We start from the raw sequence: 128727 nt of genomic DNA on the forward strand, positions 1-128727 counted from the left end.
CCTATTCTTTACCCTATAGCAGCTGTGTAGAATGGAAAGCCTGAACAGCCATTTTATCTGGCCTGGAGGTTGCCAGAGGGCTGGAAATTCAGGGGCAGGGGAAGCTGGTGGAGTAAGGCCTACCAAAGAATTCAGGGCTACAAGGAAGCTTTGGGGACAGTTTTCAGTGGCAAGCCAGGGACATGAGGTCAGTTTGACACCTTTACCCTACAAAACCCCTGCCACCAGAGCTGTGTCAGCAGTGCCTCCTAGTGCAGAGGTAGTACCTGACAGACAGGGTTTCACCACTGCAGTCAGGCCACCTCTCACACATAAATGAATTAATGCTTTTTATGAAATGACAGCACTGTTTCAACCCCAAGGGTTCTGCCCATAGGTCTATGGTAGCTCTGAGGGAGAAATGTTGTTGTATCCTTAGCTATGAAGACAGATTTTGTGGTGCAGAGCTGGTCTTTAGCCAACATGGTCCTAAGGCACCATGCTCTTACACATCTGGCAAGCTCATGGAACAAGCATGTAATCAGTGGGCATGAATCTATCCGTCAGAAGTGAATAGGACCCAAGCCTGGCACAGGAGACCTGGGGGAGTCCATGGAGGCCTCCAAGATAGCACTGGATGTTCATGAGGGCACCTCTCACTGGAACTTCCCCTTTTTGGATGGAATCACCTGCATTGAGCCCCACACCCAGAGCCAGAAAGTATCCAGCCCAAATGTTGAATTCTCAGTGCCCAAGCTCAGCTCAGCATGCTTTACAGCCCCATGTGAAGACCTGGATGCCTGCGCCCAGACTGGAGGATGCCAACTGCTTGACCCCAGAGCACAGCCACCATCAAAGGGCTTGCCTTCCAGCCCCCCATCTATCAGTTTGTCTTTCTGTCCATCCATCTCCATGTTTGCTTGTCTGCCTGTCTACCTCCTTACCTGCCTATCTAGCTGACTTCCCTTCATAAATAGGACTCCATAGCATTACCCAGAGCAGAAAAAATTCAAAGCCACCAGGTGCAGAAGCCATCAGCCCCTCACTCTCACCCAGCCCATTTTCATGGCAATAGCAAATGTTTCTTTTTGCTGTTGATGAAGGCAAAATGATTGAAGACTGTGTCAGGGTGCCAGATCTGAGCAAGTTATTCAGAGAGGGGTTAAATGAGGTGGGACAGTAATTTTTCTTTCTTCTTCATTCAGCGAAGGAAAGAATGTGAAGCCACTCAGGGAAGCCAAAGGGAGCGTTTCCTACCAATAAGGCATGTGTGGGCTCTGCGCTGGACACAGTCTGATTCCCTTACCATTTTTTTTCTAAATGCACGATTGTTTTCCCCCACCCAGCATGTAATTAACTTGTGAGACTCTTGCCATAAGGTGTTGTAGAGGCTGATTTACCTGCATTCAAGGGAGCATTGGACAAATACATGCGGGACAGGACCATCAGTGGGTGTTAAACATGAAGGTTATGGGTGTAATCTCCATGTTAGGCCTTCTGAGTCCTGTGTATGCTGGACACTGCAGGGAGAGAGGGGCAGGGGATGGATCACTCTGGACAGGTTCTGCTTAAATACTCTTCCACTGAGTACCTCCTCTGTGCCATTGAGAGAAACAGAATACTGGGCAGGATGGATCTGTCGTCTGACCCCATATGGCAGCTCATGCTTATGTGTTTTGATTGGCTATTTTGGAGAGCACTGAAAATATGCAGCAGACATTGCACTGCTTCTGGCTTCCTCCTAGCACTGGAGGCAGAAGACACGTCCAGCAAATTACATATCCACAGAATCATAGATTGGAAGGGGCCTCAAGGATCATCTGGTCCAGCCACTGCACAAAGGCAGACATGCTATTCCTAGATCATCCCTGACCAATGCTTATCCAGCCTCCTCTTGAACACCTCCAACATTGAAGACTCCACAGCTCCCCTGGGCAGTCTGTTCCACTGCCTCTCTGTTCTAACAGTAAGGAAACATTTCCGGAAATCAAATCTAAATTTACTTTGCTACAATTTAAAGTCACCTCCCAAAGTTGTCCTCAGGAGCTGGTAAGACACAGAGAGCACTTCTCAACCAGAAGCAATATTCAAAACATTTCACAAGAAAAAAAGGTGTCTGCATTTTAAGTTCCCCCCAAACACCCCCCCCCGCCCCCCCAAAATTTGTTTTCACTGATTTTATGGCTTAGAGGGCAGGCTAGAAACTCCTTGGGAGCTTTACATTGACTTCAAATGTAACAACACTGAAACAAAAGGTTTGCACAAAAATCTGGTTGAGTGATTCCATCCATATGTGAAATTCTAACCCAATATCTCAGCCGCATTTCAAATGCTGCGATTATTTTGGTAAGTGCCCAGAAGATTGCATCAAATTTGGCCAAAACTTGTCTAGTCTTAAGCCAGCATTCAAAATTTCAATAGGAATGCTGTAGGAAACTTGAAATTCTCTAACCAGAGCTATTCCCAACACTGCTATTTCTCAAAAGTCAGTTGAGAACAAAGCCACGTATCCAACAAATGCCTTTGCTAGAGATTTATGTCCATTACAGTGTAATCTGAGAAAACATTACCCCTAAGGTCATTTATACCTATTTTTTGAGACTGCATATGTATATGCAAATTAGTTTCAGCACACAAGGGAGGGATGCTGGTTGAACTGGGGCAGTCATGAAAAAAAGAAGGCTCATCAACTAACTGAAAAAAACTCTGCAATATTTTTTAAATGTTGGTGTTTTTACCCATTTTTCTTTCATTGAAAGTTCTGTGTTTTTTTTTTAAACTGAAACAGTATATCAGACCTTCAAAAAATCTCAGCAGATTCAATCAGAAATGAAGTGGTGACACAAGGAGTCCAGATCGATCCTCCAAAACATTCTTTGGTTTTGGGGGGATTTGATTGCAGCCAGTTAGAGATTTTACTGCACAACTAGATAAGGAGCAGTGAGGCACCACTAATTATTATCACTAATAAAAGCTGCAAACAGCAGAGTTCATGCTGCATGGGTGAGAAGGTCACTGCTGTGGACTTGGTTAGGGATTGAACTGATTACTCTCAGAACTAAAGGCTTAAAACCCTGTAGCTTGAACCAAAGGGATAAGCCCCCTAACCTGTAGCTCCAGCAATCATAGTCTGGTGGACTGGGGATTGACAGGAACACACACAACCCACACAGATCTGTGAGCTACACATGAAAGCAGTGAACAGCTCCCCCTGTGATCCCCGATTGAAAACTACAGGCAGCCAACAGTTTCTGTAGATCGGTTTTCCATCCAAGAAAAAAGAGTCAGTTTGATCAAAATCAAAACATTTCTCAGGCATCTGCCAATTTTGATTAAATTTTCCACAGGAAAAAGCCAAAAGGTCCCTTTTCTTCCTGACTGTTCGGCTGAAACATTGATTTTAATCTGCTCTCTGGAAGTTCGGTGTAACATAATATAGAATATGTTTTATATTAAATATGATAATGTACAGTATGACCTCATGACAACTGGCTTCCCTGGGACCTAGAAAAAGATTATCAGGCTCGGGGTACACCACAGGTTAATTATAACAAAATTATGCTGTCATCTAGGGGTGCCTGAACAAGGAACTGAAGCGACAAAGCCACAAAGGAATGTTTCTCCTCTTAGTATTTGAATGGCACTCAGAAAAAATCTGAGTTCCCCTTTCTTGGGATTTCTGAGAATTCCAGCAGTTTTGCTCCACTTCAGAATAAAGAGGCATTTGGAGCCATCAGGACCACTAATGGATGCCTATCCCAGCCCCAAGCAACACTAACTGTGACTGCCACATCCTGGTCTAAGCCCTGACTCAGCCTGGCATTGGCTTAGTCTGGCCCGGTGCAGCCTAGGGAAGTTTATGTCCACTGAGCTCTCAGCCTGCATGTTTGGGCTCAGAGAGGACGGGTTGCTAGTGGGGTGCTCACCCCAGGCTGAGCTGGGTCCAGAAGGGTACTATTATGCAGGGGATACACAGTGAACACCCCACCATGTCCCACTCTGAGCTGGTATGTGTGGCTTGTAAAGGGCCTGAGGGGCATTAGGGGGAGAGAAAGTGCTCACACAGTGCTGTACTGCTCCTGGTGGCATGCTGTACTCCCTGACACCAGACCTGTGCCAGGGTGAGCAGGATTGGCCCCCTGCTGAAGCCCATCCTAGGATAGCCCACTCCCCACTCAGCTCAGCTGCCTCATGTTCTCCTTTCTCTGTGATGCTCCCCCGCTTGCAGATCAAGATGCTCTCTAGGCCCGCTCTGGCAGCTCACGCTCGTGGTCCCAGCCAGCACCAGAAGACAGCAGCCAATGCAGCTGCTTCCAATTTCCCATTGAGCCCAGGCCCAAGCAACAAACTGGAACCTCAATCGGGGCCCAGCAACTAGAGGCCTCCACCCAGGCCTGAGAAGGATCTGTTCTGGGGAGGAGTGAGTAGACTTGACTACTTGCCATCTCATCCTCCTACTGCTCCACCAAGCTGGCACTGCCCAGCCAGGACCTTAGTGGTATGAGCCCCCACCCCAGTCAGTTCCCCTGGGTGAAGCAGGGCTGGGCTGTGGAGTTGGAAAAGCTGATGGGAAACAGAACAGAGGTCCTGGCTCCATACCCTTTGGGTCTTTCCTGCAGTGCAGAGCTCTGGGGCAGCTGACCCAGCTGCCCACAGCCCAGGCCCTGGTGCTGGGCAAGCTGACAGCTCTGCCAATGCTGCACTGCCCCCTGCTCTCCATCCCTGGGTTGCAGACAGCAGGGCCAAGGGAAGCGCTGGCCAAGAGTTGGCCACAGAAGTGTTATCTTGCCAGGGGTCTCCTCAAGGCTCTTGCTACATCCGCAACCACCTCCAGGAGGCAGCTTGGGCATGTACACTCCCCACCCTGGGATTCAGGCTTTGCGGATGCAAGTGGACCTAGAACCAGACCCCTTCTTCCCCAGTGCTGGAGTCCAGATGCCCCGCCCCAGGCCCTGAGAGCCAAACCCAATAGGCTCGGGAGAACCCAGCCTGCCAGCACTGCCTCCCCAGGTCTGGCCAATGCTGCCACCTGGTGGCCAGACCCTGGAACCGCTTTGTGCCTGGGAAGCTGCCAGCTCTGCATGTGGCTGCACCTTCACTTGAACCCAAGCACCTGTTTTGAGGCCCATAGAGGCTTCTGTCCTTCCTTTACCTAACGTGGGCTCTGTCTACCATTGGTTCCAGCCCCTGGCAGGAGATGTAATAAAAGCAGCAGGCTCCAAGGGAAGAGGCACAAACGTCAGGCAATCAGACACACTTAGAGGTTGGCCAGCCTGGGGCTCACGTCTACCACATTGTGGCTAGGAACTCTGCCTGTGCTCCACTGAAACAGCAGCAGGAGCTTTGTCCAGCCTGGAGGCCTCTGTTTCCGCACAGGGCCCATACATGCTGCTACCAGGCCTTAGTCCCATCCCAGACAGCACCCTGTCAACCGCAGGACAAATCAGCCTCCTTCTCTTCCCCCCACCCCTATCATCCTCAGCTCAGCCCAGCCAGGTGGGAGGAAGGGAGTAGCTTGTTCCCATCACAGCCACGTTGGCTGGAGGAAGAATACTGTTTGTTTTCATTTATTGCTGTTCCTCTCCCACTTCCCTGAAATCCTGGGAGAATTTGGGATTGGAGTCAGGCTGGGCCTGGCACAACATGTCCTTATAAACACAGCCACACAGGCCAGGCTGCCTGCTAGTAGGAGAGCAGACAGCAGTGCACAAGGGACCAAAGGCTGGACCAGAGTGAGAGGGAGATGTAGGCAGGTTGAGACTCAGAAGTCAGGCCAGAGAAAGTAGGCTGAGGCTAGAAGTCTACAATAAATGCATCTACACGAGACACTACTGCACAGCAGACTAATTTGCTGCACAGTAAAGCACCACTGTCTACCTGTGCATGGCAGTTAGGGTGTTGTAGACAAATTTACTGCACTGCTGGATAATCTCGTCAGATACAAGTGGTATCCAGCAGCTCAGTAAATTACTGCGCTTAAACACACGTGTAGATGGTGATCTTGAGATTAGTTTACTTTGACTCAAACTGAGCCAGAATATATTCAGTCACATTAATTGCACATGTAGATGCATCCAGTGAGAACAACCTTTGGGCCAAAGCCAAGAGGGCTAAAGCCTCTACAGGTTGGTGAAGAATATGATCTGCAAGCTATGGGTGTGGCTATGGGAGGCTAGCTCCTTAAGGGTGTTGAGGTGCCTTAGTCCCATAGAAACCAGGGAAGTTAGGCACCTCAGCACCTTTCCACGTCTGGGCTGTAGCTCCCCATTTGATGATAAGAGTAGTCTCATCTTTATTTGGTCTTAAACTTTCTGGGATACTGACTAACATTTGCTCTGTGCCTGACACAAGAGGACCCAGAGCCCCTTGTATTTCCTAGATTTGGGGGCTTTTGGGAACAGGGGTTGATCTTAAAGACCCAGTTTCTGCAGTCAAGTGATGAGGAGAGAATTAAATACACTTCTAGCACTTGGGACTGCAAGGAGATGCTGGGAAAAGCAACCCCCCAAGGCTCCAAGGGGACAAGAAAAACTTGACATTGATTTGTTTTTATGCTTCTATTTTTTCTGTCCTAAAGCATCCCTCTGCAGTGTGGGGCATGGTCCCTTCCCAGGATCTATCTCCCTCCCTTGCTGGTGCAGGAATGTGACACAATGGTAGCGCCTTCAGTCTCTTGCTCTCCCCATCCCTTTCCCTCCCCTCTGTAGCACTGTCCTCACTTTGGCTTTTGGTCTCCTATGCTGGAGGTCTTGTTTGATTCAGAGTGCCTGAAGGTTGCTCTGGGGCTGGTGAGGTGTAAGGCAGGGAGCAAGAGGGAACGCTCCTTCCTGGAGTCTACAGCTATTCCATGGGGACCTGTGAGCTCAGGGCAGCAGGTGTGGATGATCCCTCCTGTGGCCATGCTCTAAATGGGTGAGTTTTAGGGGCCTCACTCACTTGTGAACATGTGGGGCCAGTAACCTTACCTCATATCCCCAGAAAGCTCCGCTACCTCTTAGCAATGACAGTAATAACCACAATAAATTATTCATTTAGCATGAACTGCTGGTGACTGCGAAGGATCACACCACACATGCCTCGGTTCTTATGCACTCCCTCTAATCTGCTCACTACTCGCCCCTGTTGGAGACCATATGCCATGCTAGTCAGATCCACAATCTGAGCCAGTGTGGCAGTTCTGATGATATGGTCTTATTTGATTCACACACAAATAAATTATAATATATTTAATACATCTAATTACATAATAACACATTATGTTATGAGGGATGGGGAAACACTAACTGGAGCCTACCCGGGGACCAATATACAGGAAAGCTCCATTGACAATGAAACCAAGCAAACCACTTTTACAGGAGCTGAGAAAACAGCTCCCCTTCAACACGACTGGTGGCCAGTGACCTCAGTAGAAGGACTTGGGTGCCTGTACACCAATGCCAGAAACATGGGGAACAAGCAGAAGGAACTAGTCCTCCTGCTTTCCACTGGGCACTACGATCTAGCAGGGATCATGGAGACCTGGTGGGACTCCTCTCACAACTGGAGCGTAGTCATAAAGGGCTACGTTCTTCAAAGAAGGGATCAGGTAGGGAAGCGAGGTGGGGGTGTTGCCCTCTATGTGAAGGAGCAGTACACCTCCCTACGGGCCGATGTCAGCCCCCAAAGAAGAACAGCTTGAAACCCTCTGGGTCTAGCTCCTGGGGAGGCATGGCGAGAGAGACCTGACTGTAGGTGTATGCTACAGGCTGCCTAATTAAGGGGAGGAACTTGATCTAACATTCGCCCGTGAACTAACGAAGGCCGAGTGTACATGGGACATGGTTGTCATGGGTGACTTCAACTACTCAGACATCTCTTGGGAGGAGTGCTCAGCCAGCTCAGATCGATCACAATCCTTCCTGATCAGCACCAAAGAGCTTTTTTTGACTCAGTAGGTGCCCAGGCCAACTAGACGCAATGCACTTCTTGACCTGGTCCTGGCCAAAGGGGATGACCTGGTGACCAATTTAAACACAGAGGGCAGTTTAGGTGATAGTGACCATGAAATCATTACGTTCACGGTCCATCGCAAGGCTGACAAAACAGAAACGAAGCTCAAAGTCTTAGACTTCAAAAACGCAAATTTTAATAAGCTCAGGTCACTAGTAGAGAATTCCCTGAGAGACCAAGGACCACAGGTAAAGGGATCACGAGAAGAATGGTTGTTCCTTAAGGACACAATCCTTAAGGCTCAGAAAAAATCCATTCCCTTACAGATAAAAAGTAGCAGAAGGGTCAAAAAACCCTCTTGGCTAAGCAGGGAAGTTGCAGCCCTCCTACAGAAAAAGAAAGAGGCGTACAAACAAAACTTGGGACAGCCTGTAAGTAAGACTACTTGACAATGGCCTGCACTTGTAGAAACCAAATTAGGCAAGCTAAGGCAGAAACCAAACTAAAACTAGCTACAGGAATCAAGGACAGCAAGAAGTCCTTCTTTAGCTACATAAGGAGTAAAAGGAAAACTAATGGGAGTGTGGGGCCGCTGCTCAATGCCTCAGGATACCTGGTCACTGCCACTCAGGAAAAAACAACTTCTAAATGACTACTTTGCCTCGGTCTTTCACAAGACCAAGGGGAACAACACGCCAGGTAGGACACAGAACGAGCAGGGCGGGATTGACACAATTCCCACCACTGCCATAGAACTGGTGTATGATCAATTAAAGAAATGAGATATATATAGAAGAGCAGGACTGGATGAACTCCACCCAAGAGTGCTGCAAGAGCTGGCTGAAGTAATCACAGAGCCCCTGGCAAAGGTCTTTCAAAAATCATGGGCCTCTGGAGAAATCCCAGAGAACTGGAAGAGGGCCAATGTTGTGCCCATCTTCAAGAAGGGGAAGTGTGAGGACCCAGGAAACTACAGGACAATTAGCTTAACTTCTATTCCAGGGAAAATCCTAGAAATTCATCAAAGATGCTATATGTGACAAACTTGCAGAGGGCATGATACTGAATGACAGCCAGCATGACTTCGTTGTGGGCAGGTCTTGTCTGACCAAACTCATTTTCTTCTATGATCAGGTGACTCGTCACCTGGACAAGAGAAAAGCGGTTGACATCATATACCTCAACTTCCAGAAAGCCTTTGACCTGGTATCCCACGAGGTACTGATCAGAAAACTGGAAGATATCAGGCTCAACTGCGAGACCATCAGGTGGGTGCGCAACTGGTTGAGGGACACAGAGAGTCCAAATGAATGGATCGGTGATGTCCTGGTGAGATGTGGGCAGCGGCATACCCCAGGGGTTGGTACTTATAGATTCATAGATTCATAGATGTTAGGGTCGGAAGGGACCTCAATAGATCATCAAGTCCGACCCCCTGCATAAGCAGGAAAGAGTGCTGGGTCTAGATGACCCCAGCTAGATACTCGTCTAACCTCCTCTTGAAGACCCCCAGGGTAGGGGAGAGCACCACCTCCCTTGGGAGCCCGTTCCAGACCTTGGCCACTCGAACTGTGAAGAAGTTCTTTCTAATGTCCAATCTAAATCTGCTCTCTGCTAGCTTGTGGCCATTGTTTCTTGTAACCCCCCGGGGCACCTTGGTGAATAAATCCTCACCAATTCCCTTCTGTGCCCCCGTGATGAACTTATAAGCAGCCACAAGGTCGCCTCTCAACCTTCTCTTGCGGAGGCTGAAAAGGTCCAGGTTCTCTAGTCTCTCCTTGTAGGGCTTGGTCTGCAGGCCTTTGACCATACGAGTTGCCCTTCTCTGGACCCTCTCCAGGTTATCCGCATCCTTCTTGAAGTATGGCGCCCAGAATTGCACGCAGTACTCCAACTGCGGTCTGACCAACGCCCTATAGAGGGGAAGTATCACCTCCCTGGACCTATTCGTCATGCATCTGCTGATGCACGATAAAGTGCCATTGGCTTTTCTGATGGCTTTGTCACACTGCCGGCTCACGTTCATCTTGGAGTCCACTAGGACTCCAAGATCCCTTTCCACCTCTGTGCCACCCAGAAGGTCATTCCCTAGGCTGTAGGTGTGCTGGACATTTTTCCTCCCTAGGTGCAGCACTTTGCATTTCTCCTTGTTGAACTGCATCCTGTTGTTTTCTGCCCACTTGTCCAACCTATCCAGGTCTGCCTGCAGCTGTTCCTTGCCCTCCGGCGTGTCCACTTCTTCCCATAGCTTTGTGTCATCTGCAAACTTGGACAGAGTACATTTCACTCCCTCGTCCAAGTCGCTGATGAAGACATTAAAGAGTATCGGTCCAAGGACCGAACCCTGCGGGACCCCACTGCCCACACCCTTCCAGGTTGAGACCGACCCATCTACCACGACTCTTTGGGTGCGACCCTCTAGCCAATTCGTCACCCACCAGACTGTGCAGTCATCCACATCACAGCCTCTTAGCTTGTTCACCAGTATGGGGTGGGATACCGTATCGAAGGCCTTCCTGAAGTCTAAGTATACGACATCCACCCCTCCTCCTGTGTCCAGGCGTTTCGTAACCTGGTCATAGAAAGAGACTAGGTTGGTCAGGCACGACCTGCCCGCCACAAACCCGTGCTGGTTTCCCCTCAGCATAATTTGCCCTGCCGGGCTCTCACAAATGTGAGCCTTGATAATTTTTTCAAAGACTTTACCAAGGATGGAGGTGAGACTAACTGGCCTATAGTTGCCCGGGTCCTCCTTCCTCCCCTTTTTGACTTGGCCCAGTGCTGTTCAACATCTTCATCAACGACCTGGATGAGGAGGTAAAAAGCCCATTGGCCAAGTTTGCAGACAACACCAAGATATGGGGTTGCATGGACACACTCACAGATAGGCTGCAGATACAAGCAGACCTAGACAGGCTGGCATGTTGGGCAGAACAGAACCAGATGAGGTTCAACGTAGAGAAATGCAAAGTGCTGCATCTGGGAAGGAAGAACCCCCAGCACACTTACAGGCTGGGCATCGCTAACCTGACCGGCGCTACAGATGAAAGGGATCTGGAGGTAACAATAGATCCCAGCATGAATATGAGCCAGCAATGTGACGCAGTAGCCACTAGGGCCAATAAAACTCTGGCATGCATCAATCAATGTATCTCCAGTAAAACCAAAGAAGTGATTCTCCCGCTTTACTCAACATTGGTACAGTCGCAGCTGGAGTATTGCGTCCAGTTCTGGGTGCCGCACTTCAACAAGGATATGCTAAAGCTCAAGAGGGTCCACAGAAGGGCCACCTGTATGATCAGGGACTTGCATGGCAAGCCATACGAGGAGGCTGAGGGATCTCAGACTCTTCAGCCTAAAAAAAAGAAGGCTGAGATGGGACCTGACTGCGGCTTACCGCTATATCAGAGGCATACATCAGGGGCTCAGTGATCAACTGTTCACCAGGGCATCCTAGGGGAAAACTAGCAACAACGGCCACAGACTCCTGGATGATAGTTTCAGGCTCCTGGAAGATCGATTCAGGTTCAACATTAGGAAAAACTTCTTCACAGCTAGGGTGTCCAGACTATGGAACAAGCTCCCCTCAGAGGTGGTGCAATCATCAACCCTAGAGGTCTTCAAGAAAAGACTGGACAGTCACCTGTCTGGGGTCACCTGACCCCAGATGTCTTTCCAGCTCATGCAGGGGGCTGGACCCAATGATCCTTCAGGGTCCCTTCCAGCCCTATGGTTCTATAATTCTGTGTATTTAGATATATTCAAATATACATCTAAATACATAATTTATCTAAATAATCTGAACATCCAAGTGTGCCCAGGTATGTGGCAAACTGTGGTTAACAGCGTGCTCCCCACCACCTACCCTGTCTCCACCATGTGCTACAGAGGTTTTGGCAGGTCTTTGTTTCAGTCCACAGGGAACATGTTGAAAAGGAAGTCTCAGTGAAGAGACTCTGGACTGGACAAGCCAATAACTGGAGTCACTGGGAACCCTAGAGATGGTGCCCATAGGGCAAGTAACATGGGGAGGCCTGTGGAGTGGACTCCAGGTATGAAGCTTGGCAGAAGACACGGAGCTGGATTCCTTTCTTCACCTGGAAGGGACTAGGATTACCAGCTTTGGCAGGATTGGCTCAGGAGCTACACTGCCTTGTCTGCCTGCAGCACCAGCATTTCCCTCTTCATTAGAGTCCTCCCAATGAAGCATGAAGGCTGAGATGTCTCATAGGGCATCACTGTTTTCTGGTGCCAGTCTGTGACCCCAGGCTCCATGGGCATGAAGACAGTCTGCTTGAGATGTTGTGCTGTCAACCCTCATTGGCCTCTTCCTGCCATAGGGTCCTGGACAGCTTTGTGTGACCTCAGAGTCTAGGGTGGCCATCATAGAGGACATTTTGTTTTTTTGCTACTCTGTTCTCTGTCCTCTATTGATACAAAACCCAACATCTTTATGTCCTCTTTTTTTCTTTTCAAGAGAAAGATAGAGGACAGAATTGTGTTGGTTTTCGTATCAATAGAGGACAGAGGACAACTGAACTGTCCTCTATGATGTCCACCCTACCTCAAACCCCTGCCCTAGGGCCAGATTCCCTGCTAGTGGAAAAGGGATGCTGCTTCCTTGATTCCAACTGCCATTCCCCACCTTTACACCAGCAAAGAATTTGACCTATTTTGACCTTTCCCCAAATCAGCCAGTCTCACCAGCTTCATAGAATCAGTCAATCAGAGAAAAGTAGGGCTGGAAGGGACCTCAGGAGACGGTCTCGTTGGGTGACTCTCCACCAGGGTGCTACAGCAGTCTCGGGTGCAGCAAGATCCTTTTAAGGATGTTATATAACATGAGCACCATTAGGGGCAGTGATTCACACATTACTCACAAGATAAACCTAGAGATTTCACATAGGAATCCACAGTATCAATAACAATGTGCCTTGCTGTGGACTTTCTGAGGTCCTTCCAAGAGAATTGCTCTAGTATTTTTCTATAGTCAAGAAATAAATGAAAATGATGAGCTGGCATTTTCCGAGGGCTGTCTGGAATCTAATGCGGGGTGCCTTGAGTCTAAAAAGGTTCAGACCCTTGATGTAGTCCAACCCTCTGCTTGAAGTAGGATCAGCCTTGCATAAACCAGCCCAAACAAGTGTTTGTCTAACCTGTTCCTAAAAACCTAAGGAACAAACATGCACCCATAGCTACCAGGCACAGTGCCTGAAACATTGAAAACACCCCTTAGCTTGCTCCAGGTCAAGCAGGAGGGCAAGGGTACTGTCAAATAATGCCCTGCTGCTGCCAGGAAGAAGTAGTTGGGAAAAATACCTTCAAGAGATCCAAGGAAGAGGACCAGACCTCCTGCTACACGGGAAGGAGAAAACCCCCACAATCTATGCTGATCTGATTGGGAGGGAGTGAAATTCCTTCCTGATCCCAAGTTTGGCAATGGGGCGGGCCTTAGCAGTGGTGCTAAGGGCGTGCTGAAAATTCACATACTTCCTGAGTCCAGCTTATTCACAGGGGGTGCATCTACACATTGCCCTATAGCAACCTTAGTGATGTGCTGTGTCGCCATATGGCGCGCTACTGTGATGTAGCAATCACATGAGTCTGTATGTGATTGCTAGCTAAGTTACCATAGTGGTGTGCTGTGCTCTCTGCTTACAGCATGCTGCTACAGCGACACAGCACGGAAATCAAAGCACGTGCTGCCTTTACAGTACAGTATGGGCAGTTACTGTGCCGTGTTCCAAAAGGAAGTCCTAAAGCACAGCGCAGTAACCACGTCATCGTATGGTGCACCCAGTGTCAAGCAAAGGACTGTTATTTTTAAGGGAGAAACTACAGGAGTCCCACACACAGGGGCAGGCAGCTGAGCTGGGCTAGCTGCAAGAAGGTAGGGGCCCTTGTACACGTGACGGGGCTTTAGTCCTTCAGGGTTGCATTCTATGCCCCCTAAACTGAAACGGTGGGTTTTATTTTTTCCATTACTGTTTACACGTCATCCGTCTTAAATCTCGTTAAATATTCAGTGAGCTTTTCACAGTAAATTACTGCAGGGGGCGCCACATAACAATTCACCCTACTGATTGATCTCTTTGCACTAAATTACAGCAGCGGGCACCGCACACCACTAATCCCTGCTACAGACCACTAATGTCTATAGCTCACAGATTGCTGATATGTACAGATGACTGAAAGTGTGATTCCACTAATTTAATTAATGTAATTAAGTGTTATTTCGTTAATTTAATTAATTTCACACATTTTAAAAAAATTTACACCAATATTTAAAAATATGTTCTTATTTTATTCGTATTCTTTTCATTCCTATCTTTTTTTTTATTCTTACATTTTTTAGTTTCCTATTTCTATGTCATCAAGTAAACTTTATTTTTTCTGTAAATCCGCTTGTTTTTAAACAACCACCCCTGTGAACAGGGTGCTGAAATTGCCCAACCACTTATAATATGTGCACAAATCTGCACCCCATGAATTTCTTATTTCTTTGTGTGCATATTGGGTGTCATGTTTAATGTGACCAGCAGTGGGTTATGTATTTTAATGTACTTGCTGCATTTCACCCTCCATACACTCAAAGCAAAGGAAAACTGGTAGACTTCAGCTTTCTCTGGTCCCCCACCCCGAGACAATGTACTCTTCATGAGACAGACAAAAGCGTTGCAACAAAAAAAATATTTTTATTTATAGAGACGCTCAGTGGTAACTGCTGAACAGTTTAGCATTCAGCGCTGATTGATCAGTGGCCTACAGAGCACCCTCTCCATCTGCAGCAGCCAGAACGTGTGCAGCCAGGCGATTTTGCACAGCAGCTCTCCGACCAGTGTTTGCATGCCAATCGCAGGGGTCATGGTGCCCTGTCTGCCCATGCCTCTGTCTGGCCACTGCCTCCTCACTTCCTTAAACGAGGACTCACTGAATACCTCTCCCCTGGTCTCGCAAATATTGTGGAGCACAGAGCCTGCCACAACAAATGCCGTAATGTTTTCTGGCCCCACCCCAAGCCTATAGTTCAGTGACCTCCACTGTGCTTTCAGACAGCAAAAAGCGCATTCAGCAGTCATCCGGCATTTGCTGAGGTAGTAGTTGAATACTGTCTTTTGCCAGTCAGTAACTTGTTCTGCATATGACTTCATAAGCCAGGGCAGGAGTGGGTAATCCATATCTGCTTTGATAAACAGGCGCACAACAACACCCCAGATCACTGCATCGGGGACCCCGGATGCATATTGTCTTGTCTCCATTGTGCCAGGCAGCGGTGAGTTTCAAAAGACAGGTGTGTAACCCAGGTACACCCATGGGTGTGCCCTATTCTCAATCGGATGGGATGGGTAGGCAGGAGTGGGTGCTGTGATGGGGATGCCAGAATTTCAAGTGGATCCCTTTTTTCTCTATAGAGTTAGCCCAAACCCAAAGTTCTTAACTATATACAATCTATTGAGTTATATACATAAGCATAAAACTAAATATCATATACATATATTTACACAGTGAACATTAACCAATAACCAAGGTCAAACCCTAAATAACACTATGGGAAAATCACTCCCAACCACAACCCCTGGAGAAAACAATATATCCACAAAAAAACCCACAGCTTCCCCACCCCACAGTGGGGAACCTATACTCAATTAAAGGGTCATGCAAAGCATAAGAGTGGAAATGTGATTTTACCCCTGCAGAGGAACAGCTCCCTCTTTCTTTAATGCAGAAAAATAGGCATCAAATGGACCTCAACCCAGTTAGGGGACCTAGCATTCCAAGAAACCAACAGGGTGCTTTTCAAAAATTACTCTGTCCTATGATAACACTATTTACCCATCACAATAAAACAATTTCAGCAGCATCAACAAAATACGACATCACAATACAACATTTCAATTACAAAATATAAGGTGCAAACATGAACAATCTTAATAACATCTATTCCTTAATATAGTCCCTGACCCATGGCAAGAGATAGTCCTCCTTCCAACAGGGTCCCTTGGGGGTGTCCAGGAAGCACCAGGGGTGCCTCCCCTTAGGGCCTTGACTAGGTGGGGGGCTGCTCACCCAGCCCCTTCTCTGGGTCTGCCTGCCCCAAACATCTTTCCCCTGTGGGACCCAAGGGTCCAGTGACTCGTGTTCCCTCAGGTGGTGGTGGTCAGGCCACAGCTCAATGGGGTCTCCTCTGCTGGAGTGCCTCTCCCGGCCTCTCCTGCGCCGCTGGGCTCCTCCCCACCCTGTGCCCCTGAAGTCTGCTGGACCGGCAAAGCGCAGTCTTGAATCAGGTCCGGGGGCTCCTCCCATCCCCGAGCAGGGGTGGGGCAAGCCCCTCCCAGCTGTTACCTGATTGGTGGAAAATGTTCCACCGATCTGAAGTGTCTTTTTCCAAGTCGGGCTTGCCAGGCAAAAGCAGCGAGCCTGCCACAGGTGCATCATGCACACTGCCTGCCCACCCTGATGAATGTTAGTGAACCATCCTTGGAGATCAATTATGGCCTGCAGGTCCGCTGGCTTCTTATCTGCCAGGGCCTCAGTGGTCCTGGCAGCCCAAAATTTAAAAAAAAGAAAAAACGGGATTTTGGCCATGCGAAGTCACCCATGCTCAGAGACACTGCAAGGCTCCAAATGAAGCACAGGCCAAAATCTAGAGCTTGGCCAAGCCCTGAGTATTTGCTCCGTGGAGCCTGGCACGGGTCAGGTGAACTCTGCAGCGCGGCACGTGTTGGGGGGCAAAAATTCTCACAAGTCCAAGGATGCCAGGTTCAGCTGGGAACACGAAGCCCATGCACAGCGGCGAGAGCTCTCAAACGCCTGGTCCCCAGCTCACAGCACAAACCAACCAGCCTGCAGACCCAACGTGTACGTGGCTCTGGAGCTTGAAGGCGCTAGAAGGCATGAATGTTCGCCCTTGATGATGCCATGCCCCAGTCACATACATTAATTCATCTTGAGCACACGTTGTACCTCCCAGTTACATAACCATTTTGGCAGGAAAATCCAGCGACTATTGTGCGAGGTACAGATGTGCCCAAGTGGCCCACTGGTGACGGACAGATAATCAATGCGGTGACTCAGCTAGTGATTGGGTGAGAGCGTGATTGACAGGTGACCTGATGGGACTAGAATAAAACCTGCGGGAGCACAAGCCTCGGCGCATGACTGTGGGCTTGTGTGTGACTGGGAATTGCTCGTGTGTGCCTGAAGCATGACTAGAGGTCTGTATGTGTACTGATCAGTAGGGGTCCTTGTTTTCTCTGATAAAAAAATATCCCCAAGTTTTGGATTAAAAAAAGTAACCCAAAATTCACATTTTTCTGTGATTAAAATGAAACACCACCATCTCTCTCTCTCTCTCTCTCTCTCTCAAAATCTACATTTTTCCGTGATTAAAAGGAAACACCACTATATCCATATCTATCAATACATACATATATATCTATATATATATCTATATATATATATAAAACCACATTTTTCTGATTAAAATGAAACACCACTATATATATATCTCAATACATACATGCATATATATGCGTATGTATGTATGTGTGTATGTATGTATGTATCAATCTGAATTTTTCTGTAATGAAAATGAAACCACTAATATATATTAGTGGTGTTTCATTTTCATCACAGAAAAATATGAATTTTGGATTATTTTTTTTAAATCCAAAAATTGCAGATATTTTTTTTATCAGAGAAAACAGGATCCCTGGCGATCAGTCACCGTTGCACATGTTCTTGTGGGAGAGGTGCCGATGTGCAGCGACAGGGTGTGCTTGTGAGAGACATTTGATTCGAAGTGAGAGGTGCATGTGTGTGAGGGGTTTGCACAAAGTGAAGGGATTCCTCTTGGACTGGTGAGGAGACTGGCCTGAGAGAGTGACTCTTTCCACGCATGGGCACACCTCCTGCAATTCGAAGAGGGTAATATATCACCCGACCCAGGTTTGGAGCTGCCTAGTACCTGTTGAGGGAATGGATTAGCAAACCTCACTAGTTACAGTGAGGCCTGGAGGTATAACTGGCCTGTGTGTGTTTGACTGTTTGCCCTGGCGTGTGAATTCATGTATGTAAATATTAGCTTGTTACCTGTTGTATGATTCTGGTTTATTGTGGTGAAGGTTGTTGTTGCTGTTTACCAGTTTTGTTACAAGATAGGTTTGAGTTTAAATTTATTTTTGTCTTGTGCACTTATTTAACTCATTGCCCTCTGAGTGGGGCCAGGTCGCAGGCCAATGCTCAGAGCAGAGACCCTTTGCACCACATTTAATAAAATTTAGTATTTATTCAACACTAGGTTTTTGAAGAGACATCCTTGGAAGATCAAGGGAACCACTAAGGCAAAACAAAAGTAAGTTAGGAGGAAGCAGAAAAAGAAGACGAAATCAAAAGGAGACATCTATCGCATATGGAGAATGACTCTTCCTGCACATAAACACAGGTTAATTGCAAAAGAAATATTTACCATACTAATTAATCAAGGATAGATATTTTACACAGCTACATACCAGACAACTAGGAACCTGCTTAAAATCATTATGAATATAGTAAGATAAGGTGGAAGATGGACAAAGATGAGAAGATGTCTCACTGTTTCTTTTCAGAAGGACCAGCTGCAAAACTCATACCCTCTTACACTATGCAATTATCATTAGTATTTTGTATTTTAACTTTTGTGAGTAGGTCCCAGTTTAGCTTGAGTTTCACAGCCATCACTAGGTATATTGGGATGGATTTACCTCTGTCCCTAAATATCTCGTGACGGAGATATTTCTGTCCCTAGGCATGTTGAGACAGAGATATCTATCTCCATAGGTATCACTCTCTTTACATATCTCTCACCCTATATATCTCTCTCCCTAGATATCTTAAGTTGGAGATATCTCTGTCCCTAATTATCTTGGGATGGAGATATTTCTGTCCTTATGTAACTCAGGATGGAGATATCTCTGTCCTAGATATCTCAGGATAGAGATACCTCTCTCTATAGATATCTCTGCATGGAGATATCTCTCTCCATAGATATCTTGGACTGGAGCTATCTCTCACCCTAGATATCTTGGGATGGAGTACCTCTCCCCCAAGATATCACTCTACCTATATATCTTGCTCGCGAGGTCTGTCTCCCACTGTATAGATGGTTGGAGGAATCTCTCTCCCTACATATTTTGAGATGGAGATTTCTCTCTCAATAGGTATATCAAGATGGAGATATCTCTCCCTGTAGGTTTCTCAGGATGGAGATACCTCTCTCCCTAGGTGTCGATCTCCTTAGATATTTCTCACCCTATGTATTTCTCTCCATAGGTTTCTCAGGATGAAGATCTCTCTCTCTCTCTCTCTCTCTCTCTCTCTCTATATATATATCTTGGGACGGATATATTTCTTTTCCTGAAGGCCTTGGAATGGAGATATCTCTGTCTGTAGATGTCTTGGAATGGAGACAACTCTCTCTCCAGATATTTTGGGACAGTGATAGCTCTCCTTAGGTATCTCCAGACTCTGATACTTCTCACACTAGGATCTTGGGACAGAGATAGTTCTCTCCCTAGGTATCTCAGAATGGACGTATCTCTCACTCTATTTATCTCTCTCCCTACTTATCTCAGGATGGAGATATCTCTCACCTTAGATATCTCAGGGTAGAGCTATCTCTCTTCCCAGGTAACTTGGGCTAGAGATAGCTCTCTACCTAGGTGTCTCAAGATGGAGATAACTCACTCCCTTGGTGTCTTGTGGTGGAAATATGTCTCTCCCTAGATGTCTCAGTATGGAAGTATCTGTCTCTCTACATGTCTTGGGATGGAGATAGCTCTCTCCCTAGGTATTTCAGTGTGGAGATATCTCTCTCCCAAGATTTTGCTCTCCTTAGAAATCTGAGGCTGGAGATACCTCTCTCCCTAAATATTTCTCACCCTAGATAACTGTCTCCCTAGATGTATCTTTCCCTAGATATCTCAGGATGGAGAGAGCTCTCTCGCTATCTATCTATCTATCTATCTATCTATCTATCTATCTATCTATCTATCTAGATATAGATATAGATATAGATATCTGCCTAGCTATATTGGGATGGATATATCTTTCACCTTAAGGATCTTGGTACAGAGATATCTCTCTCTCCAGATATCTTAGGAAAGAAATATTTCTCTCCCTATATATCACTCTGTTTAGACACCCCAGGGTGGAGATATCTCTCTCCCTACATATCTGTCTCCCTAGGTGTATTGGGATGGATATCTCTCTCTCCCTAAGTATTTCAAAATGGGGTTATCTCTCTCTCTAGGTAACTGGGATGGAGATAGCTCTCTCCCTAGATATCTCAGGAGGGAGATAACTTTCTCCCTAGGTATCTAGAGATGGAGATAGATCTCTCCCTAGGTATCTCTGCCTGGAGATAATTCTCTCCGTAGAAAGCATGGTACAGCAATCTCTCTCTCACAAGATATCTCTCCCTCTTTAGACATTTCAGGTTGGAGAGATCTCTCTCCCTAGACACGTCCCTCCTTACATGTCTCAGACTAGAGATAGTTCTTTGCCAAGGTATTGGGGGTGGAAATAGCTTTCACTCGAAATATCTCAGGATGGAAATATCTCTCCCTAGATTTCTTGGGATGGAAATATTTCTTTCCCTAGGTATCTTGGGATAGAGATACTTCTCCTCATATCACTGTCTTTATATATTTTAGGATGAAGAAATCTCTCTCCCTTGATATCTATCTCCCTAGATATTTTTCCCTAGATATCACTCACCTTAGATATATCTGTCCAATCCATAGATATGTAGGGATGGAGATATCTCTCTTCACAGATATCTTGGGATGGAGAAAGCTCTCTCCCTAGATATATCAGGAGAGAGATATATCTCTTCTGTGTTTATCTCAGGATGGGTGATCTCTCTCTTCCCAGATATCTTGGCATGGTGATGTCTCTCTCTCTAAATATCTCGGCATGGAGATATCTGTCTCTGCAGTTATCTTGGCATGAAGATGTTTCTCTCCCTAGATATCTTACCAAGGAAATATTGCTTTCCCTAAATATCTCTCTCCTTAGATATGTTGGTTCTGAAATGTTTCTCTTTCTAAATATCTCAACATGGAGATGTCTCTCTTCCTAGATATCTCTTTCCCTACACATTTCTTTCTCTCAATGTCTCTCTCCCTAGATATATCAAAATGCAGCTATCTCCCCCTCACGCTGGAGATATCTTTCTTTCTAGATATCTTGGGAGGGATATCTTTCTCTAGGTCTGTCTGCCCTGGTGGTCAAGTGGGGTTGTGGGCATGATATTTCCCTGCTGCTCTCCCTTCCCCTTCCAGCTCCCTGGCTCACAGCACCTGCTCTTGGCACCACCAGGCATCATAGAAGCAGCCGAATCAGGCAGTCACCTACCCCTGACTTCCCCCACAGTCACTGTCCCATTCTTCTCGCCTCAACCCGTTTTTTCACTCCAGAGTGATCTCCAGAGGCAGCTGCCTTATAGCTGAGGATAAACCCAACAGGGCTGGTGGAACACTGACTCCCTGGCACTGATATGGAACCGGCAGCACAGACTGCAGCCTCCCCATGAAACCAATGTTACCCCCCTGGAGCAACCCTTCACAGTTACACTAGTCCTAGTACCTTCCTCCCCTCCCCACCCCACCTCCACCTTCCCCTTCCCCTTGCACTGAACCGGGAAGTCAGTAAGCCATAATTAAACCCCCTGCCTGGGTGAGGCTGAGGCAGGGTTTGGACATTGCCTATTGCCCAAGGAAAGCCAATTCTTGTTTCCTACCAAGGAGCAGCAGAGGTTGGTGCTACACAAGGCGAAGTATGAAGCCAAATTCTTCCACCCAATGCAGGACTGCTGGAATTGGGCCTGGTGGCAGGTTCCTGCCTCTGTGTGATTAATGGCTCCCAGAATTCTTGATTATTATTATTTATTTTTATTAAACTTCAAAGATGAGCCTGCAAAAGTTAAAAATGCCCATATTAAAGACCGTGAGATGGATGTTGTAGTCCTGATGGGCCAGGAATTATGCAAAAGGCAAGGATTTCTTAGGGTGATCTTTTTTAGTGGGCCAACTGTAGAATTGGGATAGAATTAGACAAGCTTTCAAATGCCAGGCATTTATCAGGTCAGAGCTCTGGGACCTGAGGCAGCCTAGTAAAAATGCAGTTGTAAGAGGAGGGAGAGAAATCTCCAGGAGTAGCAAACAATTCCCTATCAAAAAGGAGGAGGGAGTTTGCACCTTTCATGTGGGGAGATATCAGGGATCAAGTAGGTTATAATAAGTCAGAAAACCAATATCAGTATTAAGTCCTTGATTCTTAGTGTCCAGCTAGCTTACAATCTTTTGTTCCCAGTTCCCGTTTTAAAGATGTGTTAAGTAGATTTTCATAATTCAAGAGAAGATGTTATAACCATCAGGTAAATGAAGGGATGTTCCACACTGAAAGTTGCATAAAGGGGCTGGATGGAGTTTGTCTGGGCTACCTGAATTCTGGTTTCTTAAACTCTTGGCTACTAGATCTTGCAAAATTTACATACATAGGCAACTTTTTTTTAAGGCTCAACCCATTACAGAGACAGACCATGGAACACTTGAGCCCAAATAGATGTAGTTCAGGAAAGTTACCTATGCAGGAAACTGTTCTGGGAGAATTTTGGCCACTTTAATATTATCATTCCCTTTGCAGTTCCAAGGTCACTGACAGCACCTCCAGTAATAAACTGATTTCCTAGCAGGGTCTGTCCATTTCTCCCTCCCACCAAGCACTTGCCAGGAATTTCCCAACATACCACCTGTTGCATCATTGGTTACCAGCAAAGAAGCCCTTTCTGCCTCTTTATGTAGCTGATGAAGCAAGACTCCCTAGATGCCCTAGTACCCTTGTTGTTTCACTTTGCAGTAACAGGTCTTCATAGAAATGTTGTGATGTTTAATAGCATGAAATGCAAAGTCAGGCACCAACTCATAGAGACTAATAACAAGAACTTTTTCTCTAAGACTGGGACTCAAAAACTGGAATCAGTGGAGGAAGAGAGAGATGTGAGTGTACTGGTGGATTATAGGATTGCTCTCTTTCACCTGGGAGGTGTTCAATTTCCAGGGACTGTAGTACTAATCACAGCAGAAGCAGCTGCTGCTGTGGTCTTCAGTAGGGAAGCCTTCACCTGTTTCATGAACAGAGCTCTGCAATAATCAAGAGACTCCATTAGTAACACCTTGGATCTTTATTTTAAGTGAGCTGTCTTCACTGCTGCTGATTACAGCCATGAAGTGCATTGTGTGCTTAGAGCTACTGCAAAATTCCCCAATCATGTGTCGTTTCCTAGGATTGCCCTCCAAATCATTCCCCCTACAACTCTAGTTCAACCTGTAGGTAACCACTGATGGTGCAGCTGCCCTACTCTTGATGGCTTCCATTCAAAGCAGTCCTCTGTAGAGTTCTTGGCTTCCAAGGAGTGGTCCTATGTCTCTGCTGCTGGTACTGGCCCCCTTTAGGCTGCTGTTGTTGCTGTATGACCCTAAGCTGCTGCTTCAAGGTAGCCTCTGTATTGTTATGGCTCTGTGGAGATATATTATGCCATACAGGACCCCAAAGAGGTCCTAAACCCAACAGGGAGATGTTCTGTCAGTATCTTTCCCTCTCCTCCAAGGAGAAGTCCTGCCGTACAAAGCCACTACAAGGAGGCATCCCTGGATGGAGTCATTTTCTTCTCCCCTCTGCCTGTATGGTTTTTTCCTCTTCTGCTGTCCCTTTTTTAACAGCCTATTTTCCAAGGGGTCTGTTTCTTCCTGGCCCCAGGGTACCAGTGGTTAAAAGTTAACCTCCCATTTTGAAAGCATCTCTTGTCTTACTAAGCTGGTCTCTAGGGGCACCTATATATGTGCTCTGACATGTTGTAACCAGAACGCTCTCACATGCTGCAATATCTCATGTATTCAGTATCCAGCATTTCAAAATGGCAATGGGGGGGGCATTTTAACTAAAGCTTGTCGAATGAGCTTTAGTTAAAGCACCCCTGCTGCCATTTTGAAACACAGGATGTTGACTCCACAAGACATCGTGGACGTTGTAATTGGAGCTACTCCCAAGAGCTGCTCTAATTAAAACACCCCCACCCACCCTGGAGCACATGTAAAAACACCGTAAGGTGACACCCTGCACTGCCTTCTGCCTCATTTCAGACTACCAGGGCTAACTGCCACACTATGGTGTTTACTGAGACATTATTCTTCTCAGGGGAGCAGATCCATTCATTATGGCCCATTCCACATCTCACTCCTGCCAGCCCAACATAAAAGTTAACTTATTCAATCCTGGTATAGAAGAGCCGCACATACTGAAGAGGACCTACAAATGGCTCCTAACTGCTTCTCTCGAGCATGCCAGTGCCTGGGACTGACCCTTAATATTGGAAAAACAAAGGTGCTTCAACAGCCTGCTGCAGACCAAGTTACATTGACAGACAAGACCTGGAGAAAGTTGAACAGTTTGCATACCTCAGCAGCCATTTCTCAAAGAAGGCCAGCATTGAAAAGGAGATGCAGTATAGGATCTGATGTGCCAACTCTGTCTTTGGAAGACTATCATTGTGTGTTCAATGATCATGAAATCAGAACTTGAACAAAGCTCCTATTATACAAGGCCATGGCAATCCCAACTCTTCTATATGGCTGTGAAGCTTGGGTGACCTACAGGGATCACCTAAAAAGCCTGGAACACCTTCACTAATCTTATCTCCAGAAGATCCTTGGCATAAACTGGAAGGATTGTCACACAAATGTCAATGTCCTCACTGACTCTAACACTGCTAGTATGGAAGTGTTAATTATTCAACATCAGCTGCAGTGGACAGAGCACTGTGTGCACATGCCTGATGCACTTTACCAAAACTGCTATACCCCCAACTCAGCCAAGGACAAAGGACACACGGGAACCAGAGTAAACATTTCAAGGACACCCTCAAGGTGAACATTAAGAAGTGTGGCATTGACACCACAGATAAGAAAAACTAGCCCAGCACAGTGCTACATGGTGACACTTTGTGAGAGAAGGTACATCTTACTTTGAGGAAAACCTCCAATCATAGAATCAGTGGATTGGAAGGGACCTAGAAGATCAAGTCCAGTCCCCTGCCATAGGCAGGAGGTTGATGAGCTCAAATTAACTCAGCAAGGTGCTTATCCAGCCTCTTCTTGAACACCTCCAAGGATGGCAAATGCACCACCTCTTCCAAGAGTGTGTTCTAGGTTCTGATTACCCTTACAGAGAAGAAATTCTTTCTCAGGTCCAGTCTAAATCTTCCCTCTATTAGTTTGTGTTCATTGGTTCTCATCTTCTCAAGGGGTGCCTTCCTGAAGAGTTGCTCCCCCAGATCTTGGTGCTTCCCTCTGACATACTTGTAGGCAGCTATCAAGTCACCTCTCAGCCTCCTTTTGCTCACACTGAACAAACCCTGACTGAAGAACCATCTCACCCTGAAGGCAGAAATATTACAAAAGAGAAAGGAATGGAAACAAGACCGAGAAATCCATGGTCCAACCCCTCCTTTAACCACCACTTGTGGCATCTGCCACTGTCTACAACTCTAGGATCTGCCTTCTTAGCCATCAATGGACTACTTTACATCCCTTTACTTGACCTATGGGAGTGATCATCCTTGACCACGAGGGATTGCCACAGCTGACGAGAAGAGTCGACCAAAAGGTGGATAACCTGACACATGCACAATGACCATTAAAAATATCATAGACCATCTACATTTGCTTTGACCAATGAGCTCTCCAGGTGATATGCTTGCATACATTTGTGGGATGAATATTAGACAGAGAGAAGAGCTCTTTAAATTACAGAACAAAGTGACTTCAGGGAACACAGCTGCAAACTGGTTATGAACAAATTCAGAATGGAAGTTAGAAAAAGATTTCTAGCTATTTAAGCAGTAAGCTATTAGAGCTATTGGCAATATTCATTTGAGCAAGGTAGTGGGAGCAAAAGACCATAGTTTCATAGTTGGTAGGGTCAGAAGGAACCTGAGGAGATCATCTAGTCTGACCCCCTGCCATGGAGCACTTCAGGATGAAATTCAGTAAAGTTATGGAAAGGATACTATAGCAAGGCAGAGGTGTTCTTGGACTGCTAACCAGCACATGCAATACTGCATACCATCGTTATTTGCACACTACACAAAGCATTTTCCCAAAAATTAGTGGTTGAAAATTGGGATGTGTCTTTAAAGAGGAAGCTGATTTCTGAACAGCTTGGTTAACATAACTATCAGCATATTGATAAGTGACTATCATCATTACTTCACATATGTCTATTGTAATTTCCAGTCACATACCCTTGCTATGTCTCTGCACTTGGTGAGTTGATCTTGTAGTGCACGCAAACACACATTTTTTATGAGTGGAGCAAAGTCATTTTATGCATTTTATCATTTCATTTGGTATATTAAGCTACTTATTTTCATAGAAAAATCTTTTTTTTTCTTCTTTCTGCCTTCCCAAAAGAAGGTGCATGTCTTAGGTGTGTGTGCTTTGCAAATAAATATGGTATTAATTATGTATTTGCAAGCCCAATGTTAGGATTTGGAAGATAGATATTATTGTCAAGGTGGAGCCTGCTTATCCCATACTTCAGAGCTTCTGTTGGCCACCTGGAGAGGCCAGAAGACTTTAGTAATTCCTTCATAAATATTTTTCTGACTTTTTTGTTCCCATCATCCTACCCTTCCTTTGAAGCATTGGCCATTGGTCACAATTCAAGGTGTGCTTTTGACTGATTGAGGGAAATACTTTTCTGCTCAGGATCAAACTGATTACTTGGTTTCTGGTCAGATCAACAAGGACTATGCAATGGTTTGTCTTCCTCTGTAGCATAGGGTATAGTCCTCTTCCTGGATTCCTCTGAACATGTTTACTTCTCTGCCAATGAAGTGGCTGGGCACTGGCAGTCCCCTTGTCTCCCTTATTACCTGTGGTATTCCTAGTTGTGTTTTTAAGCAGGACTTTGTAGCATTAGACAATTTGTAGGACCTTCTGAATAAAGGGTTCAGTGGTCCGGGAAGTCTCACCCAGCCCTGTGTTCCTGTTACAGCCTTGACCCCAGTGACAGTGGGGACTTCGTGGGTAAATATTGTCCTAAATGCATTCCCCCCCTCTGCAGAGCCCTGACAGCCATTGTTTACTTTCAAGTTGAAAGTCAAAGCTCACGATCCAGAGACTATATCAGGCTAGAGGAGGCTGATTTGCAGCAAAGAGCTTCAGGGATAGGGAGGAAGAAACACCCAGGGAGAGTGAGGTGTGTTTCCCCCCTCACCCCAGTCTTGTCTGCCCTTCACAAGGAATGGAGACCCCACCAACCTCAGCCTGCCTGATCTTCCTCATCTTGCACCTCGCAGCTGGGACCTTCGCAAAGCCGTAAGCCTCATCTGTGTCTGCCTGTCTGTTCCTAGGGGCTGTTTGGAAGCAGCACAGGGTTGCTCAATCCAAACAGGATAGTTACATTTTCCTTAAAACTCAGTCCCTGGTGCTAGGCTCCCCCTGCCCTGCTCTCTCCTGGAGGCAGAGGGGAAGGCTGGGTTTGTAGCTTAGGCAACAGCCTGGGACTTGGGAGATCTGGGTAGGTATAGCTTTGCTACCTACACCCTGGGTGACCATAGGCAACTGGCAGGTTCTCCCAATGCTTCAGCTCTCATCAGTATGTGGGAGTAATGCCCCTTAGTACACCCAGGCAGTCTGTTTAGAGTGTAAACTCTTTGGGCCCGGACTGTCTCTGATTATGTGTATGATGCATTTAGTGCCATGGGGGCTACTGTGGGCTCTGATCTCCAAGCAACATACTAATAGAAATATGCCTTATATAGAAACCAGAACATCTTGGGCAGAACAGGGAATAGTGTGAAGCTGTAAACACCAAACCGTTGCTGTGATAAGAAGCTGGATGAGCACTGTTCTGGGATAGTTTAGGAATAGCACTATTATTGATTCAGGGGGAAGGACTATAGGATCCTTGAGGACCCTTCCAACTCTCACTTCTAAGAGCCCCGGGGTGAAGACTGTCCAGGTAGCTGTGGAGAAAGGGGTGAGGGAGGTGCAGTTAAGGTAATTTGCTGCAGAAGTCCAAGATGCTCAGCAGAGAAGGGAGGTTCCCAGTGCCACCCTTGGGGGTTCTCACCTGACTTCTAGAGCCAGCAACTTACCCTCCTAGCTGATTGAGGAGAAGAGAGGCCAAGGACAGACTGAGACTTGATCTTCTCTGATCTCAGAGCAGTTAATCCAGTGCCATAGGAGTCAAACTGGACATGGGGGTGAGAGGGACATGTCCTGCCTCTGCTGTCTGGCTGGAGCAGGTTCAGCTTTCAACACTGTTGGGCAGGAAACTCGCCTGCAGAAGGGTCACTTGGAATGAACAGGGGACGCCACAGGGAGACACAATGGGATCATTCATAAAGGGCAACTCGTATATGAACAGGAGGTCATGGGGAATCACAGCCAGTCTGGGGAAGGCTCTAGGTTGTTGCAGTAACACGAAGCTTTCTCAGCAGCACTGAAGCTTTCCCCTCCCCCAGGCAATATGTGGTGGTGTTTCCAGCTGAGCTCTACCATTCGCACACCGGGATGGTGTCAGTCCACCTGGCCAAACTCAGCAAGACTGTCCAGGTGATCATCCAGCTGCAGAGGAAGAGTGAGCCCAGCAATATCACCCTGCTGAAGAGAGTGGTCCAGGAGTTCCATCTTCAGGAAACCGTGCCTTTTCCAGTAAGTTGCAGCCCCACAACCCCCTGGCTTGGCCCAAGGTTTTATGAACAGGTATGGAACCCTCCCTCATGGTGTCCCCAGGTCCTACCCAGCCTCAGCCAAGGAGACTGGAGGGCTCAGGGACTAGGAATGAGCATGGAACTGGTGCCTGAATGGGCAATGGTAACCACAGAACTAGAGAACATCCCCAAGTAACGATGACACAGGGAAGAGCGTGGTGACTTGGCGGGAGGTGGGGGGAAGGAGAGAGTTCTATGAAGTGCCCCTTTATTATCACGCTTGCCCATTCATGGTGCCCCTAGTGGGACACGGGGATACTTGTGTTTGTTGTGAGGGCTGATACAGAGACTTTCAGGGCTGAAATAGCAGGACTGCACCACAACCGTCCCATAGCTGTTTCTCCACGGGCAGGTTCCAGCCCCAGCTACTGGGGGGGAGGAAGTTGCCCACCTGCACGTCTCAATTGAAGGAGATTCCCTGAAGTTCTCTGAGCGGAAGAAAGTGCTGCTGAAAGCACTGGAGCCTGGGACCTTCGTACAGACAGACAAACCCATCTACAAGCCTGGACAGACAGGTGAGCACGCAGCAGCTGCTGGAGGAAGCCCCCTGGCCTCAGGCCCTTTGTATGGGTTCTGAGAACTGAGTGGCTGGGAGAGGCTGGGTTGGGCAGGGGCAGATCCAGGGAGCTTTGTGGGGAGGGGGAGGGGATATAGATAGATAGATATATCTATATCTATATCTATATCTAGTTATATAGATCCAGGGGTGTGTTTGTGTCCCCCCCTCTTTGATTCCTGCTCTATGCAAACTCAAAAACCAACTGCCTGGGAGGTGCAGCAGTATTCCCATTCAGACAGGGCTGATAAAGTCAATTGACTTTATGGCTCAGTATCGTGTACTTCATTCCTGCTAATCTCTGTCCACTCCACAGGTGTTAACAACCCTCTTTATGTTTTAATAACCCTGATGTTCCACTAATCAAACTATCCTATCCTCTGAAATTTTGCTGTCTATTAGCCATTTCTGGTAATGTCTCTCACCTATTTCAGGGCCTTGCTGACTCTTTTTAGCCCTACCTAAACCTTAACTCAGATGTAAAAATTACTGACAGTGAAGCACTGAAAGCACTGTCAAGATGTTTGGGAAAACTAACTTTTGTTTTATAAATCTGAATAAGAGATGTACCTTTAACTGTCATGACTGCAGAACTAATGACAATATCTTTTGACTATTTTGACTATTTTTACCTAGTTTGTTGTGTTTTTTTAACCTAATACCTTATCTAGCAAAGCTGTGCACATTCCAGTAGTTCTATTAGTTTTTGCTTTCATCTTAGGCTGAATAAGATAGTGCTAGGCCCCTTAGCATATTAGTAAAACTTCTAATTTCTCTTGAACTGGAGAAAAACGTGTTGTGTTATATGGATGATCAGGGATCTGGGTTTTCTGTTTCCCATGGAAAAATGGAGTAAAACATGGACTCCCACCCTTACCAGAGTAAAACATGGATTTCCCATTTTAGCAGAGAAACCCGGAGATTCTGCAGTTTTACAACAAGTCCCGAGCAGGCTGGCAGAGTTCCAGCCTGCAAGAGGCTAGAAGGGACTGGGAGGAAGGGGGGTCAGACAGGTATAGGCACATGGCTGCCAGGCAGCCTGGAGAGAAGTTCCCACAGGTAAGTGGAGTGGGGATTGAGGCCCCCATAGAGAGGGAGGGAGGGAGTTGGGCAGGGCTGGGGGTGGGGCTGCTGCCCAGTGAGTCGGTGCGTGGGGCTTGGGGCCTGGGGCTGCAATGTGTGGCCAGAGGGCTGCGGGCGGCTTGTGCAGGGGTGGGGGTGGGGCTGGCTCCCCGCTGTGGCATACACTCCCAGGGGAGCAGGGGGGCATGTGCCCTCTAGATCTGTGCGCAGAGTGGGGGCAAGGGCAGGCACGGACTATCAGCTTGGGCTCCCACCTTGCTGCCCTCCCCTGGGGCCTCTGTGGTCTGGCAGTTGTGACCTGGCAGGGTAGGGCACAGCGGGGCTGTGCAGGAACGCTGCTTGCTATTGCGAGCTCCATGCTGCCCTGGTGATGCGTCCCTTGCATGTGGGGCTGCAGTAGGGGCAGCAGTGCGAAGTTGTGCCCCTCACTGCTGCCGTGAGCACAGGGGACATGTCACCAGAGCAGCGGAGAGCTCACAGCAGCCAGGAGATCCCCGCATGGCTGTTCCCTGCAGCGCTGGGTCACGCCTGCCCGGCTGTGAAGGCCCTGGGGGAATGCACCAGGGCGGAGAGCCCGAGCCCACAGCACACACCTGCTCCCACTCCTCACACAGATGTGGGGGGCGCAGGCCCCCCCTGCCCCCTGGGAGTGCACACAGTGGCGGGGATCTGCCCCCCGGCCCAAGCCTGCAGCAGGCAGGCAGTGTGTGTGGGGGGGAAGGGGGGGAGGGGGGGAATAGAGCTGGGCTCTGCTTCATTGCCCCAGCAACTGCCTTCTGTTGGGGCAGGGGGCTGCAGATATGTGTCCCTGGCCCCATAGCCCTGGCAGCTGGGGACCCCTCCAGCAGGGCTGGCAGGGCAGGGGCTGTGGATGTGGGGTGACGGGCACCAGCATGGGTGGGGAGTTTTTGACGGGGAGTGAAGTGCACCAGCAGGGCTGTAGGAGGCTATGGGGGGAATCAGGAATACAGGGGGCTATGGGACGGGGTGGAGTGAGGGAAACCAGCAGGGCTGGTGCAGCTGTGCAGGCCTTTAATTTTAATAGTGGATTTTGAGGTTTTTATCAGAGAATTTGCGATTTTTTTTTATCAGAAAATTTGCAATTTTTTATCGGGGGAAAACCAAGATCCCTGGTGATGCTGAACCACATCACCTGCACCTCCTTTCTTAAAATCCAAGTGGGTGGGAAGGGAGATTAAAGGCTGGTTGGGCTGTAGGGACTGAGCTCCCTTCTATCACTGGGCAAAACCACAGTGAGTTGGCAGAGTGCAGCCTGGGGAAGCCTGCACTGCTGCTGTCCAGACAAAGCCTGTTCTGGGGTGCAGAGAGGCCATTCATTTCTGGACCATCTGGCTGCCCCCATCTGCCCTTTGCCCAACTAGAAATTTGTTTAGATAAATCTAGAACTTATCCACCTCTGTCTCTGCTCTCTTCCAGTGAAGTTTCGAGTCGTCAGTTTGGATAAAGACTTTGTCCCCAGTAACAAGGAGGTAAGAGCTGGGACATGCTGAGGGAGGAGAGGAATGGGGCATTAGGGGGCCAAACCCATTTAATCTTACCAGAGGATGAAAAAGGGTTAGGTGTCCAGCATGCCACCAGGACCAGATAGGAATCCAGCCCCAGTCCAGTCTCTGCCTCCTATGTCCGTATGTCTCCCCACCTCACAACAGGCTGATGTCCTACATATGGATGGGGGACAGATGGGAGCAGATTTTCAGACCAGCTGCTACTTTCTATCCCTACCCTCTTGCTGTCTCACCAGGAACTAGAGTAAAGTCCAGGGAACCTGGCTTGGGCATGTCTGTGTTTCTTGCCTACTTTCTCATCATGGTAACAAGTGTTCAGCCCTGCATAACTGCAACACTGGCTCTTCCTCCATCTCCTCCAAAGAAAGGAGGTTGAGCTCTAGGAACAGAGCTGCTCCTTGGCTGTGTTGCTCTGAGGAATGAATTTAAGCCCTTCCTGTGTCTAGCATTGTAAGGGGAAAGGCAGGACACACATGTGCCTGAACACCCATACATTCATGTCTGAAGCCATATTGACTTTATACGAAAAATAAATGTCTCACGTTAGAGCATAGGTCTGTTCTCATAGTGACATAATCATTTACATCAAGAACAACCACATGGCACCTGCACAACACCTCCTTTCATTCAACCCAAAGCATACGAAACAGGTGTTCTTTTTTTATACACACGCATATAAGTGCTAGCTTAGCTCCAAGGCACACAGCCCCTTCACCCACAGAGGCACATGTGTGAGGCCCTCTTTAACAACATACTTCCAGGCATGCAACACACAGCCATGCAAATGTGACCCTGGGAAATACCTGTGTGCCTGAGTGGATCTGGAGTAAATGGGAACTTTACCGAGTTCAACAAGATCCTCACTTTAATAGGAACTATAGAAACACAGAGAAGAGGGAGTGAAGCTCCACCAGATCTCACAGCTTGTATAAGGTCTATTCTGAAATCAAGTTTAGTCTCTGGAATTTCCAAGTAGTCCCAGCACCCACTTTGGGTGTTTTTTTCTTGGGAGAAACCCTGAGGAAATTCCAAGACAAAAACCTGGCTCACCTGTAGGGAAGACAGCAAAGTGAGCCCACATTTAAACTGAGTACAGGACCAGACCCTTGGAGGTAAGAGACTCAGATGGCAGCAGTTTGAAATTGCACAATTTGGATGGCACAATGTAGGCTGCCATTCATTTACATCCAAGTCAGTAAAAAAGCAAGCAGGCAGGTTCTGAAATTCATAGTGGCAGTTGTGTAAATAACCTTAACGCTGACCTGTGCCAGGACCCCAGACCAAACATGAGTCATCAGAGTGGAGCAAGCTCTCATTGTGTGGGCCTGGCTTCTGCTGATTCAGCTATGAGCCTTTTCCACCAAACAGCCTTCCAGTTCAACCCACAGACCCCATCAATGCATTGAAAATACAGCCTCCTCCCACTCACCTCCTGTTGCCCTTTGGCTGGAACATGGCTCTCCCCTGCACTTAAAAAGCTCCTTGGCAGAAAAAAACTCATCAATATCTGGGCCCTGCCACTCCACAACCATACTAGATGGCCTTGTCTTGTATCCACTAATGCAGAGTGAAAGAACTTGATGGGAGGTGCAAGATCTCCAGGTCCATTCCTTCAGCATTGTCAGGACAGCGGTCTCTCCATTAAGTCACTGGTTTCTCTGGACACTCCCCCGCTGGTCCTGCCATTACTTGCCATGTAATCTCCTCCAGTGCCTCAGAGGTACCCCAGCCTAGTCAGGTCCCAGGCAGACCCCTGGGCAGTGTTAGGAGTTCCCCACCCCTCTAACTAAGCTGTCTTATGTGTCTCTGTTTTTCAGGTGACCCTGGTGACCCTCCAGGTCAGTCTGTCCTTCTCTGGTCCCTTCTTCTTACTGCCTGGCTCACTGGAAAGCACCAGTAGGTGTTCAGCTATGGGGATGCCAGGGCAGTCTGAGCTCTCACCACATTATCCAACAAACCCAGCCTCAGGTTCCTGACCTCACTAGGGGCATTCAGTCTCCTGAGTTGTTGATCCAGCCCCTGGCCCTAGCACTAGGCTTACTTGGTGGGGAAGGGGGCTGAATCTCTTTGTGGGTGAGAGCAGCTAACTCAAGTGTATCTGCATGTTCAGGATCCCAACGGGAACCGCATTGCTCAGTGGCGAGATGTGGCTCCACAGCAGGGCATCGTGGACTTGTCCCTCCCCTTGCCCACAGAGCCGGCCCTGGGGACGTACTCCATCAATGTGGAGGACACTAAGCACTTCTTCAGCGTGGAGGAATGCGGTGAGCAGAGGGACCCAAGCCAGTGGCTGTATTTCTGCCATAGTGAGGGGCTGTGAGAATTTGCTCTTGGGCCATTTGTCTGTGGTTTCCCTGTCAAAAGGTCTCTGGGAGCTCTGAGCCATGAGTTGTCTCATGAGCATGTCTTCTGCACTATGCTCATGCTGGCTGAAGGGGATTCAGTCTCTCCATCCACAGTGTGCTCCTTACCAAGGCTCTGGGTGGCCTAAGAACAACCTTGGTGGTTTTCAGTATGTGCCTCAGCACCAGGCTCTTCCTTGGGCCCCAGACATGCTGCCTTCCTGCCTCCCAAGTGTCGCATTCACCTCAGCCTTTAGAAACCATCCTGGTGTGACCCCCATCTTTACCTGACCCTCTGACCTTCTCCTGCAGCTAGACATTAGGGAAGGGGCAGTAGAGTCACCCCAAGCTGCCCCTCTCCCACATTTTGGATTTTTCCTGCCCTACAGTTTACCATGGGGTTAATGCAACCATCTCTGATAGAGCATCAGGGCCGGGAGCTGGAGAAAAGGGCTCTCAGAGCCCAGGTGGGCTTCAAGTCTGAATGCCAGGCCAGACTGTTCATGGAGCAGGTCCATGGGTTCCTCAGGATGAGTGTGTATGTGGAATTGCTCCTGTCTACCCGGGAGACCAGACCAGTCACTGTTTCCTTATCTGCTCCACAGTGCTGCCCAAGTTTGAAGTGACCATTGAGCTGCCCCCTGTGCTGAAAGTGCTGGATGACGAGCTCCAAGTGCGAGTGTGTGGCCGGTGAGTCTGAAGTCACACACACACACACACACACACACACACACCAGAAACCGGAGACATAACTGGGTAGTTCTGGTCCCTGGGTGGTGGAGCATGGTGCAGGGGCAGCAGCCAGAGGTCCCCTGCTGCAGGGAGGATAGCACCTCCTTTTTAGCTGTCAACATGTGTCATGACACCCCCATCCCCCAGCTCCATTCTGGCACATTTCCCCCACACCCCTGAGGCAGCTCCTAGGGTTCCTGATGTGACTTTGCCTTGCCTACACTCCTGCTTTGTCTCCTTCTCCCTGCTAAGCAAGGCTTATCTGGCATCTCCCTCCCACACAACCACTCAGAGCTCCTCTTATCTCCCTTTCACCACCACTCACCCCACTAAGTGACCCTGGGTTCATGGAAGGTCAATGACACCCCTCACCTCCCACTCACCTTCTTGCTTGCTCTCTGCCACACAGATACACCTATGGGAAGCCCGTGCTGGGGAAGGTTCAGATCAGCCTGTGCCGGCATCGGCTTCAGTATCAATGGCCCCAGATCCATCTCACTGAAGACCCATCCAGGGAGCCATGCATTGAGTTTGATAGCCAAGTGAGTGTGCCTGGGGGGAAGGGGAGAAAAGTAGGATGTTGCTGGGTGTGACCTCTCATGACTACAGTGGCCACACAGGGGTGCCATGACTTGTCTTGATGGTGACTCTCTGCAGTATTCTAATATCTGCATTATTCTGCATCATCTTCCAAGGGTTTCATTGCACCAGGTGAGCCAGGTCTTAGACCCTCAGAGAAGAGATAAAGGGCTAAGAACTTTTTAACAGGGCATAGCAGCCACAGTATTTAGGAAGAGGAGATAGATGCATACAGGATCCCACTGAAGCGACAGACAGTTAAGAGAGACAGACTGGGATTGTAGCCAGGGCTAACATTGGCGGGGCTGAAACCCACCAAGGGATCTGCCCTGGGGCCATGCAGATGGAGCCTCAGTTTCACATCTTGGCCTTCCAGCACTGCTGCTGTACAGTGCTTGTGGCACTGCTCTGGGATAGTGGAGTCAGATCTGATTCAGAGAGGAACGACTGTCAGCTGAATCCCACCCAGCAGTCCTCGTCAGCTGATCTCTCCCCCACCCTGCCCCACTCCCCCATCATTCACACTGCTCTGCACAGCATCCATGTTGTTCAAATGCCTCCTCTCCTAAGCTGCTGTGGTACAATTTAGTGCCAGTGCCTGTTGGACTAATGCCTGAGGGCTGGTCTACACCACTGAAATGATGGGTTCTGGTAGATGGGGGCTTGAGCACATTCTGTCCATTTGAGTCCACAGGCACAGTCCAAACCAGAAATTAGCCATTGTGGCTGCCCCTGGCTTGATCCCTGTGCCAGGCCACACTACTGCAGTGGTGCAGATAACTCCTGAGAGACCTCTTGAGCTGACACCTGAAGGGCCTGTCAGCTGAGCTCCTGTGTAAGATATGTGTGATTCTCTCTTCTAGACAGAGAAGAATGGCTGCTTTTCCTTAAAGCTGGGGACAGCTCCCTTCAGCCTGACCTACTCTGGCTACCAAATGAGCCTCGAAGCCAAGGCCTCACTACAGGAGGATGGGACAGGTGGGATAAAATCCAGCATGTATGCACATACACCCAGTCAGGCAGACAAGTATCTCTTGCAGATGTGACTATACTATTTCAAACCTAGCTACCTTAGAAACAACCCCAAGAGGCAGATTTTATGGAGAATGGACCTGAAATTCTGATCCAGGTCATTACACAGAACTCTAATCTGATCTCAGGCCTGAAATTCTTCCAGCTTGGGGTGATTAGATGCACTTTCTCTAGTCCTGGAGGAAATAACCATTTTCATCAACAAACTTCATAAAAAAGAAAGGAACCCTGGGTTCTGGTCTTGTCTTCTGGGATTATTTAAGGTAAAATGCACAAGAATGGGACAACTGACAATGCACAGATGGGACAACTGACAACAGACGCCCAGGAAAAAGCCAACCTATTAAATGGGTACTTTGCATTGGTCTTTCATCAGTCCCACGGGATGGCCATGCCCATTACGGCCCAGGTGAGGGAGATTCCCTGCCCTCCATCAATGCTGACCTCATGAAGAGAACCTTGAGAGGCTGGACACCTTCAAGTCAGCCGGCCCTGACAATCTACACCCCAGGGTACTCAAGGAGCTGGCAAGCATCATAGCCCAGCCCCTGGCACAGATCTTCGAGTACTCCTGCTGCTCTGGTGAAGTGCCCAAAGATTGGAAGAAGGCCAATGTGGTGCCTATCTTCAAGAAAGGGAGGGAAGTGGATCCGGCAAACTACAGGCCCATCAGCCTGACCTCTATCCTGGGCAAGGTCTTAGAAAAGATTATTAAAGAGACCATTCTTAATAGACTGGCTGACGGCAACATCCTGAGGGATAGCCAGCATGGGTTTGTTGCAGGTAGATCTTGCTTGACCAATCTTATTTCCTTTTACAACCAGGTGACCTATCACCTGGACAAGGGAGAGGAGATTGATGTCATGTATCTGGACTTCAAAAAAGCCTTTGGTATCCCACAATCACCTCTTGGCAAAACTGGCCAACTGCAGCCTTGGGTCCACCATGGTCCACTGGCTGGGGAATTGGCTCCAAAGTCGGACCCAGAGGGTGGTAGTTGATGGAAGTCAGTCGTCATGGTGCCCTGTGACCAGTGGGGTCCCCCAAGGCTCTGTCCTTGGACCTATATTGTTCAACATCTTCATTAATGGTGTGGACATTGGAGTCAGAAGTGGACTGACCAAGTTCGCTGACGATACCAAACTCTGGGGTAAAGCATCCACACCTGAGGATAGGAGGGCGACCCAGGCTGACCTTGACAAGCTCAGGAAATGGGCGGATGAGAACCCAATGGTGTTTAACACCAAAAAATGCAAGGTTCCCCTCCTTGGGAGGAAAAATCTACAGCATCCTTATAGGCTCGGCAGTGCTACGCTGGCTAGCACTACAGACGAAAGGGACTTGGGGGACATGATTGACCACAAGATGAACATGAGCCTTCAATGTGATGCTGCGGCTAGTAAAGCAAGCAAAACACTGGCTTGCATCCATAGGTGTTTCTCAAGCAAATCCCAGGACATCATTCTCCTGTTGTGCTAGGCCTTGGTGAGGCCGCAACTGGAGTACTGTGTCCAGTTTTGGGCTCCACAATTCAAAAAAGGATGTGGAGAAGCTTGAAAGCGTGCAGAGGAGAGCCACGTGCATGATCAGAGGTCAGGAAAACAGACCTTATGACAACAGGCTGAGAGCTATGGGACTCTTCAGCCTGGAAAAGCGTAGGCTCAAGGGTGATCTGGTGGCCACCTATAAGTTTATCAGGGGTGTTCACCAGGATCTGGGGGAATGATTGTTCACCAGAGTGCCTCAAGGGATGACAAGGTCAAACGGTTATAAACTACTGCAAGACCGTCTCAGGCTAGACATAAGGAAGAATTTCTTTAGTGTCCGAACCCCCAAGGTCTGGAATAGCCTGCCATCAGAGGTGGTTCAAGCACCCACATTGAACACCTTCAAGAGAAATTTGGATGCTTATCTTACTGGGATCCTATGATCCCAGCTGACTTCCTGCCCCTCGGGCAGGGGGCTGGACTCGATGATCTTCCGAGGTCCCTTTCAGCCCAAATGTCTATGAAATCTATGAAGAAGTCATGGGATAAAAATGCATGAATAGCACTGGGAGCAGGCAGCCAGTCAGGAAGGATGTTTCTGTTGCATGTGAATTGTTTTCAGAACTAACACAGAGTGACTGTCCCCTTTAACAGGTAATGGGTCTAGTTGCACCTGTGCCCTACTCAGCTCACCCACCTCTGGAGGAGGAACTTAGCAAAGTTACTGAGCAGGCAGGTGCTGTAGCCAAGTCAGTTCTGCTGGACTGGCAACATGACAGAAGACCGCAGAACAGAGATAGGAGGGACTCCAGGCAGTAAAAGTCTCTTGGTAAAGACTTGACTCTTGTATTTTATAAGAGTGGCTCTTGTATTTTCCTTTTCTGCATATACAGACTCTTCCAGTCTTCAGGGAACAGGTCCAGAATGGCCACTGAGAACTGAGTGCTTCTGAACACTGCCATCTCCAGGGATCTGCCCTGGGCTGAGAGAGTAGGGGCAGGAGCCTGCGGCTGGGGCCTGGGACTGTTCAGTGTAGAACCCTCTGCTGAGGAAAGGGGCTGCAGCCCCCTGGAAAGCTGCTGGGAAATGTCAAGCAGCTACTTTGGGATTACGTCCAATATGAAGGCTTTTAGTTTTGGATTCCCAATTCTCAGGCACAATCCTTCTCTGACCCCATTTTGGACCTCTAATCCACCCCCAGGCCCTCTCTCAGCTCATCCCTCCCTCTAACACTAGGGGTGGAGCACAATGCAACCAAGAGCTGCAAGATTGTGTCTGATGTGGCCACATTGACATTTGAAGATGCTGACACTTTTTACAAGCCTGGAATCCCCTACACTGGCAAGGTAAGGGTGTTAACACCCTTCAATCCTGTGACCCCAGCACCCTCTGCTCTCCCAGGCCTCTGCATCCCAAGGCTGGACTCCTGAGTTGTGCATGCCATCCTTTCTCTCTTGGTTCAGATGTTCCTGCAGGATGCAGGTGGTTCTGCCCTGAAGAATGAGGAGCTGCAGCTCTTGATTACTGCTGAAGCAGTGAGCAAGACCCAAACTCTCTGAACAGATGACTCTGGGAGAGCCTTCTTTGAGCTAGACACTTCCCTCTGGACCAGGACAGTCACCTTGAAGGTAAGAGACTGGCTTCCCAGGCCCTGGAGGAACTCTGCTCTACAGCCTACCTTCTTATTACCATACATAATAAGTTATGTAGGTTTTCTGATGCCCAGAGACAAGCTATGGCCAGGCCCCAGCTGCAGCCTCAGCCAGAAAGTCTGTACGTGGGTCTTGGGTCTGACTAGCAATCAGTGGGCCAGCTAGTGGGCCCAACGCCACCCCAGGAGGCTCTTCGGAGTCCCATGCATTTCTGCATAGTCCAGAACTTGCTTCAATTCCCACCCCACAAAGGCAGTGAATTGCACTCAGCCCCTCCATGGCACTAACACCTATCCATCTCAGTCTCTCCCATAACCCTCTTGCCAGTTCCCAGACACCAATACAACATGGCAGCACACAAAAGCAATGGGCACTTTACAAATAAAGAATACTAAAAGCGCCAGGTACTTTACGAATAAAGAGTACTAAGCACTCCCTGTCCTGGAGAGGTTCTGTTCTAAGGAGACAGGACAGGCACAGGGTGGACAAGCTGCATATGATGCATTTGTGGAAGAGTCCAGGAGCTGTCAATGTACTGGAGCCAGTTTTGAGTGGAGTTTGGTTAGGAATGTCATCCCCTGTGGACCAGACTGGACCTTATCATCTTGTATTTGATGGGGGTCCAGCACTGGAACCAGATGGTCTTGCCTTGCTGCTGCAGGGCTGCCTCCTTTATGACTGTGGTTTCCTCCTTGCAGACAAGCTCAGTCTGCAGCATCCTGGCCTGCCTTTCATGAGGCATTCCCACTCTATGTTGGGCACTCCACTGCTCCTGAGAATCCCCAATTCTCTCTGTCTCCTTCAGGGGAAGTTCAAGGAAGTAGTTCACACCCATCAGGAGGGGAGAATCTTTCCCAGGTACCCTGAGACCATCCACCTCCTAAAGCCCTTCTACTCTGAGAGCAGAAGTTTCCTGAAGATCCGTGCACCAGGAGGGGTGATGCCCTGCGACCAGACCCAACAGCTCCAGGTGGATTACATCATTGCCAGGACAGCCATGGGGGATGACTCCAAAAGTCTGGATTTCATCTTCCTGGTAAGCCCTTCCTGGGAGCAAGAGAGGGGTGGGGCTATCTGGGTGCAGGTATATCTGGGAATGGGAGGGTGGGGACACCAGGGGCATGAGGTCTGTGTTGGCAACCTCATGATGGCCCAGAAGGGAAGAGAAGAATTTCCTAGATCTTGTTGATTCCCCAAGCTGGGCTGGATCTGGAGATGGGATTTGCCCTTTTTCCCACCTTTTGAGGACATCCATTCCAGCCTGATCCTGGGACCATGCACTGGCTGGGTCAGGAGGGCTGGGAGATGGTGATAACTGGATTGGAGGTGTATTGGTAGGTTAGGAAGAGCTAATAGACAATCTTCAGCCGGTTTATACTCAAAGCAGAGGTTGGCTCTGGGATAAATGTGTTATATGGCTACTTGGTGCCATAGAATACAGATATTTACCCACATTGACTGCTGGATGGTTGACAAGGGGAGTTGCCAATAACTGGCCTTTTCTGGGTCTTGCTGTGTACTTCCCAGTTTCCCTCTGGGCAAACACACGCATGTATACACTTGATCAAGCATCTTCTCATCTTCCTGTGTCTTCATAAAATGAAGGGGAACCAGACTGAACCCCTTTTTTCATTGGTCTGAAAGAGATTAAGTAGCCCTTGGTAAATGGAATTGAGGATGTCTTTTTTACAGCAGCATGATTAGGGATGGGCAATTTGATGGGCTTACTAAGAAGCATAATGGTTTTGCACTTACAATAGAACAAAGCATGCCAACATCCTTCTGCTAAAACCACAGGTTGGCATCCTTGGGTTTCTTATTGCAGGGCCATCCTATAGTCTGTTCCCTGCCAGGACTTCTGCTTAACCTAAATTGCATATTCTGCTACTCATTTAAACTTGCCATGTACAAAGGTTCACTTGCACTCACTCAGAAACTGGTATGGGGCCCTTTGCCTTAGCTACACTCCTGCAGGCTTGACCAAACACTGGGAATGGTTGGGATGATAACAGTGGGATTCAAGGCCTTCCTCTGCTATGGGACACCAGTTTCACTCCTGACCCAGGCTGTTGGTGCCCAAATGTCCTAACCCATCATCTGTGCCTTGGCCAATAGGTAGAGAAACTGCATCCTGCCCTGGATCTGGCTCTATCCCCATTGTGCCATTTGTCAGTCCTTCCATGTAGAAGGAGTGACTCCTATCTCCTCCACAGGTTGTGGCCAAGGGAGCCATCATAAGGAGCCTTTGGAAAGGACTAGACTTTGGAGAGGGGGCTGGTAAGTGCCAAGGGATGGGTGTGTGCAGCAAGGCCCCTGCAGCCAAGGGGGGGGTGCGGGTTGTGGGATTAATAATTTATTGGCAGGAGGGAGCTCTGCAGTCTGTGCCAGGGCCTCACTTCTCCCATGTGTCTCCATTGGCCCAGAGCTGAAGGGCTCCTTCTCCATTGAGCTGCCTGTTGGGGCTGAGCTGTCACCCTCTGCCAAGGTGCTGGGTTATACAGTGCTGCCCAATGGAGAGATGGCTGCCGATAGCACTGAGCTTCACATGACCAAGTGCTTCCCGAACACGGTGAGCACAGGGCTTGGGCCAGAGCTGCCTTTGGGGGAAACCAGGGAATTGCCTCCTGCCCTGACTAAGAATCCAGCAGAGGTTTATCACTGGTGCCTCAGCCCCTCCCTGCCTCTGTCTTGTGCCAACCCAATGCCCCTGCACCTCCCTCTGCTCCTCCTGCACCGCAGAGAGTCTGTCAATAACTGCAGCTTTGTGAGCCATCCTATGATGATGCTAAATGGACCTGAGCAGTCTCATCCCCACTCTCACCCCACCACTATTTCTCAAAGGCCCAGTCAATTGGCTAGAGACATCTGGGGCCAGGGAAACATTCAGTGTCTGCAGGGATCACACCTGCCCTCGTGGGACTGTCTTCTCATGTATTTGGGTGATGTCTGTCCTCTCAGTTCTCACCTGATGCACCTGTCCCCGCGCCATTCTTCTGCTCTCCCGTCACACCCTGTGGTGTCAGCTCTGTGATCTCCCTGAAAGAAATACGAAATGCACATATCTCATCCTGTCCCCTACCCCAGCACTGATTCCTGAACCCCGAGTCCACCAGCCAGTGAGATGTGGAGCCTGCGGCCCTCAGTGCCATAGCTTTGCTTCATGTCTGCCCTTGCCTGGCACTGCCTCCTTTCTCTCTGGGTATGGGGAGGGCATCCTCTGTCCCTCTCAGTCCCTACCTGATGTCCCTTTGCCCTCCTCAGGTGAAGCTGGCATTCTCGGAGGGCAGGGCCCTGCCAGGCTCACAGCTCAACCTTCAGGTGCAGGCTGCCCCTGGCTCTCTGTGTGCTGTCCGTGCCGTGGATCAGAGTGTGCTGCTCATGAAACCTGAGACTGAACTCAGTACTGATACAGTGAGTCACATGGTTTCACTCCTGCAGACTTCATTTCTGCTAGGCAGGCAGAACCTGTGGGGACTCTTCCTGGGCCACTCCTAGAACTGAGCAACTTCAGAGCATCACTCCTCACCAAAGTGCCCTGGGTGGGGAGAGGCTTCTTGACCCAACCAAGGGAAATTGGAAGGGAGAAGGAAGGTACAAGGACAGGTACCTGGGCTGCAGTGGCAATGGGTGCCACATGGTGGTTGGCATCCATGCCAAAGGTTGGCTTTTGGGTTACAGGACTTTTCAGGGAGATAGGTTAGTGAGAGTAGGGCTGGAATTGAGCGCTTGGGTAGCCCATGCCTTGGTTTTATACCTGCTTTTTCTGTGTTTGTTTTTAGGTCTATAACTTGCTCCCTAAATTTCCCGAAGACTACCCCATTGCTGCTCAAGATTCACCTGACTGCCCAGAAAGGCGCTGGAGGCACATGTGGTTGAGAAAGAGGGATCACCTGTGGTTTAACTCCTACTTCTTGTTTCAGGTCTGGCTGATGCCCAGCTATGCTTTGCACTTCATTATAGCCTGGGTAAAATACACTGGCCTCAAGGAGCCCAGGGCTGCTGGCATCCAGAGGCACTATCTAACCAGTTGAGGCTGGCCTGCTCCAACAGTGACTTTCTACGAATGCACCTAGCAAACACCCCATGGGATTTAGCGCACTGGCCCCCATGACATCTTCAGGAAGGTCCCAGGCCTAGATACACTCCCTGGCATATCCCCAAAGCATTAAAGCCCAGATTCCAACAAGCCCACTCCTGAACACTCAGATATTATGGTGTCCTCTGGACACCATACTATAGTGTCCACCATATATATTCCACCATGTATGGAATAATATGGTGTATTATGTAGCATTACACTACAGGTAAAGTAGCCTGATGCTTCCTGTTGTGAAAACTTGCTTTCTGTTGTCTGTGTCTTTGCCAAATTTTAAGCGTAGAGACTAAAATGCCCTAAGCAGGTCCTTGCTTCTGCCTGCTTTTTTGTGGGAGAGACTTGGCAATAAAATGGCTGAGTTATTTTGAATAATAGGATTAGGTAAAATGAACTATTTTGTTAATGTTACATTTTTCAACCACTGTAATGAGAAACTCTAGCACTTCTGGGCTGCAGAGGAAGGACTCTAGGTTAGGCAGAGAATCACCAGCAGGTATAAGAACTGCCTTTTGTCATACACGTGAAAATCTAGTCCATCCTGACTGAACTGAAATCCATTATACACACACATGCTTAGTAGCAAAAGAGAGAATCCTTTCCCAAAGTACTCACAGGCTAAACAAATGAAGAGGCAGATGGGACAGAAGCCCAGAAAGGGGAAGTGATTTGCTCAATATGACAGAACAGGTCATTAGAGGAGAAGTACTTAAATTGGAATCCTGGCCCCTAGGGCATGATCAGAGACATGCTCACATAAGGTGAATGAGGGCAGTGCCAAGCGTTTGACAAGTAGCAAGTCAGTGCCTCTAATACAGGCTTCCAGCCCTTGGTCAACACCACTTATTATGTAGTAAAGCTAGAGACTACAGGGTACAATTGAACAGGGGATTTCAGTCAAATCATTCTGAAACTCTGAGACTGACAGAGCTGAAAAGGCTTTCTTGGGCCTTTGGGATTAATCACAGTGGAGAAAGTGCTGCATGAATGAGTCCTGGCCTAGTAGAAGGGGTGAGGGGTGGGTAGATGAGCCACTAAGTCTTTCCTGCCTCTGGCCTCTGGAGCTGTGCACCTCATTTCTCCTTCCCCTCCCACCAGTTAAGGCCTTTATAGGGCCTGGGACATCCCCAGTTTCTGGGTAGGAGCATAATCCCCAGAAAGTCTCCTCTTGAATTATCCCCTGGCTGTGTGATCAGTTCTTGTTTCAGTGGATGGTAAGAAAGGGCTTTGATGTGACTGATGGTTTTGCCTGTGCCATTTTTTTCCAGGATGCAGCCTTGAAATTAATCACCAATGCTAACAGTGTACATTCTTGCAAAACAGAGGTCCAGACTCTACACACTGACAATTTTGAAAAAGAGACATTCATGGTCTTCCATAATCAAGCAGGTCAGTCAGAATCAACATGTCCATCGTTGCTTCCCCATGCAACATGCTTTGTGTCCTCCGCAAGGCAATGTCCTTGCTGGGGAGGATCTGGAATCTGGGCTCTTATCTCAGGGTTGACACAGTTGTTTTGTAGTACACTGGGGATTATTCCTCCCCTGAGGATGAAGCAGGGGAAGGAGATCATATGAAAGCAGGGCTGAAAGGGTCTTCATGAAGTCCAGCCCCCTGCTCAAGGCAGGAGCATCCCTGACTAAAGCACCCCAGCCAAGTGTCCGCCCAACCTGCTCTTGAATATTTCCAGGGATGGAGATTCCACAGTTTCTCCAGGAAGCCTGTTCCAATGCGTGACCACCCTCGTAGTGAGAAAGTTCCTCCAAATCTCCAGTGTAAATTTCCTATGCTCCTCCAATGTACCAATTTCCTCCAATGTAAATTTCAAGCCGTTGCTCTTTGACCTGTTTCTTATGGCCCCAGAGAAAAGGGGCCATAGGAAACATTTCCATCCTCTCTATTTATTGCCCTTCCGGTATTTGAAGACTTTTATCAAAACTCTCCTTGTTCTTTACTTCTCCGGGTTAAATAATTTTAGTTCTTTCAGTCCTTCCTCATAAGTTTTGCCTTCGAGGCCTCTAGTCATTTTTGTTGCCCATGCGGGACTCTTTGCAAGCAGTCCACATCCTTCTTGAAGTGCAGGGCCCAAAACTGGACACAGTACTGCAGGTGAAACTTCATCAGTGCTGAAGATAGTGGAAGAATCACTTTCTTTGATTTGCAAATGACACTCCTGTTAATACAACCTGGGATGCTGTTGGCATTTTTTGCAGCAAGAGCACACAGGTGACTCCTATTTAGCTTATGGTCTATTCACCAGGCCTTCTCGGCAGTACTGCAGCCGGGCCACTCATTCCCCAGGGAGAGGGGAAGAGTGAGGGGGAGTGGTTCTCCATTGGTCTCAATGGGGGCTACTAAGGGGTGAGCACATTTGGAAATCTGACCTTTACAGAGCAGCTCTGTTCTTCCTCTTGGAACAAGGGCTCTTTAGGGCCTGTCTGTATCTACCTCCTGGGGCTGCTACACTTTGGTATGTGCTCTGTTAAGCCAGCTATGATATCACAGGATCCCTGATGCCTCTCAGTGACCCCAACCCAATGCATTTGGCTCACAGGTAAAAAAAAAGATTTTTCTCACTGCCAGCCTCACAACTCTCCCCTGAGGCTGAGTGCCCAGCTGCGTGGCTGCTGAGAGGCAGTAACCCAAAGCCAAGCAGGGTTCTGTCATGGTTAGGTTTTGCAGGAGGAATGTGTTAAGCTCCGCAGGCCTCCACGTTTCCCTTTATGAAATGCAGCCAAAGAAGGTACTTGCCTCTGTAAATCCTTCCTATGCAGGGCCATGAGAGTGCACAGTCATACCAGTGTGGCTGGGTGGCATGGGTTGGGGGACATAGTTCAGGAGTTTCTGGATCCCAGCCATGTGCTGAGCCCAGAAGTGCAGGGGTGCAAACCACGTGGCCTGTAGGACACATGCAGATTGCGTAGATCAGTAGTCTCCACCCTTTTTAAGGTGAAGATCGCTTTTTGAAGAAAAGAGCAATCCACGATCAACCACACACCCCACTTCTGCCCTGCCCCCCTGCCCCCTCCCAGCAGGTCAGTCTGGGGGCAGGGGAAGATTGAGGCCCCACAGTGACAGAGGCAGGGGCAGGGGGAAATGGGGGGCAGCACTGGAGCCCAGGTGGCTTGTCCAGGCACATGGGGGCGGGGGTCTTCCCACTGCTGCACACACCCTGGCGGAGGCCTGTGGGGCACATGCCCCCCACCCAATCTGTGTGCGGGGCGAGGTAGCTGCCGCTGCACACTGGGCTTTGCGCCCTGAGGCCCAAGCTACAGCAGGGTTCAAGGTGCAAAGCCCAGCATGCAACTGCAGCAACCTCTCACTGTGCACAGATTGGGGGGAGGGGGAGGAAGCACGTGCCCTCTGGGCCTCCACCAGGGTGCATGCAGTGGCAGGTAGATTCATAGATGTTAGGGTCAGAAGCAACCTCAATAGATCATCGAGTCCGACCCCCTGCATAGGCAGGAAAGAGTGCGGGGTCTAGATGACCCCAGCTAGATGCTCATCTAACCTCCTCTTGAAGACCCCCAGGGTAGGGGAGAGCACCACCTCCCTTGGGAGCCCGTTCCAGACCTTGGCCACTCGAACTGTGAAGAAGTTCTTCCTAATGTCCAGTCTAAATCTGCTCTCTGCTAGCTTGTGGCCATTATTTCTTGTAACCCCCGGGGGTGCCTTGGTGAATAAAACCTCACCAATTCCCTTCTGTGCCCCCGTGATGAACTTATAGGCAGCCACAAGGTCGCCTCTCAACCTTCTCTTGCAGAGGCTGAAGAGGTCCAGGTGCCCTAGTCTCTCCTCATAGGGCTTGGTCTGCAAGCCCTTAACCATACTAGTGGCCCTTCTCTGGACCCTCTCCAGGTTATCCGCATCCCTCTTGAAGTGCGGTGCCCAGAATTGCACGCAGTACTCCAACTGCGGTCTGACCAGCGCCCGATAGAGGGGAAGTATCACCTCTTTGGATCTGTTCGTCATGCATCTGCTGATGCACGATAAAGTGCCATTGGCTTTTCTGATGGCTTCGTCACACTGCCGATTCATGTTCATCTTGGAGTCCACTAGGACTCCAAGATCCCTTTCCACTTCCGTGCCACCCAGCAGGTCATTCCCTAGGCTGTAGGTGTGCTGGACATTTTTCCTCCCTAGGTGCAGCACTTTGCATTTCTCCTTGTTGAACTGCATTCTGTTGTTCTCTGCCCACTTGTCTAACCTGTCCAGGTCTGCTTGCAGTTGTTCCCTGCCCTCTGGTGTGTCCACTTCTCCCCATAGCTTTGTGTCATCCGCAAACTTGGACAGAGTACATTTCACTCCCTCGTCCAAGTCGCTGACGAAGACATTGAAGAGTATCGGTCCAAGGACCGAGCCCTGCGGGACCCCACTGCCCACACCCTTCCAGGTCAAAACCGACCCATCCACCACGACTCTTTGGGTGCGACCCTCCAGCCAATTCGCCACCCACCAGACTGTGTAGTCATCCAAGTCACAGCCTCTTAACTTGTTCACCAGTATGGGGTGGGATACCGTATCGAAGGCCTTCCTGAAGTCTAAGTATACGACATCCACCCCTCCTCCTGTGTCCAGGCATTTCGTAACCTGGTCATAAAAAGAGACTAGATTAGTCAGGCACGATCTGCCTGCTACGAACCCGTGCTGGTTTTCCCTCAGCATAATTTGTCCTGCCAGGCTCGCATATGTGAGCCTTGATAATTTTTTCAAAGACTTTGCCAAGGATGGAGGTGAGACTGACTGGCCTATAGTTGCCCGGGTCCTCCTTCCTCCCCTTCTTAAAAATGGGGACCACATTGGCCCTTTTCCAGTCCTCCGGGACTTGGCCCGTGTGCCATGAGCGTTCAAATATTCCCGCCAGTGGCTCTGCAATGATGTCGGCCAGTGCCTTCAGCACCCTCGGATGGAGCCCATCCGGGCCTGCCGACTTAAAGGCATCCAGTTCTTCCAAGTGACTCTGCACCATCTCAGGGTCTACGCGTGGTAGTCTGGTGCCTTGCTGCTGCCTCTCTACAACCCCAGTGAGAGACTTGTCGTGCCCCTCACTTAGGAACACTGAGGCAAAGAACACGTTGAGTTCAGCCTTGTCCCCCCTGTCTGTCACCAATTGTTTCTGCCCATTTAGCAGTGATCCTATTCCTCCCTGGGCCTTCCTTTTACTCCCTATATATCTAAAGAACAATTTCTTGTTGTCCTTTACTTGGGATGCCATCCTCAGCTCCATGGTAGCTTTGGACCGTCTATCTGCCTCCCTACAAGCACGAGCAGAGGAGGTATATTCGTCTTTGGTGATCTCTCCCTGTTTCCACTTTTTATGTGCTCCCCTTTTGGCCCTTAGGCTGCCCTGGATTTCTCTGGTCAGCCAGGGAAGCCTCCTGGCCCCTTTCCCTCTTTTTCCTCGCATCGGGATCATCTCCCTTTGTGCCCGAAGGATCATTTCCTTAAGGCACAGCCACCCTTCTTGGGCTCCGTCACTTCAAAACTCCTACTCTGCAGTGCGTCCTTGACTAATCGCCTGAGTTCATTGAAATCAGCTTTCCTAAAGTCTAGCACTTTCACCCTACTAGTTACCTTACTCACTTGACATTTTATGAAGAATTCTATTATTAGGTGATCACTGTCCCCCAGATGGCTACTGATCTGTAGGTCCCCTATCATGTCATCCCCCGTTGCCAATACCAGATCCAGTAAGGCATTCCCTCTAGTGGGACTGTGTACCTCCTGTGTCAGGTGGAGGTCCTGTACACAGGTTAGAAACCTGCGTGAACGGTGGGACTTTGCCGTCTGCGTCTCCCAGCAGATGTCTGGGTAGTTTAGGTCCCCCATGACTACCGCCTCTTTAGCTTTTATGGTCTCCGAGAGCTGCATCAGGAGCCCCAAATCTAGCTCTTCCCCTTGGTGTGGGGGTCTGTAGCAGACCCCTACCACCAAATCCCTTTCTCCTTGCCCCCCATGTAGCCTAACCCACAATCCTTCTACTTCCTCAGCCTTCGATTCCGACTTGATGAGGGTTGATGTATATTGCTCATTGACATAGAGCGCCACCCCTCCCCCTTTCTTCCCCACCCTGTCCTTTCTGTACAATCTGTAACCCTCAATATGTACCACTCAGTCATGGGACGAATCCCACCAGGTTTCTGTTAGCCCTACTAAGTCATAGGTGTTTTCTGCAAGCAGGAGCGCTAGTTCATCCTGCTTGTTCCCCATGCTCCTAGCATTAGTATATAGGCACTTGAGCCCTGTGACTGGTGCCTTTGCTGCCCCCCTGCTCCGAGACCCTTGTGTGCCTGGATGAGCCACCCAGACTTTGACCCTCCCCCAACCTGGCCCAGCCTGGCTGGGTCCCCACTCACTCAGTGGCTTTGGGAGAGGAGGGGGATCATCCCACTCACCAGGCCCACCAGCAGTGGGTGTGGCTCAGCCCAGCCATGTGCATCCTGCTGCTTCTATATCCTGCCGCTCCTGGACTGCATCCTGGCTAGTTCCCCCCCCCCCGACTGAGATCGACTGTCAGGGCCCCCCTGATCAATCAACTGGTTGGTGACCAGTGGCTTAGATCCTCTGGGCCTTTTGCTTTGGAAGGAGTGTTTTTTTTATCAAAAAGCCCTTCCAGCGGTGCAGAAAAGCTCTCAAGCCCCATGAACTAAGCCCCATGGGTACAGTGACCTCAGTGCAGACAGTCTGAGTGGGGGGCTTCAGAGTGCACCCAATCACTCCCACTGGTGGATCAGTCCTAAGGCCTGAGGCTGGCTCTGTTAGCTCATTTCAATTCTTCTGCAGAAGGAAAAACTTAGGAAAAGTGACCAGGAAAAAGAAAGCAATGGAGAAAGGCTGGGGGGGCTGAAAGTTCAAGGCCAGAGACTCAGGGTATCCAAGGGATGGGTATTTCCACCCCCCACCCAAGTGTTCCTGAATAGCACAATAAAGACACACACAACAAAGTGCAGCCTCCCTCCTTGGTAACTCCACAAAGCACCCCCTAGCCCAGTGTGGGCTGCTGTGCAAGCCCTCAACTTCCACCCTGGCCAATGGGCCATAACTCAGCACTGTTTTCTGTAGCAAATGTGTCTACATAGCTGAACACTGCCATCAGCAGTGCATTTCAGCAGCAGAGGCATGTTTGTGATCTCCCTAGTGGTTATTACCTTTTAGCTCTGAAAAATCCTGGAAGATAAAGATTTTTTTTAGGTGCAAACCCCATAAATCACCACCAAAATTTATACTCAAACTCTCTGTGAGTGGATCCCTCAACCTGTTCTCTCTATTTTAGTATCAGTGTATTTCTTCATGCTTTCCAAGACAACTGAGGTATTAGATGTCAATCATGTGCTAGTGTCCAACAGTGAAGAGAAGACAGCCATGAGAACATACTTCCCAGAGACGTGGCTGTGGGACCTGGTCCCTGTAGGGTAAGTGAGAAGCTATGGCAGATCTGTCCTGCAGAACTGGCCTCTCCACCAAACCCACCAAAGATTTTCTCTGTTCCTTCAGTCCTGTTGCCAAGTGTCAAGTTAATGGCTAAAGCTGTAGATGTCCAAGGCAGATGGGGAGCAGTGAGTCAGCAGGGGCTGAGCTTGGTGCACCTTAGGAAAGAATCAGGGATGGCACTATCCCACATTCCTGGTCTCTAAAGGCTGGGAAAGGACAGATGCAGCCCCCTGCATACAGAGGGGCTGCCTTTGAGTCAGACAGGATGGAAACCCCCTCACTATCTTATGTCTGTGTCCAGTGCCCTGTGTGCCTAACAGCCGCACATGCCAGAAGGCAGGTCTTGGAAGGAAATGTACAAGCCAGAGGGAGGGAGTGAACAGGGAATTGTAAAATCCAAAGCAGGGAGGCCTTTTGAATCTATCAGCCTATTTCCCACTAAGTACAGGACCAGACATGAGCAATGCATCACTACCTTCCTCCTTCTGCAAGGTCCTCACTGACTCAGTTCTCTTCTTTACCATACTCCCTCTGCTAGAGAAACCCAGTTAATACAGACACCCCCTTGTTTCCCTCCTGCCTGATACAGAGAGGGATTGTCCTAGCTCAGGGATAGAATGGCAGTCAAAGGAAACCTGGGCTATGTCTGTCTGACATTACTCTGTGTCTGCATTGTCCAGCGAGGGGGGCTCCAAGGACTTCCCAGTCACCATCCCTGACACCATCACAGAATGGAAGGCCGGGATGTTCTGTACAGCAGGTGTTGGTTTTGGACTCTCCCCCATGGCCACTTTGACAGCCTTCAAGCCATTCTTTGTGGAGCTGGCCTTGCCATACTCTGTGATACGGGGAGAGGCCTTCACCCTAAAGGCCACTGTCTTCAACTACCTGCTGCAATGCATCAAGGTAAGCAGGGTTGTGGCAACATGGCAGGGCCAGGGGGTCCCAATGCCCTAGCCCTGGTGCCTATCAGCTGTAATGCCAGTGGTCATCAGATGTAACCCAGCAGCGCCAGGTGTAACCCAGCAGCAGTATCCAGGGACACTTGGTGTCAGCCTCTGGCAATGAGCTGAGCCTGAGCCCCAAGGTGTTACATCTTGTCTGGAGCTGCTGAGTGAGCATGTCCCAGGAACCCTAAGGGAGCTCTCATGTTGGGTCCCATAGGTGCAGGTGACACTGGTGAAGTCTACGCAGTTCCAGGTACAGGCTGTCGGCGAGAGCGCTTACACCAGCTGCCTCTGTGAAAATGAGGGGAAAACCTTCCAGTGGGAGGTGACGGCCACCAGCCTGGGTAAGGGGCAAGGCTGTGCCCTGGGTCAGTGGGGAGACAGGCACAGCTGGGGGAGAGGAAAGGAGCCCCCAAATGGAAACTCCTCCCACACAACTCAGCCTTTCACACAGTCTGCCCTTCACTTGTCCTTCTCTTCACCTCCTGGCATCTCTCCTCTCCCCTGTTGCCTCTCTAATACTCCCTTTCCATGTCCCCTTTTCCTTTCCTCCTCTCCCTCTAACACCCTTAAAATGCCTCCCTCCATTACCCTCTCCTTCCTGTAGGTCCCTACTCCAGGAGGCCCTGAGGACCTGTCAGATTCAGACTGGGCTGTGGGGCTGTACAACAGTTCTCCCTTCTTTGCAGGGGAGGTCAACTTCACCATCAGCACCAAGGCCCTGCATACTGAGGAGCTGTGCCACAATGAGGTGGTTGTGGTGCCTACCCAGGGACAAGTGGACACTGTCATAAAGCCCCTGCTGGTCCAGGTCAGTCTCTGGCCAGGGACCATCTGACAACACAGATTGGAGTGATGGGATTTCAAGGGATTCTTTCATGGAATATAACCCCCCCAAACACACTGTCTGCATTTACAACCGTGATACTACATTGCCCTTGTGTGCCGCTATGTTGTATCAGTGTCAGGGAGCTGGCAAGAGGGTTATGGAAGAGACTGAGATGAACAAGTGGTAGCGCCATAGAGGGGTTGAGTGCAATTCACTGCCTTTGATGGGTGGGAATTCTATGCAAAAATGTATGGGACTCAGAAGAGCCTCCTGGGGTGGGGTTGGGCCCACTAGCTGGGCCACTGATTGCTAGTCAGATCCTAGCCCCATGTACAGACTGCCTGGCTGGGGCTGCAGCTGGGACCCCTGTGAAGTCTGGCTTGGGTATAGGTGTTGGCTTCTCCTGACCTGCTGTCTGATGCTGCTTCCCCACAGCCAGGTGGGATCCTGAATGAGAAGGCACACAGCTCCCTGCTCTGCCAGGAAGGTAAGATTCCAGCATCCTGTCTGGGTCAAGGAGGGGCCAGTATCTAGCACTGCTGCAGAGACAAGTCTGAGGTGTTTCTCTGCTGTGCCCCATCAGTTGTGGGTCTATTAAAAAGAGGCCAGCTAGGGGACATGAGGGTCAGCCCAGGGCTTCATCCAGGACTGTGCCCATGGCCAGCTGCTCAAGTGAAACTAATCCTGTAAAAGGCAGTGGTGGCAGCGTCTGGCAAAGGCCCATGGCTCAAGCACATCCAGCCAGACTACATATTACAATCAGACTATGATAAGAGCACTTGAATCTTGAAGGATTGCATATTAAGGCTTGTTAACAAGTCTTAAATGCCCTCTAAGGGCACTTGTACATGTGATGGGAGCTTAGTCCCCTAAATTGAAATGGTGGATTTTTAATTGTGATGATTAAAAACCCACCATTTCAATTTAGGGGCTTCCATCATTGTTACAGCGAGAGGCCAGATCCTTTTTTTTTTATTATTAAACCTACCCACCTCTCCCATGGCCAGGGGGAGAGCTGCCAGTGGGCCAAGGAGCCCCTGAGTTGTAGGGGAGCCTGGTCCTTCCCTCCACAGTGATGGCACCCCTGCCCCAGGGCTGCCCAGACAGGCTGCTAGCAGCCAGGGGCTGCCCCAGCTTGGAAGCAGCACCCAGCCCAATCCAGCAAGTGCTCAGGGAACAGTTGGATCGTGTTGGTTGCTGCTTCCAAACTGGGGCAGTCCCTGGCCTGCTAGCAGCCGGCCCGGGTGGCCCCAGGAGGTGCTGCCACTGTGGAGGGAAGGACAGGGGGGCCCCGCAGCTCAGGGTCTGCTGGCAGCTCACCCCCAGCCACAGGCAGACTCTGAGGAAAAAAAAAAAACAGATTGGGCCCCTCACTGCTTTATTTTTTTTCTGGCAGAGTCTGGCTGTGCGAGCTGCCAGCAGGCTGAGCAGCCCCTGAGCTGCGGTTGGCTCCAGTCCTTCCCTCCACGGTGGCAGTGCCCCACCAGGGCCACCCAGGTGGGCAGCTAGCAGGCCAGGAGCTGCCTCAAGTCTAAGGCAACACCCCCTCAGATCCAACTCTTCCCTGAGCCTGCCGGGGCTTCCAGCACACCATGCACTGCTCCCACCGCCTTCTCCAGCTGCCAGCACACCCAGCCACCCTCCTGCTGCTTCCCTGCACTGCCGCAGGGGCAAGCCAGTCTGATCCTGGGTGGTCCCAGGCAGTGGGAAGGTGGCAGGAACAATGCATGGTGTACAGGAAGCCCTGGCAGGCTTGGGGAAGAGTTGGTTTTGGCAGGTGCTGCCTCTGAGCTGGAGCATCCCCCTGGCCCCTTAGCAGCCTGCCTGGCTGGCCTGGGGGGCGTTGCCACTGCAGAGAGAAGCACTGGGGGCCCTGCAGCTCAGGAGCTTCTCAGCATGCTGGCAGCTTACACAGGAAGGCTCTACCAAAAAAAAAAAAAAAAGGTGAGGGGCCTGATCCTTTTTTTCTTTTTGTGGAGCCTGCCTGCGGCTGGGAGGTGAGCTGCCAGCGGGTCCTGAGCTGTGGGGGGCCCCAGTGCTTCCCTTCTCAGTGGCGGCACCCCCTGGGGCCACCCGGGCAGGCTGCTAGTGGGTCAGGGACTGGCTTAGCTCAGAGGCAGCACCCGCCAGATCCAGCTCTTCCCCAAGCCCAAGCTGGGGCAGTCCCATCCTGCTAGCAGCCCATCCAAGCAGCCCTGGGGGGCACCACCACCATAGAGGGAAGAACCAGGGCCCCTGCAGCCCAGTAAGGGTGTGTGAAATGGGCCATATTCGATTTGGATTCAGATTCAGCCCGAATTGGGGGACAGTGATTCCATTCATTGATTCAGATCACTGGGGCAGAGGGCTGAAATTGATGATCTTCCGAGGTCCCTTCCAGCCCTAGTGAATCTCTGAATCATCTGCCTGCACAGCACTCACTGCACTGGGTTTCTGGGCTAAATTCCACTGGCAAGAGCCCTTGGCTGAGAGCCCTTAGGCCTAGCCCCACAAGTGCATGTATGCCATGGAGGATGGGTCTTGGGGTTGAGAGAAGGGCTATGATTAGGAGAGAGTCCTGGATAGTTAGGAATTGCAGGCTCCTGTTTGTTGGAGAGGGCACATTCCCAGCAGGACTCAGCTTTGTCCCTATCTTTTTCACACAGCGTCAGACAAAGTCTCCCTGGAGGTTCCTGGGAACATTGTGGCAGGCTCTGAGCAAGCCCACATGACTGTCCTGGGTAAGTATCCCCAGCCTGCCCTGTCAGGATGTGGTGCCCTAGCCAGACAGCCCAACTGAGGCCCACTTCACCTCTTCAGAGGAGTGTGGACAGTGGGGTTGAAAAGACCTGCATGGTATGATCGGTCCCATGTCCAGAGCAACAGCACTCAGGATCACTCTCTTCCCCTCTCATCTGTTCCACCGGACCCTACCTCTCAGTGGATGAGACGCTAAGCCTAGATACTCCTGTGCTCACTTCTCCACAGTCCTCGCTTTAATCCCAAGGTCCGTCCCCATATCAGTGGCCCCTCCAGTGTTTGTCAAGTGGTGTCTCAGCCTGTCCTCTTGGCTATGCAGGATTCCTGTAGCCCTTACAGCTTCCAGATGTCCCAGAAACTGGGGACGGATCAAGGAACCTCAGGTATCTTTCCCAGAATAGCTAAAATTCTCTAGGACAGGAAGGCCAGAAAGGCATCGTGGACATTTTATGGCATATAGCTGCCATACTCTAGGAGCTCAAACTGATCCAGAAATACTGGGCCCTTCAGGCCTCATGGCTCCCAGAAACATGATGTTCTGGGCAAAGCAGGAATTGTGCAGGCTGGTAATGTTCTGCTCCCCTGACTCCCTCTGTGGCAGGTGACATGATGGGCACAGCTCTGCAGAACATCGACCACCTGCTGGCCATGCCGTATGGCTGTGGAGAGCAAAACATGGTCCGTTTTGCTCCCAACATCTACATCCAGCAGTACCTGGAGAAGAGTGGACAGCTGACCCCAGAGATCAGAGACAAGGCCCAGGGCTTCCTGAGGAGTGGTGAGTGTCCTCCCAGCTCCTCCCCCAGGGCAAGGCCTGGGCAGTAGGACCACTTGTGGACTCCAGGGTTTGGGATGGGGAGGTGGGGCTTTGCCCCTCCCAGGTGGTCTGATAGTGGTCCTGCCTTAGTTTGGAGGCACCAGCTGGGTTTGAGGGACCTGCTTACTGCTGATGCATAATTCCCTCCACCTGAGCCAGCTGCACCCTAGACCCCATCTGAGTCTCACCCCAGAGGCAAGGAGGAGACCGTGCCCCCTCAAGAAGCAGACCAGGCTGGATTGTAGCCCAGGAGGAGTGTGGACGGATGCTGAATGTGCTGTTAGTCTCCCATTCCCACAGGGTACCAGCGCGAGCTAACATTCAAGCATGATGATGGCTCTTACAGTGCTTTTGGAAAGAGCGATGCCACAGGCAACACCTGGTGAGAGGCAGTACTGCATGGATACCCCAGGTGGGGGAACTTGGGTCTCTGGATGAGGCAGAGGGTATGTAGTACAGCAATCATTCCCCAGCTCAGGTCACTGTCCCGCTCTGTGAACAGTTCTGAGCCTTGATGCCTGTACTAAGCTTCTCCTGCCCACAAAGATCTGCCTGTGTCCCCATTCTTAACTCCAGCCCTGGGACCCCTGCATGTCTCTCCTGACCTTCAGCCGCTCCAGCAGAGCAGGCCTCTAACAGGATCCCTCCCTGCTCAGGCTGACAGCCTTTGTCCTCAAGTGCTTTGGTCAAGCCAGACCCTACATCTTCATTGACCAGGAGCACATCGAAGATGCCCTCAGATGGCTGCAGCAGCACCAGCTGGAGAGTGGCTGCTTCCAGAGTGTGGGCAAACTACTGAACAACGCCCTGCAGGTGCAAATCTGGGGACTCCCATGTGATGGAGGATAGAGGGTGGGAAAATATAGGGTGTTGGAGGAGGTGAAGGGGTGGCAGGTGCCTTGGCATTTGGTTTCCTAGGTTTCACTTTGGTGCCAGTGCCATCAGTGAGCTGAGCCTGGAGATGTGTGTTAATCAACTGCCTACAGCCACAGTCTCACTTGGGTCTGCATCTCATGTCCCTGAGGTTTCCCCAGAGAATTTTTGCCTTGGGTCACTCAGCTAATCCTGTCCTAGAACCTGTCCCCATCTGCCTAGGGGAACTTCCACACCAGGGGAAGCACCCTGTGTGTTATACTGCTGGGTGGGCCAAGGCTTGTTGACAGAGGGCCGTGTGCATTGCTAGGCTCTGTAAACATGCAGGAGTCATCAGATGGTCCCTGACCAGATACTGAACTGGACCAGCAGGGGCTTTATCACAGAGCCGTCTCAGCCCTGGGCAGGCACCAAAAGCACCTCATTGCCGCACAGCTCCTCGGTGTGTAGGGTTTTGGTAGTGATGATGAGGTTCACCTCCCCTGTACGGAAATGGGGAGCAAGGGGTGCATTCTATGGCCTCACAGCCCATCCCCGAGTCAGAAAAGTCCCTGGGGCCTCCCACAGGAGAGCTAGGTGGGTTGCAGAATGGGGGAGAGGCTCTGAGGAGAGGTCGCTGTTCCCCTAATAATCCTCCTGCACTGAGGCTCAGGGCTTGGAGCCCAACCCAGGAGCAAGTGCCTGGGCTACTGGCAGTGCTGGGGACATCTGGGGAATGGCCATTGTCAGTCATGATAATGTGTGGGGCCAGGATCTCTGATTCCTCTGACAGCTTGGACTGGGGATCCCGCCTGAAACCTAGATGGGTCTGATGGCACTCAGCAAAAGGCACAACACCAGCCCAACTGGCTCACCTGCCTGGGTGCCAGAGCCTGTTCTGGCCCAGCCAAGCAGACTTATGGCCTGCAGGGGACATCTGCCCTTCACTATGCTGCATCTCAGTAGACATCTCTCTTGGCATTCCCATCCCCAGGGCGGCATCTCAGATGAGATCTCTCTCTCTGCTTACATCACAGCTGCGCTGCTGGAGCTAGGACAGGCACTCACGGTGAGGACAAGTCCTGCCTTTCTGGAGCAGGAGTTGCTGGGAGCGGGTGGGGAGCTTGTTGAGGAGAGTGGTAGGTTTCATTGTGAGAAGGGACTGTGGTTGGGGCAGCAGGAAAATGCAGCCATTAAAGGAGGCTCCAGGACAGTCTGGGGGGCTCTGGCACTGCAAGGGCACTGGAGAGACACTTGAAGGAAGAGTGTCTATATGTGGACTCTAGGTGCAGCTGGTGATGGGTCCACAGGGGTGATATTTAGAGTGCAGGCAAGAGGGTTGACTGGTCGGTCCGGGGGGGTGGTACGCTGACCTGGCTACAAAGAATGATGGGATCAAAGAGGATGGGACATAAATGCTGGTTAGAAATTTTCCTGGGAAACACTCGCTTCTTGCATTGGGGATGGGCTGAGGGCACATCCCCACAGGTACAGGGGTCTCCCTAGCCTGACAGGGAATCTTTGTTGTCGTCCTGTCCCATCCCAGGACCCCATGGTGAGCAAGGCTCTCCAGTGCCTGCGGAAGTCCTCAAGCACCAGTGACATCTACACACAGGCGCTGCTGGCTTACTCCTTTGGGATGGCTGGGGATGCAGAGCTGCGGAATGCCCTTCTGACGAGCCTGGCCCGGCACAGCGCTGGCACTGGTACTGCCACCACCACACTCCAGTCTTTTTTGTGCCAATAGTCTCCTCTATCCCCAGAAGCAGACCAGAGAGCTACCAACTGCCCGGCCCTTCCTGGCCTGGCAGGGCAATCCAGCGTCCAGGGACCAGCTAGGCCAGGGCCCCCCCACTAAAGCTGCCAACGAGAGACCAGCTGCTCTGAGGTTGCTTGTGAGGATGTTCATGCATAAGACCTGCACGGTGACTGCCCAGCCTTTTCCCAAGGAAAATGGGCACAAGGTGCCGACTCTGGGTGACCAGAAGCAAGAGATCCTTATGAGGAAGCCTAGGCACCTCCCAGAGCTCCCTGTGTTAGTGTGGGCCTCAGCTAAAGCCTGGTGGAGCAGCCCGGTGCCATCTCAGCTGAGCTGAGAGTCCCAGGCCAGTCCCTTGTGCTCATCATTAATAAGTCACCCATGATCTCTCCGTGCACCTCCTCCTTGACCGCATTAAGCTGGGAAGGAGCCACACTGGCAGCTCAGACCAGCTGCTGTTGGGTCCTTAAGCCTGAAGACACTCTTCAGTGAGGCTCCAAAGCCTCCACGAAGGTTGTATCCCAGTGTCAAGTCATCTCTTTGCCTCCAGTTGAGTTGTGTTCCCTTCCAGCCTCAGCCCTACATGTCTTGACACTAAAAGGCCTCAGTCCCCTCTTATGTGGGACAGCAAAAATGATTGAATCAGCTATAGCCTGACAGCTGACAGGCATCTCAGTATCAACATCCAGGGTTCAATCCCTGCAGTGTCCTCTAAACTAGGTGCCATATCCTGTCCTACGTAGAAGGGTTTCATGGCCTTGGGGCCCTTGGGGAGGAAGGCATGCAGCCCCACCCTGCTGTAGCTGCAGCCATGAGGCTCATTCCATCGGCTTCTCTCCTAGGGGGGCAGCTCCATTGGGAGAGGAAGGTGAAGCCCTCGCCTGGCACCGAGTCCTCGTGGGCCCAAGCCCTGTCAGCAGAAGTGGAGATGACTGCGTATGTCCTCCTGGCCTATCTCTCCCCGCCCAAAGTGTCCACTGCTGACCTGGCCACTGCCTCCCAGATTGTCCGCTGGCTCAGCAAGCAGCAGAACCCCTATGGCGGCTTTGCGTCCACACAGGTGACAGGGCTGGGAGAGGTGGGACAGGGAACCCCTACTAGGAACTGCATCTCTGCAGCAGAGCAGGGCCCCCTTCCTGGGAGCAGGAGCCATGGTGCACAGCCCCTGCCCTAGAGGTGGGGACCTGGGACATGGATCCAGGATGCAGCAGGTCCAGATTCTGCTGAGGGGAAACTGAAATGATTTCCGGCTCCAGAGAGTGATTCCAGTTGGTGATTCTGCATCCCCAGGACACGGTAGTCGCCCTGCAGGCCCTGGCCAAATACGCAGCTTTGACATACAGCACGAGCGGGGACATGACAGTGACAGTGAAGTCGCAGGGCAGTTTCCAGCAAGAATTCCACGTGGACAACACCAACCGGCTGGTGCTGCAGCAGGCGACCCTGCCGCAAATCCCTGGGGAGTACACAGTGACGACCCACGGCCAGGGCTGTGTCCTGGTGCAGGTGAGAGCCATGGCTCTGGGGACCAGCAGGAGACCACCTGGGGCCCCGCAGAGACTGCTCTGGGCTGCTGCAGCCAGGCCTGTGCTGTGTTCTTCACCTTCTTTTTGTTCCCCAGCTAACCCTGCGCTACAACCTGCCGCCCCCGAACAGCGCTGCAACCTTTGACCTGCGTGTGGAAACAGACCCAAGGAAATGCACTGGGAGTGCCAGAGCTGGCTTCAACCTCATCCTGCACACCAGGTATGAGCTGAGCCCTGTCAGACCTAGCTTGAGACCAGGCTTCAGGGTAGGCAACAGGCCAAGGAAACAGTAGGATGGCTGGAGCAGAGCAATTCCTCTGCAGAGCTGCGGTGGAGCAGGAGTCACCAGCATGGGGCTGTCTAACCACAGGGCTGGGAGCTGCAGGGGCAGCTAGAAGGCAGCTGAGATCTAAGAAGCTCATTCCAGAGTTGATACATTAGTAGCTCCCATGAAAGACCTTGCACCAACGTCCTTTTCTTGTGGGGGCAGAGCAGATTGGAAGCCAATGGGGTGCGCACCAGAGTAGGTCGAGGACATTAGAGACACTATCAGGGGAGAGAGGACAGGAGATATCTGTACACAGAGCAGCCCCATCGCTAATGTCTGCTCCATTGTTGCAGGTACAGTGGGGGACGTTCAGCCACCAACATGGCCATCCTTGAGGTCAAGCTGCCATCTGGTTATATCCCTGACAAGAAGTCTGTGAAGAAGGTGAAATGCCCGGGGAGAATGGATCCCCAGACAGACAACCCAGGCCAACTGCTGTACACCTGGGGATTCCCCAAAAGGAGAGAGTCCAGTCGTCATAACAATTTTTTTCCAGTTTGCACCCACAGGAGAACACCCCCAACTCAGACATCCACCCAGCTACTGACTGGGTTTTGATCCTCCTTAACTCCTGCTGGGCTTTTCCCCTGGCCTTCCCTCCCCATCATGGATGCACACTACTTGGATGTGACTGGTGGGGGTGGCAGATCAGCCAGTTTCCCTGGGCTAGGGGAGATGTTGGGATGAGGCCTACTATCACAATCCCCAGCAGAGCAGTGAGCATGGTCCTGGCCCCTCAATTCCAGACTGAGCTTTCACCTCTGCTTTTAGCTGATGCAGCACTATTTGATGAAGAGGCTGGAGGTTCAGAAAGACCAGGTGATTCTCTACCTGGATGAGGTGAGTGCCACACAGCCAACACCATGGCTCAGTCAGCCACCAGAACCACAAGCTGTCTTTAGACCTCCCCCTGGGTGTTGAACTTTTCCTGCCCCCTCAGCATAGTGTGAGGAAGCAGTCCCTGTAAGGCCACCTGTGGTGACTCAATGAATCATCTACCTCTAACTTATGAATTCTGCTTGGTGTTGTGATGTTGGTGTGAAAGCTGCTGTATCCTGGAATGGCTGTGTGTATCCCTACTGGCTGAGAAGAAAAGTGTCACATCCTTCCCGTGGGCAGAAGTTCAGAGCCCAGTCATAAAGGTGGCCAGGCAGTAGATGTGCTAGGGAGGTTGACTGAGGCAGGTGAAGCTGCTGGTCCAAGCTGTGGCTGGAAAAGGGTTTGGAGCAGTGGTGAATTGCCAAAGGCAGAACAAAGGAGCTAGGGTTTTGTGAAGTAAGTTATGCAGGGCAAAGGAAGAATCAGATAGGCTTTGTAGTGAAGGTGGGGACTGGCATTGTCATGGGACCAACCAAGGCTGTGGAAGGCGACCTGCATGGGAAAGACTCTGGTTCCAAAAATAAGCCATGACCTACAAGAGAAGGATCCTAAATTATCTGAGATCACTGGACTGAGGTGCATATTGTTGACTAGATCTGCATATTCCCCGTGCTACAGGTAAAGAGCTGTCCTTTACATCTGTGTGTGTGATGTGCTACAGCAATCCTGTGCCCCAAGAGTTAGCCTTTAGCTGCAGAGTGCTCACAGGTGTGGAGCCCCGGGGAGCATGTGTTTGGGCTGGGAGGGGAGTTAGGAGCCATTGCCAATTTCAGGAGCAGGTAACTGGGCTGTGAGTCCCAGCCATCATGGACAGGATGCTAGGCAGAGGATTTGCTCTCTGAGAATCTGCCACAAGTCTGGGCTTATTAGAGCACAGCAGGCCCAGTGAGGTGAGCCTCAAAGCAGGGCAGCCTGGAAAGAGCCCAGTGTGAGAGGCTACTTAACCAGGGTTGCACTTGTGAGACCAGCTTCTCAGATGCATGCCACTGTGAGGCTGCTTGTGGCTGCCTCACGCTATGGGGCTTCCAGCTGCTCCCCAAGCCCACAAATTCCAACTGATCCCCACATCTACTCATCCCCCTCACCCAACAATTATTTCTGCCCTGCACACCCACTCACCTTTCCCTGTTCGCCTTTCCAGGACTTCATGCTGCCACACGGGAGAGCATGAAGTGATGAGAAGGGTGGGGAGCTGAGTGGAGGAGGAGGGAACAACTCTGTTGGACCCTTTCTGCCCCCTTCGCTGTCCCCAAATTAGCAAATGCATGTTGGATTGAGAGAGAGGTGAGAGACCTCTGGCTGCCTCCTACATTCACCTGGCTTGGCTGCTCATCCTTAAAAGGCAGGGATAATGGGAAGACAGCCCTTAGGAGGGAATTTCCCCAGGCAGGGTTCACATGGCCAAGGGTGGAGCAGTCCTATTGTTTTGTTACTGGCTGGAGAGAGTGTGAGCAGGTTGGATGGGATGCAAAAGGGCAAGCATGAAGGTAAATGGTAAAGAAAGTGGGATCTGATGTGCCCAGATCCTAGGGAGGGCCCTTCATGGGACTGCAGGAGGGGTTGGTACCTACCCAGCTCAGAGGGTTCACCCCATGCACTCATGCCCTCTCTCTTTGTAGCTGACTAAGGCCACAGTGAGCTTCACCTTCTCCCTGAAGCAGGATTTCCTGGTGAAGAATCTCAAACCAGCTGCAGTGAGACTCTACGATTACTACGAAAAAGGTGAGTCCTACCCTGACTATACCTCGTCTCTGTCCCTCACACCTGCACTCAGGGCTCTATGGGACAGTCAGTGCCAGGGGAGTGCTGGGGATCACTGAAATCTCCCCCATTTCTCACACCCATGTCAGTGGCTGATCTATCCCTTGCTGAGGCCTGAGATTAGCACTTGGGGACTGGTGTGCTGGAAAAGGCTGGCAGAGGAGCAGGTAGGGGCCTGCAGTTGGATCTCTGGAGACACTTGCGAGAGGCACATTCCTGGGCTCAGCCTATGGGGACATGCCCATTGCATGCTCACCCCCACACATTTCCCCTGCCATCCAGCTCCTCAGAGGCCTCCAGGATCCCTTCCAATGCAGGGGACACACCAGGACATGGGGAGACAATTTATAAATGGCTGACTCAAGCCTTATTGGTGGTACCAGTGTGACGCAGATGAAACTGGGGAAAGCTCCCAGCCCTACAGCTGGGAACAAGTGCCTGTCCTTACAGGAGGGCAGACCTACAGATGGGGGTAACAAACCCCACTGGGATGGGATGAGGGAGGGTCTCCTCCATGTGTTGCTTTCCTGGTACATGTTCCTTCTTGCTGCAGGTGAGCATGCAGAAGCTGACTACAGCGCCCCCTGCAGCTAAGGTAGGTGCAGCGTGCCCACACTCTATGTTGAGAGGAGCTCTGGGGACCACACAAAAACTGCTAAACCCTCCATCATCAGTAGAGGCATCGACATCACTGATGTGTGTCCAGTGACAGGGTGGAGAAAGCAAGAGGCCTCATGTGGGACCCCAGTCGGAGCACAGAGAGGCTTAGGGGCTGACAGGGCAGGGGGAAGAGAAGGGAGAGCATGAGGCTGTAGGAATGCAGGAAGGTACCCTGACCACCTGAATCCAGGGAGAGGGAGGAACTGTCTGTGCAGCCCCAGAAGGTAGCTCTAGGAGGGGGCCTAGGACTGAGTGGAGAGGGGGCCTAGGACTGTGCCCCAAAATCTGGGCCAAGGAGAGCTGCAGGGAGACTGTGAACTGTGACCCCATGGAAGGGTTTGGAGGATCAGCACAGCTCAGCTTGGGCTGTTTCCCCACTTCAATAAATTAAGTGCCAGGAGGGAGGGCGGCAGACAAGATTCTTTGGGTAAATGTGATATATTTCATTAGATTAACTACACAGTTGGAAAAATTGTTCTTTGTAGGGTTTCAGGCACAAACACCCTTCTTCAGGTATTGGAGAGAGTCTGCTGTGGGTTTGGGTGCTCTCCCGGGTAGATTAGAAGCCAATATGAAAAAATGCAGGTCTGTGAAAATGCTAATGCAGAGAGGCTCTGGGACAGGTCTCCCTCTACCTGGGAAGCAACCAGTCTGAGGGCAAGCCCCTCTTCTCCCCTGCCTCATAGATTTGGCTGTTTAGGCCTTGCCATTGAGGTTATCTTCATGGGAAACTGTGGTCACACACATACCTAATCGCTGTAGCCTGACAACATGGGGGTTCTGTATATAGGGAACAGGATGAAGAACTTATGTAAGACATAGGATCCTGTCTGGGAGGCCATGTCTGTAATTAGGTTGGTGCTGGGGAGGGCACAGAAAGCATGTCTGAAGGAGAGATTCTGGGGTATGAGTCGGAGAAAGTTGGGGTGCATCTTCTAGCAGAATCATTCAGTGGCAAGGGGAAGGGGAGACAGTTTGATTTTAATGCCTGTCTCATGGAATGTTTGTCTGTTGTTTTGAAGCCTCCCAAAGCTGGCATCTAAGGGATATTCTCACGGAATTCACTGCCCTGCCAACCAGTTCCCTCCACACCCATGAGCAGTCAGACACTCAAGGATCTGTGGGGCTGACAGGCCTCTTCTCACCTGCTACTCCTAACTGCACCCTCCCCTCAACTTGGGCTGGACAATCTGCAGCAGAGCAGACCTGACATGGACTCTGAGCATCCTCCTCCAACAACACATCTCAGCTTGTTCTGGAAATGTCCTCTTGTCCTCTCAGTCTCCAAAAATGCCAGCAAAACCAAAGGATCTGCATGTGGGGTCAGTAGGTACAGTATGGATATTTGGGTCTTGCTGCCTGTCATGCCAGAAGCTACTCGCTAGACCTAGTGAAGTGTCGACCCAAGTACAAGGCTGCTTTCTTGCTGTGCCTGTCTGTCTGCCTCTGGTGGGAGCTGGCTGTGACCCTGAATATAGGACATGGTTTCCCCAATGTCATGGGTCTTTCTTACCTTTTCACACAAGTGTAGACACATGAGACAGAGCACCATATTCCATGTGCTGCATTTAACTGCTGTGAATAGAAGATTTGCCTTGTCTACATGAAAAAGAGCAGGTTTAGTTCAAGCACAATAAGCCACTATCTTAAAAAAGCATATCTACACTGTGAACTATACTGGTTACAAACTGATGTATCATAACTAGTCAATTTTTTTTTTATAAAACACCTTCCTTTTCCTGTTAACTCTGGGTGCATCTACACATGAAATTAATGCAATGCAATAAACTCTAGAGTAATTTGCACCAGAGTCAACTGCTGCTGAGCACAGCATCTACATGTGCGTCTGGGATAGCAGCAATTTGATGCTTCCAAATCTAATGCGCTTTTTGGAGAAATAGCATCTTTCTGATAGATTTGTGCCTGTTCTTTCAGTTAAGGTTTCTTAGGAACTGTGGCCAGAATGGCCTATGAGATTGACTCCAGACCATGTATACAATGAGCTGCTAAGTCTCAGCACAGGGCACCACCAGTGTCCAAGTTCCCTGAGATGGCAGGGAACTGTTTAGGTCAAATATACCCTACATCAAGGGAGAACATTTTCCTGACCCTTACAGGTGATAGGCTACATTTCTGAAGCACCAGATGTGATACTGATCATTGGCTTCCTGCAGACCCACCTGCGTGCTGACTGAGCAGCTCTGGCAGGCCTAGTTTACTATGAGCTACTATGATGCAGTCATTGACATGCTGAAGTTCTCAAAAGATGATGTAAAATCTCCACCTTTTGACCATGAGCTTGCAAAGTAAACAGGCTTCTGTCTAGAAATGGCACTCTTGAGTTTTTTATCTACATGATATACGTGATATACAAGAGAAGCAGTCAGAGAGAACAAGAATGTGGGAACAAGAAGAAGGTGGAAGCTAGACCACAGATTTGCTGTACCACAGCCTGAATTACAAAAGGATCCATTTTATGCTGCTGTATATTATATTGTTGTGCATCCCATGCCTGACTATATTGACATGTTCCAGGGAGACATTCAAAGCATTTGAAAACAAAATACAACATAAGTCTGCTCATACTGTCAAAGGCCTTGGTCACATCTATAAAGGCTATGTAGAGATTGCAATTCTGTTCCCTGTACTATTCCAAAATCTATTTGATGGCAAAGGTTACCTCAGTGGTACTGAGCCCCAAGCACACTGAAAGTCAGGTAAGATGTATTTAGCCAGCGTTAGGAGATGGATGAGGACTCTAGGTAAGTCTAGAGGGAACTCATTGATGATATTGAGCTCCCAATGTTCTTTTGCTTTTGGGTTGCAGAGGCATGTTTGAGGATTCCAAGGAAGTTTCAGTGAATGTCTTTGAGTATGAACAAACGTTACAGCACTTTAAGCAGTTTTAAAAGGTCATAAAAAGTGAGTGTACAGTGATGATACAGTGCTATAGCATAACCAGTTGGCCAAAACCATATAAAAATCACTCTGTATGAAACAATATTCGCTCTTCTCATCAAAGCATAATACAGACTTGGTCAGCCCAGTAGCATCCCACAGTGCATAGTTTCCCACCCCAAGGCAGCCTCTCAGTGACATACTCTAAACTCTACTGCCTTAGGGCCAGTGTACTTTATATGTGACTTGAATTTTTAAAAGCTAGGTGCAAAGGCCAGGCACTGCCATTCTTTATTTACCAGCCCACAAATATGGCTTCCGAAGCATGTTGTGAATCCTCTTCAACCACCTACTCGTCCATCCAAGTACTCACATGCACATATGCATTATTGCATGTGCTCCCATGTGTTCACATAGGCACATTGCTCCAGTAAGGCTCCAGCCCCATGGCTAGGTCCTACATAAACATACACATAAGATCTGCCTCCCATGCCCATCCCCAGTACAGCCCCAGCCCTTTTCTGGGGCAGGAAGAATTCAGTTTCTGTGTATGTTCCATGTTGCTTCCCTGTGCAGTTTCAGGCCTGCCACATGGAGACCTGTAACAGGGGGCCCATTCTGGGGCCAGCTAAATGTTGGCCCCTGCGCCTGTTTCTGGGCTAACCGCACGCCTCTCTCGTCTGCCACACCTTGTTGGAAAAATGTTTAAGATGTTATTCAGACAGTAGGCTGCCTGTTTTAAGACAGCGATGACTAGGGGTGATATTCCCAGCTCTGAGCCTTCCCCTACATTGGGGCCCATGCCTTGCAGATGGCTTCCCAAGCAGCTACGCTCACCTGTAACCCTTCTTCCTCTCTGGCTGTGGTCCCCTCTCTGGAACTTTTGGCTCCCCCCAGACACCTCCCATCTCCCTGGCTTAGCCCTTAGAGTGGCAGGCACCAATAGTGCCCTGCCACAAGACCCCTTTCTCTTTGCAGGAGTTGAGACCTTGGCCTCTTCAAGAGATGAGCAAACTGGTTCAGCAACAGTTATGCAAACTGGCATTTGTCATGTTCACCTAGGGAGGAGGGTGCATGTCGTCTTAGTCATGCTGGCACTGTGTCCGTTCTGTGGGTATAGGGAACTGGTCCCAAGTTACTGACCCTTTGCAGATTTATCATCAAATATTTACCTGCGCTCAGGAATTTTTTACCAGAGTTAAGTGTCAATCAGGAAACAGGCCAGTGTTGCAAGTGCGTGCTGGGAAACCCCTGCCAGCCCGCCCAGTGTGAGAATGACTGAGAAAAGGGGTAGCCATAAGAAATGTAAATGCTAGGTCTCTGCTACTGTCTAGCTCTGCCACTGCTAGACCCACCAGCACACCCGGTACCAGCTGTGTGTCCCCAGGGACAGCCCCAACAAATGAGCCAAACATGCCACACAGTCCTACTGTTGTCATGCACCTCCAGGAACAGCATTTTCTCCCTGGCCCCTAGAGCTGAACCAGGGTGATGGAGTCATCTCCTCTGTCCCCTCCCAGCCTGCTCAGCTAAGAGCAAAGTTTGATCTGGTCTGGTCAGAAATGACTCAGTTGAGCTGCCTCCCATGGCCCTTACTGCACTGTTTAGTAGCTCCAATTCCACGGAAATGCTTCCTGGGAAGTGGTGCCCAGTGTGAAGCCATTGCTGCCAGAGGATGATATGCAGCTGCTTTCTGATGTCTCCTTAGCATGCTCCAAGGTGGATAGCCATGTCACCTGGGCACTTGATGCATTTGTGTTACATGACTACATCCATGCCTGGGATTCATAGAGGTCCCCAGGGATCTCTGTAGCCCCTTTGTCTCCAACTGCACCTGGGTTCAGCTTGCTCTATGTGCCTTTCCAAGGCCTTGTCCACAAAAGGATGCTTGTATCACAGTGCCTTGGTTTGATGGAACCCTTGACAGCAGTGATGAAGGAAAAAAAAATCCCAAGGGCAGAAGAGTGGGACAGATGTCCCTTGATGAGCTAATTTAGAAAGAAAATATTGATTGTCATCAGGAAGTAGGAAGGAGCTTGTATTGCACCATGGGGCTGGGTTAGGGCTTATCTGATCTATCAGCCTCTTTGTTGTGTTTATCAACACAGTGGAAAGCTAATGGGCACCCTGGCAGATGGGCTCAGACCCCCAAAATCTGCACGGTTGTCTGTTGCCCTTTGATACTGACCCAGTTGCACTTTTCTGTTAAGGGGAAGCAGTAGTGACCTTAGGGTGCAAATTTTGTAAGCCTGACATGCAAAGCAAGCCCTCACTTTGCCACTGTGGCATTAGGCTGCAATCCTTACACTCTACCCAATGACACCTGAGGGAGCTGCTAGTTGCTGTCAAGGCTGGAGGCACAACTTAAAAATAAAATCTTCAGTGAGCCTTGTTGGTTCTGGGTGAAAAGCATAATATCTGCCATGCACTCTCCTTCCAGCTCCAACAGAAGGTGCATATATATGCCCTTTTCCTGCTTTCCAGGGATCTGAGTTTTCCTTGGAAGTGTTGAAAGGTCCCAAATTTTGTCACTGAGCAAGGTTATTTTCATCATTGACAAAAGTGCTTGTCAGTGCATTACAGTTAACCCCATTGGGCAGTGTGGCTGAGCGCCTCTATCTCTCTCCGTCTCTCTCTCTCTATATATATATAGAGAGAGAGAGAGAGAGCTCTGGGCATCCTTTGTGGTGGACCCCTGGCCCTTTTGACCATTCTGGTCCTGGCCCCAGCATATATATATATATATATATATATATATATATATATATATATATATATACATACACACACATACAGAGAGACAGAGAGCACAATGACATGCTGCTCCGGGGGGGAATGAGAGTCCCTGTGAGACCCTGGAACACTAGTCATGGTGTGAGTTACCCCAGCTCCCACAACCGGGTGGGTTAACCCCTAGTAGGGCCAGATGGTGGACCCAGGAGAAACAGTGGGGCTAGAGGCTCAGAGGCCTGATGTAGAGTACCCTCGACTGGTCAATGCTGGGGCCAGGACCAGAACGGTCAAAAGGGCCAGGGGTCCACCGCAAAGGATGCCCAGAGCTGGATGCCTGGGGTTCTGACTGGCCTTGGAGGTGAGGCCAGGGCCTGTGTGGCCAAAGGTCCCAGGGGCATCACGCCCAAGAGGAGAAATAGTTTCAGGGAGCTAGAGAGCCCACATGAAAGCGGGGTAGGCCGCCTGAGTGGAGGGATCTTAGAGGGGTCTGAACTGGAGGATTCTGGGGCCCAGTGTGGGGCCAGTGAGATTAACAGCTGGATGCCATCTGCGAGGCTTGGGCTGCAATGTAGGAGAGGATCGGAGCTGCAGATATCACCCCCTGGCATCAGGGCAAGAATGGGCAGCCTCCCACCTTAATTAACATCGTAATTAATTAAGAACAAGGCATGGCAGGTGAGTCAGGTGGGTGGCGTACCCAAAGGCAGGTGGGGAAACTAGCACTGTGGCTAGTCGGGGAGCCCTAGTTTGCCACAGGTAGCATCCTATGTAACTGAGCAGAGGCAGATTCAGGAGGGGGTGCAGGTGTACAGTTGCCCCACTTTCCCCTCCCCACTGATCTCTGCTCCACACAAAGCTTAAACCAACTCCTAGCAGTGGCAGCAGCATTTTTATTCAGGCAGCAGTGAGGGAGATACTTGACTTAATTGCTCATTTTAATCATCCTGATTCCTTCCAATTTTTCATTCCCTTGGTGTTAACAACCCTCTCTCCTTTTTTAATAGTCTTGATGTTACACTAATCAAGCAGTTCTTCTGCAGTTCTGCTGTCTATTAATGGCTCCAGGTAATGTAGCTCCTAGTTCTAGCCCTGCAGCCTGTTTTTAACTCTAGCTAAAAGCATTACCTTGCGTATGGAGATGTTAACTCAGATGAACATTAACTCAAGTGTGGAAATAACTTTCAGTGGAGCACTGGATGCACTACCAAGATGCTCAAGAAGGCTTGATTTTGTTTTATGACTCTGAAAGAGATGTACATTCAATTCTGATGACTACAGGACTAAAGAAAAGACATTTGATTATTTTGCCTAGTTTGTTATGATTTTCAATACATAATATATGATGTGGCAAAGCAATATACGATCCAATAAAGTTACATTTGGTTTAGCTTAAATCGTAAATGGAATAATAAAGCCCTAGGCCCCTAGAAAAATATACTATTTGGTTTCTTTTTACCTGGAGAAGACTGTGTTGTATGCTATACCGCATCACACCAACTGCACCCCCTGCCCCTTTTCAGACTCCTAGATCTGCCCACATATCTAAGCAACCTTGTTTTAGGATATATCCTGCTCCCCTTATTTGAGGACAAAATTAGAAGAGGCACCACAAAAATTATCAACCTCAAGACAGCTCAGTAGGCACACTGCAAACCCCTCGTGTGTCACCGCATGAGTTGAAACATGAAATCTCAGAAATACAGAGCCTCCCTAGTCTGTGGCAACCAGGAAATGACAGAACTTTGATGGACAAACTAGCTTCACCTGAAAGACCAGAAAGACAAATAGCTTGGGCTGCTGAGAACTACAGTACAGAGTTGAGGAAGACCAGAATGCCTGCTGAAGGTCAGATAAGAGAACATGGTGAAGGACACATTTTTTATGGGAAAGGCAAAGCTGGATTTAGGAGGTAGGACTTACCAGCAAAAATTGCATTCAGCTACTTCATAGGATGAGCAAAACTCTCGTGACATGCAGACTTCCTCTAGACCTCATACTTCAGTGTCTATGCCCCATCATATGAGATGATACTGATAAAGACACTCTTCACTGGTGAGCTAAAAAGGACTATTCTCCAAAGACAGGATAAAAAGGCATATTTATGGGTGACATGAAATGCTAGGGGTTGGGAAAGGTCATGTCACCTGGAAAAAATATGACTGGAAAAGAAAGATTTAGCAAGGGGAAGAGCAGTGGCCGCCTCCTGCTCTGTCCACAGAACATAATCAGACCTGGACATAGCCATGGGCGAACCAGGTGGGCCTGGAGAAAAAGGTGCAAAAATGAAAAAAAAACCTACAGGTGCAAAAAGAAGTTTTAGTATTGCACATATAGAGGACTGGCAATGTTATCAATTGAAAACTAATTATTTAAAGACATCAATACCACAGATGTGATAAAGACTTTTGCAATGAGTCTGATTATTATCACCCCTTGCAAACTGGGTCCCAATACTAAAAATTTGCCTAAGGCTGCCAGGAGTCTAGGTAGGGCACTGAACATATCATCATCGCAACAACTCTGCTCCATCTGACAGATATATACACGAGCCTGTGGATGTGGCCGAAGTGCAAATACTAGTCACCAACTCAAAATTGCTGTGTACAGGCTGTGCTGAGGACTGCAGGAAGAAGTCCCCCCAAAAACTTTTTTGAGCATGTGAAAATAGTGATTGCACAGAAAAATAGGCACCTCTCTGTCCCAATTTTCAGGGTGCTGCTCCAAGTCCAGAAGGCACTACATGCTCTTCAAAGAAACCTTTAGAGTAGAGGATTGTGATTAGCTTCCTTTAGAGTAGAGGATTGTAACTAGTGCTTCCCTGCTTAATCCTGTTCTCACAAATAACTTCATCCTTTCTAATTAAACTGCTAAAATTCAGTCTGAGGCAGATACCAAGGCTGAAAAATGTCAGCCTAGATGAAAACAAGTTGACACCATTACAAGCCATTGGAAACAGGAGCCTCATGAGCAACACAGGGTGCTGTGGTGTTGCTCTTGGCTCTGTGATAGCAGAATAACTGCTGCCAAACTTCACCCACTTCCTTTTCCTTGTCCATCCTACTGCATCACTGCTGAAAAATAAAAGGGTCTGCTGCACCCTCTGCCAGATATAATTCATGTAATAGACCTCACGCACTCACCTGACTATTTCCGACCACCATTATGATCGAATCACAGAGAAGTAGGGCTGGAAGGGATCTCCAGAGGTCACCTAGTCCAACCTCCTCCCTGAGCCACAGTGATACCTATCCATACCACCCAACACAAATCCAGCTATTTGGAGCCTTGAAACCAGTAATGGTGGGGGTTTTGTGGGTAAATATTGCCTTAGTTCTGTCCACCACCCCCAGTCAGAGACCTGACACAGCCTTTATTTACCTTCAGGCTTAAAGGCAAAGCTCCTGATGCAGAGACTATATCAGACCAGAGCAGACTGGTGTCTTGTCAGAAAAAGGGAGGAAGAAAGAACCAGCAAGGCTGAGGTGTGCATCCACCTCCCAGCCTGCACCCCCAAGAATGGGAACCCCAGCCACCTTGGCCTGCCTGCTCCTTCTCCTGCATCTCACAGCTGGGATCTCTCTAAAGCCGTAAGCCCTGTCCATGTCTGCCCGTCTGTCTGTCTGTTCATGTGGTGGTGGTTGGAGGAATATGTGGAGGCAGTACAGACGGCCCAGGGGTGGCTGCTCAGGAGTCAGTAACACCCTGTCCTGAGAACGCAGTCCCTGGTGCTGAACCGGCTTCAGCTCCTGCTCAGTCCTGGAAGCAGAGGGAAGGCTCCAGGGAAAGGCTGGGTTTGGGACTTAGGAGGCCTGGGTTCAGTTCCCAGCTCTTTTTGTTGGAAGATCATTGTTTGTGCGCATTTTGCTGGAAGAAAGTTAGAGAATAGATGTTAACATAATACTGACATTACAGAATCCAGGATTACATGATAACATTGTACAGTTAAAATGGCTCAGGGTTTTGAGTCTTGGGGCCTTGGCTTACTTTGTCCCATGGCAATAACTAACATTAAACATCTTTATCAATTTTCCCACCAGATAAAGAAAATGGAGAAGCATCTCAGCCATTTAAAATGTAGAGAATTCAGTCATCCCTTTAGCTGCACAGAGTCTGTACAGTGAAATCACCCTGTCTGACATGCTTCTCCTCCATAGTACATATAGTGAGGGCTGCTCCTTCTGGAAAGAAGAGAAGGTTTTTAAAGTGATACCAAGCTCCTGGTCCTACTTCCTATATGACAAACATGCATGCAAGGGGGAGAGGAAAGAAGAGAAACAGTAGAAAATGCAGTGGTGCCAGGTGCCCTGCTGGTGCTCACTTGCCTTCTTGCTTTTGGAGAACAGTGAGCTGTACCGTCATGGCCTGGCAAACTGGTATCAGCACTGAGGAGGGGGGCACCTGGTACCTCTTCTGTGAAGAACCCAGGCATTCAAGAGAGCTAGAAAATACCCAGCCTCTTCCCTCTGCGCTGCACAGTGGGTCTCTGCTCACTTTTCAGCTACCAGCTGGTCTCTGTTCCAGCATGCTAAGTAAGCAAAAGTGTTGAGCACTAGTTGCAGTGGGGTAGGAGGGGTGAAGGAAAGGGGATCTTGCAGCCTATGTTGAGCCTCACTCAACATTGTAGTGCAATGTCTTCAGCCGCAGAAGATAGGCGCCAGGTCGAAAGAACGCTGTGCTTTCCTCTCTCCCAGGTATTACGTGGTGGTAATACCAGCTGAGCTCTACCACCTGCACAAAGGGATGTTGTGGGTCCATTTGGCCAACCTCAATGAAACCGTCTTGGTGACTCTCCAGCTGGAAAGAGAGAGACCATCCAGCAACATCATCCTGTTGGAGAAGAAGGTCAAGGAGCCCAATCTGACTGAGAATGCGCTCTCTTCGGTGAGTCACAGACCCAGGGCTGCACAGCCCAGGTTCAGGAATTGGGAAAAGCTAGAGTCTTTCCCCCTGGGTCTCCAGCTTTACCCCAGATTCAGCCTAGGGGACTGGAGGGCTCAGAAAATGGGAAGAAACAGCATCGGGGATTAGGCATCCAGCCAACATTTCTTGTCTCCCAGCAGAGCAATTCCCAATGCCTAGGTCAGCCCATAGCAGCTTTGTGAGGAGTTTCCCATGATAACATGCAGGCCTGAACACTCAGTGACTCGACACAGAGTTGGCAGGGAATGGAAAAGAGTGCAGCCTCCTTGTCCTCAGTTGTACATCTGTTCCTTGCCTGCATGGCTGGCCCCTGGCTCCAGATCCAGCTCTGATATTTAATGGGAACGTTTTCCTTCACCTCAGAAATATGAGATTCCCCAGAGCCCAGCATCCCCGGCCTCTGGGACAGCTAAAGTGGCAGCAGCTCCACACTCAAGGACACAACTGCTCTGGGGCTGGGTTGCTGTCCCATCCAGACAGACCACATCCAATGTCCAGTCCCACTCCCTGGAATCAGGGACATGTTCCACATTGTGGGGTCAGGCTTAAGTGAGCAACACCCCCCTTTATCCCATGCCCTAGGCCATGCTTTGGCCTTCAGCTCCCTACTGCTGTCATTAGAGCTGCTGACTCTGACCTCTCCAGCGGCCTGCATGCCTTGTAACCTGTGGCTTAGCAAAGGCTAGCACAGGGACCCTCAGGCACCCCTGCCAGCCCCTTCTGTGAAAGCCAGGCTGCATCACAACCATCACATAGCTGCTTCCCTATGGGCAGGTGCCAGCCCCAACCACCAGGTGGAAGGAAGTTGCACACCTGAATGTGTCAATCGAAGGAGATTCCCTGAAGTTCTCGGAGCGGAAGAAAGTGCTCCTAATAGCACTGGAGCCTGGGACCTTTGTACAGACAGACAAACCCATCTACAAGCCTGGACAGACATGTGAGCAGTCAGGAGCTGCTGGGGAGAGCTCGTGGGTTCTGTGCCCTGCAGATGGGCTCCTTGGCTCCGTGGGCTGGTTCCTCTGGGAGGACCAGAGAGGGATAGCGGGGCTCTCACTTCTACCCCAGTGCCTCAACATAACCCCAATAGGAGAGGGGCCCAGTGTTTTCTCCCCTGACACCCTGTGGTACCTGCACGAACTGAAGTGCAGAGTTCAGCTCAGTCCTTAGTGATGGGAGAGGCCTGGCAGGGGGTTGTGATCAGTCTCGTCTCCGGCATCCTCAGGAGGGAAACCAAGGCTGGCTGGGCCCCAGAGACTAAGCTCCACTTTCCCCCAGGACAGGGCCATGTTGTTTTTGCAGAGGACAGCGCGGGGAAGCCTGTACCACTCTCCCCCAGGCAGTGCCCACTCTCACAAGAAGAGAGACCATTCATGCCTGTCCCCAACCCCACTGGAAATTCAGTCAGACAAATGAATCTAGGCCTGACCTGTGTCTGCATTTGCTCTTTTCCAGTGAATTTGCGAATCGTCAGTTTGGATAAAGACTTTGTTCCCAGTAACAGGAAGGTGAGAACCAGGGCAGTGTGGTGAGGGAGGGCACCATAAGGTCAGAGGAGAGGATAAAAGAGGGCTAGGGGACAGACCACCATGTCACTAGGGTCACGCTGGATTCCAGCCCCTGTCCAATTGCAGCCTCTTCTGGGTGTATCTCTCCCAGTCTCACAAGAAGGTGATGTCCTAGATATGGGTGGTGGAGAAGTAGGGAGAGATTATCAAACCAGTTGCCACTTTCTAGCAGGGCCCAGAATATGGTCCAGGGAAGTAGCTTGGACATGTCACCATACATTTAATGTCACAGGCAGAAACAGAAGTATTTAACCCTATGTAACTGTAACACTGCCACTTCCTTTATCTTCTTCTGGAGATTTTGGGCTCTAGAAAGCAAGCATTATCTTACATGAGTTGCTCTTCTGTATTTATGTATAAGCCCTTCCTGAGGTCAACATTTAAGGGAAAACACAGGATGCAGATCAACACTGAGTTTCGTATGTGGTGGGAGAAACCTCCCTAAGGTCCGTTGTCTAGCTGTAATTTGATTGACAGACAACGCGGGTAAAGAAAGACAGCTGTTTATTTGCTCGAGCAAAGACCATAAAGCCAGCAAAAGGCAAAATGCCCCCCCCCCTCCCCCCCCCCAAGGGTGAGGCGATCTTTTATACTTTTTATAACAAAGCAAGACTATATGGTTAACAAAAAGCAATACTTGGGGCGGTGTTTTATAAATCTTTGTAACAGCATATTTCTATTAAGCTGAACTAGCACTTTTAAAAGCTAAAAGTTAAGTAACAGTAACATTATAATATGTTAGCAAAACCTTACACAGTAGAAGATACTTCTCAAGGACACAGCTAGTATACCCAAAAAAATGGTTTCTCTGTCTTATCTTACTTCTTGCTGTAGCTGATTTTTTTTTTTAGCACACAGACACAGATTCACTTTTTAACTCAGAAAATGCTTGGTACAGTTAAAATGATTACATGACACAAGCAAAGGCCTAGCTATCATTCTGCCTTGTGGTCAGCTGCATTGCTAGGCCACAGGTCATGCCTTGTATTCAGCTGTAAAGCTAATACTTCTTAATAATCCAAATTATTGTAAACCTAACAGTATGCTATCAGAAAACTATTCTATTTCAGGGTAATAACAAACCTGCGCACTACAGTATCTGCATGTGAAGAACAAAGATGTAGTCTTTTTTGTTTACCTCCTTTTCTTCTTCCTCTGCTCCTCCTTGAGAGGATCTACATGAGACATTTACTGTGCAGTAGACTAATTAGCTGCATAGTAAATGTCTCAGCATCTATATGTGCACCCCAATTAGGCTGGACAAACTAATTTTACTCCAGCCTAAAAAACTCCACAGCAGCTCATGTGTAGATGCTGTGCCAGCTGAGTGGGACATGAGGATGCTTCAGTGCAGGGGCTGCCTCCTGACTAGTCCCACACTGAAGTACCCTTGTGCCCCAGCCAGCCCCTCCACAGCACGTTGAGTCAAGGGAAGCAGCCCTGGGCTGGCAGGCTGACCCCCTGCAGGGGCCCTGCAGGCTGGGTGCTCTGACCTGGCTTGGTGTGCTGCAGTCCCAACCACATGTCCCCAGTGAGTCTGCTTGATTCTTGCCTCTGTGTGCCAAATATTAAATGTTAACCTCCATGTTAGGTCCTCCTTTGTCTTTGACAAGGTGTTCTTTGCTTGGGTGAATACTTCTGTTCAGCTTCAGAGAGCCCATTCTACAGAGCTGTGTGCTGATACCCACACCTCACATGCTTACCTCCCACCCAGCCCATGGTAGAAGTTACCCCATTCAATCCCAGTGTATAATCTCATATAACAAGGTGGGGAAACTGAGTCATGTACCTGAGTCATAGAAATAATACAAGATCATCCCACATTCTTCTTAAAGACCCAGCTCAGTGGGATATCTTGGCCACTGCAGGCTCCGAGCAGTTGTTTCTTTCAGTTCAGATGGTCGTTTAAGTTACAAGTTTGGGAAATTCCCAAGCAAAACATCGCTAACTTGTAGATAAGGCAGCAGGGAAAGCCAAAATCTCAACACCACCACCTCAACACCAAGCAAGACCAGAACTTTCTTGTCAACACATATGGTGTTAGCAATTTGCAAATGTGTAGCTAATGTAATTTGGACAGCACAACCAGGGCCACAATTCCTTTATGTCCAAGTCTATTGAAAAGCAAACAGGCAAGTCCAGAAGTTCACGGTGAAAATTGTGTCACTCTGCCTTAACTCTAACCTTAACTAACCCTGTTTCAACCCCTCAAGCCAAATAAAGAATTCAACCTGGTTGGGCTAACAGAAACTTGGTGGGATCCTACCCATGACTGGCCAGTGGACATTGAGGGCTACAGGCTGTACAGACAGGACACAGTGGGAAAAAAAGGTGGGGGCATTGCTCTCTATGTTAAGGAGCAATATACAACTTCCGTAGTTAAATTGGACCAGGAAGAAGGGCAAATTGAAGTACTGTGGGTCACGTTACAGGGGGTCAGGGTGAAAGGGACTTGGTAGTCTCTACTACAGACCCCCACATCAGGGGGACAAGTAAGACCTAGAATCCTCAAGACAGCTCTCAGAGGTGGTGAGTTCAAAGGACCTGATCGTCATGGGTGACTTTAAGTTCCCAGACATCTGCTGGGAGAAACAGGCAGCCAGGTCTGCCTGTTCCCGAAAGTTTCTAACCTCCTTACAGGACCTTCACCTATTGCAGGAGGTATGTGTTCCCACTAGGGGAAATGCCTTACTAGACTTGGTACTGGCCACAGGGGATGACTTGGTGGAGGATCTGCAGGTGCAAGGTAATCTAGGGGATAGTGACCACCTATTGATAGGGTTCACTATCTGGAGAAAGGTGGGGAAGATAACAAGTAGAGCGGAAGTGCTAGACTTCAGGAAGGCCAACTTCAACAAGCTCAGGAGATTTGTTAGGGAGGGACTGACTGGTGAAAGCCTTGGAGAGATGGGAGTCCATGAAGGGTAGGCGTTTCTCAAGGCACTAATCCTGCAGGCACAGAAAAGGACCATCCCAGTACACATAAAAGGGGGCAAAAAAGCTAAGAAACCCTCTTGGTGGAGCAGGGAAATCCAGGAGAGCCTGGAGGGGAAAAATGAGGCCTACAGGCTGTGGAAGGAGGGGGTTGCTACCAAGGAGGAGTATACCTGCTTGGCTCAAGCTTGCAGGGAAACAATGAGGAGAGCCAAAGCCAAAATGGAGCTTAGGCTGGCAGCAAAAGTTAAGGATAACAAAAAGTCATTCTTTAAGTACATAGGAAGCAAAAAGAAGGTGCAGGGTAACTTAGGGTCCCTTCAGGATGAACTAGGGCAACTGGTAACAGATAGGATGGCCAAAGCGGAGCTGCTAAATGATTTCTTTGCATCCGTGTTCCTGGACACAAATACAAATATGCATCCCATTGGGACTTTAGGTAAGCCCGGTATAGATACCAACCCACCAACTGTTTGTGCTGACTTAGTAAAGGGGCACCTGGAGGGGTTGAATGTATTTAAGTCAACAGGCCCTGATGATCTCCATCCTAGGGTACTTAGGGAATTAGCTGGAGTCATAGCAGAACCACTGCCACAACTGTTTGAGCACTTGTGGCGCTCAGGACAGGTCCTGGAGGATTGGAAAAGGGCCAATGTGGTCCCTATTCTCAAAGGGAGAAAGGAGAAACCAGGTAACTACAGGCGGGTTAGGCTCATCTCTATCTGTGGCAAGACCTTTGAGAAAATTGTTAGGGATCGCATTTGGGGGTGACCAGCAGGTAAAATAATGCTAAGGGGCAATCAGCTTGGGTTCATAGCAGGCAGATCCTGCCTGACTAACCTGGTTTCATTTTACGACTGGGTCACAAAATGCTTGGATGAAGGAATAGAGGTAGATGTTATTTACTTAGATTTTAAAAAGGCCTTTGACACAGTGTCACACCCAATTCTTATAAATAAACTAAACAGTTGCAATGTAGATTATTACACAGTCTGGTGGGTAGAAAATTGGCTTATGGGCCGCACCCAGAGAGTGATGGTGGACGGGTCGGTTTCTACCTGGAGAAATGTAGGCAGCGGAGTCCCCCAAGGCTCTGTCCTGGGACTGGGACTGTTCAATATCTTCATTAGTGACTTGGACAAGGGAGTAGAAAGCACCCTGTCCAAGCTGATTTGGACAGGCTGGGGAAATGGGCCAAACAGAATAGGATGCAGTTTAACAAGGATAAGTGTCATGTGTTAAACCTGGGGAGGAAGAATCATCAACACTCCTATAGCCTAGCAGGTACTAGCACAACTGCGGGAAGGGATCTCAGAATAGTAGTCGACTCCAAAATCAACATGAGTCACCAGTGTGATGAGGTAATAAGTAAAGCTAACTGCACCCTTTCTTGCATAAGTACGTGCATCAAAAACAGGTCTAGAGAGGTGATACTTCCTCTCTATGCAGCATTGGTCAGGCCACGGCTGAAGTACTGTGTCCAGTTTTGGGCACCGCACTTCAAGAGGGATGTGGATGGCCTGGAGAGGGTTCAGAGAAGAGCCACCCATCTGGGTTAAGGCCTACAGAAAAAACCCTAAGTGGACCCATTGGGAGACCTGAACCTCTTCAGCCTCTGCAAGAGGAGGCTGAGAGATGATCTCGTGGCCACCTAAAAACTCATTGTGGGGGCCAGCAAGAAATAGGGGACACAGCGTTTACCAGGGTGCCTGTCGGTGTAACTAGAAATAATGGCCACAAACTGGAAGAGAGAAAATTCAGATTGGACATCACAAGAAAATTCTTTACAGAGAGGGTTGCCAAAAGAGAGTGCAGAGGAGAGCCATGCGCATGATCAGAGGTCAGGAAAACAGACCTTATGATGAGAGGCTGAGAGCCATGGGACTCTTCAGCCTGGAAAAGTGCAGGCTCAGGGGTGATCTACTGGCCACCTATAAGTTTATCAGGGGTATTCATCAGGATCTGGGGAATGTCTGTTCACCAGAGCGCCCCAAGGGATGACAAGATCAAACGGTCACAAACTCCACCGTGACCAGTTCAGGCTGGACATAAGGAAGAACTTCTTTACTGTCCGAGCCCCCAAGGTTTGGAATAGACTGCCGCCAGAGGTGGTTCAAGCACCCACCTTGAACACCTTCAAGGCACATTTGGATGCTTATCTTGCTGGGATCCCTGCTGACTTCCTGCCCCTGGCGCAGGGGGCTGGACTTGAAGATCCTTCGGGGTCCCTTCCAGCCTGAATGTCTATGAAATCTATGAAATATTGAATACACTTTCAAAGGAAGTGGTGATGTCCCCTTCCTTGGAGGTATTTAAAAGGAGATTGGACAGACACCTGGCTGGGGTCATCTGACCCCAGCATTCATTCCTGCCCAAGGCAGGGGGTTGGACTTGATGATCTAATTAATAAGTCCCTTCCGACCCTAACATCTATGAAACTATGAAGACCCGGAAAAAACGCCCCTTGTATCTTCACCATAGGATTGCAGCATGGGATGAGTGCCGTACTGAGACGGGCCGTGTTTGTTCTGTGCTTCCTTCCACTAAGCCAGAAGGAGCGTAGCTGCATGAGGGTGGTGCTGGGCACTCACCATCCAGCTGTGCTCCATGAGGGCGAGACATCCAGCTTTGCTGTGCCAGCTCTGACTTGCCTGCCATCTTGCCTTCATGTCACTGCTCTCTCAGTCACCCTCACTGCTTGCCACGGTTCCTCCCCCATTCTCTTGTAAACACCCAAGCCCGATGAGGTCCCAGGCAGACCCCTGGGCAGCTAGCAGTTCCCCTCCCTCTAACGAGCTGTCTTATGTCTGTTTGTTTTGCAGGTGCCCCTGGTGACCCTGCAGGTCAGTCTATCCCTCTCCGGCCTGGCTCTCTGGAAAGCAGCAAGGGGGTATTCAGTCTTGGGAGCTTAGAGTATCTGGGCTCTCACCACAACATCCCGCCAAGCCAGCCCCTCTGCCCTATTCGGGGAAGGGTAAAGGGTCCCAGAACAGCGGGCACATCTGGAATCAGCCTCATGGGTTGTTAATCTGTACAGTCTGGGGCTTTATCTGATTTGGATGCAAGCGGGTTTGGCCCTGCTTGCGCCCCTACCTGGGCCACTCATCCTGAGTATTTCCAGCCCTTGTACTCCAGGTCAGCCACCACCTTGAGCAGGCCAGTGTTGCAAGCAGCAGGATGGGGGACTTGGGTGAGCAGCGTGGAGAATGGCATGGACGAGGGTAGGAGGATCCCTGATAGTGCCAAGAGAGGGGAGACAGGAAGATTGGGAAAGTTTCATGGGCAGAGGGGGACAGTGAACACTACCCACAAAGACCTCAATTGGAGCTGGAAAATCCTCCAGGGTCCTAGTCCATCTCCAGGGTCAGGGCAGGAACATCTGCTCCATTTTGTTTCTTCAGCTTTCTCGAGGCTAGAGATGGGTCTTCCCTAGCTAGCCTGGGTTAACTATTCCCAACCTAAGCAATGGTGCTGTCTGGGCAGGGCGGGCACTTGCTGAGGTTTGATTCTCTTCAGGGTAAACAGAGAAGGCCTTGAGTGTCTTGAGTGGTGGACCCAGGCACTAGCCCCGGTACTAGGCTCACTTTGAGGGGAAACCCCAGAGCCTTTCTGTGGGTGAGAGTGGCTAACTCAAGTGTATCTGCATGTTCAGGATCCCAATGGGAACCGGATCGCTCAGTGGCGAGATGTGGCCCCCCAGCAGGGCATCGTGGACCTGTCCCTCCCTCTGTCTGCAGAGCCGGCCTTGGGGACGTACTCCATCGATGTGGAGGGCACTAAGCACTCCTTCAGCGTGGAGGAATACGGTGAGCAGGGGGACCCAGCACAGTAACAGAGGCTGTGTCTCTGGTGGAGGAGCAGCAGTACAGTCCGTAAAACTGTTGGTGGGCCATTTATCTGTGTCCCTTCAGAGGGTCTCTGGGAGCCTGATCCCAGAATTCCCCAGAGCCACCCACCACCGCCCCACAAATATCATCCCAACAGCACCGCATCCTGGCTGCGGGGGATCCAGCCTCCCAGTCCATTCAGCTTCTGTCAACACCCTCATCCTCTGGACCTGTGGGCCAGGGTCAGACGTGGCCCCCAGCTGCCTCCAACTCCAGGCTCCTCCTTGGGCCCCAGAGGCACTGCTTCCCTGCCCCCAAAACATCTCACACTCTTACAAGGCTCTAGAAACCAGCTTGCAGTGAGCTCATCACCTGCCCGCTCGGCAAGCCGCAAGGCACAGAGTAGCCAGTTCTGATCAAGGGCAGCCTGGCTGGGAGCAGTGGGCAAAGCAGGCAGATTTCCCAATGCGGGGGCCAATGTGGTATCAGTGCTACTGGGGCCCAGGGAGAACTGGTAAGAGTGGGCAAAGATTAAGGTAGACCCAGGAAGAAATGGTGAGAAGCTCCAATGCCACAGGCCTGGCACTGAAGCTCCTATGCTGGGAGCGGTGACCCCTGTATCAGTGGCTTCTTTTCTCCCCACAGTGCTGCCCAAGTTTGAAGTGACCCTTGAGTTGCCCCCTGTGGTGACAGTGCTGAAGGAGACGTTAGAAGTGCGAGTGTGTGGCCGGTAGGTACAAAATCAGCCACATCAGGGAGGTTTGAGGTCGGGCGTGGGTGTCTGCCCAGGCCCAACACCCCTGCAATACCACTCACCCCAGAAAGGTAGAACTGTCTCTTGCACGCATGAAAGTATAACTTCTAGCTCAGAGACAGGGTTTCTGCAAGGGCCCATCGTGTTGAAAAACATGCCCAAATGATGTTAGGCTCCTCAGCAGCTTCCCTGCTTCAGGCAGCTGCTGCTTCCAGCCAGGATTTGAAAGGGATTTGCCTGCCCAGGGGATAGTCAGGCCCAGGTGCCATCCTCTGGTTTGTTCCACCCAGTAATGGGGTACTACAACGGGATGCTTGCCCCGTCAGACATGAGCTATGGTCCACGATTGCTATTTTTACTACTACCGCCAAGCAGCTCCATCATTACACTGAAACTAAACTGACCATGGACATCTCAGCTTCTAGTTACAATAATGTTCACCAGAGGTTCAACATTTCTGGGTTTGGCTTTGCTCTCAGAGCCTCAAGCAAGGAACCCATCCCTGTGTCCTTGCTCCTGAGAGACTGCCTCCATTCAGGTGGCAGTGGCATCCTACACTGTAGCTGCAGCTGCTTCATAAGGCCCCAAAGTAAATGTACATTTCATCCATGAGACCTCTGGCTTCTAAAGGGGTCAGATAAGTGTTGGGCCAAAACAGCACCGCATCCTGGCTGCGGGGGATCCAGCCTCCCAGTCCATTCAGCTTCTGTCAACACCCTCATCCTCTGGACCTGTGGGCCAGGGTCAGATGTGGCCCCCAGCTGCCTCCAACTCCAGGCTCCTCCTTGGGCCCCAGAGGCACTGCTTCCCTGCCCCCAAAACATCTCACACTCTTACAAGGCTCTAGAAACCAGCTTGCAGTGAGCTCATCACCATGCTCATCACCTGTCATCACCGTGCTCCCCTCAGAGCCAATGCACACTCTCTTGGGACCCCCAAGCACCACACAACTTCACACTCACTTGACAGCCTAGATATGCTGTCTCAAGATACCCCCACCTTCCTGTGCCCTTCAGGGCCAAGGTCTCCTGCCCTTGTGCCCTTTCCAGCTGCTCTCCAGGGCTGGCTGATGTGGAGATGTTCTGTGCTGGACTAAGCAGCAGCTTCTTCCTCAGGCCACAAGCCCTGGCCTAAAGGGGCTGCTCTGCCATGTCACCCTCCATTGTCCCCCTGCTCCTCACAGACCCCATTTCAGCTCAGTCTCCTGCCCACTCTGCAAGCCCCAAGGCACAGGGTAGCCAGTTCTGTCCAAGGGCAGCCTGGCTGGGAGCAGTGGGCAGGGAGCTGTGACCCCTGTATCAGTGGCTTCTTTTCTCCCCACAGTGCTGCCCAAGTTTGAAGTGACCCTTGAGTTGCCCCCTGTGGTGACAGTGCTGAAGGAGACATTAGAAGTGCGAGTGTGTGGCCGGTAGGTACAAAATCAGCCACATCAGGGAGGTTTGAGGTCGGGCGTGGGTGTCTGCCCAGGCCCAACACCCCTGCAATACCACTCACCCCAGAAAGGCAGAGTGGGCAAGCATCACTCTTCCTCTCTTGTTGACCTCTTAACTCTACTACGCAGATACACCTACGGGAGGCCTGTCCAGGGGACTGTCAAGATCAGCGTGTGTCGAAAAGCCTGGCCTTTCCGGTTTAGTCATAATGAACTCCAACCATTGTGCATGGAGTTTACTGGCCAGGTGAGTGCAACTGGGAAGGAGAGAAACGCCTGTGGGATATTTCTGCTCGGCTGAACTGAAGGGGCATTGTGACTTGCATTGATGACAATGCTAATGATGCATATCAGGGCCATCCAATTTCTTCAGCCCTGAACACCAGATCCAAACCACGGGCTTCTCACGAACCACCTCCAGGGGGGAGCTGGTGGCTTGTCAGAGCACTGCTGTAGCCACTACATTAGCATGGCTCTGGAACCCAGGGAGTGAACATGAACGATGGTCCTCCCTGCTTTTTACCCCAGCACTGATTCGAGTCACCAGTAGGCACTGACAACCCAAAGTTGGGGGTGGGCAAGGGGAGATGAGGGTGAGCATCAGCAGCATTCACTTCCTGGATTCCCCAGCTCTGGTAATATAGTGGCTCCGACAGCCATGCCACCACCCCCATGGGCTACATTATAAGCCTTTGCAGACAGTTTGTGACCCACAGGCTGCCCTTTGGACAACCCTGATGTAAATTGTTCTGCGATCCATCTTCCTCCCATCATTTATAAACCCTCTGCCGACTAAGGTCCTCATTCAGCCATTCATTTGAATCTTGAGTGGCCCACACCCGGGAACCCCTAGAGTTCATCATGTACAATGGTGGGGGACGATCCAGAAGCTGTTTAACAGTGAACAGCAGCACAGTCCTGAGGAAAGGGAGATGGAAAGGTAGATTCCCACTGAAAGTGTCAGGACAAACAAGGACACAGATTGGAATTGGCTGGGGCTGCCCCCATGCTGAGGGTGAAGTGCGCCACGAGATGTCACAGAACCACATGGCCAGGTTTTCTGTCTCACCAAAGAGACTGCAGCTCCAGCACCATGCTGGGATGTCGGCAGCAGGACTAACCTCCAGAGGGGAGCATCTCCTACCACTGTTTTCAAAAGCCAGGGTTTCTTGTTGCCTCTCCAAGCAGTGCCAGGCAGAGTCCAATTTGATGTGTTAAGCTGTGACCAGTGGGACCTGGCTACGGCATTGGTAATTCTCTCCTCTAGACTGAGAAGAATGGATGCTTTTCCAAGAAGGTGTCAATGTCCCATTTTAACCCATCTTCCTTTGGATATGAAATGAACCTCCAGGCCACAGCATCACTGACAGAGGAAGGGACAGGTAGGACCAAATATATACTCTGGGGCACATCTACATACAGATACATGTGTGTACGTATTGACACATGCAAGTGTGTGCATGCTCTTGAGCATTCATCAACACATGCCTACATATGCATGCTCATACTCACATGCACTCATGGCCTCGTGTACTGGCACACCCAGCATACAGCATGTAGCAGCTAGGTAGAAGGGTCTCTTTTGCACACATGAAAGCATAACTTCTAGCTCAGAGACAGAGTTCTGCTCAAAAACATGCCCAAATGATGTCAGGTTCCTCAGCAGGTTCCCTGCTTCAGGCAGCTGCTGCTCCCAGCCAGGATCTGAAAGGGATTTGCCTGCACAGGGGATAGTCAGGCCCAGGTGCTGTCCTCTGCTGTTCCACCCAATAATGGGGTTGCTTGTTCCGTCTCAGGAGCCTAGCGGATATGAGCTATGATCCACGATTCCTGTCATTACTACTACAGCCAAGCAGCTCCATCATTATACTAAAACTAAACTGACCATGGACCTCTCAGCTTCTGATTACAATAATGTTCATCAGAGGTTCAGCATCTCTGGTTTTGGCTTTGCTCTCAGAGCCTCAGGCAAGGCACCCATCCTTGTCCTTGCTCCTGAGTGACTGCCTCCATGCATGTGGTAGTGGCATCAATACACTGTAGCTGCCGCTGCTTCATAAGGCCCCAAAGTAAATGTACATTTCATCAATGGCAGGAAAGGTTCTTTGAGTAGATGTGATATATTTTAGTAGATCAACTGAATAGTTGGAAAAACAATTCTTGGCAAGCTTTCATGGACTCAATATAGACATTGGTTTTATGACACATTGCAACCTGCCTGACATCTGATTCACCAGGTACCTGCCTGACAGCCTCTTTTCTATGTACTTTATCACTGCACTGTCTCCTTTCAGTCTTCTTTTCCCTGCTGTCTTCTCCCTTCCACTCCCTCCTCTGTTTCACCTCTCTGCCTCACCTTTTGTCTTTCTAATTCTACCTATTTACATTCTTACTGACATCCTGCCACACTTTTAGCTTCTTTCATTTCTTGGAGTCTCAGAACAGCAGAGACTCCCCATGCCTGAAGAAGGGTGACTACGCCCGAAAGCTTGCCAAGAATTTTTTTTCCAGCTACTCAGTTGGTCTAATAAGCGATATCACATCTACTCAAACAAACTTGTCTGCCTATGTCCTTAGACCAACACAGCTACAATAAAAAAACCCATCATTTCATCCATGAGATCTCTGGCTTCCAAAGGGGTCAGATAAGTGTTGGGCCAAAAATGTTAGCTATCAGGTGCTCACATCAGGGACCAAGTGGCTAAATGGTGGAAGAGAGCAGTGCAGAAGAGCTGTGGGGAACTTGAACATCTGACACTGCCTTCTTCAGGAAATAGGGCATCCAGGGCTGAGAGAGCTAGAGAGTGAGGGCTAGGGCTGCTCAGGGAAGAGTCCTAGGGTGAGGAAAGGTGCTGCACACCATGAGAAGGTGCTCTGCTGGGATATGTCAAATGGCCCGTTGGGATTATATCCCAGGGATAGGGCTTCAGTTTCTAGTCTCCAGTTTCCCAGGGAAAATGATTCTCTGCCCACATTTAGACCTCTCCAATTCTTTCCCAAATGGAGCCCTCCAATCCAGAGCTAGAGATAGGAACCCAGCTTCTGGGAGAGAAATCTGGGACAAAGCCTTCACCCGGCTCTGACTCCCAGCCCCTCCTTTACCACCAGGGGTAGAGCGCAATGTGACCAAGAGCTGCGGGATTGTGCCTGACATTGCCTCGGTGACCTTTGAGAATGCTGACACTTTGTACAAACCTGGAATCCCCTTTGTCGGCAAGGTAATGGGGTCATCAGCACCCCTCACTGCTCACCCCAAAATATCCTGCCATTATACTTCTATGCCCTCACATCATACCCCTTAGCCCTGTCCCCTTGCAGCAACTCCTCCAGTCTTGCCCTTCCTCCATGAATGCACCCTAGAGTCATACATCACCCATTTCCCTTCTGGCTTAGATGCTCCTGAAGGTGACAGATGGCTCTCCAATGAAGAATGAAAAGCTTCATCTCTTTGTTACCCATGGGGGAAGGACAGAGAACAAGACATTTGTGACAGATGAATCTGGGAGAGCCTCCTTTGAGCTGGACTCGTCCAGCTGGACTGGGACAGTTGCTCTAAGGGTAAGCGATGGGCATCCAAGGGAATCTGTCCTCCATTATCTCAACCCCCTTTTGGGCTACCCCAGCTGGCAAGTAAACCACTACCTGGCTCAGTGGCAAAGCCCAGGAGGTTCTTTGTATCAAAGAAGAGCCCTTGTGAGAGGGGAAATCCATTAGCTGCAGCAGGCAGGACAGAAGTGCAGCATTGGAAACAAAGGCTTTTAAAATAAACTATTGCTCAGGTCATGGACTCAAACAAGAGGGTGGCCCTTTATAGAGCTGGACACAAGAATCAGGGAGGTGAGGAAGTCTTGTCCCACTAGGCAGTAGAGGGAGCACCTGCTATCAAGCCTTGGTTATCATTTATTATAGACCCTGCACCTCTGCCTGGGAGTCAGGGATGCTCAGGGATGGCAGGATATTTTCTGCAGCACTCACATCATGGGGACAGGGAATAAATCACACCCAGGGGTCATCACTGCAGAACTGACCATAGGCAGGCAGAGGCTGCACCATCCTCTGGCATCAACCAGCTACAATTGGAGACAAGAGCCTGAGCTGAGTGCCTGCCTGCTTTGAGGCAGTATGATAGATCATCTGGGTCATGGGCACCCAGCTGCTGAGGGGCAGCTGCCCCATTCTAGCTGCTGGGACTGCCCTTGTCCCTCTCATGGACACAGGGTCGAGGAATTAAGGATGAACTCAACCTGCATCCTCCAAGCCTATGGCACTCTTGTCCTATGTCGCACACTTTGTTGATTCCTGAGATCCTCAGTTGTCTCTGTATTCCCCCAGGGGCAGTTCAAAGAGGTGGATCACAGTTATGTGCTTGGAAGAGTCTCTCCCCATTACATAGATGCCTACCATTTCCTGGAGCCCTTTTACTCGGAGAGCAAGAGTTTCCTGAAGATCCATGCACAAGGAGAGGTGCTGCCCTGCGACCAGACCCAACAGCTTCAAGTGGAGTACGTCATTGCCAGGAAGGCCCTGGGGGCTGAGACCAAGAGCCTGGATTTCTACTTCCTGGTGAGCCCCATCCTCGGCTTCTCTTATGCTTTTCCTTGCCGCAACATGGATTCCCAAGCCCCTGTTCATCAGCCAGTGAGACCTGAAGCCTGACGCCCTCAGTGCTTGGCAATTTGATAGGCTTACTACGAAGCATAATGGCGGTGTTCTCACTATAGAGCAAAGCTGCATTTCTTGCACTTGGCTGCATCAGTCTGTGCATTTGCCAACATCCTCGTGCTAAAACTACAGGTTGGCATCCTTGGGTTACTTATTGCAGGGCCTTCCTGTGGTCTGTTCCCTGCAAGATCTTTTGCTTAACCTAAATTACAGATTCTGCTATTCATTTGAACTTGCACTCATTCAGAAACTGGTATGGGGCCCTTTGCCTTAGCTACACTCCTGCAGGCTTGACCAACCACTGGGAATGGTTGGGGTGGCAACAATGAGATTCAGGGCCTTCTCCTGCAATGGGACACCAGTTTCACTCCCGCCCCAACCTGTTGGTGCCCAAATGTCCTCCCCCATCATCTGTGCCTTGCCCGATGGGTAGAGAAACTGCATCCTGCCTTGGATCTGGCCCTCCCTACATCATGCCATTTGTCAGGCCTTCCATATAGGAGGAGTGACTCCTATCTCCTCCACAGGTTGTGGCCAAGGGAGCCATCATAAGGAGCCTGTGGCAAGGACTAGACTTTGGAGAGGGGGCTGGTAAGTGCTGAGGGATGGGTGTGTGCAGCAAGGGCCCTGCACCCAAGGCACTGGGGGGGGGGCTGTGGGATTAATAATTTATTTGCAGGAGGGAGCTCTGCAGTCTGTGCCAGGGCCTCACTTCTCCCATGTGTCTCCATTGGCCCAGAGCTGAAGGGCTCCTTCTCCATTGAGCTGCCTGTTGGGGCTGAGCTGGCACCCTCTGCCAAGGTGCTGGGTTATACAGCGCTGCCCAGTGGAGAGATGGCTGCCGATAGCAATGAGCTTCACATGACCAAGTGCTTCCCGAACAAGGTGAGCACAGGGCTTGGGCCAGAGCTGCTTTTAGGGGAAGCCAAGGAATTGCCCCCTGCTCTGACTGAGAACCCGGCAGAGGTTTATCACTGGTGCCTCAGCCCCTCCCTGCCTCTGTCTTGTGCCAGCCCAATGCCCCTGCACCTCCCTCTGCTCTTCCTGCACCGCAGAGTGTCTGTCAATAACTGCAGCTTTGTGAGCCATCCTATGATGATACTAAATGGACCTGAGCAGTCTCATCCCCTTCATTGCCCCACCACTGTCTCCCAAAGACCCAGTCAATTGGCTAGAGACATCTGGGGTCAAGGAGACCCTCACTGTCTGCAGATATCACATCTGCCCTTGTGGGACTGTCTCCTCATGCATTTGGGAGATGTCTCTCCTCTCGGCTCTCACCTGATGCACCTGTCCCCGCGCCCTTCTTCTGCCCTCCCCTCACACCCTGTGGTGTCTGCTGTGGTAGCTTCCTGAAGGAAATGCCAAATGCACATATCTTGTCCTCTCCCCTACCCCAGCACTGATTCCCAAGACCCCAGCCCACCAGCCAGTGAGATGTGGAGCCTGCGGCCCCGAGTGCCATAAGCTTGCCTCCATGTCTGCCCTTGCCTGGCACTGCCTCCTCCCTCCCTGGGCATGGGCAGGGCATCCTCTGTCCCTGTCAGTCCCCACCTCATACCCTCGTGCCCTCCTCAGGTGAAGCTGGCGTTCTCGCAGGACAGGGCCCTGCCAGGCTCCGAGCTCCACCTCCAGGTACAGGCCTCCCCTGGCTCTCTGTGCGCTGTCCGGGCCGTGGATCAGAGTGTGCTGCTCATGAAGCCCGAGGCTGAGCTCAGTGTTGACACGGTAAGTCCAACCCAGCTGGCGAGGAGCACTGTGGCAGAAGGCCTCCTTCTGCTGTACCATGGCAAGGATAGGGAATGGCAGAGCCCAGCACTAATACCTGCCATCCGGGGCATGATGGCTCTGCCCACAGCAGGTTCAGCCTCACGACTCTTGTGAGAAAGGACACAACTAGAGGTGCACCGATACATCAGTCTGATATCAGATCGGTACCGATATGAAGAAAATTTTCTATATTGGATATCGGCCCAATGGGGCCAATAGTTTGGCCAATAATTGCCCATGCTGCACGCAGCCCCAGCACAGCACAGCACAAAGCAGAGCTGGCAGCGTGGAGAGCTGCCTCCAGCTGGTAAGTCGGAAGGGGATGGGGGAGGGAAGAAGCGTGGGGGGCAAAGCAACGCCCCCCACAGTGAGGGAGGGGGCAGGGGTAGGCACTGCCCATGGGGGGCAGGGAGGGACATGGGACAGAGCCGTTGGGGGCTGGGTTGAAGCAAGCTCCGGCAGCGCTGCAAGGAAGCTACAGCCACCCCAGATCTTGCCACAGCTCCACTCCCAGCCCCACCCCACCACCCGCCACAGCCCCAGCTGAATGGCCCAGCTCCACCCAAGTGCCAGGCAAACCCGGGGCTGCAGCAGGAGGTCGGCGGCAGTTCAGGGCTGAGAGCAGAACTGCAGCAAAATTTGGGGTGGCTTTAGCTTCCTCCCAGTGCCGTTGAAGCCCACTCCGAGCCCAGCCCCCAGCAAGAAAAGCCCTGCACAGCACCAGCTCTGGCTCCAGCTACACCCCACAGCTGCAATACACCCCACACCGTGCAGATCTGGGGGTACATTTCCCCACCGCCCCAGTGTGCAAGCAGTGGCGAGAGCCGCCCCTACCCCATGAGCCGCGGCTCTGCCCCACACCCCCCTGGGCAGCGCCTGCCCCCTTCCTTACCATGGGGGGCATTGATCTGCCCCCACCATGCCCCCTTTCTCCCCCCTCCCCTTCCACCACCCTGGACTTACCACCTGGAGGCAGAAGTATCGGATATCCAATAGGTATTGGCCAATATGCCTCCTTAATTTTGGTTATAGGTATTGGCCCCCAAAAATCTCTATCAGTGCACCACTAGACACAAGACTCAATGAATAAGGGCTAGAGCCACAGTGTTGCTCTGCTGGGGTCCCTGGGGTTAGCCCCTGTGGTAGCTACAAACCATTTCCTGAGAAAGCCTCTGCTTCCTATATGTATCCCCACCCCCTTCTTCCAGTGCTTTCAAAAAGGATAAATCCCAGTCCTCAAGTGAGAGCTGGTAGTGGGGGCGGGGGAGGACAGGTCATGAGGATGCCCATGCAGGGAATGGAGCTAGTAGCTGATTCTGATGCAGGTAGGCCTGCAGTAACAGGGGAGGTTACTTGGGTAATATATAGAAAGAAGGGTTGGAGAGGGGTGCTCGGATGCTTGTGCCTCAGATTTTTGCCTGACCTTGTCTGTGTTTGCTTTTAGGTCTATAACTTGCTCCCACATTTCTCAAAAGGAAGCTATCCCTACAAGACTCAAGATCCTGACTCGTGCTGTCCAGGACGATTTTGGCAGCCATACATGACAGGTCCCATAGATTCATCTTTTGGCCGTCAGGGCAACCGGAGACAAACTAGTAAAAGAGCAGTTAACTTTGAAAATCATCCAGCAGGTCCATTTCCTCTTCCTGAAATCGACTTATCTGGACGTATGATAGTACGGCCATGGCCACCATTACTGCCACCGCTACAGCCACCGCCACTGCCACCATTTGGATTTCAACTTCCTTCTCTCCAGACCTATTCTGATGTCTACAGCTTGTTTCAGGTATGGGGCACACCTAGCCATGGGCAGATGCAGGATTCTGAGAAAGAGGGGGTGCAAGCAATGTGGTACATTGTCCCACAGTACAACATAATTTTTTCTCAAAATAAAAAGAAAGTCAAAGCTTTGCTAATATGCCAGAGACCGTGTTAGTCAGTCTATGATCCCAGCAAAAACAAACACACCTGAGTCTGTAGGGGAATGGCATCTGGTGCCAGGAGAGGGCAGCTGTTACCCCCCAACCTGGTCAGGGACAGAACTGCTCCCTACACCCCACACAAGTCCCTCAGGCACTCCACCCAGTGCCCCTCACTGCTCTCCCTGCATTACCCCTGCCATCTCTGCCCCCTGTTATCCCACATATCCCCATTCTCAGCCCCATGCTATCCTGCCCCAACCCCATCAGATTCCACCATCCCCCTGACCGTCACAGCCCCCATGAACCCACTGCACCCTGCACAGGCTCCTCTCCAACATGTCCCAGGCCCCTGACCCTTACCATCCCCCTCACACCCTGCTGAACCCTTCCCTGCCCTTCAGTGCATTCAAACCTCACTGGAGCCCCTCACAATCCTTGGTCCCCCTCACCCCTCTTAGTCCCAACTCTTTTCACACCTCATTTTACCCCCATAGACCCCACTACCCTCCTCAGACCCAAACCATCTACCCCTCAAACCACTCCATCCCCATAATGCCCCAGCTCCTCTTCACCCCACAGCCCTGTACCCCATAAGCCCCCTCCTCCCAAAAGCGCCTTGGTGCCCATGATCCTCCCCATCCAGTCCCTCACAGCCCCTGAGAGCCCCTTCCCCTCAACATCCCTCCCAAGCAGTCCCCCCCCCACCCCCCGCACCATAGGGTTGATAACACCTATGAAGTGAAGAGCTTGGCAGAAATCAAGTAAATAATAATGAGACATGAAGTCAATTGATTCTCTTTCATGTGGCGGGCCAGTAGAGGGAGCTCCTGCATTGAGCCTCCCACCTCATTACGCCCGTCCACCTTCCAGACTCCACGTATCTCTCCAGGGGCGCCTAAGCCCTGGCAGACCCCCTTCTGAGCCCAACTGCTGCCGCCACCCTGAGAAGGGACTGTCTGGGTCCTGTGTCCCTGGGGAAACACAGGCCTAATAGTCCTATGCGTACTCAACCCAGTACAAGAACTTGGGGCACTTCCCCAAGTTGGGGGTCAAAAAGGATAGTCTCCCTTAGTCCACAGACCCAACGGGCCTCCTGGGCATAATTAAACCCACCCCGCAATAAGTCTCCCACACTAGGTACAAAGGAGAACTTTATTGGTTAGAGAGGGTAGGGTTAGAATAGGGTACAGGGTAGAGCAATATCAGAGAAATCCCATAAAGCAAACTCCTGTAGCTGGAGTAGCCTTTGATCTCACATCTGAGTTACTGCAAGCTATATACCTAGTTGGATCTCAGTTAGCTTACTCACAAGTATCATCCAGAGGCAGATGGAGAATCCCTCTGGAGGCGGGCAGTTCCTTGATCATGAGTTTTGAGAGATAGAGCAAGTTTCAGATGGTACAGCTCTTCTTTGTTCCTGAGTATCCCTCATGGCTGCTGCCCCCTCCTCCTGGCAGTCCTTAACTTATATAGTCCTTGTGACCTCATTTACCTGGTCCAATGGAGGTCAGCACCTTTTGGCTGTCAGCCAACCAATTTGAAATACATCACTAGTTGCCGGGCAGACTCTAGCCCACCAGGAAGGAAGCCCCTCACTCAGGTATGTGATACTAGTCAGGTAGGCAGAGAGAGCAGGTTTCCCCCCTCCCTCAGGAATGTATCCAGCTCAGGTTACCTGAAGAGATAGGGTAAGGATGTGTCTCTCTGCTGGACCCATCCTTATCAAATTGTCACAGAGCAGAGACTTTGGGAAGAGACAAAGGTGGCTTTCTGCCACAGGTAACACCTATGGAGTGAAGAGCTTGACAGAAATCAAGTAGATAATAATGTGCCATGAAGTCAATTGATTCTCTTTATTCCACCTGAAAAGAAATGCAGCTGTGCTTGCCTGGCGGTTTGTTTTAAACTCTGAGTAGAGCAGGAATCAGAGATGGGGGTGAGACAGCACCTCCAACTCCCCCCTAGATCTGCCCTTGTGCCTTTTTTAGGGCTTCGCTGACTCCCATATGCTGAAAGCTGCTGGCATCCCAGGGGCAACATCCCACCAACTAGGGGCTGGCCTGCTCTAAGAATCATTCTCGGTGGATGCTCCTAGTGAAATCCCCCTGGGATTCACTGCACCAGCCTTCTGACATACTCAGAGAGGGCTGTAATCAGGGACAGACTCTGTGGGAAACCCACAGAGCATTAACCCTCAAACCTCACCATAGCTCACTCCTGGGTAGACATATATTATAACAAACAATGATTACAATTAAGGTGGCCTGACACTCCCTGTTAGAAGACTTCTCGGTTTCTTATAAAGCTGTCAGACTAAAGCTGGGTTTAGATCTCCTGTGCCAGATTTCTGCCATGGGCTGCATTTCTTTGGAAAGTTTTGGTTGAAACAGTTCAGCATTTTCTCAGAAGATTGGGGGGAAATAAATTGTTTGGCCAATGCAAAAATATGTTTCTAGTTGTTTAAGTAATAAGCAGTAGAGCAGACAGGTGAAATACGGTGGTGATGTCAGCTGGGAGTCCGTGAGGTGTCCCTTGCACCACTGGGAAATTCAACCTAAGCGTGGCTGAATTACAGATCTTGAAAAATCACAGTCCATTCATGCTTGCAGCGGGGTTTCAGCTGTCCTGTGATCCTGCATGCTCCATACTCCCTCTCCTCTTGCTGTGACTTTTCTCCTAAGCTTCTCCAGCTAAGCCCTGGGTTATTCAGGGTAGCTACACCTAGTGGTGTGAGGGTAGCTGGACTGCAATTCCAATCAGGACAGCACAACACAGCACAAGGGCACAGTGTCTGAGCATGTGCACAAAAAAGCAACTTGGAGTGAGTTAACAAGAGATGGCAACTCGTTTCAGGGTAGACGTTCACCGTAACGGTTTATGTCCTCTCTCTTTTCCCCAGGTAAGTGAAAGCTAACAAAGTAAAAAAGACTGTGCCACTGCAGCTATTAGTTGCTGTGACTGATGCTTTTCCTTCTCTCTTGTTCCAGAATGCAGCTTTGAAAGTTTGCACGTACGCCAACATCAGGATGCCCTGCTTGACTGAAGAATTTATGCCTCTCCCTGAATACTACTCAGGCCCAGCAGGTCCCCCATTCACTGGAGGTCAGTGGGGACACGAACTAGGCCCTGCCTTTTTCTCTCCTTTTAAATGCACCCTCTGGCCCCTGAAGGAAATAAGACAAGGGCTCCTGGATCAGGCCCCGAACCTGGGCTGTAATTCTGGTCCTGATGCTGCCAATCACAGTTAGAGCATGAGAAAGGCAGAGCTCTTGCTGTTCCCCTTCCTTAAGTGGAAGAAAAGGCTTCTGATCATTCACATACTTCATGGAGCCAACTGTCCTTATAAACCAGGGGTTTAGAGTTTGGCTGCTGTGGTCCCCCTGCTTTACTTGTGGTAGTTTAGGCTGTTATGTCTGGTTTTGCATTAGGACTGGTAGCTTTGCTAAGAGGTTAGATAATGGACATGTATAGGTTTGGGTAGGGAGGATCCAGCCTCAGGCAAGGGCTTGAACTAGATGAGCTCTCAAGGTCTTTTCCAGCCCTACTTCTCTGTGATTCTGTGACTTGATTTTGCACAGGTTTTGTTCCACCCAGAAGCTGTTACCCATGGCACTAAGCCTGGTAAGCAGTGTTACAGGATCCCCAATGCCCTTTCTGCATTTTCTAGTGTTGACCCCAAATATGCCGCTTCTAGGGGTGGCAGGAATAGCTCCTAGGCCTTCCCTGGACAATGTCATGCTAGAGCCCATCATCCGTGCATCATCCAGCATCTATGAAGAGCCAGCACCACGGGTGTACTTCCCCGAGACATGGTTGTGGGATCTGGTCCCTGTGGGGTGAGTGCGGACTTACAGCAGACCTGCCTAGCAGAACTGCTCTTTATTGTGCTGCAGCTGCAAACACAGAACAGAGGGAAGGTTCTGTAGTGCTGACTCCTCCTCCCCACTAACGGCAGAAGCGTAGTAAGTTCTTTCAGTGCACGTAGCAGAGATGGGCGTGGAGAGGGGAAATTAAGATGGCCTCTGGAGAGCGGAAAGGGGGAGATTGAGGGAGAGGAGGGATGGGAGGGAGATGGGAGGAATAGAGTCGTAGCTGCCCCTGATCACCCAGCTGATATAGTAGTGCCAGATCGGGCTGCTGCATTGGTTCAGGCAGTGATATGCAGATCCCCAGCACTCCTGGTGCCCTGTTCACACCCCACCTCCATGGCAATACTTCCCCAGGGGCAGGTGGCCAACATTGCAACCCCCTCTGGAACATGTTACTGGGCATGGGTCTATATCTGCCAAACTCCTATGGCCAGGCAGCACAGCGCTGCTCTCTGGATGGGAAGGGCCATACACCCTCTAAGCCAGCACCAAGGGCAAGTGTGCTGCTCACCTCATTCCAGTACACTATTGCAATAGAGAGGAGCCCAACATAGGTATGGGGAAATAAAAACCCAGGAGGGGCATGGGATCACTCTCTGGGCAGCTGTTTCAAATCCCAGGAACAGGAGAGAGGAAACAATATTAGGAAACCCAGGGATGGTATATGCAGTGGGTCCAGGTATATGAGCGGGGTCCAGGGTGGGATCTCTTGGGAGGTTTCTCTCCAGCAAAAGGAGAGCCCGAGAGCCTCAGGGGCAGATCCAGCATTTTCTGACCTGAGTGGATTAGGAAGAAATGAAGAAAAGCTCCCACTGACAACTCTGCCTGGCCCTAAGATCTAGACTTGGCCTATTTCTGTGCAGCCTCCCCTGTGGCCCACACCAGGAAAAGGGAGGGTCGGGCAGGGTCTTCTCTAATGGCCATGTCCAGCAGGCAGTCTCCACCTCTGTGTTCACTGATCTGTTGGTGCCTGCACTGTCCAGTGAAGAGGCAGGCCCACAACCCCTCAGCCACCTGCCACCAAGTGTGCCCTGACCAGCAATTTCAATGGCAGGAAACTAATTCCCAATCACAAGAACTCACGCTGGACACCTGTTTCTAAGTGCTCAGCTCCTCCAGTTAAGGGAGCAGAAACAGTACCAGGTGACCTAGCTGTTCCCTAGGAAAACATTGGCCATTGACTTCCCCCTGAGAATTAACATCATTAGCTTGTTAAGAATTGCTGAGGAAATGAGACGAGGAGGGATCTGTCTGTGGGCCAGAGAGAAACTAATTTCACTTTGGAAGCAAGATTCTAAGTGATTCATGTCTCTTTTTGTCTACCCACCCGCGGCTGAAGAAACACCCCCTTGTTACCCTGCTGCCTGATATACACAGGGGTCATCTTGGCTCAGGGCTGGGATGGCAATCAAAGGAAACCTGGGCTATGTCTATCTGACATTACTCTGTGTCCGCACTATCCAGTGAGGAGGGCTCCAACAATGTCCCAGTCACCGTCCCTGACAGCATCACAGAATGGAGGCCGGGATGTTCTGCACGGCAGACGTTGACTTTGGACTCTCCTCCACGGCCACCTTGACAGCCTTCAAGCCATTCTTTGTGGAGCTGGCCTTGCCATATTCTGTGATCCGTGGAGAGGCCTTCACCCTAAAGGCCACTGTCTTCAACTACCTGCTGCAATGCATCAAGGTGAGCAGAGTTACAATAACATGCTAAGGCCATGGGGTCCCATGCCTTGGATCTGGTGCCTATGAGCAGTAGTGCCAGTGGTGCCAAATGTAACCCAGCAGCCGCAGGAGATGGGACCCAGGGGCCCACTGGTGTCAGCACCTGGCAATGAGCTGAGCCTGAGCCCCAAGGTGCTACGTCCTGTCTGGAGCTGCTGAGTGAGCATGTCCAAGAAACCCTAAGAGAGGTCTCATGTTGGGTCCCATAGGTGCAGGTGACACTGGTGGAGTCTACGCAGGTCCAGGCACAGGCTGGCGAGGACAGCGCTTACACCAGCTGCCTCTGTGCAGAAGAGGGGAAAACCTTCCAGTGGGAGGTGACAGCCACCAGCTTTGGTAAGGGGTCTGGCTGTGCCCCAAGTCAGCCGGAAGACAGCCAGAGCTGGGGGAGAGGAAAGCTGCCCCTGAATGGAAACTCCTCCCACACAACTCAGCTTTTCACACAGTCTACCCTCCACTTGTCCTTTCCTTCCTCACTTCACCCTTCCTTTTCTGCAGGGAAAGCGAACTTCACTGTCAGCACCGAGGCCCTGCACACCCAGGAGCTGTGTGGCAATGAGGTGGTTATAGCGCCTGCCCAGGGGAGAGTGGACACTGTGATAAAGCCCCTGCTTGTCCAGGTCAGTTTGGCCAGGGTCCGTCTCTCAATCGAACAACACAGAGAGGGGGTGGTTTATCTCAGTCTTCCTTCTTAGCAGATACAGACCAAGTTGCCCATTGTGATATTTTTCGTCTTGCCACAGAAAACAAATCCTTGCCATAAATTTGTCCATCTGCCTGCCCAGTCAAGTGCTGCCTTGTCACATTGACATATGGGAGCTCACAGCAGGGTTAGGCGTTAGCCGCAGTGGGCGTGCGATGTGATGTGACCACTGGGCTCCAAACAGTCTGTTTAGGAAGTGGTGGGAGCCCTAGGCCTGAGGTGCTGATATCTAGATGGCCCCAGCCCAGCGCAGCCTGGCAGGCAGATTGTGCCCAGCGGAAGCTGAGGCTGCGACACCTACAGAGGTCCAAGGGCCAGCCAGGCTCCGGTATGGGCAGTGCCTTCTCCTGACCTTCTGTCTGATGCTGCTTCCCCACAGCCGGGCGGGATCCTGGAGGAGAAGGCGCACAGCTCCCTGCTCTGCCAGGAAGGTAGGATTCCCGCATCCCACCCTGGTAGGGGAGGGGCCAGCACATAGCTCTCCTATTTCTCTGCTGTGCTCCGTCTGATATCTCCATTGCAGAGAGCCCAGGTCATGGGACAGCAGGCTGGGAGGGCACACAGGCCCAGGACCCTGCCCATAGCCAGCTACTCAGTGGAAAATGCATCCTGTAGAGGGCATCAGTGGCACCCTTTGCAGTTGGCTTAAGGCTTGAGCACATCCAGCTGTGGCTCCTAGTCTGGTTATGACTGTGTGGGGACAGATCCACATCCCTTCTTGCTTGCCCCCATGTCCGTGGTTCACTGTCTCTCTCAGAGGCCAGAAAGGGCCAACTACCTGAAGGGAAGTTCGAAGGATAATGGAGCTAGACTGTTCTCAGTGGTGGTGGAAGAAGGAGCAACTGTCTCAAGTTACAGCAAGGGAAGTTTAGATTAGATATTAGGGAAATAAAATTCTCACTAGAAGGGTAGTCAAACACTGGGCCAGGTTACCCAGAGAGGTGGTGGAATCTGCATCTTTGGAAGTTTTGAAAACCTGGCTAGATAACGCTTTGTCTGGGAAGATCTAGTTGGGGCTGGTCCTGCTTCGAGCAGGTGATTGGACTTGATGCCCTTCTGAGGTCCCTTCCAACCCTAACTTCCTCTGCTTCTATGATCCTACAAATGTAGGGCTCCAGTTGGTTGGAAGGGGCAGTTTCCCAGCAGGACTCAGCTTTGTCTCTTTCCCCATTTTACACAGTGTCAGAGAACGTCTCCCTGGCGATTCCTGGGAACATAGTGGCAGGCTCTGAGCGAGCCCACGTGACTGTCCTGGGTAAGGATCCCCAGCCTGTCCCAGGGCAGGACCTATCCCTGCAGCCTCCTCTCCAGCACATTTTCCTGTCTCCACCACTGGGACTCACAGTCTTTCCCTATTGTCCATGTCACCAACCCCTGTATCTCAGTGGCAGAGAGCCTCTCTTGACATTCAGCCTGTGTACTCCCATGATCAGTTCTTCTCCATTCTGGATATAACCCCAAGGTCCATCCCCATACCAGTGACCCCTGCAGTGTTTGTCAAGACCATGAAGCTTTACTGCAACCCGCTGAGTTTCTCTCCTGTGCCTGCCTCCAGCTCAAGCCCCAGCCCTTCTAAGGACTCATTTCAATTTCCCTGCATCTTTCTGGGAACCAGGTATCCGGGATGCCAGGTGCAGCTGCCTCCAAGCCCTCTAGGAAAGGTCTGCTGCCTTTCTGCTGTGCCATGCGCTAACAATATCCTATTACTTTGTTTCCCATAATGCCAAGGTAGCAAACTGCTCTAGAGCACAACTAAAGGGAATAATCCTGGGCCAGGGTCTGGGAAAGGATCTGGGGAGCTCAGAAACCTTTCCCAGCATGTCTTCAATTCCATGGGGCAGGGAGGCCAGAGAGGTGCCTGGGACTCACTCAGCTGCATCATGTCCCGGTGTAGCCGTGTGCCCAGATAAAAGGACCTGCCTGTCAGGAAAGGAATAAGAGAAAAATCTTACTTCTCCCCTACTGCAGTGTCAAGATCCCTTTGGGAGATAATGTCACAACTCCCCACAGGTCTTCTTAAGTCCTCCTCAGACTTAGTGTATACTGCTTTCCAGGCCAACATGAGGACCTCAAGTTGGGCAGTGGTGCCACATGGTACTGCCAGGGTGTCAAATGCTTGGCCAGTCCATGTCACATAGCTGCCATACTCGTGAAGCAAAAACTGAACAGGGAACACCGGGCCGCTCAGGCCCCATGGCTCACAGGATCATGACGTTCTAGCAGGAATTGTGCGGGCTGGTAATGTTCTGCTCCCCTCACTCCCTTGTGCCAGGTGACATGATGGGCGCAGCTCTGCAAAACGTGGATGCTGAATGTGCTGTTTGCCTCCCCTCCATGCAGGGTACCAGTGTGAGCTGACATATAAGCACGATGATGGCTCTTATAGCGCTTTGGGGAAGAGCGATGCCACAGGCAACACCTGGTGAGATACTGCCAAAGACATTCCTAGAAATATTGGTACCTTGGAAATTGTAGGACCCTTCTTGAATCAGGAGGGCTATCTCACAATGCATGATACAAAGACTAAAGTACTTAATGCTTTCTTTTTCTTCAGACTTCCAAAATAAAGTCAGCTGTCGAATGATACACATGGTTGGCAGCTGGGTAGGAGAAGAGATAATTAGCCTATGCTGAGAAAGAGCAGGTTAGAAATGACTAAGGAAAGCTGGATGTTTTCAAGTCAGCATAGCCAAATGAGATATATCCCAGAGTCCTTAAGGAACTGGCACAGGCAATTGCAAAGCCATTAGTAATTCTTTTTGAGAGACTGTGGATTTGTCAAGATTAAGTCTTACTTAGCCAAACTGATTTGCTTCTATGACAAAGAGAAGGGCCTTTTGGACAGGGGGAGCAGTTGATGTGATACACCTCAATTTCAGCTTGGCTCTTGAGTCTTCCATTACTTTCTTATTTGCAATAAGGAAATACAGCCTACAAGAAAGTGATGTAAGGCATCCACTTTAGTGTGGATCATTTTACTCAGAGTACTCATCAGTGACTCAACATTTGACTGAGGAGGTATTGAGTGGGGTTTCCCAGAGGTCTTCCAGGTCTGTCTAATATCTTCAGTAATGATTTGGAGGATGGGATCATGTGTATTGTTAGAAGAATTGTACAGGGCACCAAGCAGAGTGGAGTTGCAGACACTTTGGAAGATAGGATTAGGACACAGAATTACCTTGATCACCTGAACAAATGGTCCAGTATTAACTGCATAAAATTCAACATGTGCAAAGTCCTGCATTAAGACAGAAACATTACATGTTCAATACAAGGTGGGGAATGTGTGGCTAGGCTGCTGTACTGCAGGAAAAGACCCAGGGTTATATTGGATTACAACCTGAATATGAGTTAACAGTGTTCTCTTGTTGCAAAGAAAAAGCTGAGTGGTATTAAGAGGAGTGTTACTTGCAAGTCAAGGGAAGTGACTCTTCTCCAGCTTTGAAAACTGTATTTCCGGAAGGTGACCAAATTAGAGAGAGTTCAGCACAAAGCAACAAAAATGATCAGAGGCCTAAGAAACATGACGTATGAGGAGAGGTTGGAAGAACTAGGCTTCTTTGTCTGGAGAATAGAAGTCTGAGGCAGGATTTGGTAACAGTCTTCAAATACTGGAAGGGTAGTAATAAAGAGAATGGTGATAGACTATTCTCAGTGGCCATTGGAGACAGGATGGGGAATAATGGTCCTCAACTGCAAGAAGAGAAATTTAGGTTGGAGATTAGGAAGAACTCTCTGAGGATGGTTAAGCCCTGGAACAGAATACTTAAGAGAGGTGTTGGAATATCCATCCATGGAAGTTTTTAAGAGAAGGTTAGAAAAACACGTATATAGGATGATTTAATCAGGAAACATCCTGACTTCAGCAGGGGTTTGAGCTAGATGCCCTCCTGAGGTCCCTTCCCACTGTTTTATTTCATGACACCCTGGCTAGGGAGCATTTGGATTTGACCTGCTGCTCAGGCAGAGGATACATGGTTTCAGTCCTCACCCCTCCCTTGCTTTCCTAGTCTTACTCTCTGGACACCTCTGCCCATGTATCTCAAGCCTGCACCCAGATTTCCCACGTTCCAGTAGTGCCCCCCACTGCCCACACAGCTCTGCCTGTGTCCCCATTCTCAACCTCAGCCATAGGACCTCTCCATCCCCATCCTGACCTACAGCCCCTCAGCAGAGCAGGCCTTTAACAGGATCCTTCCCTGCTCAGGCTGACGGCCTTTGTTGTCAAGTGTTTTGGCCAAGCCAGACCCTACATCTTCATTGACCAGCAGCACATTGAGGATGCCCTCAAGTGGCTGCAGCAGCACCAGATGGAGAGCGGCTGCTTCCAGAGTGTGGGGAAACTGCTGAACAACGCCCTGCAGGTATGAGACTCAGAAGGGGTGAAGTGCAGGGAAGGCAATGGGGTAGGATGAACATAGGGATTGCGGGAGTGGGGCAGGAGGTGGCAGGAGGTGCCTGGAACCAAACCCGCTCCTCCAGCCCTGAGCACAAAGGAGCGTTGGGAGGCATCTACTAGAGACGGAGGGGCTCTGCAGTTCTCCCTGAGAGGGTGTGTGCCCTCCTCTCGCTCCCATTCACGCGAGCAGCTGCCATTTGTGCGGCAGTAATCCATGGATCGTGTGTGGCCCCTACAATGGCTGTGACTGGGGGCAGTTGCCAGGACCCAGGTGGGCCTGCTAGGAGGCAGCAGAAGGCAGGACATCCACCCCGCTGACCTTGTTATGTTGTGGCCCCATGAGTCCGTCCGTGCAGTGTCTCATCTGCATGGAGCAGCACAGTCTGAGCCACATCTCGGCATTCCCACCCCCAGGGCGGTATCTCGAACGAGCTCTCTCTCTCCGCTTACATCACGGCTGCGCTGCTGGAGCTGGGGCTGCCGCTCATGGTGAGGACAAGTCCTGCCTTCCTGGGCCTAGGGGCACAGTTGGGGTCTTGTGGGGGCAGTGGGGTGGTTGGTACCAGGGAGGGGGTGGGGGTGAAATGAGAGGAAGCACCGGATGGTTGTTGGGCTCAGGCAGCAGGAAGAATCGGTGGCTGAGTCAGGTCTTGGCCAGGGTCAGAAATGGTGTCCTGGGGGGAGTGGGGTTGTGGACTCTCACCCGTTCATCAATAGGCCTGGGGTACAGGGATAAAGAAGTCAGAGGGAGCAGGAAGATGGCACAGGCTGGAGGGCGGGGGGAGCTTTGCTCAGGCATGGACACAGGTAGTGATGGGCTCAGAGAAGGTGGGACGTGGACACAGCACGACCTGGTGCATGGACTGGGGGTGGGATTTTAGGGACACCAGGTTCTTGCCAGGGTGCCAGGCTCAGGGCTTGGGTCTCGCAAGCAATGTTTTATGTCTCTCCACCCTCTCCCAGGACCCCATGATGAGCAAGGCCCTCCAGTGCTTGCACAAATCCTCCAACACCACTGACATCTACACACAGGCGCTGCTGGCCTACTCCTTCGGGCTGGCAGGGGACATGCAGCTGTGGAGTGCCCTTCTGAAAAGCCTGGCCCAGTACAGCACTAGCTCTGGTACCGTCTACTCTGCCTGCTGGTCCCCTCTGGGCTGACCGCCACCATGACAGGGCAGGCATTCCCAGCTCTGCCAAGCTTCACCTGGGGAACTGCACACCTGCTCAAGCCCATCATGAGCTGACAGGTTTGCCATCTCTGGAGCCCACCCAAGCCAGGGCCTCCCGGCAGAAGCTGCCAGTGAGAGGCCAGCTACCTGGGGCCGGCTGTGGGATACGTCTGCGCTAAGAACTGGACTGAAGCTGTCCAGCCATTTCCCATGGGATAGTGAACAGGGTAATGATGTCAGTGATGCCAGGGGCAGTGGCGGCCCAGGTGCCATTTCAGCAGAGCAGGGAGCCCCATGTTGGCCCCCTGTGATCAACCTGGGCACTGTCTTGCTGGCTCCTTTAAAGCTGAGAGAGGCACCAAGGCCCGCTTCTTCCGGACCTCGCTCCCGCCCCTCCGTGCTCTGTGGAGGTTCTGCTGTGTCAGAAATCCTATAAAACCTCCCTTCATTGCACAGCCCTGCAACGTGGCTGAGCTGGTCTGTGCCAGCAACTCTGGAGTTCCCCTCGTGCCCCTCCCTGATGGGGTATGAAAGCGCAGGGATTGGCATCCTGTTGCCAACAACCTTCACAGCATGTAGTTGCACATGGATAACCCTCTTGAGGGCTCTCGAGCAGCTGCTCTGCCATGTCCTGGGAGCAAGGGTCTCCCCTGGCCTAGAAGTCTGTGAGGGGCCTTGGGGAGGAAGGCATGTGGCCCCTACTGTGCTGTAGCTGCATCCATGGGCTCTCCTTCCATCGGCTTCTCTCCTAGGGGGGCAGCTCCATTGGGAGAGGAAGGTGAAGCCGCCGCCTGGCACTGATTCCTTCTGGGCCCAAGCCCTGTCAGCTGAAGTGGAGATGACCGCGTATGTCCTTCTGGCCTATCTCTCCCCGCCCAAAGAGGCTACTGCTGACCTGGCGACTGCCTCCCAGATTGTCCGCTGGCTCAGCAAGCAGCAAAATCCCTATGGCGGCTTTGCGTCCACACAGGTGACAGGGCCGGGAGAGGTGGGACAGGGAACCCCCACTAGCAACTGCATCTCTGCAGCAGAGCAGGGCCCCCTTCCTGGGAGAGAGGCAGCGACCTGGGCCGTGGTGCCAGGATGCAGCAGGTCCAGAGTGTGCTGCAGGGAAACTGCAGGAACTCCTGGCTCCAGAGTGTGATTCCAGCGGGTAACTCTGCATCCCCAGGACACGGTGGTCGCCCTGCAGGCCCTGGCCAAATACGCAGCTTTGACATACAGCGTGAGCGGGGACATGACGGTGACAGTGAAGTCGCAGGGCAGTTTCCAGCAGGAATTCCACGTGGACAACACCAACCGGCTGGTGCTGCAGCAAGCGACCCTGCCGCAGATCCCTGGGGAGTACACAGTGACGACCCAGGGACAGGGCTGTGCCCTGGTGCAGGTGAGAACTGCAACTCCAGGGATCAGCAGAGCTTGCTCTGGGCTGATACATTGCATGCTCTGTCCCTCACCCACTTGCTCTTCTCCCAGCTGACCCTGCGCTACAACCTGCCACCAAAAAGTGCCACGACCTTTGACCTGCGTGTGGAGACAGACCCTAAGGAGTGCACTGGGAATGCCAGAACCCACTTCAGCCTCATCCTTCATGCTCGGTATGAGCCCAGCCCTGCCATGCCCTGCTGGGGCAGGGACAGGCCCAGGGAACAGGGACAGGGCTGGGGTAAAGACATCCTGCTGCAGGGTGGGGGTGGGCCAGGATTTGCTTGCATGGAGGCATCTATCCACAGGGATGGGAAGTACAGGGGCTCCTGGAAGGCAGCTGGGACTAAGCTCATTCCTGTACAAGTGGTTTCTTGTCTTGGGAGGGCAAACAAGGGTCATAGCACAGTGCAGGTCAAGGACATTACAGATGCCTGAAGGTCAAGGGAGCGTGAGTCCTCCTCTTTGCCCAGTCTCCTCCCCTGGTCTTCACACCAGGACACTGCCATTGCCAATGCCTGACTCTGCTGCTACAGGTACAGCGGAGGGCGCTCAGCCACCAACATGGCCATCCTCGAGGTCAAACTGCCATCCGGCTACCTCCCTGACAAGAAGTCCGTGAGGAAGGTGAGATCCCAGCTTGGTAACCCTGCCCAATTGCTGGACACCAGGGGACTTCCCAAAGGAGAGAGCCCTGTCCTCATTGCAAAACAGACCCAGAAGAGTGCCAGGCAAAATAGGGAGAGCCTCCCTATTTTACCACCCACTGACTGGGTATGGAGTCAACAGCACAGCACCCTCTAATGCCTCTCTGGTCTCCCACCCAAGCACCGACTGGGACTTGCCCTTCGCTCCTGCCGTTCAGTATAGCTGACCTGCCCAGCTCACCTACTGCTCTCCCCTCCCTGTAGTAGGTGCTCATGGAATAGGTGTCACTGGCAGCAGTGGTATTGCCACCCATTGCAGGAAGAGGTATTTGGTGTCTGGTCTCAGAGGCCCCAGCAGAGGAGCAGTCCTGGCCGTCAGCTCTCCCCTGAGCCTTTCCCTCCCTTTGCTCTTAGCTGGAGAACGAGGGTTTGGTGAAGAAGCTGGAGCTGTCTGCTGATGAAGTGATACTCTACTTGGACCAGGTGAGCACTGAGGGCTCTGCAGGTGGGGAGCACAGATGTGAACAGAGCCACAGCAGTGGGAGCTGAGGTCAGACATGCACAAGCCCCAGGGAGAGCCCTGTGTGGGGCAGCAGGAGGGGCCAGATCTGGGCTGAGTGCAATGAAGAGGTGACATTTTGTGAGGGGTAGGCACAACTGCAGTTCAGGAAAGCATTTTCACACTGCCTGGGCTCTGGGACAGAGTGAAAGAAGGAGTCAGAGCCCAGAGCCATGGGGAGGGGTCTGTACCTACCCAGGACATAGAGCTCATCCCATGCACACATGCTCCCTCTTTCCATAGCTGACTAAAGAGGAGACAACGTTCACCTTTTCTGTGGAGCAAGATTTCCCTGTGAAGAATCTCAAGCCAGCCACTGTGAGACTGTACGATTACTATGAGATGGGTGAGTCTCACACCGAATCCACCCTGATACTGCTGCTCTTGGGGACTCCATGGGACAGTTAATGCCCAGGGTTGGCCGAGTTCACTGATGTCCCCTTGGTTCCCAGCGACCTGTGTTTGTGGCTGACCTGCTCCCCTGCATGGGCAGGAGCCCAGCTTCACTGGAAATGGTGCCTGAAGAGAAGACAAGGGATCTTTCCTCTTTATGACCCTACCCATTTCCCCCCTGTGATCCAGTTCCTCGGGTGCCCCTGGCTTCAGTTATGCTGAGCTCAGGAGCTGGCAGGATGTTTTCTGGAGGTCTTTGAAGGGTGACCCAATAGCAAGTGGTGACACGAATCCTGGTTAGCTGCCACCAGGAGGTGGCGTAGCATTTCCTGCCTCACTTGGGGACCTAAGTGAACCCCCATCCTGTAGATGCTTCCACCTAGAGGTGCGAGTGTAGGTGAGAGTAGGGCAAACCCATGCTGACATGAGCGACCACTGAAAGAGAGACCACCCCTTTGCTTCCTGACATACCTCTCTCCTTGTTACAGCTGAACACACAGAAGCTGAATACAGTGCCCCGTGCAGCTCAGGTGAGTGCAATGTGCCTGCAGTCTAGCCTGGTAGCAGCACTGGTGGCACCTGACCTTTGCTAACACTGCCTCCTCACTAGGTCCATTCCCATTTCTGATGTTTCCAGAGCCCCGACTACAGGGTGGAGGGCAGCAGGTCCCCACAGCTCTAACACCAACTTCTCCGGTGTGAGAACTGATCACAGAATTTCAGAGCAGTAGGGCTGGAAGGGACCTCCATAGGTCATCTAGTACAGGGGTTTTCAACCTTTTTTAATTAGGTGTACCCCCGGCAGCCAGATGCGAAGCAGGTGCAGGAGGTATGGTGCATGGCCAGACATGGAGCAGAGTGGTGGGTGGAGATTCCTCTCCACCGCACACGTGCAGCTGGGTTGGCAGCACCTGTGTGGCCCCCAGGGGGATATGACTGCCCTTGCCCCCGACCCAGCCCCGTTCCTGGGAGGCAGCAATATGAGGTGGTGGCACTCCGTCCACACTCGCCTGAGGGTACCCCATAAGGGGTAACCCCGGTTGACATCCCCTGACTGAGGCAGGCTCATCCCTATTCAAACCGTCCCATACAAATCCATAATCTAACCTCTAATAAAGCTACCGTCAGCCCTGACACAATGCAAGATGTAGTACCCTAACCTGCCACAGGTAAAGCACGGAAACCTGGTGGCCAATGTCCTGCTGCTGTAAAAGGTGGTTAATATAAGCTCTGAAGATCTCGAGTTGAGGACCATGGCCCCTGTTACAGAGGGAGGCAAAACCTCCAGTCCATACCAACTCGGCCATGGGGTACAATTCCTTCCCAAGTCCAAATACTGCAAGAAGTCATACAGGAACCAACCCACAGCTGCAGGGCAGGGGGGAGAGAAAGGAAGCGAAGGTATTTTCTGGGGGGCTTAAGACAATATGACTGTTGTGAGGATAGGGCATGAGCCTGTCTGATAGTAGGGTATCAATGGATGTTGGGAGAAGTGTGGGGTGCAGTGTTGGGGGAGGAGGGAAAGGGCAGAGGGAACCAATTGATTTTGATCCTTGCTTCATGGGACATTTGCATGTTGTTTTAAAGCCCCTGGCACAGAGGAAGGAAATTCTCGCTGATGCCCCTAGCCTGGCCTCCCAGCTGGGCCCCTGCCTTCCCATCCCAGACACCGCAGCAGCAGCCAGACACCGAATGATCTGCAGAGCTGACTGGCCCTTTCTTAGCAGCTGCTCCTAGTCCCAGCTGCCCCCTTCCCCGCAGCTTGGGCTGGATGGAGCTGAGCAGTCAAGACACAGACCCTGAACACCTCCTGCAGACAACACATCTCAGGGTGCTCTGCAAACATGCCCCTGCCATCCCTTCTCTCAATCTTCAACCCTGCCCGCATGACTGGAGCCCATGTACGTGGGACCAGTGGGACTGCTGGGATTTGCCTGCCTGCTGTGGCAGAAGCAGCATATTAGAAACTGTGACATGTCAGCCCTGCTTGTGACGTCTTTGCTCTCCGTGCCCGTCCATTTGCTTCCACAACACAATACTGACAGGGGATGGCAGCACTGGAGCCGGATAGGACCCATACAAGCAGGTGTGCTGCTGGTTTTCCCTAACTGCCCACAGCAGTTTGGTCTTGGGGCGCCCAGTTCCAGCCCCATGCATTACAGCTATGGCTGCAAGACTGGCCTGACTTCCATGTGCTGCAGTAAGCCTCCAAGTGGGGACAAAGTGCTAAGGAAGGGAGCCCAGGGAAGGTGTCAGCAGTGCACGCACTGCCTGGAGGGATCATGCTCCAGGCTGTAACCTTATCAGATACACAGCTCCTAACACCAGTGCTGCAACATTGCACTCTCCTCTCCTACATGATGCTCAGTCTGGGCTAAGATAGCTGCTCCCTCAGGGTACCTCACCCTCCATTAGGGGTGGCAAACAAGGACAGTTGCTGTCCTTCCAGCTCAGTTTCAGGGTGGGGTAGGGGCTGAGCCTTGCAAAGGTTTCCAAGCAACTGCTTACGCTTAGGTGGTAGAGAAGGACAGATGTACAAGGGCCATCACAGGCCCTGGCCAAGGCCACCAAAGGACTCTACAGTTCTAGACACATAATACTATGCCTCTAACTAGCACAGCAATCTACAGCAGAAATGACTGACAGAGCTAGAGTGAAGGGCAGGTCATGATGAGCCACTGGGAGTGCAACGGTTCAGCATCCCACATAGAACTAGACCAAACTGGGCAAGATTCACCACCCCCTAAACCAGAGGCTGAAGAGCCTGAGAAGCCCACGCAGCCTGTTCTTCCTAATGTAGCCAGGTGTACTCAGGTACATACTCCCCTTCTGCAAATGAAGGGAATTGTTAGCTGGCAGGTGTGCTGTGGGGGAACTGCAGACCGCTCAGTTTCCCTCCATCCATATAGAATGAGGCCAGGACAGTCAGGGGACTTACCTATATACAAATGTATATATTTATAGTTATCACAAAGAAAAGAAACATCTATATATCTATATGATAGCTAAACAAATAACATAAACAATACCTTCTGGGTAAATGCTATAAAGCCTTATACTAGCTCTCCAGATACAGGTAAGTCACCGGTAAGTATCTGATCTGAAACAGATAAACCCCCAAATAAACATAGACAGCCAACAGATAAACTATAGATAAGTATAGGTGAACAATAAATAAATCACAAATAAATACAAATAAACAACATGTAAAATAATAGCAACAGGGGGTCCCAGCAGAGCCGCATGACTCTACTCATCTACTAATTTACAAACACGAGAGTTCACAAAATATAAGGCATGACATCACACCACTTATGGTGCAAGAACCTCAAAGATAAACTTAAACCCAAGGGGAAACCCCAATGCCCTTGGGCTTCTTCCCAAGCCCTTCAAGGAAGCTGGTAACTTCAGGGGGGCACTCCCAGTGGGACCTCTACTTTCAGGAGCCCTTAACTAACATGGGGGACTCCCCTTCCCCTGTGGGAATCCTTTTTCCCTGCAACTCATGGCTCCCAGGCCTGGAGGGTGGCCCTCGTCCTCTGTGCCAAGCTGCTCTTTCACCTGTGGTGGGCTTCAGGGGGGAGGGGAGGGTCACTGTCCCCTGGCACAGGGCTGCGCAGGGGACCGGGCTAGCTCAGCCCTGTCTGCTGGTTCAGTAGCCTGAGCACCATCTGGCTCCCTGGACTCAACTTTTTGCTATGGGTTGGAGGCCTGGGCTACCTCATGCAGCACCAGGCTCAGTCCGCTCCCAGACCCTCCGTGCAACGCCTCCTACACTGAGCTCCCAGCCTTTTGCTGGGGGTTGAGGACCTGAGCCGCCCAGGTGCTCCAAAGATCCTGCTCCGTGCACCGGCCTGTGCACCGTGTCTCTGGCCGTACACCAGAGGTTGCAGACCCAAGCCGCCTCACACAGCTCCCGGGGTCTGGACGCCATGCGCCATGTTGCGCACCAAGAGCCTAGTCGATGGAGCCGTCTGCTGTTTCCCGCCAATGGAAGTCTTCAGGGGCGCTTCCGGGCTACTGTTTTGCCCTGCTGAGCAGCTCTCCTCAGCCCTTCTAAGCCCTGCTCTTCTCTCTCCTCTGTCCCGCGCGTCTCCCTCATGCTGGGCCCGCAGCTCCTTTTATACTCTCCAGGGCTCTGCCCCTGAAGTCTTCTGGACCTGACAGTGTTGCAGTCTCCAATCAGGTCCAGCAGGGGTGGGGGGAGCTCCTCTCCCCCTCCCCTCAGGAAAGAGGCGTGATTTAACTCCTCTTGCTGCCTCCTTATTGGTCGATGGGTTCCACCAATAAAAACAGCAAAATCTCAAGCCTGGGACTCAAACCAAGCTCCAAAAGGCAAGCCTGTTACACTGATGTATAGCAGACAGTCCCTCTCTAGTTGGGCAGCTTCCTTCTTAATTAAACAAAAGGCCACACCTTGTTAATTAACTCTATCTACCACCAGTCTAGGGCTGTGGTTTGTGCTAAGCCCCTAGGTCCCCTTCTAAGCACTTGGTAGAGAAGGTGGTGATTAGGAACAGTCAGCATGGATTCCCCAAAAGCAAGTCATGCCTGACCAACCTGATTGCCTTCTATGATGAAATGCCTGGCTCTGTGGATGCGAAGAGAGCACTGGACATGATATACCTTCATCTCAGCAAGGCTTTTGATACAGTCTTCCAAGACATTCTCACAAGCAAGCTAAGGAAGTATGGTTTGGATGAATGGACTAAAAGATCATGATGGATAGGAAACTGGCTGGATCGTTGGACTCAACAGGTAGTAACCAATATCTTGATGTATAGTTGGCAACCAGTATCAAAATGGACTGTAACTTGGGTCAGTCCTGGGGCCAGTTTTGTTCAAAATCTGCATCAACAATACTGGAAGATAGGATGGAGTGCATGCACTCTGCAAGTTTGCAAATGATACCAAGCTGGGGCGAATGGTAGATACACCGGAGGGTAGGGCTAGGAGGGATGTGGACAGCATCGAGAGGGTCCAGAGGAGGGCCACCCGCATGATCAGGGGGCAGCAGGGGAGGCCCTATGAGGAGAGGCTACAAGACCGGAACCTGTCCAGCCTCCACAACAGAAGGCTGAGAGAGGATCTGGTGGCCATCTATAAACTTGCCAAGGGGAACCAGCAGGCAATGGGAGAGTCCCTGTTCCCCCGAGCGCTACTGGGAGTAACAAGGAATAACGGCCATAAGCTGATGGAGAGTAGATTCAGGCTAGATATCAGAAGGCACTACTTCATTGTCAGGGTGGCTAAGATCTGGAACCAACTTCCAAGGGAAGTGGTGCTGGCTCCTACCCTGGGGGTCTTCAAAAGGAGGCTAGATAGACACCTGGCTGGGGTCATTTGACCCCAGTTTTCTTTCCTGCCCATGGCAGGGGGGCGGATTTGATGATCTGCTCAGGTCCCTTCTGACCCTACCTACTATGAAACTATGAGTGTTTCCAGGAGATTGAGAGAAGTGATTAGTCCCCACTATTCGACACTGGTGAGGTCACATCTGGAGTACTGTGTCCAGTTTTGGGCACTCTACTACAGAAAGTATGTGGACAAATTGAGGAGTCCAACAGAGGGGTACAAAAATGGTTCAGTGGCTGGGGCACATGACTTCTGAGCAGAGACTGAGGGAACTAGGCTTATTTAGTCTGGAGAAGAGAAGACCAAGGTGGGATTTAATAGCCACCTTCAACTACCTGAAGGGTAGGGAAGTTTAGGTTAGATGTTAGGAAGAACCTTCTCACTAGGAGGGTAGTAAAACACTGGGACATGTTACCCAGAGAGGTGGTGGAGTCTCCATCCTCAGAGACTTTCAAGACCTGTCTAGACAAAGCCTTGACTGGGATGATTTAGTTGAGGATGGTCCTGCTTTGAGCAGGGGGTTGGACTAGATGACCTCCTGAGGTTACTTCCAACCCTTATTTTTTATGACTATGCCATCAGTATGGGGCTGTGGTTTGTGCTCAACCCCTACGTTCCCTTATGCGTAGGCTTTGCCCAATGATGTGCATGGATTCAAGCCGAACACACAGACTGAAATGTTACCTGCCCTGCCTTGCCCTATCCCCACCTCATCTTGACACATAACAGACAATGGACAAGCCCCAAAGTTACCCGACTCATGCAGAGCAGGCAGGTGCCACCCTGCATGGGCAGCAAGGAAGGCAACTCTCCAGAACAGGCAGCTTGTATGCCAGACCAGGCTGGGGAGGACAAGGGAAACATCAAAGCAGAGCCATCTGAGCGCTGGGTAGTCGAAGTGGAACCCTGGAACCTTAAACCTTAAAGGTGGTATTCTCTTCCATCCTACCAGTGAACGGACATGGAAGACGGCATGAGAACTGCATCAGAGAGACCAACTGGCGGCTTCGGCAGTGGTGTCTCAAAGCAGGCTTCGGCTTCCTGGACAACGACCCGCACATCATGACGAGGGACATGCTCAATTGGGATGGGCTTCACCTGTCCCCCAAAGGTAAGCATGTGTTTTCTTCTACGTTGGCGGATCTCCTCCGGCGGGCTTTAAACTAGGCTCGTCACGGGGAGGGGAAGATGAGGGCAGGGGAAACTGTGGACCACCAAACCATGTGGCACCCACAAGGTCAGCCCAGCCTGAAGAAGGAGAACATTGGGAACCTTCAAGCCATGGGGCGGCCAGCACTACGGCACAGGTAAGCAACGAGAAGGTAAGAAATAAGGGGCCCCTTGGGATTCGGAGCGGGGGGGCAGCAAACGCATCAGTCGCAGGGCTCAAGTGCCTATATACTAATGGTAGGAGCATGGGGAACAAGCAGGATGAACTAGCTCTCCTGCTTGCACAAAACACCTATGACTTAGTAGGGCTAACGGAAACCTGGTGGGATTCGTCCCACGACTGGGCGGTACATATTGAGGGTTACAGATTGTACAGAAAGGACAGGGTAGGGAAAAAAGGGGAGGGGTTGCGCTCTATGTCAATGAGCAATATACATCAACCCTCATCAAGACGGAATCGAAGGATGAGGAAGTAGAAGGATTGTGGGTTAGGCTACATGGGGGGCAAGGAGAAAGGGATTTGGTGGTAGGGGTCTGCTACAGACCCCCACACCAAGGGGAAGAGCTAGATTTGGGGCTCCTGAGGCAGCTCTCGGAGACCATAAAAGCTAAAGAGGCGGTAGTCATGGGGGACCTAAACTACCCAGACATCTGCTGGGAGACACAGATGGCAAAGTCCCACCGTTCACGCAGGTTTCTAACCTGTGTACAGGACCTCCACCTGACGCAGGAGGTACATGGTCCCACTAGGGGGAATGCCATACTGGGTCTGGTATTGGCAACGGGGGATGACATGGTAGGGGACCTACAGATCGGTAGCCATCTGGGGGACAGTGATCACCTAATAATAGAATTCTTTATAAAACGTCGAGTGGGTAAGGTAACTAGTAGGATGAAAGTGCTAGACTTTAGGAAAGCTGATTTCAATGAACTCAGGCGATTAGTCAAAGACGCACTGCAGAGTAGGAGTTTTGAAGTGATGGGAGCCCAAGAAGGGTGGCTGTGCCTTAACGAAATGATCCTTCAGGCACAAAGCAAGACGATCCCGATGCGAGGGAAAAAAGGGAAAGGGGCCAGGAGGCTTCCTTGCCTGACCAGAGAAATCCAGGGCAGCCTAAGGGCCAAAAGGGGAGCACATAAGAAGTGGAAACAGGGAGAGATCACCAAAGACGACTATACCTCCTCTGCTTGCACTTGTAGGGAGGCAGTTAGACAGGCCAAAGCTACCATGGAGTTGAGGATGGCATCCCAAGTAAAGGACAACAAGAAATTGTTTTTTAGATACATAGGGAGTGTCACAACCCAAAGTTGTGATTTGTTGTTTGTGTGTGCTTCGGCAATGCTAAATTATGTTCCTGCTAAAATTACAGTTTCCTTGCACAGTAGAGTTCTCTGCTGTGGGAGAGAACTCTGGTGCAACGGGGGATTTCCCACCAATTTGCAGCTTCTTTGCATGGTGCATTTCTTTTGCACTCAGAGATGTACGGTGCAAAGGAGTTCCCGCCATTTGTATTTAGATTCGCGCCACATTATTGGCCGGTTCTAAATGTAGGCATACGTGGTGGCTAGCTATTGGCTTGCTAGCCGTACAAAAGGCTTGGGTAGTTTCTGCCCAAGTCTGAGAGAGAGGAAAACTGGAGAGATACAGAACTCACCAGGAGGAGGAGACTTCACGCTGTGTGAAGATCTCCAAGCGATGTGGACCCTTGCGGACCCAACGCGCCTCTCTTAAGCAGGCAACAGAGGTCTAAACAGCCTCTGGCCTCTCCCCATCGCCAAGCTCAATCCTAGACGTATCCCTATCCTATATACCCAATTTTCGAACCCACGGAGTCTTAACAGCTCCGGGGACCTGGGAACCGAACAAAACCCACAGAGCTTCGACAACTCCGTGAGGAAAGAATTGCCGAACCCGCAGAGCCTAAACAACTCCGGGGCCAAAGAACCGAGTTTGTCAGAGTCCTCCAACGAGGATTCAAGTGGAGCTGCACCTGGAAAACTGTCCAGCCTACACCACAACCATCTTGGGTGTAAGTAAATAATCTTTTCAATCAACCACTACGCCTCCGTAACTAATTGTAGCTCACGCGTACCTTACCACCCTGCGGTTTTCTCCGGCCCTGCGTGCCCGGGCTGCTGGCCACAGTCCGCATGTGCAAAGACGGGCCCGGCTCACCCCCGGCCCACACAGGGAGTAAAAGGAAGGCCCAGGGAGGAATAGGACCCCTGCTAAATGGGCAGAAGCAATTGGTGACAGACAGGGGGGACAAGGCTGAACTCCTCAACGAGTTCTTTGCCTCAGTGTTCCTAAGCGAGGGGCACGACAAGTCTCTCACTGAGGTTTTAGAGAGGCAGCAGCAAGGCACCAGACTACCATGCGTAGACCCTGAGATGGTGCAGAGTCACTTGGAAGAACTGGATGCCTTTAAGTCAGCAGGCCCGGATGAGCTCCATCCGAGGGTGCTGAAGGCACTGGCTGACATCATTGCAGAGCCACTGGCGGGAATATTTGAACACTCGTGGCGCATGGGCCAAGTCCCAGAGGACTGGAAAAGGGCCAATGTGGTCCCCGTTTTCAAGAAGGGGAGGAAGTAGGACCCGGGCAACTATAGGCCAGTCAGTCTCACCTCCATCCTCGGCAAAATCTTCGAAAAAATTATCAAGGCTCACATTTGCGAGAGCCCGGCAGGACAAATTATGCTGAGGGGAAACCAGCACGGGTTCGTGGCAGGCAGATCGTGCCTGACTAATCTAGTCTGTTTTTATGACCAGGTTACGAAACGCCTGGACACAGGAGTAGGGGTGGATGTCGTGTACTTAGACTTCAGGAAGGCCTTCAATACAGTATCCCACCCCATACTGGTGAACAAGTTAAGAGGCTGTGACTTGGATGACTACACAGTCCGGTGGGTGGCGAATTGGCTGGAGGGTCGCACCCAGAGAGTCATGGTGGATGGGTCGGTTTCGACCTGGAAGGGTGTGGGCAGTGGGGTCCCACAGGGCTCGTTCCTTGGACCGATACTCTTTAATGTCTTCATCAGCGACTTGGACGAGGGAGTGAAATGTACTCTGTCCAAGTTTGCAGATGACACAAAGCTATGGGGAGAAGTGGACACACCGGAGGGCAGGGAACAACTGCAAGCAGACCTGGACAGGTTGGACAAGTGGGCAGAAAACAACAGAATGCAATTCAACAAGGAGAAATGCAAAGTGCTGCACCTAGGGAGGAAAAATGTCCGGGACACCTACAGCCTAGGGAATGACCTGCCGGGTGGCACGGAAGTGGAAAGGGACCTTGGAGTCCTAGTGGACTCCAAGATGAACATGAGTCGGCAGTGTGACGAAGCCATCAGAAAAGCCAATGGCACTTTATCGTGCATCAGCAGATGCATGGCGAATAGATCCAAGGAGGTGATACTTCCCCTCTATCGGGCACTGGTCAGACTGCAGTTGGAGTACTGCGTGCAATTCTGGGCGCCGCACTTCAAGAGGGATGCAGATAACCTGGAGAGAGTCCAGAGGAGGGCCACTCGTATGGTTAAGGGCTTGCAGACCAAGCCCTACGAGGAGAGACTAGAGAACCTGGACCTTTTCAGCCTCCGCAAGAGAAGGTTGAGAGGTGACCTTGTGGCTGCCTATACGTTCATCACGGGGGCACAGAAGGGAATTGGTGAGGATTTATTCACCAAGGGGCCCCCAGGGGTTACAAGAAATAATGGCCACAAGCTAGCAGAGAGCAGATTTAGATTGGACATTAGGAAGAACTTCTTCACAGTTCGAGTGGCCAAGGTCTGGAACAGGCTCCCAAGGGAGGTGGTGCTCTCCCCTACCCTGGGGGTCTTCAAGAGGAGGTTGGATAGGCATCTAGCTGGGGTCATCTAGACCCAGCACTCTTTCCTGCCTATGCAGGGGGTCGGACTCGATGATCTATTGAGGTCCCTTCCAACCCTAACATCTATGAATCTATAAACCTGCCTGTCCTGTCCCGAGTTCAACATTGCAGTCAGGTACTGCCAACCCTGGCTGCCATTTCTCCGCACATCTAAGACTCCAGAGCCAAAGGAATGAGCCTCACCCACACTTGGTATCACCTGCAATTCAGGTGCTGGACAGGCCCCAGATTCAGGCCCTGGTCCCAGTCACCCTACTGGTGGTAGCTGCTAGAGCTAAAGTGGCCGTAGGTCTTCTGAGGTCACAACTTGTGCAGCTGCAGAGCAAACACCTTTCTCCTGTTGGTCCTGGAAGAGAGGCAGTAACTGCTTTCTTTCCAGAACGGGGCCAGGGCCAGAGGCCTAGGGCTAGCAAGAAAAATGCCTGCAAAATTTATATATTCCTGGCCCTGAATGCACACAAGTCACATGGAGCAGCCCATCAGATCCCACCATGCTGGCTGGCCGCTGTCTGCTATGCAGAGGCATGACAGCAGCCCCAACCAATTGCACATTGATCAGTCATGAGGACAAGAGAGAAAGAACCACTCCAGGACATGAGGCAGGCAGAAAGGCCAGCAGCAGCAGGATGGAGATGCATGAGCCCAGGGACCAGGATTTAATCCTAGAACAAGTCGGGAGAGCAGCTCGCACCTGGAATTGGACAATGGAGACAAAACAGCCATGTGGCACAGAAGGGAGTGGTCACCTGGCCCAAAGAAACCCCCTGTCCACTGTTAATTCTTGCTTTCTCCCTCCCTCCTCCACTAATGAGGTCACAGCAATGAGATCTGCCCCCTTCCACCACTCAGCTGTAACCAAGGCAAAAAGCACCTCCAGGTGCAAGTCCCAGCTCCAAGTGGCTTCTCCTACTGCCTGGGGTTCAGCTGGCCCAGGGGAGAGATCAGTCTGACCTAAACTGAGACACCACCCAGCAAGGCAGGGAGCTGCAAGGAGGACGGTGTGCTTGGAATAGGGAGACACGGGGCAGCAGGCTCAACCGGCCTCCGCAATGAGAAAGAGGGTGGGGAAGGGGGGTGGGCCTCAGGCCAGGGCCTGCCCGGGATTTACAGCTCTGGTGTCAACATGGATGTAAGACCACGTGGCCAGGGCTAGTCAATCACCTGCAGCAAGTGTAAGAAAGGCCTTGGGGAATACCACAGCTAAAGCCGCTTGCCCCAGGGTGACATGGTTTAGACAGGAAGCTACCTCCTATGTTAAGGCACTGATTAAACAGAGCACATCTCACAGCTGACCACGTCCTCCTTGTGGTCACAAGCACCTGGACTGCAAAGAAGACAGACCCAGACATTGTCCAGCATCATATAGTCAGGGCCAGGCCTGGGATGTGGGTGGTCCTGCATCACCAGCCCAGCGGTGTCTAGTGCTGATAGGAGCCAGCCTTGCCCAGTGCTCCCAGGCTAAGTCTTGAGTTGGCCACATTAGTTGTGGTGCCTTTTCTTCTGCTCCTGCGTTTCTGAGCCCTCACGTCCTTCATGAAAGTGTCCGTGACCTGGAAGTGACCTTTGACTCCTGCAGGGCGGCTCACATGATGGCCAACTCCTTTCTTGGCCACCACATATATGACCTTGCGTTTCTCCTTCCCTAGTCCAGCCTTCTTATAGATGCTGCCGGAGGAGAGAAAGAGGGGTCAGAGCAGAGTCTCGCCCTCTTGCCAACCTGCCCTTCTCCCAGCCCAGAGCTGTTCCCATTCCAACGTAGAAAGACAAGTGTGGGACCAGATCCATGGCAGGTGCGGGCTTGTTTATGGATACTGGAAGCAGTTGGACACTTAACTGGGGGCCTTAACAGTTAAGTGCTTATGGACACTGGAAGCAGTTAAGGCAGCACTGGTCAGCCCATATAGAAAGGGACGTGTCCACACACTCCTTCTGTGCAAAAGATAGGTTACTTTCACAGGGAATCAACTTCCTGCTTTAAGTAAGCCACTGGGTGTCATGTCCCTTCATACTCCTGCAGGAGCACAGCCAGGGAGGACTGTAAATTCAAATAATTTCAAAGGCATGGTGAAGGCAGACTTGGCTGTAGCAGGGGGTCCATCCTGGGCATAAGGTAAGCACCTGGGTGGTGACTGCATTCAGCTTCCTGTAGTCCACACAGAACCTGACGGACCCATTTGGCTTTCGGACGAGCACAACAGGTCAAGCACCACAGGCTTTCAGATGAGCACCACCCAAGGTCTTGTCAAAGACCGTATTACCCCTAGCTCTAGCATGTTGGTGAGCTCATGCTCATATCTGAATAGGGCATTGAATGGATGGGGTGATGGCTGCCAGTGTCTATATTGTGTACTGCCAGTTCCATCCTGCCTGGTCTGTTTGAGATCACTGTTTCAAAGTCTCAGGGAGCTTTATACAGCTTCTCTCAGGCCTGAGGGGGAAGATGATCAAGCAGGGGAAGCTCCTCTACCCCCACCTCCCCCTCCCAATCAGCACATAGGACCAACTCCTCCTGTTCCTCAGGGGATACATCGGCAGAGGAAATCCAAAGTATGACATAATTCCTGTCATAGTAAGGTTTGAACATGTTCACATATACTAGCTTAGGCTTTTTACCTGACTTACTTTGGGCTACAACATAAGTCACGTCATCCAGTTCGTCCTGGGTGATATGAGGACCTTCCCAAGCTGCTTGAAGCTTGTCTGACTTTAATGGCAGGAAAGCCATAACCTTACCCCCGGCTCAAAGGTACGTGAGCGAGCCCCCTTGTCATACCAGACACTCTGCTTTTCCTGGGCCTGTGCCAGGGAGTCTCGCACCACCTTATCATGTCAACCAGCTTCTGGCAAAAGCCTAGCACGTAGTCTACCATTGATATTTTGGAAGAGGAGATCTTCCCATCCCATTCCTCTTTCACAAGATCGAGAGGGCCTTTGACTCGCCTCCTGAACATCAACTCAGAGGGCAACAACCCAGTAGACTCCGGGAGAACCTTCCTGTAAGCAGATGTGGAAGCTTCTCATGCCAGTCGTTGGGGTGAGACTCCACCTAAGCCCTCAGCATGCCCTTCAGGGTTCCATTGAAACTCTACCAGCCCGTTGGTCTGTGGGTGATAGGCTGTATTCTTGAGGTGTTTAACCCCACAGCACTTCCACAGGCACTCCACCACCTCAACCAGGAAGTTCCCACCCCTATCAGTCAGGATCTCAGAGGGGAAACCCAACTGGAAAAAGATCTTTGTTAGGACACCAACAACCACGGGAGCCTCTATGGAGGCTAGGGTGATTGCCTCCAGGTACCACGTCACAAAATCCACAAGAGTTAAGATATATTGTTTTCCTCTCCAAGTCTTATGCCTCAGAGGGCACAATGTCTATCCCCACTCTTTGGAGGGCCTGATCAATGATAGGGAGGGGATGCAGGGGAGCTTTTCTCTTACCCTCACTCTTGACCCTCTGCTGGCACATCTCACAAGATCTGCAATAATCTGCCACGTTCTGGGCCAGCCTCAGCCAATAAAAGTTTGCCAGCAGGTGCTGGCAAGTCCAACCCATACCCACATGACTTGCACAGGGTAGAGTGTGAGCCATGGCAAGCAGCTACCACCTGAATTTATGTAGCACCACAAGGTGGCAATAGGGCTCCCAGAACATGACACGGTTCCTAGGTGCCCACAGCCAATACAGGAGTCCCTTATCTCAGACTATCTGTCTCTCTTATCTGGGGTGAATTCTGTTTCTTGCTCCTGGGCCGTCCATTGGAGTTCCTGCAAGCTGGGGTCTGTTAAAACCTCCAGCTTACACTCCTCCATCCCAGCTATGCAATCAGCGGGGACTTCCAGTGCTTCCCTAAGGGGTACCCCTTCCTCCACACAGCTTTTCCCTAACTCCTCCCTGTGAGCCTCGGCTTCCTCTGCCACTGACTGACCAGACCTATACCTGGGGCCATCTCTTAGCTTGTCCCTGGGGCCCCAGGGACATTGGTTCCCTCAGCGGCCAGCTGGCTGCCACAGTTCAGATAGTTCTCTTCTCTTGTCCCCTTCACCCCCATAGCCAACTGGGTTACCGGTCTCTGGAAGGCTTCCCCACCTAGCATCTTCGCCTTCTTGCTCTGACTACAAGTCACTGCATTAATGTGGAGGGGTTTTATGCTATTCCCCCATGCTGGTCTCAAATGCTCAGGTCCCGTCATATCCCTCCCCTCCAGCAGGGGGAGCAGGAGCATCCTCCATTAGGGCTCTGCAAAATTTCACCGGCCATTTCATTCTGACACTGTTTTGACCAATTTTGGAATCAAAACAGCAAAATCGGAATGAAACAAAGGCTGTCAAAATAACCTTGAAACAAAACGAGGCTGGTTGAAACGTTTCTGAAAGTCGAAACTTTTCGACCATCCCCGCACTAGATTTCATGCTCCCGAACTAGCACGGGGCCCCAGGAAACAGCCCAGATGGGCTGCCTCCCAACCCCGGTGCGATTTAGCACAGGGCCCCGAGAAGCAGCCCAGCTGAGCTGCCTTCCGTCACTGGCATGATTTAGTGCGGGGACCCAGGTAGCAGCCCAGCTGGGCTGACTTCCCACCCCCAGCAAAACTCGAAACAGTGTCAAAACAGCCTTCTGTTTTGACAGAACGAAACAGCTGTTTTGACTCGAAATGAAATTTGAGACGAACCACTGTTCCCTTGAACTGTCAAAACACAAGGTGAAACGGAATAGTGCCGTTTCGCACAGCCCTATCCTCCATCACTCCTATCTCCAGGCACATTCCCCCGCCCCTCCCGATTCAGCAACAGCTGATCAGCACTGACAACAGCCTCACTGGCTGATTTGGGCTCCTTATCCCTGACTAGGTGTTTAATCTCCCGAGGGCACCAGAAATAGGATTCATCTAGCACAGTAGTTCCCAACCTCTGACAGACTGAGTACCACCAATTTGAAATGATACAGCCTTAAGTACCACCAGCAATTATTTCATACACATAGGTAGCAGACTATGTATTAAAACAACATCAAAACATTGAGTAATCATAAAATATTGTCTTATCAGTTATGGTAGCCATATAAAACAATTGTAAATGGGAAAAGACTGCGTAAACCAGGGGTATGCAACATTTTTGACCAGAGTACAAAAAAACCAATGTGTACTGTATAAGGTGCCAGAGTGTGGGAACACCAGACAAACAAAACAGGGACAGAGGGTACATGGCAGGATGCATTGCATACTAATATAGTTAATTAGTACTATATATATAATTATTATATATATTATAATTTATATATTATAAATATATAATAATTATAAATGTTGCTTTTTTTTTTACAGTAAATACCAGGTTTTCTAAAAATTCTAAACCTAGTAACGATAAATAAAACTTCATGTACTACCTTTGTTCTTGTGTATTCATTTTTGTTAAGTATGTTGTGATGAGAAGGGGGGAAGAGAAAAAAAGAGAGTGACAGAAGAGGGAAAAGAGAGAGAGAGAAGACAGAAAGAAGAGAGAGAGAGAAGATAGAGAACAGGGGGAAGAGGAAGAGAGAGAGAGAAGAGGAAGAGAGAAGAAAGAGAGAGGGAGGGAAGATAGAGAGGAAGAGAAAAGAGAGAGGGAGAGAGGCGTGGGGAGAGCAGGCACGGGAGAAGGCACTGCGAGCAGGCTGACCTGGCTGGGCCCTTGGGAAGGCGCCAGCTGCAGGAGAGCAGGGGCTGGGTGGGGAGCAGGGGCTGCCCTGGGGCTCCACAGACTTGGGCCAAAGTGGGGGTGCTTAGTGGCACACGCAGCTCTGCGGGGGGTGGGGCGCAGCTGCCCTGCCCATAGGGGTACACCACCTGGCTGGGGCAGGATGCTAGGCTTGCGGGGCTGCCTGCTTGGCCTGAGCACGCCAGGCACAGCACGACCAGGATGGAGACCCGTGGGCCACAGCAGGGACTCCCTCGGCAAGATGCCATCTGCCTGTTGCCGGGTGGGCAGAGGCACCTGGCCAGCATGTGGTACGCACATGGCGTCCCACACAGGTCTGGCAGCAGCAGCAGGGGAGGGGCTGTGTGCACTCCAGGACAGGCATGTGGTCACGTGCCCACCTACCTTCCCTTCCCCGGGCTACATATGGCAGGCAGTCCCCTCCCCATGCCCCTGGATGAGCCGACCGGTCTCTGACCGTCGCACCACCTGCCCCAGGGACCCATTCACCTCAGCCCCTGCCTCTTCCCCCCTACCTCCCTCACTGTGGGGACCTTGATCCGTGCCCCATTACTCACAGCACACTTACCTACTGGGATCTGCTCGACACACAGTACTGTGTTCCTGGCAGTGTGCAGCGGGCTGCTGCTGGGTTCTGGGTGTGTACAACCCCTCCCCACAGCTTTCCATGTACCACTTCCAGGTCGTCTCCGTACCACTAGCGGTACATGTACCACAGTTTGGGGACTGCTGATCTAGCACCATAAGGTCCAGCACCTTCTCTCTAGCTGGTGTCAGCTTTGGCTCCCTCCACCCATTTAAGAAATGGCCACAAACTCAGCCATAGACTGACCTGTAGGGCATAGGGCAGCTGTAAAAGAACTTCCTCCCAGCCTCCTCACCTTTGGGGTTGCCTGTTCCCCTCTCATTCTCATGTGTCTGTCAATCCAGTTGCTGGGCAGCCAAGTTGCTGCCACTGCAAGTCGACTAACCTCAGGTAAGAGGATGTGAATTGAACCTATTGTTTTGAGCTCCGAACTCACAAACTAAGGGTAGGGGCTTACGCCCATGTCACTCTATTAGGTAACCGTGATGTTTTTCAAATTGATTGGCTGGCATCAAATAACACCTGTCCCTGACTAGGTCCAGGTGGTGAGGTCAGGAGGGCATTTTTAGAGGGTCCCTCCAGGAAGAAGACAGGCGGACATTTTAAAACACACCCAGAGAAGCTTGGACCTCCTTAGCGCTCCCATTCTCTGCATGCAGAAAGGAGTAACTTACCAGGAACATAACTAGGAACTAAGTTTAATCGTGTATCAAAAGGCTGACAAGCCATAGACTTGCTCAAGGTCGGTTTTCTTTCTATATTTTGCTATTGGTATTCCTTCCCCTCCATCCGTCCTTGATCAATAAATCTGTTTTAGCACACCTCGCTGTCTGTGCTTAAGAGGGAAGGGACCGGCTAAGGTGGACTCAGTGATTTTACTTTCTTTCTGCACAGGAGGCTCCTGGTGAATGCTTCAGGCTAATAGAAAAGCTCCAAAATCCCAAGGTCTACAGGCCCTGTGTATCCCGGGTGGCATAGGGCTCAGACAAAGACCTGAGTATGGGTGGTGACAGCAGTACCCCAGGCATGAACGCCACGTGCCTCACACATCCCGACCTATTCCATGCAGCCCTTTGGGTGCTCCTTGGGCCCTACTCTACATGGCCCTTCAGACTTCTTCACTCACACACTCTCGCCGGTACACATGCAACCCTACTCTTCATTGCTGCTGGCCTTCCGCCCCACCCTGAACTGAACTCAGCCACTGGCCTCTCTCCAGATCACTCTCTGCCCCCTCCCTGGGGATTCTCTCTCTGGCCACCAGAGAGAGACTGCTCAACCCCCTCCTCCAAACCCTCCTGGATTCATGTGACCTCCTCTTTACGGCTAGCCCACACCTGAAGGCTGCCCTGCTGCCTGCTCTCAAGCCTTAAAATGACAGACACCAGAGGTGGTCTGCCACAGCCAGGTCCTCGTCCTCATCCTCATCAAAACCAGCAAAGGCATCCTGCAAACATGAAGACGGTAGCAGGACAGAGCTGAGAGTGCCAGGTGGGTGTGGTAAGACATTACCGCTCATTCTGTGCAGAAAGCCAGCCAGACCCAGTTCTCCTGGCCCTCCACTGCCAGGGTCCCCACCTTGGTCTTCCCAATGGTTTTGAGTGACATGCCAGTCTAGCCCTCATCAGCAATGGAGACACCAACAGGGTCCATCTTCAGCTCGATGTACTCATGCCGCTTACCCCAGCTTCTTCAGGATCTTCTTTTTCTTCCTCGGTAAATAATCAGATGGAGGTGGTAGGGGCACAAGGTTACATTTGGGGCTTGCCCTGGAAGTCCAGGCTTCTCCACAAACTGCAGCAGGGGTGTGAGCACTGCCAGCCCAGGCTGCTCACTGACGAGACACCCCCAACCTGCCCCATCTCAGGCATATCATCCCTGCAACCCTGCCCCAGGGTTTACCCAACCTGCAAAGCTCTCAGCATTCCCCAAGGAACCTGTCTGAGAGCAAAAATGGAGCATCAACACCCACCCTGAGGGTTTGCGCCACCCAGGAACTACAAAGGCACCCTGGAAAGTTACATTTGACCATCCATGGGGACAGGGCCCCTCAGTGCCCAAGGTGCAGACCTGGCTACTGCCAAGCAAGGAGCTGCAGCCACCACTAAGCTCTGCAGGGGATGGCAGCTGACAGAAATACACAACAGGATCTGTCTGGTACCAGGACTCCTGGGTTCTCCTGCCAGCTCTTCCAAAATGAATGAGTTTCTCTGAGGGGCCTCTGCTCTCCTGACCAATGTGGCAGAGGACTGAGAGCCCCCGGGAAACCCACCACTAGCAGTGGCAGCAGCATTATTATTCAGGCAGCAGTCAGGGAAACAGTTGGCTTCATTGCTCACTTTAATCATCCTGATTCCTTTCAGCTCTTTATTTCATTAGTGCTAACTACCTTCTCTCCTTTTTTAATGGCCTTGCTGTTCCACTAATCAAGCAATTCTTTCTTCTGCAATTCTTCTGTCTGTTCATGGCCCCCAGTAACGCAGGTCCTAGTTCACAGCCCTGCATCCTGTTTTAACAGCTAGCTAAAAGCATTACCTCAGGTGTGGAAATGTTAACTCAGGTGATCATTAACTCAGATGTGGAAATAACTTTCAGTGGAGCACTGGATACACTGTCAAGATGCTCAAGAAGGCTTGATTTTGTTTTATAACTCTGAAAGAGATGTACATTCAATTCTGATGACTACCGGACTAAAGAACAGACATCTTTAGATTATTTTTCCGTAGTTGTTTTTTTCAATACATAATATATGATGTAGCAAAGTAACATAAATTCCAATAAAATTACGTTAGTTTCAGCTTCAATCTTAAATGGAATAATATAGCCCGAGGCCCCTAGCAGACTAGTAAAGTCTTGGGTTTCTTTTTACCTGGAGAAAACTGTGTGTTGTGTTGTATGTGATACTGCATCACAGCAGCTGCACCTCCCTGTTCAAACACGTAGATCTGCCCATGTATCTAAGCAACCTGATTTTAGGATCCACCCTGCTCCCTTTGTTCACCAGAGCGCCCCAAGGGATGACGACTAGGTCGAATGGTCATAAACTACTGCAAGACCATTTCAGGCTGGACATCAAGAAGAATTTCTTTACTGTCCGAGCCCCCAAGGTCTGGAACAGCCTGCCACCGGAGGTGGTTCAAGCGCCTACATCGAACACCTTTAAGAGCAAACTGGATGCTTATCTTGCTGGGATCTTATGACCCCAGCTGACTTCCTGCCCTTTGGGCAGGGGGCTGGACTCGATGATCTTCCGAGGTCCCTTCCAGCCCTAATGTCTATGAAATCTTTATTTGAGGACAAAATCAGAAGAGGTACCTCAAAAATTACCACCCTCAGACAGCTCAGCAGACACATTGCAACCCCCTCGTGGGTCACCACATGAGT

The 128727-nt window shown here is 50.8% G+C and overlaps 2 protein-coding genes across 2 annotated transcripts; both read left to right on the top strand.

Annotated features, from left to right (window-relative positions):
- Nucleotides 1-27114: 27114 nt before the first annotated feature.
- LOC102571220 (alpha-2-macroglobulin-like protein 1) lies at nt 27115-66665 on the top strand. The gene is made up of 36 exons (XM_014603577.3): nt 27115-27326; nt 28478-28667; nt 29079-29241; nt 31803-31855; nt 33709-33729; nt 34002-34155; nt 34839-34923; nt 35375-35507; nt 36408-36522; nt 39300-39409; nt 39527-39616; nt 40521-40751; nt 41929-41992; nt 42139-42284; nt 42977-43126; nt 43495-43635; nt 45077-45197; nt 51082-51220; nt 51920-52145; nt 52404-52530; nt 52876-52997; nt 53451-53502; nt 55661-55735; nt 56356-56532; nt 56872-56953; nt 57228-57384; nt 58418-58492; nt 58970-59129; nt 60025-60242; nt 60473-60688; nt 60804-60928; nt 61330-61420; nt 61808-61876; nt 63535-63637; nt 64230-64271; nt 65359-66665. Exons 1-35 carry the CDS (start codon nt 27253-27255, stop codon nt 64268-64270), a joined length of 4296 nt encoding a protein of 1431 aa, XP_014459063.1. The 5' UTR covers nt 27115-27252; the 3' UTR covers nt 64271; nt 65359-66665.
- Nucleotides 66666-67081: 416 nt separating this feature from the next.
- On the top strand, nt 67082-110627 carry LOC102569271 (alpha-2-macroglobulin-like protein 1). Its single transcript, XM_059726256.1, is given in 35 exon segments — nt 67082-67098; nt 74659-74848; nt 75662-75824; nt 82183-82229; nt 83039-83192; nt 83859-83943; nt 85529-85646; nt 86667-86781; nt 88508-88617; nt 88793-88957; nt 89732-89962; nt 90589-90652; nt 90801-90946; nt 91640-91789; nt 96741-96855; nt 97448-97589; nt 99087-99139; nt 99142-99311; nt 99559-99685; nt 99848-99969; nt 100432-100483; nt 101233-101307; nt 102325-102369; nt 102372-102474; nt 104260-104416; nt 104866-104940; nt 105415-105574; nt 106376-106593; nt 106795-107010; nt 107100-107221; nt 107585-107675; nt 108110-108178; nt 108498-108600; nt 109136-109177; nt 110235-110627. Coding segments are annotated over 35 exon segments (4044 nt in total). The 3' UTR covers nt 110267-110627.
- Nucleotides 110628-128727: the final 18100 nt, after the last annotated feature.

Source organism: Alligator mississippiensis, chromosome 4 (assembly GCF_030867095.1).
Source record: "Alligator mississippiensis isolate rAllMis1 chromosome 4, rAllMis1, whole genome shotgun sequence".
Classification (NCBI taxonomy): domain Eukaryota; kingdom Metazoa; phylum Chordata; order Crocodylia; family Alligatoridae; genus Alligator; species Alligator mississippiensis.

Excerpts from the sequence above, each read along its gene's own strand:
- LOC102571220 (XM_014603577.3), top strand. The coding sequence starts at position 27,253 with ATGGAGACCCCACCAACCTCAGCCTGCCTGATCTTCCTCATCTTGCAC. Across the intron at positions 52,998-53,450 it reads TAAAGCCCCTGCTGGTCCAG|CCAGGTGGGATCCTGAATGA; the intron begins GTCAGTCTCTGG and ends GCTTCCCCACAG. Across the intron at positions 56,533-56,871 it reads CCAGGGCTTCCTGAGGAGTG|GGTACCAGCGCGAGCTAACA; the intron begins GTGAGTGTCCTC and ends CCATTCCCACAG.